The sequence below is a fragment of the Tyto alba genome, unplaced genomic scaffold, assembly GCF_018691265.1.
Source record: "Tyto alba isolate M040663 unplaced genomic scaffold, T.alba_DEE_v4.0 Super-Scaffold_38, whole genome shotgun sequence".
NCBI lineage: Eukaryota > Metazoa > Chordata > Aves > Strigiformes > Tytonidae > Tyto > Tyto alba.
The window spans coordinates 18,434,482-18,578,660 of NW_024881313.1; the positions used below are offsets into that span (position 1 = coordinate 18,434,482).

General features: G+C 40.2%; 1 protein-coding gene and 1 long non-coding RNA gene across 5 annotated transcripts; one reads left to right on the top strand and one right to left on the bottom strand.

The window, feature by feature from the left end:
- Positions 1 to 837: 837 nt before the first annotated feature.
- Positions 838 to 94,163, bottom strand: FAM171A1 (family with sequence similarity 171 member A1). 4 transcript variants are annotated; one of them, XM_042802120.1, is made up of 9 exons: positions 93,306 to 94,163; positions 92,543 to 92,688; positions 37,693 to 37,920; positions 31,172 to 31,264; positions 25,958 to 26,116; positions 20,718 to 20,894; positions 6,932 to 7,048; positions 4,356 to 4,470; positions 838 to 3,705 (listed from the first exon to the last, which is right to left on the bottom strand). In XM_042802120.1, the coding sequence occupies exons 2-9, from the start codon at positions 92,634 to 92,636 to the stop codon at positions 2,004 to 2,006; spliced, it is 2,685 nt and encodes an 894-aa protein (XP_042658054.1). In that variant the 5' UTR covers positions 92,637 to 92,688; positions 93,306 to 94,163; the 3' UTR covers positions 838 to 2,003. The 4 variants fall into 4 exon arrangements, with proteins under 4 accessions (XP_042658054.1, XP_042658055.1, XP_042658053.1 ...); XM_042802121.1 differs by lacking the exon at positions 93,306 to 94,163 and having other exon boundaries at positions 4,356 to 4,410; positions 92,543 to 92,946; XM_042802119.1 differs by lacking the exon at positions 93,306 to 94,163 and having other exon boundaries at positions 92,543 to 92,945.
- On the top strand, positions 63,984 to 66,000 carry LOC122154335. The gene is made up of 3 exons (XR_006166227.1): positions 63,984 to 63,995; positions 64,659 to 64,662; positions 65,684 to 66,000. It is a non-coding gene; the product is annotated as an uncharacterized LOC122154335 (long non-coding RNA).
- Positions 94,164 to 144,179: the final 50,016 nt, after the last annotated feature.

Genomic DNA, 144,179 nt, shown 5'->3' on the forward strand with positions numbered 1-144,179 from the left:
CTAATATGGTGATTTCAATATTCAATGCACTCCACAAATATTATTTCAGATTTCTTTTACGACATATACAACTTCCAGACATGAATCAAAGCAAAACAGAGGCAACGTGGCTTTCTGGATGGAGATGGACACTGGCCTGGGAACTAGGAAATCAGCATTTAGTTCCTGGCTCGAGCCTAGACTCTCAGGTAAGACATTCAGTAAGACAGAAATTACAACACTGGCCTCCTAGGAAAACCTTGAAATCTACTGAAAAAAAGAGCAATGAATCTGAGTCAGGGCTTATTATTAAAAATTAAATATGAACTACATAACACTTTCTCTAATCGCTTTAGAGATAGCATAATAATTAACTTTATTAAGCATGACTGCTGCTAATGTTGCATACAAATAATTGAATGAAATGTGATAAACTGAATGTATATGAAGAATTCCACAAGAGTGGAAGTTACATACTTTCCCTTCTTTGAACCCAATTCATGAAGAAGTGAGAAGTGTGCAATAAGTGCGTGTACCCGCAGAAATCTCAGAAAGAAAACTGGTCCCACAGGAAGCGTTACTCCATAGAGAATTTTGGTGATACCAGGATTTCATTTCCAAAGTCTTCAGTGATACTTAAGCAAATAATTAGGTATTTATCAAGATAGGGAGAATGCTTTCCTGAAAAGAGGTCTGAATTTCATTAATGACTGAAGGTCATGAGAACTGCATACGAAAGTGTATTAGTAAGTCACACAAGCATAAATATGCACAGCAAAAGTGAAACCAAAGTATTTTTCTTATTAAATAATATAAAATAATGCAATGATCACCAACAGAGGAAAAAACCCACAAAGATATTTTTTGCAGTTTATTTTCAATTATAATTTTTGGATAACCAAGCAGCTCTGTATGGAGAAAGCACAGAAAAGTCATTCTGGCACTTTTGGATAGTACATTTTTTTTTTTTTTTTTTTAAAACCTTTCTAGACACATTCAGTCCACTTGCTCGGTCTATAGTCCATTTTATATGAGCATGATTAGCTCATATGATTCCAGAGGAAACTAACAATATATACAGTCAATGAAACTATCTTCTTGGCTACTCTGGGCCCTTTAAAATGTCTTCTAAGTCTATCCTGGCTAAACAGAATCCACAATATACATGATAGCTACAGAATACACTGTATTGAAATGAGAAATGCTCAGCACAAAATGGGACTCTTGGCATGCAGCTTAAAATAAAAGGTAGAAGTTCAGAAGTTTATAAAATCCCAAATGGGGTCAATTAAAAGGAGTTAGCAAAAGAAGGGACTGTTCATTGTTACTGTAAAAAAGGCACTTTGAGTAAATGGGACCAGAATTGGAGGAATCTTAGTCGACACAAAGTTCAGTTTGGTTTCATAAAAAGGCTTCAATGCTAAGGGATGCTACTCAAGTTTCCTGCAGTTTTACATTAAAATAAATTGCTGAGTAGTTTATAATAAAGGACATAAAATGTTTACAACCAACTTGTAAAATTAAGAAAAGCATAGTATAAGCAAAATATTACTAAAAGCAGCAATGCATAGCCTTTCATTGAGATAATGCACAATTTTGGACACCATGTGTCAATCTCTTATTTTTAAGATACTTTCAGTAGCATTATCAACATAAAATTGGCCTACAAAACAAAAGCTTCACCAGCTCCCGTTCATAAGGAGATTGAGGTCATAAACCAACCAAAACAATTTGTCAGTATTTTCAACATCCTGGATGACCAATATCAAGTATATGGAATAACAATCACACTCTTTGTTCAGCTATCTCACTGGAGGCAGCTGTTAAATCAGAGGAATTATTTTAATTCTTTTCTAACATTTACACAGTAATGCATTTAAGTTCTTTCAAATGTTGCTCACCACAGTTTGTTTTTCTCTTTTCTCTCCACAACAAAAAAAAGGAAAAAAAAAAAATCAAGCACTTCCACAGAAAGAATATTTGGCAATTTTATACTCCACTGAATGGTGGATTTTCACAATAGCTCACTTTAGATTGAAAGTCATTAGTGGTCTTTCCTCTCGTTTCTGCCAAGGACTCTTCTTATCTTCACCTTGGTCATCTTCCTCATCCTCCTCATCCTCCTCATCCTCTTGAACTGATGTTCTGTGTTCAGGACTAGTTAATGGCTCTGGTTTGGTATCCACAGTTCTTGTTTCCTCCTGCAGGCTGGGCAGCTGCACACCGCTTCTCTTACTAGTGCCTTCTAGCAGGCATCGTAGAGCATTGTCCTCAGGGCTACAAACTGCTGTTCCACACTCGCTGCCACTTTGGTCCATATCATCCAAGTACACAAGCTGTGTGTAAGCTGTGCTATCCGAAACCTTCCGCTCTCTCTGCTGGTGCTCTTGCGCTGGTGGGTGACTCTGTGGCGCAGACAGATGATCTCCTCTTCCCTTTCGGGCGGATTTTGGTTCATTCATGTCAACACCAGAGTCCAAACTGGCATCGTTACTCCCATTCCTACCAGCTCTTTGGAGATCGATGTATGAATGTCTAACGTGAGCATTCGAACGTCCATCTAGAGAAACAAACCATGCTCGAGGATGAGGCAATGGCTTTCCACCTCCTAATTCCATCAAAGCCTTTTCTGTAAGGAGCTGTACTTCACTATTCATTTGAGCCAGGGATGCATCATTAAGCGAGGCAGGAATGGAAATAGATTCAGACATGGAAGCATTCTGTTGACTCCACTCAGCTGCACCTGCATCTTGCAAATGTTGCTGAGATATTGCTTGGGATGCTAACTGTTGGGGTTGCAGCTGTTGTGGGGGGTGTGGAAAAAGCCGTGCATGAGGGTTAGGAAGCTCAGCCTGAAGTCTTTCTATATCAATCTGCTGGTCAGCTGGGACAACCAGTGGCTGGCTAACAAAAGGGTGTTCTCCTGGCAATTTCATGTAATGACCTGGGATGACCAATGCAGGCAAAACTTTTCTGTAAACACTGTCATTGACTTGGTCAACAGAATTGCAGCAGATTAACTGACCTGGTCGAGGGAAAGATGTAGGTCTTTCAAGGTGATCAACTGAACGAGACATCATACAATCAGTAGGTCTGCAGTCCAGCAGCTCTTTTTCAGGGGCTGAAGGTGTGGGGTATATTTGTTCCTGAATATTGTATTTACTTCCAGTAGCAATATGGTTCATAGATACTTGAATTTCTCTCTCTTGCTTTTCAAATAAAGGCTGAGACAGCATAGCATTGTAACTTCTCCTATACTCATCTTTGACAGGGGACTCATAGCCTTCAGCTGTTTCTGTAGATTTTCTCGTTTTTAAAGGAAAACTATCTGCTGATTTGTGGTAGTCTTTTCTTAGAGACCCGCTGGGAGTCAGGTCATCCAAGGAAATTCTGCTCTTGTCCTTCTCCTTGTCAGAGAGCAGTTCCTCTCGGGAGCTAAACTCCTGGGAAGTACTGAATGAGTGTTTGAGCATAGGTGTATGCATATCTGCTTCTCCACTGGGTGATACCATCTCCATGTGGACAGCACTAATTAATTCCTTTGCACCTGAGTTTTCAGTGTGTCCATTGCTAGCAACGGACAAGCCACCAGGAAATTCTGACTCGCGACGTGAAAATATTAAATTTATATGGGACATCGAGGTTGCCTGATCCTTCTTAGAACTGTCCAGGGCTGTTGAAAGTTGCAGTTTCTTATGATGCTGACGCGGTCTTAAACATTTTCTTCTATAAAAGCCGGCAACAAAAGAAGTTACACGTTTATGACTGTTGTACACAGAAACAAGAGCAGCAAGTGTGTCTTAATGGGAGATTTTTAAGCAGTGATTAGTATTAGGGGAACTGAGCTTTTATTACATAACTTAACAATTAAAAGCTTATCGCAGCAGCAAAGATAAAATTAAAGAATTACTAATGTCAATTGGGACATATCTCAAGCACCAATTATAAATTGGAGCAAATGTCTGGAGGAAGCAAATACAAAATCACTCATTAATATACACTTGCTGCTAAAAGCTTAACATTCATTTTAATGTAAGACTAATAGAAAATCACTTGCAAATGCTTATCGGGTACAATGACAGAGATCTTGGACCTATGCCCATGTTTGATAGGAGGTTTTAGAACATCTTACAAGGAAAACACAGGTACAGGTGTGTGTGGTTTACTCAACTAACATCCTACCAAAGGCAGGAATTGTGTATGTTGCATGTAACCAGGAACATATGAAATCTGATCTCACTGTTTCTTTCAAGTGCTTTCTTGCTTTTTATTTTTTCCTCTGAAGCAAAAATGTTTCAATACAAAATTTAATTTCATGAGCACAAAAAAGCTGATATTTCCAACATGAACTAAGTAACCAGGATGGTGAATCTTACCTGCAATAATACAAAAGCAGACACAGCAAGACTAGAAGTATGAGAGCCATCCCTCCTAAAATTGCCAAAAGAAACATTGTGTGATAGCTGGTAATGTCGTGTGTTACAACGGGACCTGGAAGGCCAGAAAAGAGAATTTAGACCTGTAACAACCTGCAAACAGGAAGAGGAACAACACTTAAACAAAGAGAGGGACATCTTCCCTTGTTATCAGGGTGCTAAGTGAGCAACGCAGCCGCTCGTAGCCCTGGTGCCTATTAAGCAGACCATCTCTGGAGAAGGGAGCAAGTTGTGGACAAAGCATGTGCTGGTTTTCATGACTGCACGTCCAAATAGGTCATTCTGTGGAAAAGCAGTTAGTTTCAATGGGAGCATGCATCAGTGAATGCTGCCTTCCAGGTCCTGATGCTGACACAATGCATCAAAGCTCTCATCACTGGAGAAAAGCCATCACAGCATCTTCCAGCACTGTAACGCATGTAGCAGCACTGTGGCCAACAACTTCCCTTTAACAACATTTGTGGTGTTTTGCTTTAAACAGTACATACAGTGCAGTACAGGATTCATTGGAAGATGTGTTGGTGCTCTGAAGTCTAGATCAAGCCAAGCCAAGCAGATCTTCAGTAGCTTTAAAAAACAGTCCACTAGTGAAACAGTGTTGTAACTCCATGTTTCAATAATGCTTAGTAACTGTTCTAACATACAAAGGAATGCACACACGTGGACAGCATCTGTTCACAATTATGCATGTGTGAACCTGTTGGTTTGTAATATCATTATCATGATTTTGAAATAAAAGTCCAAATTTTTATCTGCAGGCAAGGAGGTACAGCACCAGCTGACAGAGTAACATGCATGTACTGTGAAGGACAGCAAACTTGGCCAACATTAAGGTTCTAGATCATGAGGTTTGTAAAACCTCATCTGTGGTTCTTGAGTGGTCTGTAGAGCCACTGCTAGGAATACAAAGCTCATTTTTGTCTGCTTTTTTAGGTAAGAAATAAAATAGATTCAATGTGGAGATAAAAGAAGCAAAAATACATTAGCCTCATTAAAAATAACATCAAGTATATTGCATTTGGGAGATCTAAATATTTACACAATTTGGTCCACCACTACTTTTACATAATTGATTGATACTGTTGCTTGAGGATGTTAAGCAAAAAGAAGAAGAAATAAATCACTTGATTTTTTCATGAAAACATTGTTCCCATTGCAATAAAGTTTTATGAACCCAGATCTAGCCCTCACAAAGAAGGGAAGATAAAATACAAGTAGAAATTCTGCCATACAAGTCAAACTGCAAGGACAAATAAACCTTTTCCTGTTAGAGTTACAGGCCTTCTAACCTTAGAGTTACGGGCACAATTTCATGACTAGTGTAACTTCCTTGCAGTCTGGGACAGAGCTGTACTGGGAAATGTTTGGCTCAGAGCAGTTGCTTTTTCTTAAAGTACAATTATTTTGTAAAATTCCATTAAATACAATATGATAGCTTATTCAGATCTGAACCTGCCTCTAAACTCTGTTCAGCAATGAATCAGCTAAATATTCGAGCCATTTCATTTAATATAACCTCAAATAAAAAGCTTGCATATCTTGAAACAACTTCATGGCATATACAAGCAGACTTTAAAAACATAAGGTTTTAAAGAGTTTGTTTTGTTGGTTAAATACAGTTTATTTAGCTTGCATGGCCAAGGCAAGAATGTTTTAATTTCTACTGTATTTGGTTCTCATCCAGAAAACATAATAAAGAAAATCTGTAAGAGGAGGAATTTTTTGTTTGATTGATTGGCTCTTTCATACCCAGAGGTATCTCTGATTATTGGTGGCTGAAGAACTATTGCTAAGAAACCTGAAGCAGCCACAGACAGAAAAAAGGAAGAGCAAGCTGCAACATTAATCTCCACAGGCACAGAAGTACATATAAAACCTGTATCAAAGTGATTTTCTAGTTATGCCAAGAGGCTTGCAGATGGCAACCAATCAGCTCATCTACTAATGCCACTCCGCTAATACACTTCCTAGAACTTCCATGGTAAGTTATTCATGGTGTAAATTAATCAGTCACCAAGATGATGCAAAGCATAAGTCAGGACAAAATGGTCATCTTCAGCATAAATTAAAAAAAAAAAGTTACAGTCTATCAATCCATTAGTAAACATCTAACCCAGGATGATGTTGGTTGTATGTGAATCCATGTCTTTGAGAGTTTCTGTACAGAAACTTCACAGCACATATTTTTCTACCTGCTGAAACACCAATACATTGATGTTATAAACCCCCTCATTTTCTAGCAATGGCTCTACCAGGCAGTGGTGACATAAATGCATCAAAGCAGGAACACTTCAAAAAGTTTCCCATTGAAATGGCTGAGATTTTGAGCACAAGGGTTGCCCCCCATAATCCCAAAAGATTTTAGCCCTTTACTTTCAGATTTCTGTTTTCTAATAATCCATTATTGATCAAGCTGTGGCATCTCAGATGAGGTCATTCTGAAAAATATAAACATTATATATGAATAAATAATTACTCAGTGCTGTGAATATCAATAAAATTCAATCCCATCTTACCTGGGATAGTAGGTGACATAGCTGCAACCCAGTAGCCCAGCTGAGGTGCAATGTAAGTCCAAGTCAACTGATTTCCTTCTTGTTGTACAAGGCCCAAACTACTCTTCAGCCATGTCCCTGTAAATGTAAAGGTTGTAGGAAGGTGTTACAGATATGTACACCTTCTTCTGCAAACAAATGGAAAAGCAAGCAGTAACAAAACCTATCAATGTGCTGTATGGCTTGTGTGCATTGCTATGAAGTGGGAGATCATTCGTGCCTTTTTGTCACTGGCATTTGAAAGCTCATGCAAGCAGTCAGCCCCATGGCCTTCTCAGAAGCCTCAGACACAAAAAACATTTAAGATTAAATAAAACTAATAAATCTTCAGAAAGGGTTAGAAGAAAATAATTATTGTTCTCTTAGATTCTCCTTTTTTTCAAATAAGGATATTCCTGAAGCTGACTATATGTAGACAGCCCACTTTAACACTGTGTTTCAAGAGACACCCCATCTCCCAGACCATGTGTGAGTTCTGCACACCACCTTTCTATCAGTTCTGGCTGTCAACTTCCAGGAGACTGAAGAAAATACTGCCTCAAAATGTTGGTTTTCCTAAACAGAAAACAAGCTTATGAACATTACTACTAATAAATGTACAATTAAGTTGCACCATCACTTTGATTCAGCAACATTAGTCATTCAGGATGTGTATACGTCCAGCAATACTCTTTGGTAATGAATGATGAGTCTTTTAAAACATGTTTCTCAAGGAAAATGTAGTAGATTTTTTAGAATTATCAAACGTTCATTTCAAAATAAATAAGATTGACTATTTTAAAGCAATGAGTTTAAGTTCACATAGCCACATCGTTGAGAGCTGTTATCTATTTACCAGAAGATAAATTTTGTTGCAAGAATTAGGCTATGAAAAACCTTTACAGCTGAACCAGCTGTATGCCTTTTTGTAATTCATCAACACCCCAGATTCTGGGGCTGTAGAAGAAAAAATTCACCTGAGTTTCTGATATATTAAATGTCCAGTATGGCTTGTAGACTGCTCCCATATTTATCCTCTTTGAAAGAAACACAGAATTGCTGGCCTGGACACTGCAAGTAGTTGCTGGGAAGACGCCCCTGGCACCAAGCAGCATTTCCTGAAGTTGCAGTCCTGGCTTGGCATCTCCAGTGGGTGCTGTAACAGGGGGCATTAACTCACTAAGGAGGTTCTTCACACACTTTGGTGGCCACTACCAGTACGGCTGATCTGTGTACAGAGAATGGAGAAACCCCTCTGCATGTCTGCAGTGCAGCTCTGTATTTCTGTGCAAAGCAGGGACAGAATGCTGCATTTCCCTTACTCAGCTTCAAATTCTCACTGTAAAGGCAAGCTGCACCTTGTACTTGTGATTCCCTTTTCTTTAAATAGCTTCCTGCATGTAATTCCCAAAATGGTGCTTTTCATCAGACGTCACTCAGGACCAAGCACGAGCATTTGTGGGTAACAGTCATCTGAACACTTAGCAGGGAGTCTAGAACGCACAGAAGAGATGCTGTTGTTTTGCTTTTTTAATACCACTGAGATCCTGATGATTTCCTCTGTGTTCCTTAGATTATCCATCTGTGCAAACCTTGTACATGTAAGTGGCTTTTCTGAGTATTTCCTCTCTACTACTGATTTTTGCTATGTAGGTACACTCTTAAAGTCCACCATCTTTGGCTAGTAATAAATCCATCTGAATATAGTGAAGGGTTTAGAAAAATACACGTTTGAGAGGATTTCTAGATCTAGGTGACTATTATTGCCAGATAGTGACTCTATATTTGCAACTAAACTGAATTTGTGGGCAACTGGGGAAAGGAATTACTGATGTAATTTTCAGGTTTTCAGTTTTTCAAGTATTCTTTCCTGTCTGTGTAGGGTAGCAATAATCTGTTATTTCATAAAGAAAGTCACACAAGACAAGTAATTTTGATTCACAGTACCCAAACAACCAAAATCTGTGTACACAGATTTGAACATATGGCATCCATAACTGTTGTTATGGCCAGCTGATATAGCCATTAGTTTACCTCTTTTAGGGAAACATTAGGAAGAACAGAATTTAATTGTCCACAGTTATGTGTGAAGTTTCTGGAAAAACTAGGAAAACTAGATTAATTTTATCCACTAAGATGACCAATATCCCTTCAGATTTTCTACCCATGTACTTTTGGGGAAGATGCCATACTAATAGCCCTGAACCACGAGATGAAAAATAGCCCATAGGGTCAAAACCTGCTTCTATCTTGTGCCTAAGATGCCACTTGGTAAGAAAACTCCTGTAAGCTTAAACTTTGTCATCATGCACCAACTATTCAAATACACAACTATGTGAAACAAAACTTTAAGACTAAAAGTGATATAAAAGTGATTAAAAAAAAAAAAGAATGGAAGGACCTGGGTGATGAATTTATTGTGCTTCCCATACTTCTCTTACTGTCTCTAAGCCCTTTAAATTCACACAGAAGCATAACACATAAGTATATAAGTTAACAAAGTTCATTATTCCCGTAGTGTATTTTTATAGCTACATCCTTAAGCAAAAGCTATTATTGATTCTCTCACTAGGGGGAACTTGTGTCCAGCGTGCCTTATTCACATTAGACTGCATTCTAATGAACACAATCCTCCTAATGCCTCTTTAAAAGCCTTTTGCTCAGTAATACTCTGCTTGCATAATGCAGCAATCAAGAAACTAACAGAGGCTGCACTCTTATCGCTGTGAGCAGAGCTCAGCTGCCATCCTGCCAAACAGGCAGCAGCTCAGATTGCTCATATTTTAGCAACGAAAGGAATCCCTGTATTTGCAATGGAAGCAAACAATAGAGTCTACTGCACAAGGTCAGTCAGGTTTCATGCTTGTCTTCTGTTCATTTAGGTCACCCATTTTTGCTAATCACTGGAGACACTTGAGGAAATGTATTGGTCTGTATTACACTAGGGAAAAACGTAATTCCCTCTCTCTGCTATGTACAGTTAAGAATTTCAAAAGTGTTACAGATATATCTGATACGGGTCATCTTTAGACAAGAGTAATGAGGCTTTTGTTGACCATAGCCTACACATTAGTATGTGAACATGTGATGACAGCTAGAAAATAATTACTTTTTAAATGGCACCGTCTTATGTTCTTCCATCAGGACAACACCAAGTGTGGGTTCCTGGGAACCACGGGCACACAATCTCATCAGCTGCCTTTTTTAATACTTTCCTGGTCCAACACTTTGGTGATAAACTCACCTCTTACACTTCCACCATCTCTTGCCAATGGTCCACTAATGAAACAGAGCACCCTCCCACATGGTGGGATGAAAAGAATGAAGAACTCCATCCTTCACAACAGCAGCAGCAAAACAGCTTTGTGTGGAAACAGTTGAAACACAAAGTCCTGTATTGTTTCTTGTGTGATCACATAGCTGAAAGCCTACATAGTATTACTGGAGGGAACTGAGGTGCCTTCAGTATTCTGCAAATCCATCAGGGCGTTTCAAGGTCTGTCTTGTATTTCATTCTTTATAGATTCTAATATCCTGGTCGTTTTTCAACTATCATCAAACACCAAGCAGCGTTCTTGTAGCTCCCTACACGCAATGCCTTGCTGTAATGACTAACGTTGGACCTTCCACCGAGCAAAACCCAATCGCATTGTACTTACTGGCTATGCTCCGAGCGTTTCAAGCTGCCTTGAGTAAGCAAGAGTTCATAGCTGTGCAGCCTCAAGAATTAATTCACTATCCTATCCCTGGTTCTTCTTTGCAGAGGGAAGCAAGATGTTTTCCTGTTCTATAAATGAAGCTAACTACCTTCTGTGTCCTCACATACTTGCTTTCGTAAGCAAGGGAGGAGACAGAGGCAGTGAGTAAAGAACTTCCATTTTTCTGTTCTTTCCTACCCACTAACCTATAAATGGAGGAAGGGCAAGCAGCATTCTTTTTTTTTTTTTCTTTTTCCTGTGCAGACAGGATTACAACTGCAAGAGAACTAAGCAGAAGAATTTAGGAGGGAAGAGGAGTCTTACCTCCCTGCATGGTTAAGTGTTATAGTAATTTAATTTGTTATTCTCCAAATATCCTATAACATCTACTTCCTCCCCTTACTCAAGTCAGCGCAATCAACTAGCTTCATTGCTTAAGAAGTTTTATACATGATGTACAATAATTGATAAGTAACAAGAAATACAGGATTATAAATAAAAAGCAGTACAAATAGCTGGATGTAATAGAACTGATCATTTTTGTTCAAGGCTGATTGCGTAGTTCCAAAGAAAACATGTCAATGCATCTTTGGAGCAGAAACAGCAAGTTCAGTATAGTTTGTAAGCACTGCATGATTTGGGCCAATTTGCCATTAATTCTTAAAGAGTGTCTGGTGCTTCACGGAAAACTTCTATATATAGAGACATTCTTGCTTATAGATCATTTTTACATTTCTCTTCCTCTTTTTCCTCTTTTACTGCTCAGTGGAGCCAACATGCTGATCCAGGATTCAAGTCAGGGGAGCTGTCTCCTGGCTCAAACTAATAGCAGGGGGAGAACCAAGAAGTTTCTTAACTCTTTCCTCACCAAAATTATACTTAGCGTTACTGACTTTTTGGAATAAATAGTGCCATTTTACAAATTTCCTCTTAAAAAGTGCATAAAAGAGCTACCCAGCATTCCTTCGTTTATGCAACTTAAAAGCAAGGTAAGCGAACTACTATCATTAACACTGCAAAAATTATACAAATGAGAGTACTTTAAAAGAAATACAAATCAAAAAACAATCAGATAAAGTAAGCTGAGCTCCATCTGGCTGCAAAAATACCCAAATACCAGAAACAAGCTGAAGATTTCAGCAGAGCAGGAGAAATAAATTCTGCTACAGAGAAACATCTTAATACTTTGCAGTGAAGTTGATTCTGATGAACATGCTTATTTATCTTGGGCAGCTTTTAGGACTTGTCAATGGGGGTAAGACGGTGTTATTATGTAAATTTAGGAGCAAAACATTTGCACAAGAAATCTCCATTTCAAAACACATTTTGTGTTAAAAATGCTTTTTTGTAATTAATGTAGTTTACGTCTAAATCAGATTGAAAAATGGCACTTTCAGGAAGTAGCGTCCAGATGGGCAGCTACAGCAGAAAAGCCATCACGGAACAGCTATTCTAGACTATTTCCCTGCACAATCGGGTCACTGCCCGTATGGCCAGTCTGCCCAGAAAAGAGACGTCCTATTGTCTTCAAAGACACTAACTGTTCAGTGTGACAGCTTGCTGGATCCAAGCAGCACGAATGGATCTGCTTTTTGTAGTCTAGATGCACGATGCCTCTGAATAAGACATTACTTCCATATTTTAAAGCTAGATCTTATTATTTTTAAATTAATCTGTAGTGAAATCCAGGGAATTGTGCGCCCTTCTGGCTTCCATGTGTGTGACCGTGCATGCTGACAATCCCGTGCTGCTCCAGCTCAAGCAAATGGCAAACTTCCTACCGGCCTACATGAGGCAGGACCGCACTTCGTGCAGGCAGGGCTGCCACACCAGGCCATCTGCTCTAGAGACACGCATGTGCCTCCTATTAAAGTCAAGAAGAAAGGAGAAAAATCCCCCTCTTGTGTCCTGGCTGCGAGGGGAGTTTGCACGCTGGCATCCCAGACAGAACTGAGCTCTCTGGGAGGAGGTGTAACACTGCTTACTTCAGGTTTAATTTTCCAAGCTGACCATTTCAGAGCCTCCCAGATCATTACTGCTGCAGTGACTTCTGCTGACTTTGATTGTGTATTCTTCCTATCACTGATCAAAACAGTTCTGGTAAATGACTGTCAGAGGAGTGTGCTGTAGCCAGCAGCTTCCCCTAAGGACAGTCATAAAGTCTAAATATTGCTAGTGTTTAAATATATGGTAGCTATGGCTGTTTTTTTTCATAAATTACTTTTACATGTGAGCTTTTGGTAGGAAACTCTTCCACTGATTAAATACTGTTTGCTTTTTATTTTGTTTCTTTAAAATGGCAATAGGATTATCCAGTCCCACTCAAGGAGGGAACCAAAATTGTGCTATTTACAGCATTAATTATTTCCATCCAATAGGTTTGACAAATAAAAGGATTTAATTAGTCAGAGAGCAAATCAAGCATAATCCCATTATATGAATTTATTTTTATTATCTTCCTTGGACAAAAGAGTTTTAGAAAGTAAAGAAAGATACTTTTAACCGTATTACTTAATAACATATATGTTTTAAATAAATATTCCTTAATCAGAAGAGCTTTTCTTTCAGCATGGATCTCTTCTGTGATGTCTACGATGTCTTGTAAAACTGCCCTGAACAGACAGTTTCACAGTTAAATGGAGATATACATGTCAAAAAGAATGAGTCAGGTTATTATCAGTGTGGGACAGCAAAGGATATTCAAAACATACTAACAGTGTTGAAATGGCAATGTTATTATGGAGAGTTAATCAAGGGCAAGTTTGTGAAAATAACTTCCTAAAGCACATTGTGACATACATAAATTGTAACTTTTCATTCTACGAGCTGAAAGCTGCTTACCAGATTTCTTCTTCCAACCCCAAATCACCTCTAATCTGCATCAGCATGGGAAGTTTTACTACAGAAGGATGGGGTTTTTTGTTTTACTTTTGTTCATTTTCTAAAAAGCTAAAAGCCACTGAAAATGGAAGTTGAAAAATTCCTTCCTGAATATTGGTAGAGACTACTCTCCTCCTCCCCTTCCCCAAACACACATGGGTTTAAAAATTCATAGTATTTAAGTTAATATTACAATTTTGTTTTTGGAGTTGCTAGGCAACATCAAAAAATAAACATCCCTGCTCTGAGCTCATACCTTCGTTATTCTTCCACTCTTACAGAATTTGTTACACAAGTCTTTCAGGGCTAAATCCTGCTACTGTTTTAGCAGCAACACCATTATTTGGCATGCTGTAAGAGAAACACTTACAGCCTCATACCTTGAAGATTTTTGCAAGGAAGTCTAACGGTTCAATTTATTTCTAGTGTCCAAGCAGCTTTGTCATTTTTTCCATCTCTACTCATTTTTCCCCTTAAATCACCTGTCAAGTGTTTAACAAAAGAACATGCCGGTTTTCATTATTTAATAATTTTAATTATGTCTGGGCAGAAGGCAGGGCACATTTTCCAGAGAACTGCTTTGCTGTGGTCCCCTCAGCATTTCCTTCCATGATGCCAGAACAGAAGAAACTTATTAAAGAAAATGACTGCATATGTAATTACTGGTTAGTAATTATTTCAAAAAGGGAAAACTTAGTTATGCTTACTGGACCAACATCCCTAGTTACTGGTGTACATGAAAGGTAACACCTTTAATATTCACTTTATCACATTATTAATCACAGTCAGTTACTGAAAAAAATATTAGAACAAGTAATAAATAAAAGCACAAGGCAATCCAAAACACTGCATGCCTTTTCCTTCATTCAGCCTCACATCACGCTTATGTTCAGTTTCTATTTTCAAGCTGAAAGTGGAAGCAGACGCACACTGGGATTTGACCTACCATCCCAAGGCCATAAAGGAATCCCAGGTCCTCCTCAGTCTCTTCCAACCCCACCCAGACACTTCAGACTCCTGCTCTATGCACTCCTGCCTGTTTTTCCACCAATCTCCAAGTCCTCTCCAACTCAAGCAGCTGCATAAGCACAGTAGTCTTTCCTCCACTTCTGAAATTTTGATGTCCACCTCTTCCCACCTTCTACTGAATGCCTTCTGTAGGTGGAGCTACAGGGCCACCTACATGAAACAACATACAGTCCATTATAAAAACCTGTTCCCCAAAGCCAAACCATTTATTTAGTTTTATTTCCTCAACTACATAATAGTAGATTATTTGCATATATCACTACACTTTGGCACCAACCTGATTCCTTCAACGTCCTCTTAAGCTCCATCATCATGTCTGCTTTGCCATGAATGCACCTCAGATGGTATATGAGGTGGGGAGAGGATCAAACAATGCATTCACATCACTTTCACATGTGTAAGCCACAACATCCACTTTAGAAACAACATACATATTCATAAACAAGCACAGTTTGTGATCCACTACACCTCTCCAGAGGGATAATGATAGCGAGAACATACCTCAGTGAGCTACACTGTGAAGCATCAGAGGAAGAGCTTCTTTTCCTTTCAATGCTGAGGTCTGTCTACTACTCTGCAATTATATCTGCACCTATTATGTAGACATTGCACATGGTAAAAAGCTGGGTTTGGTAGCTGCCATTTCTATGGCAACACACAAAATACTGAATTCTTTGGGAGCATTTAGTTAAAAATCCGTATTCCTCAGTGTATTTATTCTTTAAGAATAATTTAACCTTCACAGCTGAGATAAAAAAGGAAGTCCAAATCAAATTGTCAAGGAACTTGCAGACTACAGAAATAGTGTAACTATGAACTTTATGGAGGCTTGGTTTTCTTGCAATTTGCAATCTCCATATTACCAGTGACTGTGATCTAGAACCAGACGTTCTGGATCTGATTATGTTAAATTCAAACTTTTAGGGGCAGGGAATGCATTTTCCTGAACATGTCCATTTCTCATGCATAGAAAACACAATAAAACCAATGGAGAAGTGCATGAAGTCCCAGGCCATGTGTGCAGCTGCATGTAGTCCAAATGTTGGCCATCTATCCAAGTTCAGAGGCATGTACTCATACTCAGTATCAAATCAAGCAACAGATGCAAATGTTTTTGCTAAATGATTATTTTCTGCCTGTCATGTAGTGTATGAGAGTGGTGGCAGTTAGAAGTTAACAAAATTCACAACAAAAGGGAATATGTTTTATTTTTAACCCATGAAAATATAAATCAATCTTTTCTTTGGGTGGATTATTGCTGCTACTACATGGGAAGCTTAAACCAGAGACTTTTACAAATCATCTTATTTACAAATAATGTGAAATGAACTAGACAGGTAGATGTACAGTAATCTGCTTACATTTTCTGCCTGACAGTAGCTAGCCATCTCTCCCTATAAACACAATGAACAAAAAACAAGCACCATTTCACCTCCATTAAATACAGCAAAACCACACTGAAGTCAAGTTTAAGTAGGCACCGACACTGTTTGTATGTAAGTATATCCTCACGACTTCTGAGCACAGAAAACATTATCTTCATTTTGCTGAGGAAAGAACATCAGGAAATTCTGACTCTACAAAAATCAATGGAAATTTTAGCACTGAAGGCAGGAGGAAATCACCCAGCAAAAGTAACTACCAGAATTTCAAATGTATTTAGAAATCTATTATGGCATTAAATGCAGTCAGAAAGCACTGACCAAGCGCATCAGAGTACATAAAGTATGGTGCTTTATAAAGCTATAAAAAGAGTTCCCCAAGACACTCTTCTCCATATTCTGCCATCATTTTACATTAATACATAGTTGAAATTTCAGGCACTGGGAATCATCCTCCTCTGCAAAGCCGACAGCAATTTAAAGACAACAAGGTCATATCAAAGATGTACAAGTGTTCAGGAAGGAGCAAGAACAGAGAAGCAGTACTCTGAACTTCATTTACACATAGTGCACAAGAAATAACACATTTGAAGGAGAAGGACCAAAAGGGTGGAGGTTTAACCCCTTCAGTCCAGGGTCCTTTGCCACACAATGTTGAAAACAGTGTTGAAAATATTTTCCTGTAATTTGGTGGGATTAATAAACTAGCAGATGCATTGATATTGTCACTGAAGAATAAATTCCATTTCTGTATTATATACTCCATAATGTGTGGTAATACTTTCAAGTCCTTCATACACCTCTAGACGTGGATCTAGAGGTCTAGGTACAACATGCCTGCATACCACATGGGATGAAACTGAGGACTTAAAATGGAGAATGCTGGTCTTACAGTTTTGCTCACCGAATCCAATGAAAAACAGACACTTTAACATAAAGCATAAGCCATTTAAATAGGGACTGAGGAGAATACAGCTGAGCAAGTGCTGTGTTATTCAGTCCAGCTGGTAGGAGCAGGAAATGATACAGGAGGTACAAAGTTTCATTTCTGCTGGGATCTGTAGTATTCATTTCTGACTGAAGAGGACAAGGCTAGAAAGAAGTCTTGGACAGAAAGTTGGTGTCCAAGAATAGAGAGATTAATTATATTGCTGTAAATCCTACTGACATCAAGGCAAATACATAGGGAGGAATATTATGAAAATTGGTGTCCAAGAATAGAGAGATTAATTATACTGTTGTAAATCCTACAGACATCAAGGCAAATATATAGGGAGGAAGTCATGATCCCAACCATCTGTTTACAGATAAAGAAAAAAGGTTTTTCAGCCCCTTCAAATTTTGAGAAAAACAAGACAGAGCTTGGGGGGGAAAAAAAAAAAAAGCCAACCCAGAAAACCTCACTGAGCAATCCCAATTATAAAAATGTGAATCTGTATCTCTATGTTCAAACCTTTAAGTGTGTAGTATGAAATAAAACCACTCTCCCACAGTACTGTGAAATGCAAGAGATAATGGTATATCAACAGCACAGAATGATTAAGTTGCGTTTTAGGGTATAAATCCCCATAACATCAGCACATCTGTGCTTATGATTACCAACACTAAGAAATGCTGCAGAGAAAGGTAGTGGAGTGCATCTCCAACACAAGAACAAGGTTGGACGTATTCATTTACCCTAAAACTTCTCCAGGGCATAGGTAATTGCTCTTCATTTTATTAATTATTCAAAAAGGTATTACTGCTTTAATTCGCTTGCTGTGCACGCAAGGCAGTAAGTTTGTTTTGTAATGAAAAATCTCATTTGGAACGGTATAAAATAGATGCAGCAGATTGTCTTATTTTGATGTCAGCCTGCTTTTTCTGGCTGTGTGTTTCATCAGTGTCAATGGAGCCACCCTCAGCCTTAAGTAGACTATGCTGCTTCTCCCCCTTCTCTCCCCAGTTCTCTCTCAAGGACAGAAATTGTGGTCATGAAAATACAGATTGTTTGTGGTAAATATCTTAAAAAGCCATTAATTATTTTTGGCTGCCATAATATGCAAATATGCCTAATTTCTGTAGAAATTATGAAAATCTCTGTACTTCCAATCAGATGCCACAGGGTTTATATTAGTCCACCATGAGCTCAGCAACTTGTATGAGATTCTAAGGATTTAAACATATTTGTAGCATTTCTGTCCCTTCTGTACTCCATCCTCTAAAAGTGAAAAGTATTTCTGCTTTCTAGAGCAGAAATTATACTTCATGCAGTAATGATGACAACCACATGGATTCTAAACAAAAACAATGGCTTGCATGAACAAGTGCCTACTGTACTGCTAATAGGCTAGAGAGAAGTGCTGCATTATTGCCTGGCAATACAGTCATAGTTTTCCATCTCTGGCATTTACTCAATTTTCAGATACAAGTGTGAAAATTTAAGCCACTGAAAATCTATTAAGGAGAGACCGCAACATAACTAGCACTGAAAAAAGCAGCTCATGAAATGAAAGGCAAAATCAGAATAATGAGGTTAGAGGTCCTATCCTGGCAAGACACAGACCCGGCAGTGCAAATGGGTTACAACAACTTATTTGCCACTTAAGGATTTCTCCAGCATGGAGCCATCCCAGTCATCATCCATCCTCCTCCCTCCGCAGTTCAAGAACAACAGGGATGGGGAATGACAGAGTACCACCATGTTCATGCTACATATGGCTAGTTTGATAGCCCTTAGGGCACTAATGTAGCCCACACAAGATAGAGTGGTTGTTCTACTTATTAAATTAGGCTACTCTAATTTAAATTGGTTGGGATGTGGCCAAAGTTCTGCTAGAACTGGCAAGCTGCAGTCAGGGCTTAAATGCATCTTTGTTCAATATCTTTGGTTGCATGGAAAGATGCTTACTTCAGCTGAAGTGGGAGTGGGAGCCTAAACATAACACCTTCAATACCTTCCTCTCCATGGCTTTGTGAAGCTAAGTGGCCTGACAAAGACACATTTTGTTTAGTGGTCCTCATGCCTTCCACTCCTAATAACACAAGTGCTCCAGCAGTTTATCATAAAGAAAACAAGGCTGGACTTGTCTGAAGATTGGGAGCCTCAAGCCTGGAACATTAATTAACTAACCCAAATTGATCTATACTAATATATACTGCATGCAACAGGGTAATTAGCTCTTTATATACAAAAGTAAAAACCATATTCCATACTAAGAGAGAGCTTTTGTGGCTCCACTGCAGGGGCATGGATATTTGGCAGTAAGTGAGAAAGCTCCATAACCAATTTGCAAACAGTGAGTAACTAGCAGTGAGGTGGGCTGCAGCTATGACACAGACGACAGGAAGGATTGGGGATGGACTGCTTCTTGTGGAGAAAGTAAACATGAGTCAGTCTCTCCCATCTTTTTTTGAACCACGAAAAACAAAACAGTTTCTTGAATCACAAATCAAAATCAGTCTCAGGAAGAATGTAGTGAAACTTACTGCCAGGGCACCACAAGAAAAGTGCCACTTCCACAGTTAAGGGAAACCCTGAATCCATTTATTGCACTCTTTTTCTAATACTCAATTTTATATCATGTTCAAATTTATTCTTCATTAAATCCTACTGCTTTACTCTTTAATACAGCCAACTTCTGACAAAAAGATTTATAGGCATGCTGTTTGAAAACACATCACCTTTTTCAGCAAACAGAGGCAGGAAGGAAGCAAAAATGTTATTTCCCCCTTCACCACTCTCTCCCTTCCTCCAACATGCTGGTTTCATGCTCATTGCTCTACTTCTGGATGTGATCATTATCTGGCTCAAAACATGCCTTGCAGGGACAAAACTTCACCAATTGTCTGTACAGATCCACATTTCTGGATCCTTTTTCTTCCTCTCTTCCTCACACCTTTTCTTCTCTACCTTTCTCACCTTCAGTTCTGCTTTTTTCACTTCTTTTTCTTAACAACCAACTGGTACATTCAGAAGGCACAGTGCAATAACTGAAGGGGAATCACTAGGACAAGACTTACATACCCCTTAATCCTTTACACTTTGAAGGTGTAAAGGCCAGCATATTATACCAGCTAGCAATGAAAAAAAAAAAACAACACAACAAAACCAGAGAGCCTAAACCACATATTTCTGGAAAAAATCCTGTTCACAATAGGAAATATTACCCTGCAATATAAAAATCTGAGTACATTTTACAGCACATATTGATTAGTCATTCTGTCCTTCGAAAATATTCCAACAATTTTGCCTGCTCCTTTTTCTTCCTTTTTTTTTTTTTTTAAATCATTTACGTGTACTTTCCTTCTTGATAGTATTAGTCAATCTCAAAGTGATTTACAAAAGAAGTCAGTATTATGTTTCCTATCTGACAGGCAGGAAACTGAGCTAGAGACAAGAGACAGACCAAAGGTCAGATAGCTGGCTGCTGGCAAAGATAAGGCTAGTTTCCATTTCTCCAGACTTCCAATACAATGCCATAGTGAATATGTCTCTCTGCTTCTCAGTCTGTGGGTGAAATCAAGTTTTCTCAAGATAGTTTTTACATAAAATATTTAATATTTGCAAAATGTTATATTTACAAAAAAATGTGTGGCACACAATGCTACTCAATTATATTTGCATATATACTATATGTTACTTGATCAATAAAACTCAAGTCTTCTCTCCTTTTAGACAGAAAACAGATTTCTGTACAGTCCAGTGAAAACTTTACTATATGAACATGATAAATGCAGTAAGACATTAGTTTCAGACAAATGAAGCCATCTAGGGAATTATAATGAGATGTTACCTACCAAATTTTTGGTCAAACCTCCACGCTGGAACGTGTGCATTGTGCTTCAAGTTGCTGTTTGTTGGCAGAGGCACTGTTACATAGATGGGGCCATTCACGGGGATTGGAGTCCCATCGCTGTTGAGGAGATGAACACTGACTGCAGTGACAGGGGTGAGGTCATACCTAGTGCTGTTTCCTACCAAGAGAATGAATTAACATTGTGACTACAGAATTTCCCATAATTTAAGATACACCCATGTGGTTCAACACGGCAGTACTGCACCAACCTATTTCTCGATAGGTAGCAGTAATCCTCCCTGCCTTACAAAATTCACAAAAAGAAAGACGTATATGCTTCTGTATTTTTCACTTAATTTTGGGAAATTTTGAAGACAAGAAAACTACAGTGAAAAAATCTCCTGCATATACTTTTTAATCTTAATGAATCTTAAAAAAAATATGTACAAGTACCACAGCCATGATCACAGCAAAAAAAAAATGCAATCTCACAAGCCTTTAGTATAGTCTCACATGCCCATATTATAACAAACACCCAAACATGCAATGACACTGCAAGGATGATCGGTCGTATGTTCAAGAATGCCAGGATGTATTTCCTTTGGCCTCTCACTGAAATAAACCATGTTAAATGGATAATTAGAATACACTGTTATCTTCTTATCTATGTAAGATAATAATTATTCTGAACGTTTAAACTGCATGCCAATGAATGTTACTTCATAACAACATGATTTAAAAAAGCATTATAACCCTTCAACCATTTAACCAAATGAATCAGTGCCAGGGAAAAATATCACAGATATATATATATGTATTCAGGGGAAAAAGGTTTAAAACCAAGGAGATCTGGCAATAGTGGTAGTAGTTTAATTTGAAAGAGATGGAGGTTCCAGTTTTGCAAGGGGCTTGAGCCACCCAGGTTCACACTGTTGCTGGGAGCAGCAGCCCCGCCGCCTGCTTTGTGCTGGCTCCAGGGCTTGTGCAGCTGCTCTCCCCACCGTGGGGCTAATCTGAGAGAAGCAGCAGGGGTGCCTGGTGGGCAGAGACTGGGATGCTGCCCTTCCTACTACCCTGCTGCCTTGTATCTGCATAAACTGCCTGTAAAAGCAGATTCAGACCCAACAGTGGTACGGCACCTGAAACACTAAGGCACACAAGGGGTCTTCCAGAATATGAAGTATCTCAGCAACAGTGTTCATTAGGATAAGTACTAATATGGGAATGGTGGGAAAATATTAGCCTTTATGATTTCTCTTAACAGTGAGTAAGTCTCAAGGAATGGCCTTTATAAAATTCGATGTCTCTGAGTAACAGCTCACCAAAGTGAAGACTTCACCAGGAAAGCGTGGGGCAGAGAAGAAGTGGCAAAGGGAAGGTAAAAAAGAGACAAAACTCAGAATTTTAAGTTGTTTGGATTTTGCAATAGGTTCCAAACCAAAGACCTAGAAAATAACCAGAAGTAACTTTGCATGTGACTTATATACTATAGCATCTACTCGGATGCATATTTTCCCCAGATTTCAAGGCGAGTGTTGCTGTTGCACAGCTGACGGGCAAGGGGCATACACGCCGCTTTGATCTACCATGAACAGAGGGGCAGAAGCGTATCTTCCAGAGGGATTAGAGTGCTGGGAAAACAGGCACTCTGAAGATGGCCATATAAGAAAGCAACAGAGCTAACTGAGACAAAAAACAGAAAATAAGGTTTGGAAACTCAGCTAGGGTGTAGAGGAAGGTTGCCAGCCTATCCAAGCATTTGTATATTATAGGCTCCAATGGTGCACAATATCATCCCCTTACAGCCTTAGAATATAAACCAGAGAGACAGAGGAGGAAATTGGTGGGGAAAAAAGTTGTTCCTTTATTCCCGATTGTTCAATCCACTCCCTCTGCCATGCACTTGTAACTTCTGTCAGATTGATGCTTGTCCCCACGTCACTGGACTTGGGCCACTACTTTTCTGTTTCTCAGGCTGGTGTCAGAGAAATAAATTCCTGTTGCTAAGTATCATAACCTCACCATGTTCTGGTATATACAAATTCCTCACGACAAAAGGTGTAACTTCAGATTTTAGAAACATTTCGATTAATATCTAAGATTAAATAATGTTTTATATTTTACTTATTTTTAGATATTTGAAGTGTTGATTTTTTTTTTCATTACTGTCTTGATAAAGCGTATCTGCCTAATATCTGTAAAAATGAGGTTTTAGCCCCAGAAAAATAAGCATTCTGATGGTGAAACACTGTTTGCATCTTTTTTATTTAAGATGCACTGATATTCTGCTCAGTACTGGGCTGAACAAGTTATATTAGAAGATAAAGAAATTCCTGAAATCCACTGACCTCTAGCAAGAATAAATGATCCTTCAGTTTGCTACCTTGCACAGTATGTAAATGCTCATTAAAAAGATATATTTTTACCTTTTCTGTTGTGAATGTAAATTAATATCAATGATTATGAATCTCTCACATGCTATAAAACTGATAAGCACACACACAGATTAAATGGGAATGGACTTCAATAAATGACAGCTTTCATTTATTTCTTGTCATTTTTGACATCTGGTGACCTGTAAAGAGCTCTAAAAATAATCAGAGGAAAATCCACTGTGACTTAGACTTGACTCTTTATAAACAAACAAACAGCCTACAAAACCAGCAGGAGTAACGGTTATTAGCCAGCTTGGCCCATTACCGCAGATGATTGAAAGTTTTTTTTGGTTTGGTTAAAAGGACAAGATTTTGTGAAACCATCCGACTGCTCTCCAATTGGTGATTAATACAAACAATAAGCTAACACTATACAGGCTTGTCAATACTTGCAGCTAAATTCTTTGAATTTTTATGCTTGGAACATGCTGATTCATGCAATGAATTTTCACTGCTCCATGTTACTACTTCAATACATGGCTGAGATTTTGTGAAAACTGTTGAACTCATAGAGAATAGGTTTTAGTTAAAACAACTGTAAAGTCACTCTTGATTAATACTAGCCAGAGAACTGAGCTGATTGAAACAAATGGGAGGACCTCTCCAAAACCCTACAGACATGTAAATAAACTGTGAAACAACAGAGGAGTAATTCAGGGGGAAGAGAGGTAGGAGAAAGTGGAGAAGAGGCAGTGTTCAGGAACACTGAAAAATTTCCCATGTAAATTAATGTTAAGTTTTTTTAGAATTCTCAAATTTGTACATATTTTTATTTTTCTCTGGAGAACAGAAATATGAAAAAATCCCCAGGAGGTGGTGATCTCATTTTTTATTCCTTTAGAATTTTTTCAGGTTAAATCCTCACCGAGTTGCTTGGAGATGAAGAAAAGGAAGTCAATCCAAGTTTAGGATTTTAAAGTTTCATGTTTCAACAGCAGGAGAAACTTCTAAAAATAGAGGATATTCCACCTAAACTATAGTGCACATACAAATATACTGTATATATTGTATAATACATTGTATATATACAGATACATTGTATTTGTAGTCTGTATTATATTATACTGAATATTACAGTATTCAGAAAACAAGGCTCTTCTCAGCCTCTTAAACCCCATTTCTTTGCTAGTCATTTTGGTCTTTTGTGACATACTTTTACTTGAAGGCTAATAAAAGTCAAACCCAGGGCCTCCATGCTCAAGTAGAAAATTTCCTGTCATGCAAGCATACAGAAGACTAAAAAATCAACAGTGCATTCATCTGTTTTGTAGGAGGTCAGGAGATAAAACAGGAGAAAGATGATGTCCTGGCTGCACAGTTCCCATGAGAAGTGATCATCTGAAATCTTGGCAAGACCTGTTTTCACTAAATAAATGCAAGGGTGGAAAGTTGAGTTGCAGAGTCCTAAGAAAAGATTTGGGAGAGAAGAATCCCACACACATTGTCAACAGTTTGTTCAGTGGGTTTAGAGATAAAAAGAAAGGAGGTGAGGAAGTAGACAGATGAGTAAGATCAAGTGCATTCCTTCATTTTAAAAAAGATAAAGAGATACTTGATCATGTCTGAGTATAAAGAGTCAGAGCAAACTGAAGGTTGAAGATGAAAATAGGGAAATGACAGAGATATAGAATGAGATAGGATGAGATGGAGCAGACAGAAGGATTGGAGTAATGTAGCAGACACGTTTCCAATTGTAATAGAAAAGGAGATATTCAGATTTGTACAAAGGGAAGGGGAAGTTTATTTTGCCTTTTTTTTTTTTTTTTTTAAGGGAAAAGCTAGCAAGATCTGTACACACAGTTTACACACATGACTTAGCATTCAAAGTCACCTAGATCAACACATCACAAGCAAATGCATCCTGAGAAACAGCACAGAGGGACCTCAAGGAGTTATTTAGCTTGCTTCAAAGCAGGCTTAGCTATGCCTATGCCACCCTCACAGGTGATTATCTAACTCTGTTCAACACCCTCAAGCAACTGATTCCACAGTTTGAACTACCCTTACCATAAAAAGGTTTTCCTAATCACTAGTCTGAATCTCTCTTGCTGCACTGCAAGTCTACTTCTCGCTTTCTAACCCAATACGTATACAAAGAAAACATTATTCTCTTTTTCACACCAGCATTTTAAGAATTTGAAGGCTTCTATGCCAAATTCTTCTATTTTTTTCTAGCCTACACAACACCAATTATTTCAAGCAAGACTAAATGAAAAGTAGAAGAGTAACAGGCAGTTGAAGTCATAAAAATGTATTACAGCTTCGAATTTAACAAAGGTTTTGTTTCTACTATGAAATTTCTTTGCTTTCCCTCTGATGCTAGATGAATTTGCACATTTTTGGCTGAAGCTGGATTCAAAAGTATTAACAAAGCCATTGAAACAACCCTTAGCTGAAACAAGAGTATTAAATTCTTGATATATAGCCATTTTATTTATTTTTAGAAAAAAATTGGACAAGAATTCTACTGCATCCTCAAGTTAAATTCTGTTTTGTCTCTTCATGTTAATCTCCCTTCTTGTATGTGCATGTATGACACATTTAGCTCTAAACTACTAGTGTAAAAAACTTTTCTGATCTCACAAAGCCAAGAAATCTTCATCTTTGCTATTCAGTGGTCCCATTTAAGGGATAGCAGACCTTGTTCTCTTGCTTATTGGAGCAGCATTTTGGTAGGGCAGTTGAACCCATCACATCACCCAAATTTTAAAGAATTTGCTAGAATGGGGAATGTAAAAAATTACATGGTCAAAAGTTGATCCCTGGACCAATATGAAATCAGAGCAAAACTGAAGTAGTGGGTTACCTGTTCCATTTCCATCTAATCCCTGCAAATAAGGAAAACTGTCCACTTCCCAGGGTGAACTGGCTGCAGTCAGATATGCTGTCAAATCACTGTAGCTAGTGTTCTCTGGTAATTTCACAGATCTTCTCTGAAAGTGAACTTGTGGTTGAGTACGTGCACCTAAAAAAATTAAAAGTGACTTTATAACCAAGGTGGGCAGAATATTTAGGTGTTCATATTTATGGAACCACATTTACTTTTTTTTTTTTTTTAATTATAAATTACAATAGCTTGAGAAAGACAGAGACATTAGAAGGGTATTATGAAAGAGGAGGAAAACCAGTATTTTTACATTTATTTTGCAGTTGCCATTATTTTTACCAAGTATTAAAGAGCAAAATTGTGAAGGTACCTAATGTCAGAAGCTTTTCTGACTATGTTGTTTCCCTGGATCACCTCCAATTACATAGCATGCTTCTTTTAATTAATATAATTTAAACTAAGACTGAGCCCAGTGGTAGGGCATGTGAAAGCTTAGAAAAGCATCCAGGTCACCATATTTGTTTAAATTGTGTTTCTCTTAGATAGCAAGATAAATGTAGTTTATACTCTTTAAAGTGATTTTGTAAAAGACAAATCTACCTGTAGTCCAAATTAACTTGTATGATTTCTGTATTTAATTTTTACAAAGCTTTGGCCACATTAACTATCTCCAGTACTGAGATAGTCACTTTTTATTTAAATCACTGGATAAAAAGATTCACTCGACAAAGCTTGGGTGAAAAGAGTTTCCATGTTTTTCCACGCAAAGAACACATCTAACCAGAACCAGATTACTTGGCATGTAAGATTTCTCTCTTTTCCTCTGTCTTGTAGAGTTTTAGTGTTTTTCTCAAGATCACTAGGTGTTAATTGAAGGGTCTTTGCTGCAACATGATTTAAGACTGTTTCATATACTATGGCATTTCATGTCTCATTTAAATCCCAGTTTATAAAAGTCAATAGTCTTTTTCAGTGGATGCTCACCATTAATACTGTTTAGCAACACACAGCAAGACTCCATCTGCAAGTTTGTGTGTGCAACATGCAAATTAATTTTTAAATCAAAAGCTATTGTATTCTCCAGAGCTCATTTTGAATACTCACAGAACACTCCCCACACAGCACAAAATCAAGAGGCAAGCAGTGTTTTTTCTTAATTCACATTTGACTACGGGGTTTAAAGATGTCAACTCAAACCAATTTTGTTTCTTTTCCCCTATTAGTCTCTGGCAGACCTTTTAGGTTACATGTAACTTCACTGCAAGAAAGATGAAAGAGATTTAGTCACAACTCCTAAGCTTTGTAACTGCCAGTGTCATTAACAAGGAGACTGGAATCTTTTCTTGCACTATTTTCTAGTAGGAGCTGTAGCTATGAGAAAACATAAAATTCTGCAAAACAAACCTTGTATCGGCCAACAAAAATTTGTAGGTGGGCAAGTATCTCCAAAGAGCTGATCATTGTTTAGCTATCATTTCTTTGGTAAGTCTTCAAGAAAAAACTATAAAACTACTTTTCTTTTAATTTCTGGTACACTTAAGTATTTACAGCAGGCTCTCAAGACTGGCAGTATCCTTAAGTGTTTAAGACAGTCATTAAACAACACCCGTGTGAAGCAGGAAGAAGTCTCCCTTACCCAATTTCTAGGCTTAAATACAAAACAACATAAAAGACTAAATAAATTGACTGCAATGAACTTGGGGGAGACTTATCTCTCAAGTGCTCTGCAATACTGTAGTAGTTTGCTGTACCTCAGGGACAGATCTGCTCAAGCCCCTGGGAACTCTGCACTGCTGAGTGGGCTCTTACGCCCGTAGGGATAAGCATCCACCGTAACAAAACAGGAAAAGAAAAAAAAAAAAAACAAACAAACACAAAAAAACAACAGAAAAACAGCATTAGGACTATCACTAACAGTTCAATGTAAAATTGTACGATTTTCCGCTGTCTAAATCTCTGGTTAAGATGAATTATTCAAGTTGCCAAGAACTGGTATTATATTTTCAAAGATCTGAACTAATTAAGATTTAATAACAAAGTACCTGTTGTTGAGTCTGTAACACAGTAATTTATGTGGAGGCTCTGGGGTTTTCTAGAAAAAAATAGTTATTTTGTTGCACTAGGAGAGCCACGAGCTGCCAAATTTAACTAGCTAGGGAGGACTCAGAAAGCCGACCTCAGCTTCTTGCATCCGACAGGCAATGCAAAGTGTTCCTATGGCTGAGCCCCAAACCTAGCAGGAAACCTGCACAGCAATCACCTCAGATGCAAGTTTTAAGGTGGAAGAAACAGCTTCCTCTGTTGATAGTGCATATAAACCAGTGCAGAGTAGTTAATGCATACCCTAGATTAACAAACAAACTCCTCAATATTTGTATGCACACAAAACCTGCCACTCACCCTGACTTTCCCTTTGGCTCCTCAGGTGGGTCTCCCCAAATCTGTCAAGAGACTTCAAAGGGGCAGAAGGCCAGGAGTTACCAGCGAAAGGCTTATGAGTGAAGCAGCTACGAAGGCTTTTGCCTTCTCTCATCACCTTGCTAGAACATAATCCAATGCATTCCTTTAGCAGAGTTAATAGAGTATTTTGGGGTATATGTTTGGAAATAGACTTATTGAGGGAGTTTGAAGTGGTGAAATGGAGAGAAAGATTTGTGCTGACCAGACTCTTACAGTATTTTTCAACAAGTCAACACTTATCACTGGGAGTGGATTATTATTATTATTATTATTATTGCTTCTATTACTGAAAATATCTAGTTTTGACTTAGAAATTCCAAACACATTCAAGTATAAAACTGGCATGTGAGCTCTCTCCACTTGGCAAGTGCCATGAGGTAAAGGACTGCTGAGCACTGATTTTATCTTCTTTAAACATCCTCTTGGCAACACACCAGCCATGATTCAAATGCTGTCAGCTCCGGTTTGCCAGCGTACATCTGAAGATGCAACCATCTCAAGGAGTCCTTGTAAGGGACCTCTTGTCACACTGGATGCGTGGTGTGGCACCACACCGCCACACCGGCATTTGAGCTTCAATGTATGTGAAGTAACATCTGAAGTATCATCAATTCATGCTCTGATTGCTCACGTGTCAGAGGCAGACAGAGGGGACTCATATACCTCCCATTCAATGAATGCTGAAGTTCAGCTCACTGTGCCGGTATTAAATAACTTAAATGACCCAGGGGCTGGCAAGCACCATCCCTTGCAATTACTGACAGCACAGCAGCGGATTGTAATGCCATCATGAAAATGAAGCTGGCTGCATCAATTCAGACAAACTTCTCAATTGCATAAGTTGCTTGCTTGATTAATTATTCAAAAGCAACTGGTAACTTATTATACTAGACAGGCCTTTCCCGGTGTTCAAACACCAGTGTTTCCAGTCTGTTCCTAGTATAGTGAGTTCTGTCTTGCTCTTGTTTTTGCACTAAGGTAACTCCTGATCAGCTCTTTTGAAGCAGTGCAAAGTTAATGGGAAATCAGTTGGAGAAATAACAGAGGAAAACTAGGTCACAAGGATTTTGGATCGAGAATAGAGAGGCTCCATTCAATGGAGCTGGTACAATGTCTAGGCTGTCTTTCATTTAGGTTTCATCACAAGAGAATTCCCAAGAAAAGGAGCGTGGGCTGGTTCCATAAAATAGTTTTTACTGGACAAGACTGAGAGTTCAAATCCTGACACTTGAAACACTCTGGGTACTACCTTCTTCCTTTATCCTCTTTCTCCGCTATATCAGCAGAACCAGTTACATTATTCTAATTTAAATATATTGGGAACAGCCTGGATTAATTCACTGAAGGGAGCAAGATTATGTGGAAAATATGTCACTTGGCTGTTAAATGCCCCTCTAGTCCTTTAACATCCCCCACTTTTTTTGAAGAAAGCTGGAAACAGAAAATTGTTCTTTTTAACTTAATTGCATAATCTTGACACATTTGCATAAGAGTATTTAATACAACATGCTAGTAGAATACTGCTGGTAAACAACATTTCATGGTTTGTCTAATGGAATCCCTTGTGGTTTAACACAGTTCACTGTCCATCTCATTTACCCCATTAGATAATGTCAGCTCTCAAATTTCAGAATATACGTATGGCAGCTGTGCTGTTCTCCAGCTCCTTCTGAGCATTCCATCAGTTACCTAATTTGTTTAGTGCTTTTTCAGCTCCAGCTGTATCTTGTGATGTCATTAATGAAAAGCCTATTGTGTCTGGATGGCTTCTAACCATAAAAAAAGATGTCAGGAAGGCATAATTGTATTATATTCCCTCAGATAAAACAATGTTATCTTGTAGTATTATTGAAGGTAGTATTCCCCTGTTTATTAACTATCTGGTAGCGTTTAAAATATGGTAATCGTAATACACATGAATAAGACAGTTTACACACAATAAGAGTGCTCACAGGAAGGCTGTCCCATTGTTTTGGCTCATCAAGGTTAAAAACTTCTGTTCTTTTGTTAACAGACTCACCTCAGCTATCACATCAATCGGACTAAGTTAGGTCAGAGGAATATTTTATTCTTTTCTGTGCAATTCAGAAAAGGCAGTGTTCATCTGACATACTACAGTTGCTTTAACTTCTGTGTTTGGCTTTACAAAAAGGTGATTTGAACTTTACTCTTCTAAAATAGTGGGTTTCATCCTAAAATATGTGGGTTTGCTGGAAGTCTGATAAGGGGTCCACAGGAACTACTTAAGAAAAGCAAGTTTATATAGGGTATACAACAATGCAGATATGAGAAATTTTCAATTTTTCTATGCCCTAAATTTCTAAGGCATTCACAATAGAAAGCAAGAAACAAAATAAATCCAGATAAAATTCTTAGACAATAAGAATATCAGAAAATGTTTAGTGCAAGGATGGTTAAACGAGGCTAGAATAAAAACATCCAACAGATAGCAAAAGAAATTTAATCTCTAGCTCTCAAATGGCACACTAAAGTACAAACTTGTTTATTACCAAGTAACTTGAATTCCCTGGTCACAGCAGTTAGGGATGAATTTAGCTATTAATCAATTTGGTAGAACCATCCCACAGAGGAACATTCCTCGGGGAACTCAGAAGAACTCCCCATGAAATACTAGTCTTACCCGCAGGATACAGTTCAGAAAGTATCGAGCTGTCAGGCTTTTTCCTTAGTGTCACTCAAAATTTCAGTTCCGGCTTCCAAAAACCAGCATACCTTGAAATCCTGAGACTATCTGGACTACATCATCATAGACCATTAGAGTAGCTGAGCGTTCAGGAAGAAGGCCGAGACTCAGTGAAGAGAACACTGTGGGAGAGAAATGGTTTTAGTGGGATATATTTGAATTCTAATAAACATAACCCAACAACAGCAGCACTTACTTTCTTCTACATTCTTGCAAAAGCTAGCCACCTGAACTTTTAAAAATGTACTGTATGTGTGACAGAAACCACATGCATTTTCTAAACCAAATAATTAAGTTGCCAGGGTAATTATTATTGAACTAAACAACACGTTCTATGCTTTGACTCCTCCAAGTCATGCATGGTAGCTCAAAGTACAGAAGAGTGCAATGTAAAGCAGGATTTTAGGTTATAATTCCCAGCTCCACAGAAAGACTTGTCATTATATAAAGAGGAGTGAAACACTAACTCAGTCTGACTGAATTATTTTTCTGTAAAATGGCTATACTTCTTACCTCAGGAAGATTTTAGTTAAACTCAACTTTTAAATACTTTGAGATGCTTTCATAAAAATTCATACAGAAAGGCAAAGTATGATGAATAAGCCCGAATAATTTGCTTTAAAATACAGCATGTCCTTACTGAGTCACCACCTACTCTACAGAAGTGCTATATATAGCGGAACTACTGTCATTCTACCAGTGTTGCGAAAGGGGACAGATTAATGGTATACGCTGCAAGAAACCTGCCTGCAAAGACCTCTTTTGCCACTGGGTACTGACATTCCTTACAGGGGGCTGTGTCTGCGTGCACACACATCTTTAGAGAGTGAAGAACATGATATAATTTCACGCCAAGTTCTTCAAACCCAGAAGATCATAAATATGTATGGAATTAGCCACTGAGCACACCTGACTCCAGCACCCATGAAAACAGTAAGAAGTAGATCTGCCTGCAGTCCATGCACAGTTTTCAAAGATAAAAGGAGAGAAGGGGATTAACGCAGACTAGTAATTTTTGGTAACTGAACAGCATGCCACATTTGCACCTGGAGAGTACTCATCCCATTTTGAAGTGACCACAAGCTGAAGAAGACATTTCCAGAACCAATTAAGAAAAGAACAGCATAAGCTCTTCTGATTTTTGGAGCTTCACAGATTTCCTCAGAATTCATATATATTACTTAATCAAAGAGACCATGTAGATGTTAGCTACAGATAGAGAAACTGCATGCTATTATCGTTTTAAGAAATAAATTCTCTTTTCAAAGATCAGAAATTTTAGTGTTTGGGAGAAATAGAGGAGAAAGGAGAAGAAACTAGGAGAAACACACTGCTAAGAACCACCATCTAAAAGATGGTCTTAACAACATATATGAACATTAAAAAAACCCAAAATGTTATTGCAAGTACAGCTGAGAAATTTCTTTCCAATGTTCTGCATGTGAAACAGATCTACACATCAGGCAACATAAGTAAGAAAGCCTATTGTAAGTAGCACTGAGGCCACTCAATTACAAAATTTGTCTTTACTCCAGTAACTTAATTTTTATGAAGAAAGATAATATAATTTAGACACCCTGGGGAGCTCAATACAATAAGACATGCCAACATCTTCTTCCATATATGCCATACTATAATGCATATATAACCTCTAAACTTCCATTGGGCTTTTCTGCACAATGTTTTCTCAGCTTGTAAAAGGCAGAAAGTCATGGTTTTTAAGGCCAGAAGGATGACTGTGATGATCCAATCTTACTCCTGTATAACTAAAGCCTTCCCTGAATTAGTTCCTGCTTCAGTTCCAATAGTTGTGCTCAAACTAGAAAACACGTAGAAAAAATATGAAATTTTCTTTTAAATGTGTCCAGTGGTGAAGAACACACCACAATGTCAATATTCTAGTAAATAATTATGAGGGCAGTTAAACTATGTGCCTTTCTACCCATCAAAATTTATTGAGGTTGGATTTCCAGCCATTTGATCTTCTTTTTATACAAGCCTGCTGGACAGAAGAATTCTCTCTTACCCGTTTCCCGTTCTCTATGCAGGTACTGATGAACTAAGATCAAATTACCCCATGAATTTTCTCTCCAGCGAACAAAATACATTAAGCACTTCCAAGTGTTTCCCTGTAGCTGTATTTTCCAGTCTTTTAATCACTCCTGATATAACCCTGCAGTTTTAAACATTTTTCTTGAAGCGTGGATCCAGAACTAGACACATGCTTTCCTGAGTGGCCATACCAAGGACAAGTTCTGAAATACTATACTCCACCTTCTCAGTTTTTGCCTTATTTTACAGCTAAGGATCAGATTACTCCACTTTCTTGCATTTCTGCAGTGGGAGGTTATTTTCAACCTTTCATCTACCATGACTCACATGTCTTCTGCAGAGTCACTGCTTTCCAGATTCGCTCTTCTCTCCTTGAAACACCACGAGCATCCTCTGCTCCTAAAACTACATTTCACCACAATGAATACCATGGTTTGCTCTGACTGACCCTACAAGCTAGTCTGAACTGTGCTGACTCCGCAACTTCTCTTCATTAAACACATTGCTCCAAAAATGTCCTCTTAAATATGGACTACCAGTCCCAAATTTTTTACAAGAAAAATCTATGTGCAGCTAGAGCAGACAGATGAGAACATCTTCCATCACAAACACTTCAACAACTCAAGTGATGTTAAATTAATGAACTGTTAATAAGTGGAGTCATGGCTCTGCTGATAAATAGTTTAATGGAAAAAGAGATCTTAATCTTTTCCTCCTACCATTTATCACTATGTAAATAAATAATCCTCCTGCTTAAGTGGTAAAGAGCTAGTAATTATTCTGGTTAATATAAAAAAAAGTTCATTTCTGCCTAATTATGAGAACAGAAAATCCTAGATGCTTACTTCTTAAAGCTATTACAATAATATCATGAGTTCAGTGGCTGAACAGCTTTTCAGCATAAGATTATAACTAATGTATATATAGACTGTGATGAAAGAACCCTGATCCTTTGGCAAAGTCCTGTTACAGCACTTTAAACATTACCAACCTACAGCTCTGTGCTCGTGGTTATCATTTCCACATTTGAAGTAAATGTGTCCATAGTTCATTTACCACAGCACAAAGGGCAGCACATCATCTTAAAACCACTGTCATGGTTGCAACACTGCTCAGAATGGTATATCTGCTCTATGAGGTGACAACTACTAGTACTGTTAAAAGGCATTTTTGGGAAACAAGGATCCCGCTGCACACGTGCCCAGACAGCACACTGCATACTGAAGACTTAAATACACTGCCTGTTTCTCATCATTCAACCTAGATTAAAAATAACAACAACATTTCTAAACTGTGCTGCTTACAAGCACGACAGGCATTTAAATACAGTGCATTTAAATATGAACAGTTCTTGAAAATTTTTTTAAAGACTGTAGGTATCCTAGTCAATATAAAAAATAACAGCCTAAGTATCTTGGGCCTGAACTTTAATGTCATGTCCCTTTTAAGGAGTAATTCAAAGAACAACCCTATTAAATCTACATGGGGCATATCAAGTTGTAACTTGTTGTTTCTTTAATCAAAGAAAGGATTAAGTTCAAGGTACAAAAAGCAAAAGAAAGGATTCTATACTCCCAATTAAATCAATGGCAAACTATCTACCAGTTTCAACAGGGGAAGATCAGAGGTAAAAGGAATCTATTTTCTGAGTTAAGCTCACATTTCAGCCATGGAAAGAAAGATTTTGTGGAAACTGTATACAATTACTGCTCTTTAAACTTTAATGACTTACCTAAACAATAATGACACGTTTGATTCCCCTCCCACAAAATCAGTATTTAAGAAAATGCAATAAGCAAAATCCTAACCAAACAACCCCTGGGAAGAGTAGGTCGCATTCAAAAGATCCAGGGTATGAGTCAGAAAGATATGAGACACAAGGCACGAAAAGGTTCAGGCAAGAAAGGTTATTGCATGCTTTTATCATATATGATTGTGTCTTCAGGAAGTACATGAAGTATGCTGAAGAAGCTGCAATTCATCTTATTTAAACAGAAGAAAATATCAAGAAAATTTCTAAATGGTCACAAAACAATTATGCTTGGAAGGGACCTCTGGAGGTCACATGCTTCAACCAAGCAGGGGAGTGTCCAGTCGAGGTTTGAGTATCTTTAAAGATGGTGATTTCACAACCTTTCTGGGCAACCTGTTCCAATCTTTGACTACTGTTGCTGTAAAGAACTGTTCCTCAAAACTCTCCTTGCTGCAACTCATTTCAGTTGCTTCTCTTTCTTTCACTATGCACCTAATAGCCTGGCTCAGTCTTCACTATAGCTCCATTAAGTAGCTGGAAAACGTGGCAGAATACAGTAGAGGAAATGTGGAAGAAGTCAGTCTATCTTATCTGAAGCAAGTGACTGCAGATAAGTAAACAGCATGTTGAAATGCCTAAAGCATAATTCTGGATTTGAAGAGATTCAAGTTCCTTTCCCCATCTGAAAATACATTTGCTGCTTGACCTTGTGGCAAAACAGAGTCCTTCTGGCTATGCTGATATTAATAAATAAAATGGAGCCAAGGCATGGGATTGAATACTGCCCTGTGATCATTTGTACTGTTTAAACATTAGTGCACTTAAAATCTGGCATGGCTTTAGCCTCAGATACTTAACAAATCTGAGGTGATATTTAGGTGTGACTTGGGTATAATACAAGCCTGGGATCATTCCCAAACTACTTGTTATCCCCTAATTGTGGCTGGGGATTAGGGGAAAAACAGAGGAGAACTGAGGATGTGACCTTCATCTAGATGTTATGTCTCACAGTCTGAAAGCCACCCTCAATCTGTTCTATTTAGCAGTACAGAAATAGTCTTCATTACTCAGTTTCCCCTCCTGTACAACTAATGTGAAGTCTCCCACTTCCCATAAACTTTTGAGGCATTCTGATAAGAATTAACATGCAAGTATGGTTGTTATATTTGTTTGCCTGCAGAAAAAACAAATTATGCAAATTACATTGGAAAAAATCCTTACATCTGGATAATATAACTGCAGATTAAAACTGCGTCCTGGGTTGAGTGAGTGGTGGGGGTTTTTTTGGTGGCAGGGGAGGGGGCTGCAGGGGCAGCCCCCTGTGAGAAGCTTCTCGAAGCTCCCCCAGCTCCAAGTCAGCTCCACCTCTGCACCAAAACTGAGCCAATCAGCTGTACATCTGCAATAATGTATTTAAGAAGGGACGTGGTGACGAGCAGTGGGACTGGTGAGGAGGAGTTGCTGCAGCTGCATGAACACCAAGGTCAGTGGAGGAACAGAGGAAGAAAGGAGGGGGGAGGTGTGCCCGAGCAGAGACCCCCCTGTATCCTGTGGTGAGACGGCAGGGCGGCCCCCCCCCTGCCACCCATGAAGATCTACGGTGGAGCAGACATTGATTTATGGCCTGTGTTTGTTTTCACCTGGATGAGCAAGGTGCTGTGCCTGAAGAAGGCCAGGGTCTCATGGGAAAAGGTAGCCCCACTGCTGTAATTCAGAGCTGGGAGGATTGCAGCATGCGGGGGAGTCCCACGCCGGAGCAGCTCGGGAAGGGCTGCAGCCGTGGGAGGGACCCCAGTTGAAGAAAGTTAGTGACCCACGACGGAGCAGTGTGGGGAATGCTGCGGCCCGTGGGAGGAACTCATGTCGGAGAAAGTCTGTGGAAGACTGTCTCCTGTGACAGGGGGACCATGATGGAGCAAGGGGAACAAGTTCCAGAAGCTCCCCCCACCAAAGATGGAAGAAGCAGCAGCACTGACTGCACCCCACCATGCACCGCTGGGGGGAGGAGGTAGAGATATCAGGAGGAGAACTGAGCCCAGGAAGAAGGGAGGGGTGGGGGGAAGGTGTTCTCAAGATTTGGCAATGCTTCTCACTGTCCTACTCTGTTATGTGTTGTTAGTGTCTGTAATAAATGTATGTTCTTTTTTTCCTCCCCTAATGAGTCTGCCTTTTGCTTGTGACCATAAAGTGTGATTTTTTTCCCCGTCCCAGTCCTGCCTCGAACCCCAAGCCTGGCTCTCTGTCCCTTCTTATTGCCAGAGGAGAAGGGAGAGAGAGTGGCTGTGTGGTGGTTGGCTGTCAACCAGGCTCAAACCATGACAAACTGCCCAATGGACATGGCCAAGAACTGAATGGCCATGACTTTTTTTGTACAGTATAGCCTACGGTGAAACAGCTGTTGCTACACCTTGGGAGAGAAACGACAGAGTACATCACAGCTGCTGAAACAAAGCACTTGGAAACAGAGTTCCCATAAAGAAAAAGTTCTGGATTTGTATTTTCTGTGGAGCTGTAAGAGCACCAACAGTTGTTTGAAAACTGACGTAGCAAGGACAGCCAGGAGAGTAATTCTCTGCATAGCCTTGATGCCACAGTTTAACTGAGGAAGAAACCTTGGTCTTTTTTTTAAAGGCACAGATGTTCTTCCTCCCACCCAGGATCGCAAGCATTAAAACACATCATAAAAAACTGTAACTTCCTTTAGATGCAAAATCTTACCTCAGAACAAAAATAAAGATCTCTTACCAGGCAATCTTACAGGTTTCCATGGTGCAGAATTTGGCACATATGCATGTTTACTAGCAGTCACTATCAGCTGATTGCCCAACTTATACTGAAACTTGAGGAAGGCAGTGCCATCTGCTCCTGAGGTTCCAGATGCAATGGAGATCTGGTTGGTAAAAATCTCAATGAAGGCTTCAGTTACTGGCTGATGTGTGCTGGCGTCGCTTACATGGACCTTCAGCGTTACTTCTGTAATGACAAACAACCACAGCAATTATCGTCCAAAAAGCTTCTCCGGGAGGCAACAGTTAGAACATGCTAGCACACCAAAAAGACACGGGGCTCAGTACTAACTTCTGACACTTCAGTGCCAATTACAACCTCTTGTCCTCACCTGCAGTTCTTCATTTCGGGCAGTCACTCTTTAGACACTCTGCAGAACCTGCCACAATACAGACTAGGCCCTGAATTACTGCCCTACTGCTAACTCCAGCTGTGGAGCCATCTATATTCCATCTGTGAGCCACGTGCAGCTGGGCAGCACATCTCCAGGGGCAGGCAATATTCCCTCTGATGGGCAACATGTCAATCTCACAGTAGCTTTGTAAGTCTAAATGTGTGTGCTATCAAACATCATGTATTAGTCGCAGACAGCATGGCACTGTAACTCTCTGTAAGGTCCCCGCCTTGCTGTGCCTCTGCTCTAGCCAGCCTTCTCCACCAGCAGTGGGGAGAGGGAAAGGCTGGAAGTGGGCTGTGCTCCACCATCTCTTCCCCAAAACATTTCTCTCTTTGTGTAGCAAAGGAACAGAGGAAATCTGCTGTGACGGAAGCCCAGGAAGAAAGTGGGCAACCGAGCAGGCTGTGTTACAGTTGGAGATTTTGAACCCCAGTGAGAGATTGCCCCAGCTGGCAGGACTCCCCTGGTGAGGTCTAACGAAGATGGTGAAATCCCACAGGATCAGGTCCTTATCCTCAAAGCACAGGATGACCAGGTGGGATGCAGAGTGCTAGCAGTGAGAAAGAAAGGAACATTTCATCCCTGCCTTTCTGCTCACTAGCCCTTTTTCCAAAGGGGTAAAAATGTCACAGCCCCTAGTGATATCTGCTTGTCAGCCCTGACAATACCGTATTACTGGTTCCCACATACAACTGGTATGAGAAGCAAAGAAGCAATGGTTAAGGCAGTCAGGAAAACCATACATCTTATAGACATGCAGTCAGAAGCTAACACAATGGATTACATTTTTCTTGAGTAACTTGCCGTTTTTCCAGAAACTAATTACTTGTTTAAATGTTTCCAGATGTACAGTATTTGTCCACTCGGGCACTCCTATGACTAAACCATGCATTGTGTCACCAGGCTTTTGTTACATAAAGTAGAGTGGCTTGTGCAAGACAGTCCCTCTGGAAGGCATTCCTCTATATCTGCGATTATTTTTCTGTCCCTCCACTAGTTCCTCTGCCTCATGCTCTAAAGTAGCAGCTGTTGCTTTTCTTGAGTAACTATGACTTAAATGCAATGCTGTGTTGAAAAGACTCAGCAACAGTCCAATGCCTCCACTAAGTCACTTCTTGGATCTTTTCATTTAGTCACCTCGTTCTCCTAAATGAGTACCTACCTCCCTCTTTTTTTCTTCTCTCTTCTCTCCCACTCTCCCCTTTATCATTCTCACCCTTATCTTTGGAAATTCTGTTGTTCTTGCATGAAGTCCCCTACTTCAGTTTACTCCATTCTGCAAGATAGTAGATGGTATTTTGCAAACTCCCTTTAGTGTCAGGGGAATTCAGCCACTGACAAGTAAGATGCTCATACTCCACATACAACTAATTTCTTCGTCTTCTGCACAGAAAAGAGAGCATGACCTCCTTTTTCATATATATTTTAAAACAATACATTGATTTCTACAGAACAGTACCAGTGGTACAGTTCTGTTATATTATTACCATGCCTTAGGATTTTAAAAACTTATTTTGGTGTAAGCCTTGAGACAGCAAGACATAGCACCAAGAACAACAACAAAGAACTTAACAAAATCTCTGTTGTGAATTTCAGTCATGAAATGAGACAACTGAGTATGCTGAGAAACATACTGTAACAATATAAAATTTTAAAAGGATGTCAGAATCTAATACAAAAATATTAGCACCTCTGTCCTAAGGGCATTTCAGCCAGAAAGATATCAGGCCCTTTTATAAGTGGAGACCTTCTGTCTGAATCCTACAGCACAAATAATATAAATATCAGGCAGCCCTGAACAAAAACCCATTAGAGAAATTCATCATAATCGCAAGCCCTCTCGTTAGAGCTTGGCAATGAAGGATGCCAATTTAGAGGGGATCAGCATGAAATACATTCTAGCTATTAAAGACTCTGGACTTGTTCCCAGTTTTGCATTTAGTAGTCAAAGAAAACAAAATACATTGAAAAACAGTGTCCATACATTCTGGTGTGCACATACAGAATGCCTCCTTAGAAACTCTGCCCTGACCACCAAGCAACTTGTGAAATCTTGTGCATATGAAAGGCAGCCACATTAATCAAAGGAGGAACGTATATGTGTTTATGTATTTACAAGCTGTACATGTATTTACAAATGTGAGGGAAAAAAGCATTATGAGTTTTCATTTTTGAAATGTGCAGGAACAATACGCTTAGATCCAAAGCCAGATAGCTGTGCTGTTAATGTTTCCCACTTTGAATTGCCTAGCAAAGAATGCTGAAGAACAGATGCGGTTAAGAATAATGGGTCATGCATTAAAGAAAAAGCAAGGAAACAGGACAAGCTGAACATTGTGGTTAGCAATTTCAGTAACATGAAAGTTTAGCCTTTTTCTAAAACAACCACACATAAGATGGGACGAAGGAGCTCTGGAATATTAAATACCGATCAAGGAAGAAGATAAGAAAACACAGAAGTATCAAATCTATTTAATTCCTTATAGACATCCAAAATTCTAGAAAACAGACTACCACTAAAATTGATCACGAGACATAGACTGATAAACAAAAATTTTCATGTATACACAAATTCAGCAATCTCTTCCCAAAGAAGAGAGTTAGCCATGGGTATCTTCAGTAGGAAATTCCCTTATCCTTCACTCTATAGCTACATAAGGGCTTCTGTCTGCATCCTTCTCTCTTTCTGGTAAGGAAGGATAAGGGTTTCCAAAATCCTGTTTCCAAACAGAAATGACAAAGGCCATCACCCAAGATGGAAGACTGATGTCCTGAAAGGCAACAGACTGGAACTGCTGTTCCTAACCACAGTCCCTGGATCAGACACTGGGATTTTTTTTTCTCTGACAACTTATTTTTTCCTGTGATGATAGAAAAAACCCTAGGCACCCTAACAACCCTAATTCCTGTTCATGTGTTATCTTCCCTGACATACGTGTGAAATGTATACAACTTGCTTAATTCTGGTCTTTCTCCCACGTAATGGCTCCTTTTTCTTCTTATCCAATGCAGCAGTTAAGTCATGAACACTAAACCTGCATTATCACAGTAATTTCCACAGCAATAGAATGATTACAAGCTTTAAAGTGGAGAGAAACTGTTGAAGAAAACCTCCTCAAACAGTGAGATTGATGACAACAATCTACAGTGAGAGACTACTATGAAACCTTAAAGCTATACAGTAAGTTTCAGAATTGTTAGGAGATTCAGGCACTTCTTGAAGAACAGGAGGACTGAAGAAAGGAAAGAAGAGAGCAGAATAAGGATGGCCAGTGATCCAAGATCAGTCTGATCAATAGGTCTTAAACTGAAGCATTAGGTATACTAAAAGAAGTATTTAATTAGAAAAAGCTGCTTAGATGACTCATTATTAGCTAAGGAATAAAGTCTTTAAAATATCTGGCAAACTTTTTAGTTGGTACTCTCAGCAAAACAGTGGGGATAAAGCAGATACATTATTCTTGAGTTTTACAGCCTGGCACAGCAAGGAGCTTGTGCAGAATTAAAGACACATGGACTTGGAGAAGGATGGACATCTGCAATAAGTGGGGAATATGGTGGAGGCAGGGAACCGAAAGCACTGCAGGAGACAAACTCCAAGAACGTGAACTGATAAAGAGAAGCATGCTTCATTCTTCCACAGATTTGTGATACTAATGTGCTTTCTATTATTTACTACAGTGGGAATATTCAATTACTAACTTCTGAAAGAGCTTTGCTGTGTGCTACTAGTGAGGTCATGGAGGAAGGATGGGAACGCAGAGGTGCACAGTGCTGGTGTTTCCTCACTGCAGAGCAAAGCAGAGATGGCAGACCTTGGGCTGTTGAATTCACCCAGGGCAGCTGTGATCTCTCTCACCTTGCCAGACAGGCCAGTCACATTTAGGCCAGGCTATGCCTGAGCAGAGAGCCTGGTCTAATACACCTGGCTCCTGACCATGTGGTGTGAAGGTGACTCTTTCAGGCCAGGGCTGTCTGGCACATGGCTCCCTGTTGGCTTGCAGCACAACACAGGCGGGCACAGGTAAGAGCCAGGGTAATTTGCCTGCACCACCAGCACATGCCCTGCCATTATATTCCCACAGGAATGCTTCATGTCCAAAGCAAGAGCTACTTATGATAACTGTTCCGTTCCAGCCGATAAACCACAGGCAAGGATATCCTGGCTGGATGGGCAAAAAGACCTCGTCTCCCTGTTCACAGTGCAGCGAGGAACGGGCCACTTGCAAACATTAAATAGTTCAAGCCATCTGGGAAACCCTGCAACTCTGCTTCAAGAATCCCAAAGCAAAATGGGAAAACAGCAAATACAGGGTTACATTCCACAAAGACATCAAGGTTGTTGTATGTGTATGCTCAAGCAAGTAAATCTAACCTAAATCTCTTTTCTTATATTCCTTTGTCTTCTTTCAGCAATCACATCTTACTTGTTTTTCAAACAAGCACAAACCAAAACTAGTTACAGTGAAAACAGCTGCTTAAGTGTAACTCCCTCCCATTTTTCTAGTACTAAATTTATTGCCAGCTATATAAAAAACACCAGCATCTCCAAGCTTATAATTTGGGAAAGTGAAATAAAAAAAGACAAAAAAAGCCCTAATAAATTAGCATCCCAATCCACAATCCCATCTGTCTTCTTAATCTGATTTTTGAGATTTTACTAAATCTAAACTTTCTCTGAGCAACCCTTCCTGTGCCATCTGCTTTATAAACTGTACTGCCTCCTCTGAAATACAAGTAAACTTACGACAACTACTTCTGCAGTCACAACCCCTCTTAGACTCCTAACTGCTCTTTATATTGCTGTGAACTCCCAGTTTGGGAACGGTTTCCTTCAGAACTGGTATCTGCACTGTCTTCTATAACCAAACTCCTGAAAAGTTAAAATCACTGTCATTTTGTTGCATTTGGTTTTACTTTTTTTTTCTTTATAAAAAAGTTAGTAATGCTACATAGAAAGAAAAATCCTTAGTGATGTCACACTGTCAGATCTCAAATACTCAAATAAACAGAGAAAAGTTATGACAGAGCTTGCAAGTCAAAGATCACAATCTTAGTTAGATCCCAATTCTGCAATTTTGTTTCTGTGCACACACCCCTCCGTCAAGCAGACTCCCACTGACGTCTGCTGGACAGATGATCTCTTTTGGGAACAGGCTGACACAGGCAGCCATTATCACTTATCTGTTCCTCTGGGGGTCCCCTATCCATGGACAATGTCAGGATATTACCAAAGAAAGAGATATTTAAATTATCTAGGTTTTGATTAGAAAAAGGAAACTTCCTGCTCATTCAAAAAAATGCCATTATGAACTTTATTTAAAATTGTATCCTCTGCTCTGACTGAGCTTACTGGCAATATGCCTGGTTTCAAATTCTACATGCCAAACGGATAAGCCTTTCTGCCTCTTAACCTTTCGCCCATGTGCAAGGTTACTCCTCAGCCAAACAATAGGATTTTCATTTATCTAAAGGAAAACATTTTCCTAGAAAAAGGAGTGTTCCCCATCCCCTAGCCACAGATGCCAACTCAAGCATTTACATATTGTCATATCTTTCTAATGTACTACATCAAGAAGGCTCTACTGACAACCACACTTCAAAATAGTAGCGGAGTAAGTTCATATGAAGAAAATGAAACCTGTATGTAAAATCCCTCCAGAAGTACAGAATCTTATATTCATTGATTTCATCACCTGAAAAGTAAGTTCACAAGTACCACCTCAAATGGCAAACTAGGCATGCCAGTAGAAGATTCACAGTGAAGACGACGACATCCTCTGTTCAGAACCGGCTTTGGTCCATGTTACAGGAAAATCAGTGGTGCTACACAGCCTTCACCTCCACCACGGGTGACCAAGGTTTCAACTGGGGTGAGCATCTGCCACTGATTTCCAAGAAACCCAAACATGCAGAAGGTGAAATGCGGGAGGTCTGCTTCTGCTCATTGCCTGTTCAGCAATTCTCCAGATTATACCAGGGCTGCTCTAGTCCCTGGCATCAAGCAGAAAGATCGTTACTTCTGTCCACAGCACTGGTCAGAACTCTAGCAAGGACCACACACCAGGGCTTGGTTCTCAGGCCCAGACCTCAAGGATTTAGAAAGCAGAGGGGTTCAAAGAAGAGTCACATAAAAATCCAGGGGACAAGGAAGGAGCCTTGGGAATCGCCATCTGAAGAAGCCAACCTCTTCAGTTATTGCAACAGAAGGCTGGATCACTGTGCGTAATGGGACAACTGCAAAAAAACAAGTCAGCTGAGGACCTTTAGTCTTGCTGACAGAGATACAGTATGACCCAACAGCTATACACTGAATTTAGGCAAATTTGAGTTTGATTTCGTAGCAACAAGAGAACGGGCTACTAGATGACAGATTCACTTGTGCTGACTGACTATGGGAAGATTTTATTTATTTATTTATTTTTAAATATCTTCAGTTTTAGTTCTAGTGTTTAATTAAGACTTACAATTAATGTTTAATTCTGGAGCTAAGAGAATTAATGTTTTATTCTAGAACATTTATGAAGCCAGACCAAATGGTTGTGTGCAGGGCTTCTTTTTAGCACTGCAATCTGAATTTGCTGAACACTTTTCTACTTCATAGGTCACGGGGAAGACTATCAGTATGGTCCTCTGCACACTCATAGTGTGATACATACTGCACACTCATAGTGTGATAACTATAATTAACTCTCACACCTCAGAAGTCAAGAATGAACTTTTTTCCCCAAATGCGCAACTGACTGCAACTTCTGAGGTTTTTCTTTTATTCTTCTCCCTTGTTCTTCTTCAGAAATAGTAGAGATCTAATGCAACAGGAGCTGCATAGTCCAGTCTCTTAGCTGTGCTTATTTCTGTAAAACCCCTGTGGTGCCTGATTAATGCATCTTGGTCACCTCACCTCTCAACGGACAAGCAGCATGTGGGGTTGTGGAGGAGGCTGCCCTTGGGTGGCACTTCAGGCTTTTTCACCCTTCGCAGCACAGTTTGATTCATCTGCATTTCTCATCTAACATGTCACTGCAAGTGCCTCAGGCATTGCTGGCACTGTGGCTGGTTCCTCTAGTACACAAGAATTTAATTTCCAGGGGACTGAAATGGTTTATCTTAAATAAAATAATTAGACTCAATCCTCAATATCCAAAAAAAGCACAGTGGTCTGTGATATGAAGGTCACACAGGTGCTACACTTGCCTCTTCAGGTTTAAAATCTATTGAACAAAGCATATGGAAACTAAACTGATAAATACATTAATTTATCTTAAAATACATTATCTTCCAGTGACAATGCACACAAATTTTAATAAAATGTCTCAAAAGGAACTCGAATATAAGAACTAGAGCAATTTATGCCATCTCCAGTGACAACCAGGCTACAATACAACCATGTACTCAAGGGGGAGGAAGGGGCAGTTAAAGGATAATAAAATAAAGACATTCATCACACAACTGTCCGGCATTTAAAAGAGGATTTGCATATCCTGACCTGCTAGAGCCTAGAGCATTACCAACAAAATTAATTTATTGGAAAAAAAAGGTAGGAATTTGCTTTAATTAAAAAAAAGTGAGAGCTATATGCATAATGCCCAGATGAGGCTCTGATACCCTATTGTTAAGTGATTAAACAAGCATTTATAATTAACTTGAAACTCACATGGCTATGAAACTCATGAATAGCAATAGTTGCATTAACAGGTCTGCCTTTGATCTCTACAGGAACCGTGCATGACACAAACCAATTTCATTTCCAAACCTTGTCTTTTAGACATGGAATTATATAAAGATACTGTCATGGAGCGCAGATGGAAGTTGAGTTTCAAAGCCTTAGCTTGCCACACGCATAATGCATTCTTTACAAGACATGAAAAAGTAATCCCTGCTTAAAACCCTCTTTTTTTCCCTAATAGAGTCCTTTGAAACTCTGGAGATCAATATGGAATGAAAAGTTAATGCACTGATATTTTTCAGTTGCTGAGCATTAGAATTCTCCACTGTCTCAAACAAGACCACGGCTGATTTTGCAACATCAGCTCTGAGGATAACAACACATTGAGCTCAGTCACTGCACAGCTCACAGGGACTTTAAGCCAACTTTATACCTACTGCATCACCAGTCTAGCTTGGGGAGGGCAGAAAGCGAAAGCATGAATTTGCTTAGCCATGAATGGATGCATTACATTTTCTTGGAACAACTTCTTCCTAACTCTATTAGTAACAGTATGCATCTGATGAAAACAATTTAAAGCAGATGTATTCTACATTTAAGTGAATCAATGTATGTGCAATGGGGCAGGGAGGAGACAAGCACTTTTTTTTGTGTATTTCCAAGTAGCTTTAATCTTAGGTTTAATCTCTACTTATTTCCAAAACCTGTTGTGAAAGCAAAGCTAGATGTCACTTTGGAAGTGTGTATTTTTACTTGAGTTGTTTGGGTTTTTTTAAACAAACCACTATAACAATTCAAACAAACACAACTCAAGTGACTCTACATTCCCAATGCAGTCTGCAGCACAGACTTCCACTTTCGCCTCAGCACTCCACTGACATAAACTAATACATGTACAGGGGCAAATTCTTGTATTAAAATTTTATCTTGCACATTCTCTTCTTTCAAGTAACTAAATAGTCAATTTATATTCATTTCATTCCTTGAAGAGGTTATCCCCAGCTGGCAGACAGGAAAATTAAGCATAGTTGAAGGTACGCATGGTAACAACCTCAATCCTGCAGCCCAGCCAGCCTGCAGTGTGATGAGGAGCTCAGTGCTGCTCCTCAGCTACTCCAGAGCAAAACCAGGAGCACCCCTTTTCCTCTCACTGTCATGGCCTGGCTGTGGACTCTTGCTCCTTGGACCTGTCACCATGTCGGTTCCATTTACTAACCCACCACAGCACCAGCCTAGCAAAACGAAAGGCTTGTTGCCAGGTTATCAGGTAGAACTGAAACAACGCAGCCCCAAGTGCTAGAATCGGCAGAACAGGCAGGTGTGGGGGCAGACAGGCATGAAGTCTTCTGGCCAAGTGCAACACTGGCGGAGGAAAAGGAGGGAATCGGGACCACCCCTGCCAGTTCATGGGCAATTAGGCCACTGTACCACTGAACCACAGCCCGAGAGTCCTCCTCAAGTAACTGCAACCCTATGGTCACTCTGGAAGGCTGCCTGTCCCTCTCCTGACTTAGACAAGCTTTAGATCAGTTTTTCACATGAACAGTTGTGGTAGACCTTTATTCTGCATTAGTCCCAAATCCCAAACTGAACCCAAAATAAATTCCCGACTATGGTACTTCTACCACTGTATATTGGCACCACAGCAGTAAAATCTCCTGGCTCCATAAGGATAGGATGCTTATGACAATGCCAGGGAAGGGTTTGATTTAGAGCAATGAGGACTTTTCCATGGCCGCTATGAAGGGTTTACAACCACTCCTGAACACCCAAAAACCTTTACAGCCACTGTTGGCATTTCTGTATGGGTGGAGGGAGGAGGTTACTGTTGGTTCCTCATGACTGTAAAAAGCATGCTTTCATTAACATCTTTACATGCCAGTTGCTGTGACTCCTGTTTTCTCCTCACTATGGCAACTGGGATTAATCACCCTCCAACTTGTCTCTGTTGAAACTTTCTCAGCCTCCAAAAATATTTACTATATTTCCAAGTTCTTGAGATTTTTATGTTCAAAACAATGTTTATATTTCCTCATTTGGAATAAATAAAAAAATTAATTAACCTGTGACCTAGATCATCTTCTAGATAATGAATTAAATAAAATAGGACTGACTACAGTTACCTTCATCCCAACACTGCAAAGCATCCCCGTCTTGACAGACAAACATTTGTCATTACCCTTTGTTTACTCCTTCAACCAATATCAGTCACACAGAAGCCGCCTTCTCATCCAAGTCAATTAATTTTCCAATTAGTATTTTTGAACCAGGTTGCTGTACTGTCTGTATTTCGGTTGTGATGACTGCATATATATGCAGAGCATAACAACTGACTCAGTGACCAAAACTTGCTTCAGTTTAAATTATCATAACAGCCACGGTGATCTTAATTCTTGGCAGGGATTTTAGGGTTGTTAAGATTTCATGAGAAAAAGATTTCTAATCAGACTAAAAATGTGAATTTAAAAAAATTACTTTCTATTTCCCTACACTGGAAGTCAATTATGTAAATCTGAAGTTATTTGCTCTTCCACAAATTCACAATCATAAATGGAAAGTACAGTTATATGTACACTTGCAACATCATCTTTCTTACAGATTCATTTTATATAAAAACCAAAAAGTGACAACAACCAGGGTTTTGATATGCCGCTCATCCATTTTTTATTGCTTTATGTGATTGGGAAGAGCACTGAAGCATAATTTTGTACTTCTTGGTCACCTTGCAGCTGATTCCCAGTGGTGCTTATCACAGTTCCATGACTACTACTGTAGCTAGCAGACAAAGGTTTTCAACCTAGAGGTCCATGTTCCAGGCTTTGGGAATGCGTGAAAGTGAGTTGGAGAAGCACGATTGTTTAGGTTGTACAGTTGCCTGCCTAAGGGGGAGTCTGAAGGGGATGGCACTCTGCTGAAAGACTCTTGGGGTTCACAAAATGCTGAAAACCAAGGAACGACAGCAGAAATGGCTGATCAAACAAATCAGTGAATTATCTGTCTCTTTAGAGACAAATCTCAACGTAAAACGCCGTGACTGGCCAATAAATGATGGAAGAAGGCTGAGAGGAGATGGGCAAGGGTGACCCGCTCAGGGAATAATGCAGGGTATGACTGACCACAGCTGCTGCAAACACAGCTGACTTTATCTCAACACAAAATGGAACCTGAGGGTGGCCTTTGTTTTACTTGAACAGCTATGTCAGTTGAGTGGATCAAATCTTTCTCCTGAGTTCATTAAGAATGTCTCCCAGACCAGTGCGGGGTGGGGGTGTATACGTGGTTCAGCCCAGCATATAGTATAAAAACTGAACAACTAACAGCAGAGATAAATTCAAGAGATCAACAGGCTTGAGCTGGTTTCAACCCAGGTATTCCTTCTCAGCGGCTGGTGATGCCCAGCACTGTGACAGTGAGCATATGATAGAGACCAGAAACAGGTATCACAGATCAGTGCTGTGGTTGAACTGTTACTGCCATTGCTGTATTCCCCATTTACTAAGTGCAAAATACATTTGTATTGCAATTTCAGTATACTTTGTATCACTGTGCTAAATAAAAAAATCCCACATAACATTAAATATCTTCAAATTGGTACACTGCGCATATTAAACATTACACCCTCCACATGTGGCCTACCTAAAAGAAACCAGTCAGAGAGTACAGGACTCTTGACAAATGCTCATGTTATTTACTAGTTTGTCCATCTGACAACAGAAAGAGGTTATTGTTTACACTGTGGCATAAACCCATTTTAGATATAGTTGTAAACATCACTCTGCTTAAGCTCTCTCTCACAGCACAGAATCCCTTAGATTCTTTCCTTTCACCTCTTCTGTTTTCTATATTCGTGCTTCAAAACATACATCTGCTTAAAAGTAACACTATCACAAAGGGCAGCTGGCATTCTTACATTGATAAACACATCCACTTTCTCATTAACAATCAGATACGTAGAACTGAAAACATTCCAGTGGCGCACTCTGCTTCCTCAGCGCAGACATTAACATGAATATTTTGTAGGCCATTTAGTCTATGCATTAAGCCAGCATTTTAAAGTATTATACTGGTTTAACCAAACAGCTATATGTTTGGAAAGTGATCTACTGCGTACAAGCAATGTTTAAAGGGCAAGCAGGAGAATGGAATTTCTAAATAACCAAATCATACAGACGTTAAACTTATATACAGAAGCTGCATTAACAGGATTTGCTGGTGGAATGTGCTGGGAAGCAAATGAAAAAGTACATTTACAAGACTGGTAATCAACATCTGAAAGACCAAAATATGCTCTATTATGTTGTGCCTAAGATGAATATAAGATAGCAGATGAAGGATTCATGTATGTTATGCATACATGCACACGTATATGTATGCTAAATTAAACTGAAAATACAAAGTAGAGCTAATTATACTAAAAATGACAGCATTTACTTAAAAGAATCCTCGACACTACCAGTTCACATCAGTACCCTGAAACTCACTCTAAAATTAAGTTTATGGATACTTTTTTGAAGCTAAGAAAATATGTGTGAAATACACAGGGATATAATATCTTTTTTCATTTGTTTGTTTGCAATTAATTCTGTTCTCACATTTACAAAGGAACTGCTAAGAAAAATAACACTGTACAACAGTTAATCAATATTTTAAAGGAACCAGCTCAATAAATTAAAAACCTATTCTACCATATTTAATCAAAAATACAATTCCAGTGAGTACTGCAGGAGTGCTAACCATCTTGTAGATGTGTAAAATAGAGATACAGAATTCTCATCTTCTGAAATTTAACAGCTTTAGGAAATCTATACATACCAATTTTTAGCAATATATTCAGTATCATTTCATGCTATGCATTATTTTATTTGACATCCACTTCTCTGAACTTTAAAATACACTTTAAAATATAGTTCTGATAATTTCAACATGTTCTGGGATTTAGAAAACTAACATTCCACAATACAAAAATAAGGTATTCTTCCTGCTTTGCTGAACATATGTTCTAAATCAAAATTGCTCTTCACTTTCCCCCCCACATACACACATTAGACCCTGGGGAAAAAACCCAAACACATAACCCAATGGATGTGTGTGTGCATACACACACTCACAACTCATAGCAAGCAGTTTTAAAGAAAAGCTGATGTATTTATTTCAACAACTGATCTAATAATCCAAGTGGTCAGTTGTTCTCTTGAGGTTACAAAATTACTTAAGGGAGGAGTAAAAGGACAGGAGATTGCTATTACTGCTCAAAGCCAGACCAAATTCCCAGGCAGCCTTGTGCTACTGTGCTAGCACTACAGAGACTTCTCTAGCTGGCAGGGCACAATATGCATCGTTTTGAAGAGCTTACAAAGTAGGGAGGTTAGGAAATCTAGCAGCATTCACCCAATAGGAACTGGATGTCTACTCCAAGGATGCTGACAATAAGCTGAGTTACCTTAGATATTTACAAACAGAAAAGCCCTTTGGGTCTGTGACAGATGGACTCAATGCCCCTTAACCAAACCAGTGGCTGTTTGGTACAGGCTCCAAAGGATGTAAAGGCCTGAGCCATAGCTGGGCCAAGCACTCCTCTGGGAAACCCACAAAGATGCAGAGCAACAAGGAGTCTTGTGCATACCCCGCCATTTTATGCAATTTGACTATGAGCCAACCACTTCATCCCACAAATATGACAGCCTAAGCGAGCCTCCTTTGAGCTCTCCCTGCTAAGCAGCGTGGCTGCATGGCAGTGATCTCCGCTTCTGCTGGGACACCCCTCAAGATTGATCCTCAAGGCAGAAAGATATTTTACCAACAACAGATTGCTGGATGAACCAAATTTGAGTTCTCCGTGGACAGTAACTGGACTGCACACCAGGCAACTCTCCCTTTGAGCAGGGGACTCAACTGAGCAGTCACTCAATGTTAAGAGATATTAGTTGCTTAGCTTAAATAAGTGTTAAATAGAATGAATCACTTAAGAGTTAAATTTTGTGTGATTTAGTATGCTATTTGCCTAGCTTTACTTACTTATCATGACTAGCTAGATTTGTTGAAGCCTTAGCCCACAAGCTGTATACTTTCACTTGGATTTACTGAACTTGTAGCTACTTAGTCAAAACAGGGGCCTCTGGAGCCAACGTAAATCAGAAGATAAGGAGGCTTCAAGGCTACAACCATCAACAGCACCTGCAACTACACAAGATAATGAATGGCCTGTCTGGAGACAGTGAAGGAATCCAGTGTGTCAAAGGTGTCGGAAGAGCTCAAGCCAGAATCACTGTTGGGCCAAAGGGGCAGGTGAATAGTATGTAAGGGTATAATTGCCCAGGGATTTCTTTGTCTGGATCCCCCTCCCCTTTCCCTCTCTGGTGGCACCCAGCTTGAGCTGATCCTGCTGCTGAACCATTCTAATAAATTACTTATTTTTATAAGATTCAATGTCTGAGACTCTACTTTCGGGAAACCTAGGATTCAAGCTTCAGAGTGAACTAACACTGGACACCTGAATGGAAGGTAAGTGATTAATAGCACGTTAAACTTTAAAATCCTAACTGATATAAAGGATTGATTGTACACATATAATCCTTTAGCCATAAACCACTGACCAACTCTGGGAAGATCTCTGGATCCACCTGCAGCTAGACTCCTCTCTGAGAAGGAGTTTAGAAAGCAAGGGAGTCCATTCTGAACCTTGTGACTCAATGGGAGGTCTTCCTTACCCTTTGTATCTCTTAAGACATAAACCACTGACCAAGTCTGAGACTAAGTTTGGATCTAGCCACACCTAAGCTCCATCAGTTTAGAAAGGAAGGGGGTCCATTCTGAACCTTGTGACTCAATGGGAGGGTCTCCCTCGCTGTCTTGCATTTCTGACCTCTATGTAAATAATTCTAAATTGATTCTAACTCAGTTTTCCATTGTATGTTTCTTCCACGTAGTAAGTAATAGAATGAACCTTGCCATTGAACTCTGTTAAGTTGCGCTTTTACAAATCCATGTTAAAATCACTTTTGCCAATACCTTTGATAGTGGTTCTTTAAGAATCCTAAATTACTTATTTGCAACAGGGTCTCCAGTACAGTATCAGCCAATGTGGCACAGCAAATCAGTGATAGTTCTAACTCTATCTAGTTATGACAAAATTATACAGGCACGTTAACATCCTCTACCCACATACAAGTGGATGCAGTGCAGCAGAGACAAAATAATTAAAAATCAAATTGCCTTAAATGGCAACGTAAACCAGCATATCTGAAGACTCGAGTTTCTCCCAGAAATGGCCGAGTTACGCTAATGCCAAGATGTTCAATGTGAGCAAGAAGGATTTTAACTTTGTCTTTGGACCATTCAATCAGATACTCCCATCTGAGTAGGTAGTTAACTAAAGAAAAAGGTTAGCAAGTAACAATCGTTAATAGGTAATGTGAATGAAACAACCTTTAATATCTGAACTTTAAGTTCATCTTTCTGGGCATTAAATTAATACTAAAACTGGGCTGAAATTATTTTGTGATAATACTCACATGGAACATGAAATCCTTGGGATTCTAAGATAATCACTCGGCTAAGTATGGACACTCATAGTGTATAGATACTACTTTAAAATATGTGGTGATTCTTATGTTACCTACAGTACTAAAGCCAAGCAAAATATATTTTGTATTCTTTTAAATAGGTATGCTTACATATAAAATATTGCCGTCTACTCTGAAGGCTGCTTTTGAAACTCACTTATGTTACTGCCATGTTAAGACTGCAGTGAGGTGGGTGGAATTTCTTAAAATCTCTTTTCAACTAGGAACCTCAGTAAATGCATTTCCTAGAGCCACTGCTCCAATTCCCTTGGCGGAAAGCACTTTTAGAAAATCAGATAGGTACCTGTGAAGCATAATGGGTGAGATTTCATGATTCATTTAGGGATGTAGTGCTAAACTTGCAGTCAACACAGACAGTAGTAGGAGCAGATGGCTTTGCAGGCCATAAGCTACTTTTATACCATGCCTATCCTTTTCTGAACTTTAGAGGGGTATCCTGGCAAAATGTCCTGGAGACTGCCTCTTACATCAGCCGTAACAAAGCCTGTACTCTGAAGAGATGTGGCCTTGGACCTGACAGCTCTCTTACTTCTTCAACCCAGCCTACTTTGGAGGGCATGGGGAGAGGGTCTGCATGAGGCAGCTGTACTCTGAGCTGGGAAGCCTCTCTGGCAGGCAGAGCAGTTGCAGAGCATCTTCCCCAGCCCAGGTTCCTGGCACAGCACAAGAAGGTGCTGGAGGCTGACAGTGTCACCCAGGAATCCCGATCTGGGCTATTTCCCACTCTCGTGCTGAAGTTTCATTTGGCTTAAAAGAACCACCTCTTTGGCCTGAGGAGCTACTGCTGAAATAACTTGGACAAGTTGACATGTTTAGTACCTCAGCTGTGAATTTTCAGAGCTCTTTGTCTAACACCTTGCTTCATATTCAGGTACCCCTGTCCTCCCACTCCAAAACTCCATCACTTACTGATACAAGTTTTTTTAAAAGGAAAGAGAGAAAACTCTGCTAGAGATAAATTCAGTCAAGTGATTAAATATAAAAACCTGAATTAAATGCATTTACATTAGAGCAATATGTCTTGTTTAAGCTTAATTTTATTTAAATAGCAGTGATAAGCCAATTATAGCAAATACGTTTGAAGAGCAGTCCTGCCACAGTTTAAAAAAGCCAACAAAACACATACGTTTTACTTTTCTCTCTCTTTGCAAAGGTCTGAGACAACCCATCCCAAGTTTCACATGAGATTATACCAACCTGTTGAGAAAAACAAATTTCATAATTTCCTACAAAGTGCACAGAAATTTGAAATTGCTTTTTAAATTAAGACTGGTCATTTTTCAACAGCTTCAATGCAACCCTTGATAATTTCTTCTCAGAAAGAGTCCTCCTGAAAATATGCATCCTTTTTAGATTGCTCACTTCTGTGACAGCAGGCATGCCGATTCCAGCAAGTGTGACAGCTCAGTTCTGCAGTTACTGAACACTTTTTCCAAATCAATGAAATCCACAGTTAAAAGAAGCCCACAAATTTGTGTAGTGCAATCTTTTCAATATCTAGAATGGGGTATGATCATGGAGTTTAGAGCAGCAAGAAGGCCCCTTGGTACACCAAGCAATCACCTACCAGCCTATTTTGGTTTTCATGGCAGCGTTTTTCAGGCTCTGTACAAGGCCCTTGAACACACAGATTTTATCAAGAGATTCACAAATGACACCTGAAGAAGAGCAAGTCTTAAAAAAGCAAGCCATGAAGCTTACCAGTGGTATACTGGCATTTTTACTGTTACTAGGATTTTTTATATTTTAAATAGGATCCATAAAAGCAAAAAGGCTAAAAACTGTTGCTGAATGATGAAGGAAGTCTATTAAGATGCTAGTGTGGCTGCTTTTTGGTTTGGTGTTCTTAAGAAGCAGATATTCACAGACTCTACTTAGGAAAAGGAGCTCCAAACTATGAGAAAGAAAAATAACGCAGTAACAGAAGGTGAAAATGTAATGAAGAGAGGGCATCATCTAGCTTTCGTAGGAGTTAAATTAAAGCCTATGTATAAATTTATTCTAACAATTCATTAGCTTGCTGAGGACCTATATAATGTTTCACGTTCACTGGGACTTTCACCTCCTATTAGATAAAAAAGATGAGTGATGCATCCTTGCAAGGGGAAAGGGGCTTTGGGCTGAGTCAGGGTGGGGTGGAGGGGCCAGGAAATAGACTTCACCACCACAGGCAGAGATGGCTAACACATCTGGGACCCCACCTGGTTACCTTCCATGTCTGTCACCTTGGGTAGGATGGGAGTAGACAGGAAGACATGGGAAGATATGGACAATCTCCATCCACTGCAACAAGGAAATGAGAATGAGAAGAGATGCTTATGGGAAAGTCATAGGGCTGCAGATGCTGTCTCTCTGTCTTGTTGGAGTATTTAAAAAAAATAGGGATTTTTCTCCCTGAATGCTGGTCCCTCCTTCCTTTGTAAGTCCTCATCATATTCCAGTAATACCCATCAGCTGTTGCAATTTGTTCTTACTTGGACTTGCCTTAAAAATGATCCCAAAGTATCAAGAGATGCAAGATGCAGAGAAAATTTTTCCTTGGTGCAGTAGTGAGAGAATAACACCTATACCACACCACAGACCTGCTCACTGATACACCCATTGCTCTGCTTTCCTTACCTGCCAAGTTCTTCAGGACCAAGGTGTAAGGCAGCAGAAGCAGCACAGCTAGGTCCCCGCAGACAGCAAGGAGCAGCTGGGCTTTCTTAGTGCTCTGCTGGGGGGGTGCCCCATCCCCCATTGTTGGATCTACACACTTCATTGACGTCATCCAAGATTCACTCTTCCAGCATGTCCACCCCAGATACTGCCAACACCTGCTTTGGGCCTGAACACCTCGGCCTTTGGATTCCCATTTCCCCTTTCTCTTTGGGATCATTTGCTACATTTTATTTATTACAGCAGCTGGCTGTTCAAGTTTAAGATCCTCCTACGCATGTGGGGTTTGTATATGCAAAGTATCATCTCCTCCTGGATGTGGGAGTGTCAGGACAAAAGGGAGGAAAAAAAAAAAAAAAAAGTTGAGTATTTCAGGCTGCTCCCTTTGATTTGCACAGGACTACATTACTTCTGCATCCCAAAACGCTTCAGTCCAAGGGCTGTACACAGCCGTGCTGTCACGGAGCCAGGCTGCAGAACAGGGCAGCTCCACTCAGCAGCCGGCATACTCTCCATACTCTCCTGCCCACCAGGTCATTTTGGTCTCTTACCTCCCACAGGTATCACCCCCACCCCACCATCTCAGGGCTGCCAGCTAGCTGCTAAGGAAGTGACGTGGAGAGGGGAGCAAAAATAATCCAAGGCTCTGCCCTCTCCTTTTGCAGCAGTCAAGACAGGCTCCAAGAGACACAAGCACTTCTCTACTCACACGTTGTGCTCCGATGCTGCTCAGGGACTACAGGAATATTACATCCCTCCCTCCCCCCAGAGGCACAGAGTGATTCATCCAAGCACTGACTTCACATCATGCAAGCATCAAAACCAGGAGCAGGGTATGGGGTGTGAGGGGAAGGTATTTCAAACAGTGTGCCCTGAAGCCACCCGAGTTGTGCAAAACACCAACTCCAGTCTTCTGCTATGGGACCCAGAGAAATTTCTTGGCTCTCAGGCCTGTATGCACTGCTTCAACAGATCCCAGCCCCATGCTGGGAGGAGACCTAGGAGTATGTCATCCGTTCCCACTTCTGCAGCTCACTTTCCACAAGATGAAATTTTGGAATAGCTGTAACCCATCTGGGTCCCACCCCAGCCAGAACTATAAGGCACATGGTGGACTCCTCTCCTCCTGAAGCTTTGGCATAGCTTGTGTGACAGCACTCAGCATCTGGGACACTTGCTTCAGTTCGCAAGATAAAACTGGAGCAAGTTGCAATGAGAAAGGGATCCAACACTAACATGGCTCTCACACACACTTAAGTAAACCATAGGTTAAACACCTAAGTAAATACTAAAAGATGATTTGAACATTGTTTTATGGGGGGGGGGGGGGGGGGGGGGGGAAAAGTCAAATGGAATACGTTTGTTACTTGCAGAGATGAACAGTGGTGAAGGACATCTATACACAGCAGCAATCAAACACGAAACAATACCTACAGTGAAAACTTAAAAATAGTATGCTTAAATGCACAGTATGTGTCATAGCTGCCTTAACTCAAAAAATACTTGTGTTTTTTTGGATGTTAAATGACTATAGATGATGATTTTTTTTTTAATTAGTTTAATCATGTTCCTCATCGCCAATAAAATATTTGCTAGCTTTTACACAGGAATATTCCACTAGAGTTTTATTTGAAATGCTCACTGGTGCTGCAAAGGACAACTGCAGGACTCTCTCACTTCCAGGTTAAGCTACTTCAGAAACTGCAAGCTTTAGCCAGTCCAGAAAATGAAGTTTTCCAAGTAGTGTATAAACACTTCCACGATTCCAGAGTCTGGAGGGATTCATGCTCCTCTGTCACCAGCATACCTTTAGGAAAAAGTCAAGGAACATTTAGAGCGTAAGGTTAGGCTCCTATTCTTGAATGCTGTGTCTGTATATGTCTAACAAGCTAGTTATGAATTCTTCAAAGGTTAGTACAGAAAGAAAATAATTAGTTCTTATTACTAATACAATTTTATTCTGAAGTGCCAGAGATCATAGAGAATATAGGCAGCTGTTTGGTTCTACACTCTCCTCACGTCAAGCTGCCAGACCACCACAAATGAACACGCAGAAAAGCAATCTTTTAAGGTGCAAGCACATGGAGACCACCACCAAAGTCAACAGCATTAGAAGTGTGAGTTGAGTACCTACCATACCTACATTCTACAGACTCACAGGCTTCATTTGTAGTCTTTTGGCTTTTGCTATACTGGAATTTTTGAGAGATTCAAAAGCACCACTAGTGAGGACCCCTTATTAAACAGAAATGTAATTCAAGCCTTAACCACTGCAATCTGAAGATTTAATTAACCCGTGTTTTTAAATAGAACACATATAATAAATTCATAGTTTACAAAAGAACTTCAAAAAACTATACAAAATAGGGTATTTAAAATTATTCTTATTTATATCTGGTCTGAAAAATCCTACATTCCTGTTTACAATTCACATCTAGTAAAAAAAGAGTCCTTTCCTCACAAAACTTAATCTTTAAAAAATAGTAAAAACCCTGAATTATCTGATGTATATGAAACTTAATTCCAAGAATAGGACTTTAATAGTAGTTTTAATGTAGGAAAACCAGCTGTGAAGTTCAAGTGACCAGACCTCTCCAGTTTCCAGCCTGGATTCCGCCCAGACATAGAAACAGAGTCAGGTAGAAAGGTGACTGGCTAAAGTTTCACAAGGAAGAAAGGACAACAAGCCCTCCTGGGGTTTGAGGGAATAGACCACATGTAGACATGGGAGATGTTCCTCAGTTCTAGACACTCCTCATGCCAAGGAGCCTGGCTGTACTGCATGTCTAACCAGCATGTTCCTTTCAACATTGCTTCTCCTAGGAAGCAAGACAGAGAATGCTACAGTATGACACACAGGGCCAAGAGAGAACCAGGTGACTGCAGGGGAACAGATGTTTTAATTAATCTCCTTTTTTTTTTTTTTTTTTTTTTAGTTTTTAATAAAAGATATTGATAAAGGCTTCGTATTTTGTGAAGTGCATGGTGACCACATGGAAATATTTCTTCACTGTGCTGAAGGGGAAACTGCCTCTGGCAAGAACATTCACAATGTCTCTTTTATTCAAAGCTAGCTCAAGAGGGCTCACAATGGGATGAGTGGGCTGAGGATGACAACCTCTTTGCAAGAACAAGGAGGAATCTGGTGACACACTAATCCCTGCCTTGGTTTTTCACTGCAGAACCCCTCATGTGTCTGTTTTGGAAGCCAGCCCTCACCCCGCTTCGCTGTCACAGCAACACAGGAACCATCATGTGGGAGTGCTGAAAACAGATTTCCTGGAATTACTGAAACCAAGAGACCCAGCAGCAGACAGGGAACCAAGAACCACGCTTCTACCACCTTGTGGGCTCACCACACTCAAGTCCCAAAGACACAGTTTGAGGCTCTTCTTTCTCCGCCTTAGAACAAAAACACACACATAACCCTCAACCAACATGAAAAATTGACTAAGTTGACTTCTACATTGTAATATTTTAGACTGGGTTCATTCTGATCAGTGGTTACTGTCTGATTTGTGGGCAAGGATGAGTTGCTGATTATCTCTCTTTTTCTAATTTAATTGGGCAAAGATATCAAGAGAATAATAGAGAAGTTATTCTGGATTTATCATAAACAGAAACAAACATTTCTTTACGCAAATCTTCTCAATGAATCAGCCTCAGCACCACATGAAGCTCCAGATTATGCTGCAGACACAAAACCAAAAGGAAACAGCCATCATGAAACCAAGACCATACTAGACAAGAAAAATATTCTTGACTTTTCTTTTCCTTTGAGGAGATCACTGCTTTCTCAGCAGGGCCTTAGGCTGACTGGAAGACCTGTAAACTTACACAGCACCTCTACAGGAAACAAAAGCTGCTATTGGGATTTGGGCTAGCTTTGCACAGAGGTGCTGCTGCCTCTTTTCACTTTACAAAAAAAAATTAAAAATAAAAAAAATGGAAGAGAACAAAGAAAGGCCATTCAGATCACTGAGACATCTAACTACGCTTTGCTTTTTTTAAACTTGTAATAGATTTGCAGCTTTTTGACAAGTCTACAAAGATACAGAGTTTTAAATTTTACATTATAAACTTTCACAGTCAATACCTTGACAGCTAGTGAAACAGGTAATAGGTTGCTGAGATTTTTCAATGCAGAAAATTCAATCTGTGGGTGGTGTTTTAAAAGTAGCAGTTTCCCTCCTGAGAAGGTTACTATTGCAACTGTGGTTATAGGGAGGAGAAGGCAACAGTTCACCACAGCAGGGCATGCACTAAAAGCCCACTGCTGCACAGCAAGTGCTATTGTCACGCTCTATGCCGGAGGCAGAGTAAAACTCAGCCACCACAGGAATTCAACCTATTCTATTAGTATACACCCTCATACAGTTTACAGCTATTAGTGACACTACCACACTGCCTATCTTAAAATTATGGGGAGTTTTTGTGCAGGAGAAGGAAAGAATGTTTAAGATAAGCCTTTTATTAAAAAGGAAACAATTAAATGGAAAGTGTATAATTTCCTTCAGCCTAGACAAGGTAGAATTGAAACATCTGAAAATCAGAACATCACTTAATTTCACTGCCTCAGGGTATTCTCTTAATTAGGAGATTATTTTTCTACAAAACTTTGTTGGGTTTATGCATTACATTTCTTACATATTATATCTTTAATAGAAGTATTGGCTCAGATGCATAAAGGAGACAGGACTAACTTCCCTGCAGTTAAATCAAGAAACCACAGTTTCTACTTCATGTGGACTTTGTTTCAGGGCTAGAACATTTCATCATATGGTATTAATACAGAGCTAAGAAACCCAACTAAAAAGGCCTTAATCATATTATATAATATTTTAGACAAACTTCAGTTCAGCACCATTCAGTCTGGTGATTGTTTAATTGTAAGTGGCAAGCAAAAATTTATCGTATCTGACATTCTGAGGACTGGAACGTTATCAGTATTGCAGGTCAAAACCAGGAATATTTAGTCAGTACCATATGAACACAATATGTTTAAGAATCGAAATATGTCACACCTCAGGATGGATCCAGCAATGTGGTGTTGCTGCTGGAATCACACCATCCATGCACAGCATGTTCAGTGATAAAAAAAAATCACTTCAGTGTAAAAAGACTACAGCAACCTAACCAGCAGCAGAACTCTGAAGATCCACTTTTCCCCCTTGTCAACCAGACACCACATACTGGTGGCTGACAGACAGTGCCGTCCGTGAGCAGGACGATTGTACCACAACAGTCTTTGGCAACCTCCAGGTCTACTGAATTTCTTCCTCATGACTACAGCTCCTCAGGGGCTCTAGAGGCTTCATCACCAGAAGAAAGCAACAAGACTGTTCAATGCAGGACTGCTACTCCCTGGCATTAGACTTGCCCTTCAGATCTTTTATCTTATTCTAACTTCTCTTCTTTGCAGATCAAAAGTGCTGCAATATCAAATAAAGCTCTAAGAGTATAAAAATCCTGACTGGAGACATAATGAGGGATTTTTATATTATCTGTTTTAGACTGCCAGATGCATACAAATCCAACACCTCCAGGGATACTCAGATTTCCAAGGAAGTTAAATGTCCATACTAGCTTAAAATTGATACAGAAAAACACACCATGTACCTATGTGGTGATTTATGCACAAAAATCATGGAAAAAGAAAAGTTCGTAATCTTTCCAAGAAGTATTTGGTAAGCAAAGGGGAAAGGAAGACTGATTAACAGAGCAGCGTTCTCTTTAGCTGACTTAAATTCAGCTGTATTCGTTTATTTAACAGATGTCAAAGACAGCAAACCATTATTTGTCAGTTTAGAGCAATTTCACAAAGTAATATTTAACCCTCAGTGGTATTATCTCCCTTTGCTTTCTGACCACTACAAAGTCACTAAAAATTTAGTTAATCAGTCTGTTATCAGTACTGACACCACTATGAGGGTGAAAGCAAAGCAGAAAAAACACATAGTTTTCTAGGAAAATCATCTCTTAACTAAGAAAATACACCAAGGCAATGAAATTAAGTGATATTCTAGTTTTCAGATGGTCCAATTCCAGCTTTCCTAAAATCTTCATTAAGTCAGTTCACAAGCATATTGATAACAAACAAGCCTGCCTACAATATTAGGACTCCTGCATTTGATACGCTCCCCTTTCCTATTAATTACACCTAGAAAAGAATAGTATTGAAATTTTAGTTGCTATGTCTCATATCTTGCAACCATATGTTTTTTGCCTGCTGTCCACTGTATTTAAAAGAGAAAGCAAAGTAGATGCTGTATGACTTTATATAACAAGAAACACTCCTCACTCAAACTGTGCTGCAATAAATTATCTTATTCTAAACCACCTTGAAAGAATGATCTTGCTGAAGGATGTCCTTTGAGAAAATACAGTGAAAAGAATAGTATGGAAAGGACACAATACTAAAGCAGCCTGGAAACTGGTTTAAAAAGCAATCTGTTTTTCCTCCATGCTTAACAGAGAGCACTATCATCATCAAGCCACTTCTTATAATCAATTGGATTCCATTTCTCCTTGGAGTGCTTTCATTCCTGATGCCTCCTCAAGATCTTTTCAATGATGACTGCATTTGCAACTCAATTTCATTTGTGTTAACATACACATTAAATGTTAGTTGAAGGTAAAAGTACCTTACTTAACAGCTCCTATATGTGATTATAATGGATATATCACCTTAATTACAGCCAATCCCCACCCACCTAAACAAAACAAAAAGCTCAACCACAAGCAGAAGCCAGAGCTGTAACACTGCATTAGTTTACCATAGGGTTGGAAACAAAGGATAGTAGTGGGCAAGCTTTCAAGATACAAATTTTTCTACTGAGAGTCCTCCTGTTTTCAATCTGTTACAGCTAAATGTTCGTGCTCATTAAAAGCATGTTTTGCACAAACAGGGCTTAAAGAGCAATGAAATGTTCACTTTCAAGTAAAGTTAATATGGTTGCTCACAAGTCAACATGATACAAGCAAGTGAAAAGGCAGTACAGCGATGCAAAAGCAACACCACTTATCTGGCAAGAATAACATAAATCAAACCCACATTGCTTAATTATATTTTTTTTTCTAAATACTGCATATAATCTTTCACATTTAGCCAACTTAAATTGGCTTAGATCACTAACTTGTTTTTTGTGGGCTTTTTAAAAAGTTTCTTTTTAAAGGCTGTTAGCTGATTTAAACATTACGGTAAATGACCAAAACTTCCACAATTTTGGTAAATATTTAGGAAAGTTACAGGATGGATGCCTTCAATTAGACTTTCTTGCTGAATGTAGGAAAGGGTCACTAACAACATTAGCCTGCATTTATAAGCTACACTGTGTATGTGACTTCAGACAACCTACTTTCAGAAGAGGGAAGAGAAAAAAAAAAAAAAGCTATGTGAGTGAAGAAAGAGCAAATTGAAATCTTCAGAATATGTCTTCAATGATCTGCATGAACATTTGACTGAAGGGATGTTTTTTCCTCAGTACACAGCATACATGAATACTGATGCTCTCAACCCCTTATCCCTCCTCTACCTTTGTGCACCGGGTTGGGGAAAGGGATAAAAGAAAATAATGCGCAGTTTTCTTCTCCTGAGGATAGAAATCTCTTGGGATACACCACTGGAAACCAGCATTGATGCAATTATCACATGGAAGCAAAGCATACAGGATTTTGAGGTATAATTTCATTATTTCCCATTTTTTAGACTGGTTACACTTTTTCTTTAAGATATTGATGACAAGTAAGTACAAACCCAATCAGCATTTTAAGCCAGTTAACTTGTAATGGACAGAACCCCATATTTAGCTGTATCAGAACTATTCTGAGTTCCTTCTGCAATAGCACACAGATGCCTGCCAGTTTGGGACTCCAGATCAGGCAACACAAACCACAGAAAGGATGAACATCAAGGAAATGAACCATCAAGGCAGTCCTTTTCTCTAAAGGACCTGTGGTTAGAAAGATATAGAGGGTCTGCAGGTCTGTCCATTCAGCACCTGTCTTGCTCTGTAACTTTATCAATGCTATGTTAATATAGCTATACTGTTTGGACAGGAGGATAAAACCTCCATTAAGAATGTTAATATTCATGGGTATTTTAACGAAAGACATCTACCCTTTTAGTAGCCTCATGATCCTATTAAGTGATTCAGGAATGCTGGTTATTACTTTTTTCAAGCCCTAGCTTGTTACTAAAAAAAAAGAGCGAGTGAGTGAGTGTGTGTGTGTGTGTGGGGGGGGGGGGGGGGGGGGGTGAAAAGAGGAGGGAAAACTGTTATGAATGCTGATGCATGATGACTTTCATGAGTTTCCAGATGAGATTCCAACTCAGTCTAAAGACACTTCATTTTTTCCAGATAGAAAGATCTATTTCTTCTCTCTTCCTATGTCCAAGCTATTTTTTGCTGCTTCTTAGCAGTATCATTTACATTAAAAGGGCAGCAAAGAGTCAACCTCTGCTGTGGTTTTAGTCAAATTGCTGCTTTCCTGGTGTTGATTCTACAAAGTCTAATTTCTGTACCTTAGACACATATTACTAAGAAATTACATGGGGCTCTATCACTGCAATATCTATAGTATATCCACCAGAGCTAGAAAAGAGCTGAACAATTGGAAGGATGGTCAGATGAACAGTCATTACAACTAACTTCATTAACTTTCAACCTGCATTTCTGATTATGAGACAGAGTCTGAAAAAGTATGTGATGGGCTGCACCTTTGCCAAATTAGGACTATTGATACATTTTTATCTGTCTAACATGTCTACTCTGTAGATTCATGTCCCTGTTAAGAGTCATGATAGCTGTTCTAGTGATTTTAAATATCAACTTTTCAATATTCCACAGATCCTAATCATCTTGCCAGAGAATATATCTTCAGCAGGTTAGAAAGAGCACAGAATAAACACATTTGCCTGTGTGAGCAGACAGATGCACATCCCAGTTCCAGTCACTAAATCAGAGGAACGTTGTAGACTCTTGAGCCATAAGAGGTCTGAAAAGGGCTTTTTCTCAAAATAAAAAACCCCTGTCTAATAAGAAAACTATCCCTAAGGAAATTCTAGGAGTGTATGAAGTCGAGTTAGATACAAGTTGTTGTCAAGTGTGTTAAATTATATCTTGACAGCAAAAGCAACACCTACAATGGAGCATGAAATATCAACCTCCTCAACTAACCACTGAAAACTAAATATCTAGATATTAACTGGCCAGTTATTTTATATTTGTCAAGATATTAACAAAAATGGAAAGGTGTACTGCTCACTGGATAAAAATCTGGCTGGATGGCTGGGCCCAAAGACTGGTAGGGAATGGAGTTAAATCCAGTTGATGGCCAGTCATAAGTGGTGTTTCCCAGGGCTTAGTAGTGGGGGCATTTATGTTTTGTCTCTTTTTCAGTGATATGGATGAGGGTCTCGAGTGCACAATCAGGAATTCTGCAGACAATACCAACTTGGGCAGGAGTGTTGATCTGCTTGAGGATAAGAAGGCTTTACAGAAACATCTGGACAGGCTGGGCCAATTGTATGAGGTTCAACAAGGCTGAGTGCTGGGTCCTGCACTTGGGTCACAACAACCCCATGGAACACTACAGGCTTGGGGAAGAGTGGCTGGAAAGCTGCCCAGTAAAAAAAGGACCAAGGATGTTGGTCAACAGCCACTGAATATGAGCCATAGGTGTGCCCAGGTGGCTAAGGCCAACAGCATCCTGGCTTGTATCAGAAATAGTGTGGCCAGCAGCACTAGGGAAGTGATTGTCCCCCTGTACTCAACACTGGTGAGGCCCCACCTCCAATACTGTGTTCAGTTTTGGGCCCCTCACTGCAGGAAAAACACTGAGGTGGTAGAGCATGTCTAGAGAAAAGCAACAGAGCTGGTGAAGGGTCCAGAGAACAAGTCTTATGAGGAGTGGCTGAAGGAACTGGAGGTTGTTTAGCCTGGAGAAAAGGAGGCTGACAGCAGACCTTGTCATTCTCTACAACTCCCTGAGAGGAGGCTGTAGCGGGGTGGGTGTTGGTCTCTTCTCCCAAGTAACAAACAATAGGCCAAGAGGGAATGGCCTCAAGTTGCACCAGTGGAGGTTTAGACTGGATATTAGGAAAAATTTCTTCACCAAAAAGAACAAGCTGACCAGGGAAGTGGCTGTCACCAACCCTGGAGGTATTTAAAAGATGCGCAGATATGGCACTTAGGGACACGGTTTAGTGGTGCACTTGGCAGTGTTAGGTTAATGGATGGACTCAGTGATCTTAAAGGTCTTTTCCAACCTAAACAATTCCATGACTCTATGATGCAAAATACTGAAAGTGAACCAACCCCACTAATGAATGAACTTTTTCAAAAATAGGACTGTATTGTCATCAAAAACATTTGCCAATTATTCTCCTATTACAACGCAGGGTACAGTGTCCTTTAACTGACAAGAAGTAATGCAGAGAATTGACGAATCAATTGTTTTCCATTTGCATGTCTGAAACGGGGTTCAGCCATTCAAAGTCAGGGTCATCCAGAGCTAGAGGGTAAGTACGGTCCAACTCATAGATCCTGTGTGACAGAACTCAGCCACTCCTTTGACTAAAACCAAGTATCAAAGCTGGGACTGAACCACTAGAATATACCGTCAGGCAGTTTGGGTGTTTTTTTTGTGGTGGTTGGTTTTTTGTGGTTTTGTTTTTTTTTTTTTTTTTTTTTTTTTTTTTTGTTTTTGGTGTTTTTTTTTTTGTTTTTTTTTTTTTTAATAGTACCAGCAAGTATTAATTTACAGACCAGGTATTCCAGAGCAATTTATATGGGCTGAATTTGAGCCAGTGACCATATAAACTGTTATCTTTTGCTGGGTTCTGCAATTTACTAGTGTGACTACTGAAATAATTAAACCTATTCACCTCATTGAACCATTACATTGATACTCCCAAAGGCCATACTCTCCTTTATGCTTTTAGACACATCTTAATCTATATTCAGCCTCAAAATACACAGTAATTACAAAATAATTAGCAGTATTTCACTGTGGTTTGGATTTAGGTAAATTAGCCTTTATGCTAATAGATATATTTTTTAAAAAATGGAATTGGTATTTGCCACACCAGATCAGGCCACTACTGTATCTTAGATGGTATCTGACTTTGACATTGGCAAGAAAGTGACAAATTCAGGTTAATTAAAAAAAAGAAAGCTGCCTAACATACATATATGAAAGTGAAAGAATAAAGGATAGTGAAAAGTATATTGTCTTATGTAAAATCATGTAAGAAATTATACAGTTTCCCAAGAGTTAATTCACTGTTCAAGGTTATAACTCTACAAACAGACCAAAGAACAATTAAGAACAATGCCAAAGTATTCTCACAAGCACTACAAGTGAGAGCAAATTTAGAAATACAACAGATAATGGTATCATGACAGATGGGGCTCCATCTGTCAAGCACTTATATTTGATAAAGGAATTTTAAAAGAACTGATGGGGAAAAATATTTTTCCAGTGGGTGCAAGAAGACACCTTCTTCAAATGTGGGTGTAGAAGGGACTTACCAGGGTACAGTTGCACTTTGAGTTTTGTAGGGAAAAACTCTGTAGGCCTCCGGTTCCCTCCACTTCCCCACATACATGAGCTGGTTAACAGACCCTAGCTTAAAAAAAACTTAACTAATAAGTGAATTATTTATTTTTAACCCAGATCAAGTCACTGACCTGGTGTAGTGGGTGGTGGTGGTGCCAGTACAGCCAAAAGGTGGTAGAAAACACAGATGAGTGATTGGGGTCAAGAACACTGGAGTTGTACCCTGATTTTCACATATGTAGGAATATCAGTATATTAATTTTTCTTACTCAGTTTTACATTTTGGGAGATGAGAAGAGTTGCTCACGATATATATCTTTTAAGATGTTTCATGGTTATCAAGAAACTCCCCATGGAGGGAGTTATTTGCATAATCAAGAAATAATTCCCACATCCATTTCATTAGGTTTTAATTAACACCCCAACCCTCCTGCCCCCCCCCCCAAAAAAAAAAGAAAAAAGAAAAAAAAATCTTTCCAAGGCAAAAAACTGCTCAGTTCAGACTGATACAGGTTAAAAATCTGCCTTTCTTGTAGACAGACACGCGGACATGGGATGCCACTGTATGGTCTGTTGAGGTCCAACAAAAAACAAAATTCTGAACCAAAGATTACGAAACAAAACAGAAAAAACCCAACCCATTCCCTCCCCTCCACACCCCCCACCCCCCCCCCCCCCCCCCAAAAAAAAAAATCTAGGAAACTGATTGAGAGAACTATCCAGGAAAAGATCAACTTGCAGGCAAGCCATAGTGGACTGTAGGTACAACAGTGGACCAGTAAGCAAGGTACAAGACAAGGCCACACAGCAGAAAAAGGACTACTTGCTGGTATCTACTTTTATTGCAATTTCACTTGGGATCAGTTTTCAACTAACAACCAATTTTGTCAAACCAAATGTAGAAACAGAACTCTCTTTGGACAAAAAAAACAGTTAAAATATTAAATATTATTGAAAATAGTTAAACAGTTATTTGCAGTAAACTTGGACAGACTTAGCTGTGTAGGGGACTTGGTTAAGAATGATATCCCATAACCCAAAGCATTCTTGCAAAATATCAGAAGTACAATTTCCACCAAGAATCCATGCAGAAAAGTTGAGCTAAAATAAAATATTATTAAATTTTAAATGTGGATGTGAAATAAAGGCAAAGGAGCATTCAGAGTAGACTGAAATTCCCAGGAAGAAGTACAGCATTTCAGAGTGAAAGACTGGTTATTAGCTATTTCTGAAATCATGGTTTTCCATAGACAGGAACTAGAGACTTCTGTTGCTCTCCTGTGAAACTCAGCAATACAGTGTTCCCAAGCCAATACTCATCCCAGAGTCCCATTTTTGGCACTATGCATGGCAAAGAACAAATCACCATCAGAAGCTTCTTGAAACAAATCAGACCACTTCCCCTCAAAAGCAATTTGATTTGTATACTAAATGAGCTGAACTTTATTAAAACTTTATATATTTTGCATCAACAATATCTAATGTTTCTAGAATTCTGAATTATCTTGGTTGCTCATAACAAACTATAGCTAAACACTACATCAATTATCTCTCTAAATTTAGAGTAGATCTCTCTTCTCATCCAAGTGGTGAGAATACTTGAATAGTCTATTTAAAACTTCAATCTTTGTAATTTTATCACCCAAATCTTTTACACTACAAATGAGCACACAAAAAAAAAAAAACCCTCAGACTGACGTTCTGCAAGCAGGTTTGCTGAAGAACACAGCTGCCATTATATGAATTTAATTCCATCAACTCATTAAGACAACATCCACAGTAGTCACACCTTTGTGTGAACATAGACTAGGCATTTAACAGCCATTTAACTTTTCCCAAAATTAGAAGATGAATTTACAAGTTTGGTTTGTTTTTCATAAAAAGACACCACTGGGTAGGAAGAGGAATAGGAGTGATTAACAACCACCAAACCCACTACAAACAAGAAAGTGAATTCTTCCATATTCGATAGTCACTCAAATCAGCACTGAAATGCAGTTGCAATATCCTTCCTTTCAGTTCCTTATCCACACGTTAATGACCTCCCACGTGCACTCAGAATAAAACTGTAATTTTCAGAGTATTAATTCTTTTGCAGTAAGATGGGACAAAAATTACTTATGCTTTAAATTAAAAAAGTAATCTATACAGAAGCTATCAAGAAATACTAACATGCAACAGCAAATAAACTGCAGTACAAGTACAAAAGAAAATGTAAATATCAAGAAATTAGAGAGTCACTTTTTCAACTTGTGTTGCTTTTAGACTTTTTCTTTAAATACTGAATCACCTCAGACCATTTGTAGAAAAGGATTTTTTTTTCAGTATTCCACTGAAAAACAAAAATGAAAAACAAAGGAAAAATATTTTAGCTGGATCTTCATTATGTTATTACCTATTTCCTGTGTTTCTATTATTTTCACTTGTTCTTAGTAGGAATGTTTTAAATTAGAATAAAGGACATAAAGGAATCTTGTGGGTAGTCAAATCCAGGCTTCTCACCACAAGAAGCATATATAATAAAAAAAGTTCAAGCTTTACAAGTTCAATCTTAAAACGATAATTACATATCTTCTACCCCTACGCAGCTGGCTGCTATGCCAGAATCCCATTCCTCAATGGCTACTTCTTTTGCCTGCACACTTTTCTCATGGCCAAACTATCAAGTATTATTCTTCCCTTAAACAGGTCCTTTCTAAATCTGCAGAGAGCAATCACATTTCATTCTTCATTTTGCTAAGGCCCTTTTTTTTTTTGTTATCCAGTAATTGAGATACAACCTCTTCTGCTTTCCCAACTTAAAATGTATTTTCAAATGTTTGACCTGACCTTTTCCAAATAAGAAACAGAATGGAAGCCAGAATTTCAGAGGTGCTGCCAATGTCTTTACAACAGCATTAATATCTCTCTTTCTGTTGAGAACAACTCGCCCAACACATTCAGCAATCACATCTGCTTTTCCCATAGCAGAATTACTTTGGTGGCTCATAAACACTCTGATTGACCAATACCCTTGTATCTCTTCCTTCTTCTGTAACTAACTGATGAGACTCCAACTTAGAAATTCTTGTCATTGGTCCCAAAATATACAAATTCATACTGTAATATAGTTGCCTCAAGTTGTAAAGAATGTTATAAACATTATGTTATAAATATTAAAGTTTTATAAATGTTTTTAGAAGTGTGAATAAAAAATCATTAGTAAAAATATTCAGTATCTATTTACAGGCTAGTGTGTTTGGTCACACAAGAATACTTTTGCAATGTCAAATGGAAAGCAAAATACTTACAAAACTTTACTAACAGCTTTGTTACTGCAGGTACAGTAAGGTTTGGGCTACATAAGCTTAAGAGGAACAGCGCTATTATCCCATTCAGTATTAACAGAAGTGAAATGTTAACATGTTAAAGACCCAAAATAGCTTTTACAAGAGTCTATCAAAATTTCAGCTTTGTAGAGAACAACTGAAAAACAGGCATGAATGTTCTTTGCCACAGCCACTTTCCAACTCTTACAAATAAAAGAGCAAAAGTAGCATAAAATGACAATTTCCCTAAAAAAAAAAACAAAACAACCCAAAACAAACAAAAAACCCCAACCAAACAAAAGACACTCCAAAACCAAACAAAACAGAACAAAAAAACAACCAAACCAATAACAACAACAAAAAAGAAAAGCCCTCCCCTCCCCCCCAAAAAAACCCCAAGGCATCAGTTTTGGAAGTCTAAATATAAATGCAATCTTAAGACAAGTTGAAGCCTTTATCAAGTTAAAAGTCAGGTAGAAGATTACAAGTAAAAATTTGAGATACAAACTTTTTAGTAAAGTGATCCTGCTAAATATGATGCTTTCTCATGTTAGTGGGTTACTGTACACACCATGAAACCATTTATTTCAAGACCATTAATGTATATGTTAAATGGAGGATAGGGATATGACTGGATGTATTTATTCTGTTTAATATTAATATGATGAGGTGCATTTTGTGACTGCCATTAACAAAACAACAGCATAAAGCAAGCAAATAATTTCCTGGTAATCAACTTTGAAAAGAGCATTTCAACTCCACAAGAAAAGCAGAACTGTGTAACTAAGACCAAGGAACGTGAAGGACAGTAAGGGAAGCAAAAGAACACAAAGTTCTTGGGATAAAAAGGTTTAGAAAAGTTTATATGAGAATTAGCTTCCTATTTTTAATAACTGAAAGTACGGCATTAGAGTAATAAATGCTGTAAATAGGTTGAAATGTGATGTTTCCATGAATACCAGTCTTAGGGATTTACAATTGATAACAAAAATTTAAAAATGAGTGCTTTTAAAAGGTGGTCTGGTCTCAAGAACCGCAAAGGGAGGATGCAACCCTGAGAGAAGCTCCCTGTGCCAGGCCATCCAGCAGTTGGGACACGGACTCCGGAGGTCCTCGGCTCCATGCCCAGCACCCAAGATGGGGAATTTCCAACTGCACCTCTTGGTCTTGTGTGGAGACAGTAACAATAATTCCTACTATGCTCAGGAGCTCAAGCAGCTGCTATTATCCAAAATCTTTTCCAAAATTCTTGAAGAAAGGCAGCAGATCATACGGATTAATATAGGGATGGCAGTGGCTGACCTTCAGACAATCAGCTTGATTAAGAAATCTTCAGAAATCTCCAACCCCCTCCTTTTTTTTTTTTTTTTTTGAGGGATAGACAGCTAAGAGTTTTGCAAATACTGGGATGCAGTGTTAGATCACAGAAAGATGAAAGTCAAAAAAGGATGCAGTGATATACTCTGAAATGCTCATACTAGTATCATATAAAATTATTTATGCGAGCAGTTTGTATTATAGAAAAACTAGATTAATTATGCCACATGTAAAAAAAAACAGTGTGATTGACCAAGTTCATCTGTAGTTCGAAAGCTAGGTAGCAGCAAACTGAAGCGCCTGTTTCCTCCTTTCTGGGAAAGGAAGGAAAAATTGAATGTAATGGAGCTGTGCCAGGTGGCACAAATTGACATCAAGAGAATAAACACAGTCCCACACAGCTTTACAAAGCTGTGAGCTCAGGCTAGCAACAGCAATCTTTTCTGTATAGGTAAATAACGTTTACTTCTGATTAGCCAAAAGAATGACTGCTTTTTGAATGGGATAAAATACTGCTATAACAGCTACTCACCATGGATACCAAAGGTGTATGAAACAGCATAATTGCAAACATCAGTAGCAGATGAAGATGCTCATACCCAGGCTGGCTAGCACTATCCCTCATCTGCATATTATTACTCCTACAGCTGAAGGATTGCAGAGCATTACTTGAGCATACCTCATCTGCATCAGTGCAAAAGCAGCCAGACAGTGACTCCATTCACCAATACTGCTGAGAGGTTTTTGGTAAAAATCAATTGAAGTTATCCAAACTGTAGAACAGCAATCTCTCGCTAACTGCTGCAACACTTGAATCTGATTCTGCTAGATCTGGAAGAATAATATGATCATATCTTAACTGTAAGGAGGAAACAATATAAGGAGTATGTTATAAAATTGCTTATCAAATAAGATACAGATGCCAACACATATGGCACTAAAAAACATACAAGCAGGGTACTACCACAACTCCTTGTATATTAAATTCTGCATAGCCAGAGCTCTGGATAGACAGATGCAGTGTGAAAACATTGTCCTCAAGACATTTTAGATCATAGGCAACTGTTAAACATCCAAAATTTCTGGCAGACCACCTTGTATCTTTACTGTTCATGTTTTAACAACAAATGCTACAAAAGCAATACAACTCCATTCAAAATAACCTGGCATACCGGCAACTTCTTGGCTCTGGTATGGAATTAATAATTTTGAGGAAGCATGCAAGGCTTGATTTCCATGACAGATATCTTCTACTGAATGAATGATTCGTAAGAGTTTGATAATTTTTCAAACACAAAAGTCTTTCCACCCTTTCTGGTCTTATCAGTAGCAGCACCCTTCCCACCAAGCTCAGCTTGGAAAAAAACAGCTTTGAATGTGGCATAATTATGCTAATACCACACGTCCCAATTTTTCTTCACTTCCTACTTTATTGAAAAGATGACAGAGCCAGGATCTTCTCAGTGGTGCCCAGTGACACGACCAGAGGCAGTGGGCACCAACTGAAACACAGGAGGTTTCCTCCAAACATCAGGAAACACTTTTTCACTGTGAGGGTGACTGAGCACTGGCACAGGTTGTCCAGGGAGGTTGTGGAGTCTCCATCTGCGGAGATACTGAAAAAGCTGTCTGTACACAATCCTGGGCCACTGGCTCTGGGTGGCCCTGCTTGAGCAGGGGGTTAGACCAAATGACCTCCAGAGGTTCCTGTCAACCTCAACTGTTCTGTGATCCTAGCCCTTCACTGTCTCAATGACTTCCCTTACCCAATTTGACAGATGTTGATCATCCTTTTTTCCTCTCTTCATCTTGTCTTGATATTAACTTAACCAAATTAAAGTCAGAGCAATTGTACCACGGTATGTACAAGTTGGAAAGCCAACTTTGTCTGAGACACGAATAAAATCTTCATGTCTGCAAGCTTGTCTGCTGTTTTTCTATGTCACAAGGTGGTCTAAAATATTATTGTTCTAAGAAATAGGACCACGTGCAAGCTACATTCATTTGGATAAGACCAGAGAATAAAAGTATGAAGGATTATCAGGTTCAGACTAGCTTACTGCTACAGTGCGGTGACTTAAGTTCCTCTTAATACCAGCTGGATAGGAATTAACGGCTTTCTTTTCTGAGCACTTGTGGCTCTGTACTGCTATGGGTTTTCAGCATCTCTGTTGGCAGTGATCCTGTGTGCCCAAACTTTAGTTTGCAATATTTTTTTTTTTTTTTACTTTAAACAAACAAACAAAAACAAAACCACAAGAGCATTTGTACGACTGACTTTCACTGAACTCAACCAGATGGATCAAGCTGTTGGGTCACACATGAGCTATGCCTTAACTATTTTAGTTGCTGTTGCAGATAAAAAGTATTGACAAATTTTCACTGGATAGTACAATATTACTAATAACAGTGAAATGCTTTGAAACATCCTCTGATTCATAAATGGTGGCATCAAGCAGAACTTGGTTTTAAGATGAGGTCAACCAGATTCAAGCAGAGCTCACATGGCACCCGCTCTAGAGACAACAATCCAGTCTGTTCCAGTCCTATACTCCTACACTTTCACTGGGCTCATGATTCATATTCAAAACCACATTCCAAACATATTTAGGTCAAACACAGAAGTTAACATATTGCTGCACTTTATTACCTCTCCCTGTCTGCAAAGAGAGCTGTGGTCACATCTTGGACACCACCTGTAATTTCTGCAGTAATATGTTCACAGATTGGATGGCAGAAGGGCCATTTGGATTTATCCACAATATAACGCTAAGGAATTTCGCCTAGTCCCCACTTCAGTTCTGCATACAAACACCAACTACAACCATGCAGACCAAGCTACTCTGAAAACAACATGCAATCATTTTGCATGCAAAAAAGGAGAAATGAGAGAGCCTCCCTTTACTTTCAGCTAGCAAATATTTGCTTTCCATATTCTGCAATTAATCATCCTGCTCCAGGTTGAAAGCAAAGGAGACAAGGTAGACCTATTAGACCAAAGAAGTGGGGGAAAAAAGTTTTTTTTAAAAAAATAAAATCAGTAATCCAAAAATCAAGTACAGGCTATTGCTGGTGCCTATAATAGCTTTCAGAAAGTCAAATAAACACAGATTACTAGCAAGGAAATCTGAAGTTTATGTAATATACAAAATCTTGAGACTATTACCGAAAGTTATGAAGTGCTCCAAAGACTACAAATGGCCCCCAAGGAAATAATTCTAAAATAATAATAATAAAAAATTAACCAGAAATCACAAATGGCATTTATTCTGGCATAAAACCTGTATATTTCTTGGAATTAAATATCTGTCTTTTTATTAAAAACATCCATGTCTGTTCATGCTGAGTTTAAAACATGAACAGAAGACACTTGCTAGATTAACACCCTTGCTATCATGTTTTAACTCTTTAAAGAATCACACAATAAAAAAGTTAGCATCTGATTCTCATTAGTTCACAAAGCAGTACAAATTTTTTTCCATTAAAAGAATATTAACTTTATTTCTCACTCATAATATAAATGAAGGTGGAAAGTAAAGAGTTAAAGCTGTTTGGCAGCTGTTATTTTAAACTCCTCTGGGTTTTATAATTTGCAGAGCATGTCAGTTCCTCCACCCTGGAACTTGTTTAAAACACCCAAGCAGAGGAATGTCACAGCACGATCATCTGCCATCAATACAATAGTCAGAGATACGACACAGCAGAGGACCTCCTCCTCCAAATCTGTCACTTGCAATAAATTATGGTGCAGCCAGGAGCTGACTGAGACTAGACAGACAAAGAAATCAAAATTAAGAGCATGTAGAATCGGACATGACCTATATAGAAGTGATGGCTAAGGTTGAAGAGAGCAATATGATTTCTTAGGGGGACAAGATATGCAGACAAGAGGGACAAGGACAGAGCCAAATGGCACTCTACAGTGAAAGGGACAAGTAAGAGCATAAACCCTTGAGCACCGTTATTAAAAAGAAGCAGTCAGGTAGTATTCAAGCACACAACATACTGGTTCCTTGTTAAAGGTGCTCAGAAAGTAAAGACTGACATACAGCACTAAAACCCAGCCACAGTGAAATCACATCAGAGAAAATCAGCATTGCAAGACCTGAAGGGAGAGTGCCACATAGCAATCAAAGACTGTCTTTGAAGAGAATATCTAGGACAGAACCTTTTGCACAATTGAGTAAGAAAAATAAATGCTTATGTTTACAATTCTTCAAATAAATGCCTTTTTGTCCAGAGACTCCTTTTTCTGCACATACGGCGAAAGGTTATTCCATCATATAAACATCACACATCACTATATCAAGCCCCTATATCTGGGCAATACAAGCCCCCTTAAAGCAGAGAAGCTAACATTTAAAGCTAGATAAACTTCTACCCCATCATTTCATAACCTTACACTAAATTTACTTCCTCTAGAAGTATCCACTTCCATCAAGCCCAAGCTGTTAGCAAGAACTAATGAACAGTAAACTACCCTCCAGCTCCTACTCAGGCTTGCAGGATAGTAGCTCTGAAGCATTCCTGAGCACGCCAGCCTTTGGCAAATAGGGGTGGACACATTCTGCTCTTACTGGTTTAGAACAAGCAGACAAAGCAAATAAGACACAGATGGGTACCTTTTGTGTGTTCTATTTTGTTTACCTCTTCCAACTACTTGTATTTTCATATGAACTTTTTTCCTCTGTTTCCACCTTATTTGCCTTTGCCTACTGCACAGCTTACAGCATTAGAAGGGATCACAAAGCAGAACTTTGTTTTTATCTCCCTGACAATGGAAAAAGGGGAAAAAAAAAATGCAACAACTTGACACTTTACAGCCTCAGCAGAACCCCAGCCACAAGCTGGGGCCCTCATGCACCACTGCTATTTACAGATATAAAACAGCCAAGCAAGAAGTTACAGTGGTGGTACACAGTGCAAGCCCAGCATCTGTCTTCTGCAAGTACTGAGAGCAAAACAATGAGACATTTGTTCCAAGCTCACGCAGCAAGGCAAAAACAACTGCACAGCAGCCACCATTCTTCTGAATGGAAGCCAGTAAGATGATTTTGTTTTTTCATTTCCACCAATGAGTTCACAAAATGTGTATAAGAATCACCCTTTTATTTTAATTATCACACAGATCCATATGATCTGGATACAGTTACACAAAAAGCAGCAGCAGTGGGGCTGGGATGAGTGTGAAGAGCAGGAGCACAGCCTGTTCACTGCTGTATGTTTTGCCACACCAGCTCACACTGAAGAAGCTGCAGTTCAAGACCCTCAGTTGGCAGAAAGCCAACATGACAGACCTTCTAAGTCTGGACCCAGTGTGTCAAAAAGAATACAAAGGACTGGTCAACACCACAACAGTTAGTAGCCATGGCTGCCAAACCAACCAAGCTTCCCTCAAGTAGGAAAAACACACACAAAAACACACTGTTCTAGCTACAGCCCCATCTATGCACAACCCTGCATGACAGTAAAGGCCAGCCTTATTCCACCTACACATTCAGCATCTCTCTCCAGGAATCACTGAGCAACCAAGGCCTTCTCAATCACTTCTGATGGGGATTAAGAATCTGGGAGAAGAATAAGACATATGGATGAGTATTTCAAAAGCTGAGATGCAGCTGTATTTCAAGCAACTGGAAAAACAGGTTGAAACACTGCCAAGTTGTCAGGGTCAACTAACTCATGAGGAAACATGCAGGTAATACAACTTCTATAATGCACAGCTGGAAACAGCCGTCAGAGGCACATTCAAGTGAATCTGACAAAGCATAAAATGTCTCCAGAATCACCATCAGTATGAACAGCCTCCAGAAACAAGAATAAGGAAACAACTAAGTCTTAGCACAACTCTCTGATGAACTATTCATCTCCTTCACACTTCGGCCTGAGTGTGCTCCTTGCTCTAAGGGAACACCAGGAGCACGCTGAGAAGGACACATGTTCATTTCTGAATGTCAAGGTGGTCATAACTGTGCGAAGAAGTTACTGGCCACTCCACCAAGGCCAATTTCTACACTACAGCTGCTGGCAATAGAAGTCCTCTTATCAAAAATGACAAGTGTGGCAGAAGATTCAGCCTCCAGTCAAATTCTGAAGAGATGGATCAGAGTATTTATAAATTAAACAAAAAGCTCAATGTAGAAGACATGTTACCTAGACATGCATAATTTTATTTGATACTTTTTATTTCTGATAAAGAAAAATGACAGCGTATAAGTTCCAAACAGGTATACTGAGAATACAGGAGTAATTGGAAATCAAGACCTATTATTGCTACCAAAGAGAACCTACTAGTATTGATTTTCACTAACATAACTTTCAGACTTAGGTGTTATTTTGTCATTTTTGCCTGTATTAAGATTATCCATGAAATTTCCATTCTTTTTTTACATGGTATTGTGGCTTTAGTTGAATGTCTTACCTTACATGAGAGTAGTATCATCTCGGAAGTATGATACTGTTTTTTCTTTCCTTTGGTCACAAAGCATCAATACAGAATCACATGGGTTCTAGCACAAAGCACCACTGAGTTGGAAAAAGAAATAGAAATACATGGAATTTACTGGTTCTGGCTAAATATATCTGATACAACATCCGGTCAGTTTTTAGACTATCTTAACTACCTCTGGAACCCTATTTATCTTAATACAAATAAAAAGATATAAAGTAGGTCAGCTCTCCATTGTAATGCTAAGCATATCTGTGTTTTTAGAAAGGATACTTTTTAATAGTATCAAAAGCACCATCACAGACTAAAGGCTGAATTGTCTTGAGCTATTAGAATGAGAGAAAAAAGTTTTAAGTGATACAGGTTTACATAAAAGATATAAAAGTTTAATATTAAAAACTAATTTTTCTGATGAAGTTAGAAATTTGTAAGAAGTCCTGATAATAATATTCAAATATCATGAAAACTGCAGGAAAAAAGAGACCAGAAGCCAGTGAGGCTTAATTAGAGGCCTCAACAGATTGTTTAAAAATCTTGAACAAGGAAGTACACATACTCATACACTCTAATTCACATGCCTTCTATCTGCTAGCAAGGGTTTATTTCAAATCTATTGCCATGAACAAGAAAGAACAAACACATCTGTATACGTTTGCAAGCCAAAGCTGCTTTGAACAAAGCAAGCAAGCAGAAAAAGCGGCGCAACTTCTGGCGTTACTGGAACAGCCACAGCAATCCAAGGACAAAACTGAAGCCAAGTATCCTGGATAACACATTAATTTCATAGAATAATGACCATTTACAAAGGACAATCACTGTAAGTTGTTCAAAGTACAGAATATCATGCCACAAACACGTAACTGAAAATGGTGGAAAATGCATTACAGTTTTACTACTGTGAGGTAAGCTTTGATTCATACCATATGGCCTTACAAGACAAGCATGTGTGCACGTCTGCACATGTGTGCATGAATGCTGAGGTCTCCAACCCGCAACTGTATCCATCCCAGTTTTCTAGCAGAAATTAAGAAGACAGGATTCCAGTAAATACTAAACTCAGTTTTTCAGAGTCATTCCAGAAAGTTAATCATACTAACTCACTATTATTGTCTCAGAAACCTGGTAATTAACACAAACTGAGATAAATAAAGGTGAGAAGATAATATCTAGCATCAATATAATACCTATTTATGTTTGTATTTGTTCTCCTCTTTACAAGGCTTAAAAAAAAAAAAAAAAAAACAACAACACAAAAACAAACTAAAAGCTAACAGAATTGATCATACTCATATTGGGATAATTCATGACAAGGAAAGATATCAACCAACATATCACTAAGTTATTTTCTTCCCCCCTATTCTGTTTAACATGATATAAAACATACAATATTTTTATTTCTCCCTCAGGCAAAGAGGTCCAGTGAATGCAATACATGGTTACCTCAAAATCATGGGTCATCAGCCTGGGTTTAAAATAAAAAAAAAAACTAAACCAAATATTATACTAGGAGCACAGAGAATATTATTTACAAGTTCAATTAGTTATCAGAAAAATCCTCAGAAATCAACATTTATCTGCATCGCCTCACTGAATTAAAATAATTGCTTCTTACGGTATTTCCTGCATTGTAACTACAGACAAGTACTGACTTTTTAACAGCACCTTGGATTTGAAGTGTTTTATCCTCCTGCTGCTTAAGAACATGAAATGAGATTCTGTTACTAGCAGCATCAAGCTTGTAAGTATGTTTGAAACAAAGATTTGTTTACATGACTGCTTTTGAAAATGTAGGTTGTCTTCTGGCTGACAAAGTTAAAAGTTAAGCTCAACTCAATAGGGAAGAGAAGGGGCGAGGGAAACAGCAAGAGGAAAAGGAAGAAGCTTCTTAGTACTAGTAGCTGGAACCCATTCAAATTTCATTTACTACACAGGAACTCTAACATGCCATCTTATCATATTATGCTTTTTCTTTTTGCCTTTTCCCCCCCCTTCTCCTTACTTTCATTAAATATATATATATATTCAGAAAACAAACTTGCCATCCATTCTGGGGACAAGTGGCTGTGTATTTACTTACAAAAAAAAATATCCTTAAATTTGAACATCGGTGTAGCAGGTGGGGGACGTCTGCCTTCCCAGGAGGCCGAAAGCAAGCCCAGACTGCTGACGTACCGCCACGCTGCCAGGCAGCTTTCCGGCTTTACCCCTTATATTCATGCAAGCATGACAAAGAAAAGCACGGAATGGCAAGAGAATGGTAACTAAATCTGAAAAGGGTCCAAGAAGAAACTGCCATGACCCAGTATCAGTAAACTCATTAAAAGCTCCCTAATCATTAAAGTAAAAATGGCATGAATTAAGACCTGACTCTTGCGTGGCCTTGGTTTACTTCCCAGCCCTGACCTAGACAGCGTGCCGTCTTGGTCACTGCACTTCCTCTTTACTCCTGACCTTATCTTCTGCACAACAGAAGTATCTTCATCATCCTGTGACTAGACAGTAAACAACAAATGTTTCTTTTCCAAGGAAGATACATCCTTTTACAAATACTAACTTTTATTACACACTCAAAGATGCTATAAGAGTAACTTAGAGGTGCAAGTCAGCAAGAGAAAGTGCTATTCCTTTGGGCAAACATACACATCTCTTCCAAAGCCTCTGGGTTGTTAAAAGATCTTCTGAATTTTAATACGATTTGGAGTAATGAGTACTTTACTATCACCAAAGACACACCAAAAAGTAAGCAATGATCAGCCCCACAACCTGATACTGTCAGATACCATTTGTTTAAAGCCAGCTCCCAGGTGTACCAAAGCTCTTTCATGATGGACTATTTAGAGTATATCCTTACTAGCTGTTAATCTGTACAGCACTAAACAGAATGGCATAAAGTAACAGTGAGGTAACAAAATTTCTGCCTCATGTCAGCATCATGGTCAGGAAACACTGCTGTGCATTTGCTTTTCCTCCAATTCATTATATACCTTATTGGAAATGCTAAAATTACCAGTTTTGTAAGGCACACTCACACATTAAATAATACCTAGACTGAAGAAACACCTAAGAGTTTGGCTGTAAGAATGTGAGCTTTAATATTTTCCACCATGAAATTAGGCTAGGGGTAAGGGAAGATGACACTTGATCACTCTGAGTGGCTAACTGATGGAAGACTTAATACTTGAGTGCATCAGATAGTAAAAAGTATCTTTGTTTACGTGCAATCATCCATGGTAAACAAAGATTCTCTACTGCTCTGAAGGAATCTACATGGCTATCACTTATTTATAAGCATTTGATCTTGAGAGATAATATACACTCTTTTTTGATTTTTCTTCACCACAGAAGGATTCATGAAAGTATGGACTATTCACTTAAAAGCATGCATTAGTTTGCACATGGGAATAACCATTACTCTTCTAGGACACCACCACAAGAAACTGTTCTACTCTGTTACCTAGCTCTCCACCCCGTAAACCCAAGGATTTTTTTTCTGTGCAGAAAGTTAGCTTGTGACATGACACTGCTTTGATCCCCTTTCTAATGACATCTGCTGAGAGGGCTCACTCAGTTCTTTTGGCAGCAACAGTAAACCATGCTTTAAAAAAAAAAAAAAAAAAAAAGAGAGAACGTTACTGAAAGATTAACTACATACTCACAGGTAAAATTACTAATTAAAACAAGATCTCCAGCAAGATTTTGAGCATAGCTAAAGAGTGCCAAGTAGTTTTTGCTGAGGTAAAGCTTCACAGAGCAGATAGCTATTCATATCTGATCTAAAGAAGGAAGTCCTTATCTCATCAAATGCCTGGAAAAACTAATAGTTTTCAACAAGAATTTTAGTACATCAGGTTCTCTCCCTTCAACAACTGATTTTTAAAGTACTTTTACTAGTTTAATATTGAAAAGTCTGCTGCAGTTATAACTCAATAGCTTGCAGCAGTTAGTAAATTTGGAAGTCATCCCATTAGAAGCTCTTGCTCCTACTGCTTCAGGCTGCTTGAAGCAAGTGTATTTTTAATTTTCAGGTAGACTGCTAACAACAATATTTACATGGAGTAAGTTTAATGTCATAGTTCACTCTAATAAGTTTTAACTAGCAGCACACTAAAGAATAACTATCCTGTAAGAACAAAAGAAATTTTAACTTTTGAAGAAAATTAACTTCTTCATATTAAAGTTTTAATAGTAGGGAAAAAAGTAACAGTCCCCACACACAGGCACCCTGCAAAACAATGAAAATACAGCTCTCACTTCAAACATCTGTGTTCCTGGCTCCTGTAAATCATACATCATGAACCTAGAGACTGGCTCAAACTTAAGTTATTTGCCAGGACCTCGACTGCAGCACCACACACTGTAATAAGCTGAGTTGCAGGAATACTTGGTACTAGCACTAAAGCTAAAAGAGCAAGTATATTGCTGTGCTTCACTGTGTCTGTCAACATTATTACCACAAGTAGCTTTTTAAATTACTGTAATATTTGTCCAGGTCAGCATGCTACTCAGCAGGTTTCAGAACTTGCCAGGAGCACAGTTCAGAGGGAATCAAAGAGAGCAACTGTTGCTCCCTTCTTGAGCTGATGCCACCCATTCTGCAAACACAATGCGGTGCCTGGACAAGTTTATCGCCCTGCTACTCAGCAGCGTTTTCCCGCCCTTGGCTGCCTCACCCCCCTGCAGACCATCGGTCCTATCTTCAGAGCTCCTGGACCCATTTATTTCCCTAGCAATGCTTGCCCAACTCAAACAGAAACAAGAAAAGGCCATAAACACTCCCTAGTAGACTTTCCTGCCCGTCTGTAGCAAAAGCACTCCAAGCCTTTCAATACATGAGAGGGCCAACACAGGGACACAAGAAGGAAGGGCAGGATAAGAAGTAAAAACTTATCTCTCAGCAGACCCTAATTTAGGAGACATCAGTGCAGAAATGCAGTAACTAAGGAAAGCAAGGCCGTTATCTAGAGGAAAGCGGGAATTGCTCTGGCAGACAGTTCAGAGGGAAGTGATCAGACACCATCAGGGACATGCTCTAATTATGCCAAACTGTACGTTCACAACTAGTTGACAGAAGTTACTCTGCCAGAATGCTGTGCTAAGTGCCCAGTACTGCCCTCACATTTCTTCTGCGTTTAAACGGACCAAAGTGCATTTCCTCTCAAGCCATTTGGGTCATCCAGAGAGCAGAGAAAAGATGCCTCAGGTACTAACCCACCCGTTACCCAACAACTGGGAGAAACACTCATGAGCGCTGTATTTCACAGTACGCTTGAGCTGAAACTATGGATGAAGCTCTGTTTAAACTACAACGCAGGGTACAAACTGGAGTATCTGAGGCAGAGACAAAAACCTGTCCTGATGGAGACAGAGACAGTCGCAGCTGAAAGCATCTCAAATCATCTGCTATTACCTAGGTCCAGGTCTGCCAGTATTCACTGCTCTAATGAAGTGTTTTCATCTACTGTAGGCAAATAGTTTTCAAGAAACTCTTTATGCTTTTTCTTTGAGAAATGAGATGGTATCACATTTTCAGACAACAGCTGTCTCCTTTGAGCAGTAACTTTTAAAACAGTTAACTTGCTAAATGTTGTGCCCTACATCTCATGTTACTAGTTCTGCAAACAATTTAATCCTGCATCAATTGGCACTGCTGCCACAAAGTCCTTGTTTCCCCTTATCAGCTCCTCTCAGCCCTTTCCTCTGCATCAGCAACAGCATTTCTGTAATTCCAGATGAATCCAACTAGGGAAGCAATCCAGGTGAAGACTGAACTAGTGTATACAGGAGTTTTCATTTGGATAACTTCCTCGATCTGGTTTACCACACTGTTACAGAAGTGCCAGTAAGAGAAAACAGACAAAGGTGAGAGTAATAATGCAGCTTAATCCAGAATAAATCAACTCTTGGGAATACAAAACTAATTAAAAACATGGAAAAAACACGTAGACAAGCCCAAACAACTCCACAACCCTCCTTGTTTCTAAACCTTCCTTTGTTTATTTACTCTTGGGAGTGAAACACTTAGGCTCATAAGCATAATGCTACTAAGACAAATGGTTTAGAAATGTAAATAGACAATAACTCTTGTTTGAGTCTTGAGAAATGCAAGATAACCCAGCCAGGTAATCCAAGATTGCATGTTCCTTCACAAAGCTTATTACATGGTATATATTCAGTAGCTCTAAGGCCAAGCCAGGGTGCAACACCGCACTGATGAAGCTTCCAGTTACAATACCTGAGGGACGACTCATCTGACTAAAAAGGAGTACAAACAGCCTTGTCTAGGCTGCCATGCTAGTCAGTGGAGATCCACACAGCACGATTCATATGACCCAAATGTGCTTACTCCAGGTGACAGGAATGCCACTCAGCTCCATTAGCTGAAAAGATTAGATCTTCATGTCTGTAAACGGACCGTGGATGACTAGCTAATATGTAGACACTTGCAGACTGCAGACATCTGAATTATGTGAGATGCCTCCTACCCTGGATGACAACTGCATATCCCTCGCATAAGAAGTCTTCACGTATCAAATACAAACAGAGATGAGATGTTTGGATCTTAACCTTTCACTTTGCAAAACTGTCCACAGTATGGTGGAGAGCAAGAGGGCTGGACAAAAGTGCGGATACATTAGTTTCCTCCCAGCAGCGCTCCAAATACAGCATTTACCTTGATTTGTTGTTGCTTTATTATCAAGCAAGTCTCACAACATCATTGCAGAAATACTTGTTACTGTATTAATACATGCCCTTGCTTATAAAGGATGAAAGACACCTTTTTTCAGTAATGACAATCAATCACAAAAGTAGGATGAAACAAGAAGGAGCTCCCAGCACTGCTGTCACCTTTGTTAATTACTGCATGAAGAATAAAGGCCTCTGTTTTCTTTAACAAAGCAGGACTACCTTATGCCTCTACCTCTTATTTAACTCTGCATTTACTGACTGTCAAGGTAAGCTCCCCCTTATTGTTAAATATTGCTATTGTATTACTCTCACCTACCACACAGTACAGTAGCTCTCAGCACTTTTGCAGCTAGAACTTAAGAAAACTGGAAGTATTTTGCACATTACTGGATTCAGCTCCTTTGTAGTCCTCGAGCCAAAAGGACAACACTACTTCCTTCCCCTTGGCTTCCCTCTCCACGCTCCATTTCCTCCCTGCTAACTGCAGTTGCCACTGTGTCTCCTCAAAGCCTGGTTCCCACAGAGCAGAGAAGCTGAGGGTGGCCCCTACAAGAGTCACCCCAAGTCCAGCAAGGCTTATGTGGGGTCCCCTCCACTGTTACACGCTCTTGCCTCCCCATCTGAAAAGCCACCATTAGAGCAGCATAGCAGAGTTTTAAATGGTGCAGATACTTACTCAGTGACGGAGAAACTTCACTTCCTGGTGCATGAGGTGTTCACAGAATGGATAAAACCAGGGTTTCACTCCCTAGTATGCCTCCACAGTACAGCATAGGCAGTGACAGCTCACAGAACTACAAAAGCTAAGAGTAGGAACAACTGAAATATAGTTTCAGTGCTGGATTTCCAGGGACTTTTGTGCCCTGCCTGCAGAGACTGCTTCTGTTCAAAACAGACTTTATAACCACAGCAGTTGTTTAAACACATTCAATCCCCCAAGTAGCTCTTGACAGAGCCAAATTTACAGGCTATACGGTACATAAATGAAATTTTCCTTCAGATCATCTTAACACCTGTTGCACTTCAAGCTAGCAAAAAAGTACACAGGTATATCTGAACCAGAACAGTGGCATTTTACATGACATGAAAATGGAATTTGATGCTGAAATATGCTTAAATACTACTTTCCAGGGCTCATACTCACCATTACGTCAAATATGATTCTGTCTTAATATTTGAAAGTGAAAGATTCAATGCACTTACTAAAAGCAACAAGAAATTACCTTATGTTGACATTCTTATGGCTCTGTATTAGCAAATGTATACGTATCTTTCCAGTTTCCAATGAAACTGAAGATGGTGTTCGTAAAAAGCATGTGTATAATTCTTATTACCCATGTACCACAAGCCAGATACTACATTAACTGAAAATGTAATGTTCACCAGCTTACAGGAAAACTTATTACATTAACTGAAAACGTAATATAAACCAGCTTACAGGAAAATGTTTCTGGAATTTCTGAAGAAAATAGAAGCTCTCTGTTCTCTTTGGTATTTCCCAAAACAAAATGGTTTAATGTATATTATAAGTGTGTATTTTATTCAGTGTTATTAAGCTCATTTGTTCTAATAAGCACACAGGCTTCTTGCCTCCCTTACTTGTGCTCCCTGACAGGTAAATGGTAAAACCACTGAGACCCGTGGGAGAGGCAGAATATGGACAGTGCAGTTCTCTCAGAAGCTGCCTTTCTTCATATCTAAAGGCAGAACTGATATATACTGGAGCAAATAGAACTTAATCCTACAGAAAAATGCATCTTGCATAACATAATCAGTGTATAAGGGAACAAATACTGAAAGTGCACACTTTGATTTCAAGTTGCAGGTATTTTGGAGAGATTATTTAGTTTGCCTTTGGCTGACTGAAAAAATAACTATCTCCCTAAATCCTAAATTCAAGGTACATGACAACTGTATTGATCAAATGTACTGGAGTAATTTGAGATATATGGAAAAGAAGCACCATTCCCAACCATACTGCTATCCAACAGCCAAACTTCGGGCAGGGTTGTTACAAAATGCCATTAAAGCTGACCTGCCAAGCTGTCAGGTAAGGTGCATACCTGGACTGACACGACCTATGCATTGAGTTTCTTTGCCATGCATTTTCCTCTCAGTTTTCTTTACACACCAACACTGTGGCTAGTCATTATCCACAGAAGGCAAAAGCAAAAAACTAATTTGAAGATTGTATTAAAAGGAGGCAGAATGACATTTCTGCTCCTCCATGCACTACAACCACCGGAGATTTAAGCTTTCCAACAAACCTAAAAGCACAATCCTTCTTTCTCCCCGGCACACAAATACATATAACCCAGGCTTCTGTTAAATTAACAAGCATATGGTAAAACTGCATTTCATTGCTACCAGAAACCTCTCCTGTAGAGAGGGAACTGCTATTTGAAACCATTCACTTGGCCAGAAGTTGGCATACAAAGCAGCCGTCCCTAAAAATTTCATGAACCAGGTTCTCATCTCAAGCAGTAAGGAGTGTGTCAGTGTGAGGTTTAAAGAAAAAAAAAAAAAAAAAAAGACAAAAGAGAGGGGGGAGGAAGAAGGTTGTTTCAACTTTTGTATTAGGTAACACATGGCAATTAACATATCAAGACAAGACAGAGGGGACAAATGACCACAGGGAAAGCCCCTATGTGAATTTGCTGTCACTTAACAAATGCATACACGCTTTATTTAAGGTAAATTGAATCACTTACTCCAAGATATTACAAGCCAAAAGGGTGAACACAAATGTTTAGCAGAAAAAGACCGCAGTTTTAAACCCTCAGCTCACCTAGGTAACTTGTTAATCTGACTGAGAGAAATCAGTTACTAGGCATTTGCAGACATTAGTGGTTCAGGGTAAACAGTTTAAAAAAGTAAAAATCTAGTGCTTATCTGGATCTGATAACCGATAGAACCAACAAATACCTCATCCTCATTAAGATTTTATGATACCATCTAGTACCAAGTAAAAACTTTGCTCCTCTACTCAAATAAAACATCTTTTGTGCTGCTTCAGAGCATTTAGTTTCTACTCTTAAGAGTCCATTTGTGTTCTCAATGAAATACATGTTTGCATTTGAAGGTCTTTAGTAATTTGCAGCTGAGAAGAAATAATATAGCAGTGCAAGATGAAAGAGAGAAAGACTTTCTGCATCATCTAAACTTTATCATCATGGCTAAAACTGCAAGCTTGGGATAACTGGCTTAAAAAAAAAGTCAAGAACTTGAGGGTCTCCTCACAGCTGTTACTGTGCTGTCCAGAAAAGAAGCCTTTACAAAATGTCCAGCTGAAATGGTTGTGAAATTAGCTTTCACAATGTCAAGTAACTTAATGGCTGTTTGCAGGCAGACAGGCAATTACCAACAGCAGTGCTGAAGCATTAACCCTCCTGTCCTCCATGCACACAGAGGGAGAAGATACTGCGGATTCTGACTACAGAGCAACAGATGAACTTTTATTCACCATACTAAGAAAAAAAAAGTATTTGCCTGCTCATTCTGGGATTATGAAGGTGAGCTATCCTGAGTATATTCATCTACTAGTAGACTAGTCCTTGAACTGGGTGCTATTTATTACTCGAATATTTTTTTATTATTCATAACTTCTTCATTTTGAAGAGCTAATAAAATATGAAGACCAAGACATGAATTAAACCCAATACCCACTGCAGCAGACAAAAGTCATACCGGACGTCTGTACTGCAACACAACATTCTAGGATTTGTCTCAAAAGAACCTCCCTAGAATCTATGAATGAATGAATCATCCTCATCTTCTACTGTGAAGTAAACTTCACGGGCAAAGAAATTTAACCCCTTCTCAAATTACACTGATTTTGCTTACATCCTCCCTGGGTTTGTGTTACTTCTCCATAGAGCTCTTAAATTCCTATCTGCCAAGGTTCCGTAAGTTTAAAAGGGATCTGTTCATATGAAGAACACTCACTGTGTATTTTGTCTGTACTCAAACAAATCACCAGTTCCCAATAGGAATAGGCAGCTTAAGGGTTGGCTTGTTTTAATTAAAATTTCTACACATTCATTTCAGCATTTGAACAAATTTAAGTTCTAGAATACCCGATAGAACAATTTAAAAAGCAAACAAACAAAACCCACCACAAAAACTCAAAACCATAATTTAGTCCCCATCTGAAACACTTGTCAGGTATTAAGTATTTGAGAGAAATTAAAGAGGTAAAGCCTTACCAATCCTAAAATGTACCTTCATGGACTTCTAACAATCACACTGCTGGAGCTCTAAGCATCAGTACTGGCAAAAATTAACAACTCATTTGTGTGGATTTTACCATATTAAAGAAAAGGAGTTACTGAAACTTAAGAGTGTATGTGACCTTCAGACCCCACAACAGATCTGCATAATGAATCAAATAAGCTAGCAGTATGACAAAGTCATCCAATTTTCTAAATAGAGTGCTAAATGCTGAGCTTAATTACCAGTACTTTCCATATTCACGAATTATGTAATCAGCCTGGCCAAGCAGAATCTGAAACTGGGACTGTCTGAACATACGGCTGAGAACAGCAAAAGAGCGAAATGCTCGACGCAAAGCATCACTCCTCATCCCTTCCTTAACCAGAACACGGATTAAAAATCCAACCTTCAAATAGCTCCACATCAAAGACTTATTTATTTAGTCTGTTAACACAGGCATGGAACATCTTAACAGAGACTCATCTAGTCTGTCCCACCACAAGGAGGGATGGATCTCTGCCCTAGCCTCTTGTAACCTGTCCAATAATAGATATTGCAGCTGAAGCAATTACTCCCTAATGGCATCCTCTGGCTTTCTTGCCTCCACCTTTATCCAAATCCCTTGTTTTTTCCCTAGTCTCTCACCAGTCTTTCCCTAGACTGACAAGGGGAAATCAGTCATCTGCAAACATCCCTGAACTTTGGCAATGGCCCTTCACCTGTAGCTACAACTATCACCATGGTGCTAAAAGGGCAGGAGGGAAAAACAGTTGGTTTAGGTTTTACAACCATTTGACACTTATTTTGCTCAGTATACAAACAAGGAATGTGCCTGGTACTAAAACGCTTTTCCCCAGATATTCACACCTGATGATTAGGAACCTATTCACAGCTACAAGCTGGCATGGAGTAAGCTTTCAAAAAAAAGACTCATGGTCTTTTTTTTTGAAATATACTTCAGTATGAGATTAGCTCCACATATGCACTCACCGATGTACATGTCCAAAGAGTAAAGACTGGGCTTGTAATTTGACTTTGGAAAATGATACTATCTATGAAAACTCAGATGTTCTTACATGGAAGATAAAATTAGACCATTTTATTTAGATAGAAATGTTCTCTACTCACGGGCATAGCTGCTATTACATAAATAATCAGCTATCAGGCTTAATGTGGAAGCTATAGAGACATGTCTTTCCACATATCATGAACTGAGCTTGACAAGAAGAGATCAACAGGGCAGTTGAAAGGCACTAATTTTGCCAATACCTCGCCACTTTGATCACATATATGAAAGAGATTTTCCATATGATACAAAAATTACAACTGATTGATATTGTCTTGGTATCTGAAGTGGCAGCTTCAAGGAATGAAGACAGCTCTGTTTTTCTGGCATGCTTACCAATAAACCCAGTATAGTCCCTAGGTTTACTGACCTTTGAGGTATAGTTTAGTACTTCTCATTCCAGAAATTGTTTTGTCCTTAAAAAAAGGCAGAATCTGACATTGCATTTGATGTCAGATTGCCTAGCATGGTAGTTTTTCTACAAGATACCAATACCTTTTGAATACTCTGTATGAGAGCACAGGCCCACCTCGATCTTACTTACTGCCAATACAACCACAAAAGAAAGAGCTCAAAAAGGTTACTTTTAACCATTTCCTTCTTGTGGCAAGCATCGCTTACTGATTCTTACTGACATGAGAGACAGGGAAGCTTAGAGGAAACAAGACATAAGCGTACTCCTTGAGTGGTGTACTTCCACTCCACCACAGCGGGAAGCATGTTGCCAACCCATCACCACAAAGGCTAAGCCAGTGTGGGATCTCTCATCCCAGATGACATGTTTAGCCACCTGACAATGCAGACCACAAGGCTAACACTGACCATGGGGGAGGACGCATTTACTCCTAGCACGTTTCATACCCTTAGGTAGAAAAGTTTTCTGCTTCCCAACATAGCCATGGTCGCAGCAGGCGCGACGCTGCCACAGGATCCCAGGAGCAGCCCGGTGGGAGGAGGCCGATGGAGGGGCTGCTCTCCTGACACCAAAGGCGAGGCCGAGGGCAAAGCGGGGCACGGGGGAGCATCTCCCCTAGCCGAGCTCCCACAGGGGGTGAGGGCTGGAGGGCAGGTGCACCTCGCTGCCCAGGGGACGCCTCGCCACGGCACCTGTGGGGATCAGGGCAGAGCAGCCCACGGCAGGACCCCGGCCCGGCCCAGGAGCTGCCCCAGGTGCCGGGGGAGCCGCCGCGGCCTCCCGGCGGGCTCGGGCACTGCCCCGCTGCGGCTTCTGCTCCCGCCCGGCTCCCCCCCGGCTGCCGGGGGGCGCGGCGGCTGCCCGGCGCCCTGACAGGCCCCCACCCGGCCGGCGGGCAGCCCACCGCACCGAACAAAAGGCTCGGCCGAGGCCCGGAGACGTCCCGGGGCGGAGGGCCGAGCCGCGCCGCCAGCCCGGGGGGCGAACCCGCTGCCCGGCGGTCCCGCACGGCCGGGGGGGCAGGGCCTGCGGCCGCCGGTGCCTCTCAGCCCGCCTCTCACCGCCGCGTCGGGCCCTGCAGCAGGCACGGCGAGGAGGAGGGGGAATAGGGGGAGAAGGACGCAATGCAACAGCTCCGACGACGCTGAGAGGGAGGGAGGGAGGGGGCAGCACAATGAGGCCAGCGGCAGCCCCTACCCCTTCCGTTAACAAAAGCTCCCCAGCCCCGGGGCTGCCTTCACCGCCCCGGGCCTGGGGGGTGGGGGGTGTCTGCAGCGGGCGGCGCCCCCGCTGCGCCCCGCAGCCGGCGGGCGGTGGGCGCCGGGAGAGGTCTCGCATCGCCGTCCCCCCGCCCCCCCCCCCCCCCAAGCCCCCGGCCGCCTCTCCCCCCCCCCCCCCAAGTTCGCCGCCGCCCGCACAATGCAGCCCCCCGCCGCCCCGGAGGCCGCCGCACAAAGCGGGTCAGTCCCGCCGCCCTTCCCGCACCGACCTTGAGCCGCCTCGGGCGCCCCTAAGGTTTTGGTCACCGCCTTCCACACGTTGCAGCCCAGCAGGCAGAGGAGAAGCGCCGCCGACCTGCTCATTTCCACCCGCCGCCGCCAGCCGCCGCCAGGGAGGGAATCGCCGCCGGAGCCGCTGCCCGGAGGAGGAGGAGAAAGAGCCGCATCAGGGGCTGGCCCGCTCCGCGCCTCCCTCCATGTTGCCGTGCGCTGCCCCTCCTGCTTTCTCCGCCTGCTGCATTGTCGTCCCGCCGCTGCGCCCCGGCGTCCGCGTCCCGTGCTGTCCCCCCGGGCGGGCGGGGGGAAGGAGAGGCGGGAGTGCTGCGCGGTCCTGGCTGCCGGTCTGGTGTTTTTTGTTTTTTTGTTTGTTTGTTTTTTTAATTCTCCCCCCCCGACGTTTATTCTCCCCCCCCCCCCCCCCGTCTCCCGACAAGAGCAGCCAGGCTCCGCCGCCCGCTCGTTAACCCTTTGCGGCGCTCCCTGCCCCGCGCGGCGGGCCCGGCGGGACAGCGCCCCCTGCCGGCCGCGCCCCGCCCCGCCTGGCCCTACCCTCCTGGCCGGCCGCGGGGCGAGGGGCCGCGGCTCCCCGGCGAGCAGCGGGGCCTGCCGGGCCGCCGCGCCAGCCGCCGGCCCAGCCTCGTCGCCCCGCGGGACCGGCTGCCGCCCGGGGGCAGGCGCGTGTCCCCGCCGGACAGCCCGGCATATTCCCCCCCCCCCCCGACCCCCCTCCCCGCCAGGTGCTGCCGCGCTTACCTGCCGCGGGGGGCCGGGTCCCGCCCGGCCGCGCCCGCCGCTCGCTCGCTCTTTCCTTCAACGGCTGCAAAATGGCCTCCGCGGTGGTAGTGTCCCCCGCCGCGGCGGCTCGCTCGCCTCCAGCCGCAGCCCAGCGGGAGGGACGAGGGGGGAAGACGGACGTGGTGGCTTATAATGGCACGGATGAGACGTGTCGAGTCACAGGGTCCCCCGCGGCCCAGCTGCCGCCAACAGCCCCCTGGCCTGATCCCCTGCTGCTGATGTTGTATTTAAAGCGGTTTAGGGAAAAAAAAAAAAAAAAAAAAAAAAAAAAAAAGCATCCATCTACTGGGTTTTATACAAAATTGTTTTAAAAATGCTCTTGGAGACTGCACAAGGAAGGCAAACTTCGGGGTTGAAATGCTGGCATGGGAGGCTGGGGTCTGCCACGGCGCACGGAGTCCCTGGGGACGTGGCAGTGTGGTGGCCTCCCACCACCGCACCGTACACGGCAGGACAGAAGCAGCACTGTGGAAATTGTAGCAGGAAAAGGAAAAGGGCAGGGACAGTCTCCCTGGGGGCTTTCTCGCTGATAGGTTTTGCAGCATCCGTGAGAGCATCTTTCTCCAGGCCAGTGGAGACAGAATACAAGGCCACAGCACTCACTCCTCCCTTCCTGGGCTCTGCTGAGCATTATGCTTCCTAGGGGAGGGAGAACAGGCACTTTTCATGTTTCCTCCAGCACGGATTGCTGCTACAGACAGCTATTATGGCAAGTCTTTACACAGCTGTGCAAAGCAAAGCCTCTGCCCCACCGGCTCATGGATTTCCCACGATCTGCTCCCAGATGCTGCCGATGGTTCAATTTGCCTGTAAGACTGCAGTTTGTATACCTACAAGTTTACTATCTCACAGAGGTGTCTTAAATCTTCAGGTTTTATTTGTTATGTCTATTTTTAAATAAAATCTGCCATAAAAATGCAATGCATTATACATTTATTTTTAAAAAGTAGTATAGCTGTTTATGTTGTCTCTCCAGTATTTGACCAGACTAGCTATACCACAAGGTACAGGTTGTTCCTTTTATGAAATTTATTAAATTCTTGTGCCCCAGATGTGTTAAAACTGATTTTCTAGTTCCTTTTTAGAGACACTCCAGTTGATTACAATATATTGGACTCTGGTTTTACCATTAAGTTGTTCAAATACTGAGAGTTGATAAAGATGGTGTAGACACTGCAACTTTATCTTTTTATCTCGAGAAGTTGGAGAATTATTTTGTAAAACTCGGTCCTATAAGAAAACTGGGTACAAAGAGTCTATTCAGTTCACAGCGGAGATCGAATGAGCAAATACAGATCATCTGATCTTACCTCTGCTTATCATAAACCAAAGATTTCAATATTGTAGACTCATGTCATGTCTAAACAGTTACCATGTACCAAGCATGGTGTGAAGAGCCCAGTAGATTTATAACAAAACTAATCAAAGTTTAAAGTCTGTTGGTGACCATAAGGCAACTCCTTCCTAAAGAAAGAAGGCTGGCCATGTAAATGATCACACATCATAAAGCATCTTTTTTTGAGATCCCATTTCCCTTTGTCTGGACATCCATGGATTTGAACTGGCATAAATAAGATGAGCTCATAGATAGAAACTTATATAAAACCTATTTCTGTCCATAAGGAAAGCTAGAGAAATTTATTACAAAGAAGAATATGCATTTTCCTGAATATAGTTACATTATTTTCACAGAAAACATATACCATGGTCCTTGCAACATCAGTGAATAACACATAATGATAGGGACTGGAAAAGAAATGAGGTACTGCACTGAGAAATATAATATTGCACTGAATTTTATCTAGAATTTACATTTAAGAAAGCAGAAAGCTGTTTACATAGGCCCTTCCCTTAAACATCTTTTACAAAACCAGAAAATTTTGCTTTGTCACTAGTAAACAAATGGTCTGCTTCAAGACTCAATTTTGGCTGCATTTGCTCACTTGACTCACCATGCAATGGATTTACAATTCAAGCAAAGGATGTTTCCTAATTCATACTACAAGCTACAGCCATATGAAAGGTTAACTGTTCATCATTGCCTTCTTCCTTCAAAGAAGAAAGAATACTGCTTGGAGCCACTCACTGTAGCACTTTTCCCTCTCCTGTGAGTGTGGATTGGGAACTACCACAACTCATTGGAATTACAGACTGCTTTGGCTTTCCGGTACTGTTTTGCTACCTAACTTGAGTAAGCTACCTTAAAGTTATGAAATTCAACTTTCTTAAGTTTGTGGTCTCATAGCTTTTGGGTTTTATTTAGCCTGGGAAATACAGATCACCTGTATGGATTCCATGACTAAGACGCATCATCATATGACATCTACCACTTCACAAAAGCCATTTAGACATGAGAAAAGGATAAAAGCTTTTCCGGAAGATTCACAAATCTCTTATTTTCAAATTATGTATAAGTTAATATCCGGATCTTGACATTACAATTGTCAATTACATTGACTAACAATAGCATGGCAGAGGATGAAAAGAAAACCCCCATTTTTTCATCGTATTCCCATAAATATTTTGATCTACACAAGTGAGATGTGGATACCTGATCCTAAATAGGATATGCAGATTTTGAAAACACAAGCTATATATAATACCACACAGTCCCTGCATTAGCCCTCTTTACTGTAGCCCAGACATACTTATAGACTATGTTGGGTACACAGGGCTCGTCTCCTTTCTGAATAAGCTAAATTTATATATATAATCATATAGTAGCATTATCATAAATGCACCCATTCATGTCATGAATCAGAGCTATTTCTCCAAATAGCTTTTCTTTAAATGATCTTTTCTCCCTTGCTTCAATGAGCACTGGAGCATTTAACACTGACATATTGGTAATGCCATTGATTCCTGGGTGAACACTCCCTGTGACACATGGGATAGTTCATGTCTTAGATTCAAATCCTTTTCAAACTTAAGCAAATATCAGTTATACTCCAGTCACATTTTCATGCCTTGTTTGCTGATATCCATTGGCTAGGCACCTTTAAAGAAAAAAAGGAGCCAATTTACTGCAGCCTGAGTAAATGCCACAGGAGAGGTGTCAGTAAATAATATTATACAGTATTACAACCTAAGTCAGGCTTTAGTGAGAGCTCAGCTCTAACTCTGGTCATACAATAGCCAGCAGTGTGCCCTTGCAGCAACAAAGGTGGATGGTATCTATCCATAGCTGCATTAGACAAATTATTGCCAGCAAGTCAAAGAAGGTGATCCTTCCTCTCTGCTCAGCCCTGGTGAGGCTACCCACCCCTGGAGTGCTGTGTCCAGTTCTGGGCCCCCCAGTACAAGGGAGACATAGACATACTGGAGAGAGTCCAATGAAGGGTCATGAAGATGATGAAGTGACTGGAGCATCTCTCCTATGAGGAAAGGCTGAGAGCGCTGTGTCTGTTCAGACTGGAGAAGAGAAGGCTCAGGACAATCTCATTAATGTATATAAATACCTGAACAGAAGGTGCAAAGAGAACAGAGCCAGGCTTCTGTCAGTGGTGCCCAGTGACAGGACCAGAGGCAATAGACACAAACAGAAACACAGGAGGTTCCCTCTGAATATCAGGAAACACTTTTTTACTGTGAAGGTGACTGAGCAGAGGTTACCCAAAGAGGTTGTAGAGTCTCCATTCATGAGATACTCAAAATCCATCTGGATGTGATCCTGGGCCACTGGCTCTAGGTGGCCCTGCTTGAGCAGGAGGTTGGACCAGATGACCTCCAGAGGCGCCTTCCAACCTCAACCCTCTGTGATTCTGTGATTTCTATTCAGAAGTAATCCTTGAGCCTTAGCACTTGAGGTGCAGTGGGAACCAGATGGCTGGAGCTATTCCTACCCCAGGTAGGAAAGGTAATTTTTCCTTTCTACAGCATTTCCTATTTGTCCAGTCCACATTGAGCCTACACATTATACATTTTTACATTTATAAACAATGTGAATTACATTTTAAATTGTACAAACAAATTTCCAAATAGTTGGTCATTCAAGTCATGCATACTAATACACTTACAACATGATTAGCTATTAATGAGGCTCTCTGTATCAATCATTAGTAGATAGACATGTTCAAAGAGTGCCTTGAAGAGTATATGGCTTACTTTGAGGTTAGGCTTATATCTAAAACTTTCAATTTTCTATGATGAGTAGTTTCTTAGACACTTTTGAATGGTATGCTGAATATGCTTAAGCAGAAATTCGGGCTAATTAGTTCTTTTCTATTCTCTCTCACCACTTCTATTACAGTATTTCTTGTGGTACTATTTCCATGTACACAAATATAAATTATGAAAGCAGTGCTCAGAAAGCCAGTGACAAATCTATAATGAATTAACAGTTAAATATTTTCTATATAGCGAGTAAATTCAGTTAACCAAGAGGTGCAGATATTTGTAATAAAGACATATCTCTAGCAAGCTATTATCTAGCCTTTCTGGTTGATAGTAACAGTCTGTACATTTGAGAATGGCTTTGAAGTACTTTTATCATTTCTAGCAGAGTCCTTGTTTACCGGTGCACAAGTTACTTTACATATGGAAGATCACACAAAACTAAATCTAAAAAAAATACTGTGAACGTCAAGAGTACAAAGCCCTGAAGATTATTTTGCAATGCTCCTTGTAAACTGAGCCAGCTACTGACTACATGGTATTCAATATTTCACATGAAAACTATAGAAGATTTTTAGTCCTGGATATTTCAAAGAGAAAAATGAAGTTTTATGGCCAAGACAATGATAACTTCCCATTCTTACCAGAAATCTTGCAGTGTTTGAGTACAACTGTTGTTTTAGTTGTAGCTATGATGAGTGTGGATACCAAAACAACAATATCTTTGGCATAAATATCTTTTACCCTGAAGATCTTGGATAATTGCAATATTGACATACACATGCTGTTCTATTAATATGAAAGTCAACTAGTGCCTATGCATGTTCATACAGTAAATAAATGTTTGCCTAAGCAGGACCAAAGTGCTTATTTACATAGGGAAGTCAGTGTGGAACAGTTATGTGTAAAATACATCCCCATACCTGACTGCACACTAAATCCCATGGGTAGACAACTGGATGTGGACCAGCTCAAGGCTTCAGTAAGTATTAAAGACAAAAGTAAGTTTCACTGCCCTGTTTCTATGTTAAATAAAATAATATTTATTTTGTGGGAGCTACCAGAATAGGACTAGGCTGAGATTAAAACCAAGACCTGTAGGCATTGCCTAAAGGTTGCAGAGGAGAAGCTAGTAGTGGGTCTTGAATCCAAAATGAGCATTTTAGGAGGCTGGGCTCCAGCAGCTCAGAAAGGACTGGGAGACATCAGTAGATCTGAAGCAGGGATTAAAGGATGACCAAGGAGTCAGTGGGCTTTGGGACAGGGGAAGCAAGGGCTGCATGGGGTCTGTGGAGCTTTTGGGAGTTATGGAAGATAGCAGCATCTGTGAGCTTGTGCCTCTCCCTCCAGCATGATCCGCTCAGAAGATGAGCAGATCCCTGCTGACTTCCTTCCCACGTACCTTCTCCCTCTTAGCAGAAAGAACAGCCTCTGCTTCTGCCAAGGGAGATGACACATGAAGGTGAAGAGCAGGCTCAGTGCTGAGAGCAATGGAAGGGGAGAGCAGCATCAGGGAAGAAGTGAGGGAGCAGTGACTGCCTCTTCCAGCAGATGTAGACTCCCTTTCAAAGTAACCACTGTCCCTCCCACCCCAGCCCTTCCCTTAGCAGGATCATCAGCAAGTCTGGCTTTGTGAGTAGCTACAAAAAACAAAGCCCACTTCTTGGAGCAGTGAGCTCTGCTTAACCCTGCTGGCAGGCGAGCTGTGAGGAAACTGCTGTCTCTTACTGGGCTGAATGGCAACTCCTGTAGATTGCTGCCCACATCACAAACTAGTTTTCTCTATCAACACTGTGAAAAGCCTTCTCAATATCTAGGCACAGTGTATTTCCCTGAAGACTGAAACAACTAGCTGAATGATACTCAATCTATTTTGGAAGAATAAAATGTCTGGACTGACCCTAGGGACTCTCAGAAGCCTAGGGCAGAGGTTTTCAAAAAAAGCTCCAGATACTGCTGCTCAGCATTTCCCAGTGGGGAAAATACAAGTTCAGAAATACTGTACAGTAACCTATCACTTTTTCAAAGCAATCCATACTACTGCTGAAAAAACATTTGGTGGAAGCATATGATGAAAAAGGCTTCCAAACGTTAGTCTGCCAGTCAAATGTAGAAAAGCCAGTCCTGGTACCTAGATGTTTCCCAGTGATAATACAGGTCTTGGCAAGCCAGGCATGGATACTTCAGTTTGCAGCCTCTGAGTTAGGACAGGATATATTTGAGTGTGCAGCAGCTGGAAGCCTCTCTGTAAAACATGGGGAGATGCTAAAATCCACAGGTGGGAATACGATCAAATCATCATTTTATAAACTAAGAATCATAAAACGGTTTGGGCTGGAAGGTACCTTAAAGATCATCTAGTTCCATTCCCCTTGCCATGGGCAGGGACACCTTCCACTAGACCAGGTTGCTCTTATCTTGGGGGCCCCAGAGCCGGACGCAGCACTCCAGGTGGGGTCTCATGGGAGTGGAGTAGAGGGGGAGAATCCCCTCCCTTGACCTGCTGGCCACACTTCTCATTGCAGCCCAGGATACGGTTGGCTTGCTGGGCTGCGAGCGCACATTGCACAGTTTTCCATCCACTAATACCCCCAAATCCTTCTTGTCAGGGCTGCTTACAATCCACTCATCACCCAGCCTGTATTTGTGCTTGGGATTGCCCTGACCCATGCGCAGGACATTGCACTTGGCCTTGTTGAATTTCATGAGGTTTCCACGAGTTAATTTTTATAAGAGCAGAGGACAAGCCAGAGAGGGCATACAGATTTGTGGAGAGCTTACTAACAACAAACAAGCGAGAACCCACTAGTACTAGGCTGAAGGGATTTAATTTAATTGAAATACAAAACATTACGATAGTCCAAAATTAGAACACTGAGAAGCAATTCAAGGTCTCAGTATCTGACCACAGATGCTCTAAAACAGAACTGTAGTTATGATTCTTTTGAACCTCTGCCATTTCCTGTTCCAGTTCTCATACAAACATATAAAACTTTAGTCTTGTTTAATGCTAAGCATGTCCTGGTCTTAAGATTCAGTTCTTCTATACCCGAAAACATAGCACCATGTATAATGTATCAAGTAAACACACGGACACGGAGAGTTGTTTTCCTTACTCTTTACTGAATTAATTTCAGATTTTCAGTATCACTAATCCTAAATGTCCAATTAAAAAACAGACACCTCACCTCCTCCCATCCCCAAATGGAATTATTTTGCACATTTTGTGACTGGAAAGAGGTTTTTTTAACCTCTAGGGTAGTTATGTTTTCCAGCTTTTTCCTGCATTTCTGAAAGCTGAATTGAAAACAGACAACAAATATCTGAGAGTCCCAGATGAGCCCCTGACTCTGAGAGCTAAGGATTTAGTAAGAACACCAACATAACAAAATTCTCAATAAAATAAGAAAAGGTGACAAAATTTATATTATGGATTGTTACAAGGTTAACATAGGCTATAATTAAGAGGAAGTTGTTAGTTCAAAAATCCTCTTTTCCATTTTCTGTTATTTATGGCTCAATTTAGCTGAAGGGTTGACTATCATTTGGATACGAGCTATGAGAACTTAAAACTTTCTCTGGAGAAGACTTGATTTAAACTCTGCTGGACACTATTTACGTGGTCATTGGAACTGCCACAAAGCACTTACGATACAACAAAAATATGTCAGATTTAAATAAACCGAACTATCTTTATGCTATATCAAAGGATGGCAAAAGCATACCAGCAAAATAGAAGCTTTCTAAAGTGATATTTTGGTGTAATGCCTTACTAAAACCACTGTCTTCCCTAAAGCTCTTAATGGCTTTTGACTAAATTTAAGAGCCTCCATTCTCTAATTGCTTTGATGATAATACTTTCAAAGCAGTTTAGATCTGAGTTGCTCACCACTGAGTCACACCCCTGCTCTCAGTTGTTCCCCTCCTCCCCAACCCTGTGCCACAGCAGCAGTACCAGTCTCTTCTGGAAGTTGATGGAGATGCAAACACCCATCCAGGCACAGCTCTGTTCCGGGAGTTTGTGAATACCTGTGTTTCCATGTGCCTCCTGATGACAGTTCCTTCTGTTCTCTCCCTTTGAGTCAGCAAAAATAAAATACAAGAGACTAATGACCTTGAGCTATCATTAAGAAGTTCTGTACAGATTTTAGTCTTTTGGGAAAAAACAAACAAACAAAGCAACAAACAAACCATACAACAAAAACCCCACATTTATAAATCAATACGAAACTATCAAACATTGTTCTCAGAAACCATAATCTTAGCAAGATTTTAAAAACTGAATGTCACTAAAGTTCTCCAGTCAGTTTTGTCGACAATCTTCTTTCTGTGGCTCTCTTTCCTCTCATCTGCTTCTTACCTCTGCTCTCAGACTTCCTCTCATCCAGGACACTTCACTTATGCTTATGGTTTCAGCCACTGCCTACATTATCAACGTATCATTTATATTTCTACTCCAACTTTTTTGTTACTTCAAGCTTTCAGTTTCAAGCACATCAGCCTTACAACTGGAAATTATAATTTTCTCATCAAAAACTTTGTCCTTTCTTTTCTTATTTAAAACCTGCTTATTGTTACCTTTCACCCATACTCCTAAAGAGCACTTCCATTTTTTTTCTTTTGCTTTCTTCCCATCTGTTTTATCTCATACATTTATCCCTATTCATATTTCTAAACTTCACTTTATCCTAAACTTGCCAACTGCCATAATCCTGTTCAAGCAGTTTAACCAACTCTCTATTACTACAGGTCCCTCCTCATCCACTCCCACCTTCCTACTTCAACCTATTTCCTTCTTTAATCTAAATTGAGAAATAGTTGGTTTTGACTAATCAGAATTCACCCCTTATCAATACACCTGCTGATTCAAACAGACAATGCTACATCGGTTTGATTATTTGTTTCTTCATAAGAACTGGAGACTTACCATTTTTAAAGTTAAAGCTCAGGTTTTTTTCAAATGCAGTTTTGCAGCAGATTAAAAATAGTTCACAGTTATTGGTAATTTACAAAGATGGAGAATTATATTGTAATCTTGGAATATCTGTAATGTGTAACTTTCCAGTATCTATCTAAGCTTGACTTTTAAAATATCTCAGGTATTCATTTCACCATATTATGCCACCAGCCCTTAATGGATATAAATTTTGGAATATTGTAATTTTAGCTACCTAGTTAAAAACAAAATATTGAGGCAATTATTGATATAGTTTTTCTCAGATGACTGGTTTGCTGCATCTGATTGCCACACACCCCCCCCATCATAGTTTAGTAATCTCTTAGACAGCTACAGCTGTGCCAGCAAATGCAACTCATTTCTTAGCTCCCAAGGGCCCAGCTTTGAATTAGCTAGTGCTAAACAGTGTCCTTCCCACCACAATTAACATGATGCACATTGCAAAGTGGTGGGTTTTGTGTTTTTTTTTTTTTTTTTATTTCCTTCTGTCAATAAACTCAAGCTCCTTATTAATGTCTTCAAGCTTGCATAGAGTTTGCTACTGAGTTGTTTCACGTGATACATAAGTATTAAATTCTACAATATTAATTTGTGGAAACTGATTGGTTTTTCACATATATTTATGCTCATAAATGGTTCTCGTGGTGTACTTGCTATTATTCTGAGTGTTACGATTTCCATTGTCTCAGGAAGCACCTTGGTGTACTTGTGCCTTTTTCTTGTCCTGCCATCTCCCATTAATTTGGAAGTAACCAAAAGCCAAACCCATCACCCTTAAGATTTTGCTATTCCCTGCAACATTTACATGTGGAAGTAAAGATAGTCGCAGTTGTACTGTTTTCAGGTTGTCCCTGAAGACCCTGAGCGCACCCATTCTTTGTGCATAGCACAGAGGGAAGAAGCGATGGAAATGAGAGAGTACACGTGAAGCAAAGGGTCAGAGGAAGGGAAGGAAGGAAGGCAATGTCAGAAACTTGTTGGAGAAAGGTGACCAAAGGACTGATGAACGATGTAAGTGTTTTTGTCAGCTAAGGGAAGAAGAGATGACAGTGTTCTCTATGCCAGAGTTTAGGAGAGAATTAACTTGATCCCTGCTTCAGTGAAAAGGAGACAGCAGCTCTTTCACTGTGAGTTTAAAATACAAATGATAGAACTGAAGATGAAGGGGGTTCACCTGAAGACTAAAAAATTAAAAGGAAATTCATTGTTATATTTAAATACTCTTCCTTTTTTGTGGTCCACTGCTTTTCTTTTCTGAGTGCATTGAGACTGAACGTTTTATGTGATCCAGATTCAGCCAAGAAGTTCATTATTGTACTGGCAAATATTTATACACTTGTGCCAGGACTTTCCAGGTAGGTTTTGCATATCTTCCTTTGTATTTCCCTGTATACTTATTAGAAATGCACAGAGCTCTGTCTGCACTGTCCTCTCCTTTTCCTTTTATCTCTGTGTTTTTCCAAAGCATGTAGATATGGCTGAATAGTCTGTTCATTTGAACTGCGAGACTTTTCAATTTAAGTTTGCATTATACTTGATACACAGTAGATCATATTGACTGAAGCACAAATACAGAACCCATCACTGTAATTAAACTTAACATCTATGCTGTTGATTACAAATGTACCAGAACTGAACATTTGTTGAGATTTTCATTAAATGGCACTAGAAAGATAGGAGAGCAGTTATTGTCTCAGCTGCTATCTGAGAATCAGCTCTTCCCATACTTTTGGAGGACTATCTGTGTGAAACAGATGCCACCACAGATTTCTAAGGAAGGGGAGCGTGAAAGAGAGAAGGAGCATCTCCAGCTGGTTTTGCCTGAATTACTCATCATCTGGAAAAGACAGAGCTTAAGTAGTGTGCAAGATAAACACAGTGAGATATGAAATACTGAAATGATGGGCAGGATTGTATTATTTGTCTCATGAGTGAAGACCAGGCATCATAATTCATCATGAATGTAACTGGCTGGGAGAAACTTGTTTCATGATTCCTTAGGAAAACATTGAGGCTTCTCAAGAGGCACAAGCCTCGGGAGATGGGGGCTGAAGCATCGTGAAATTGCTTTTTTGTCTGGCATTCTGAACCCTTTGAAGATTGATGTGGGCAGGACCAGCTCTGGGAGAGGCAAAGTGGATAGCTGCCTATCAGAGCAGACTCCTGGGAGCAACAAAATGCTGCTGTCACTGAATCAAGGATCAGCTGCTTCTAGGAAAGTCAGCAAACTTCTGGCTTTCCCAGGCCCTTTGCTTTAGCTCTGTTCACAGCCTCTGCCTGATCTGTTGGAGTTTCCCACCGTGCTGACACACCATATGCCTGCTCTGGTTATGGATTACCCAGTTTAATCTTACACCAAACCCTGTGCTGATTCCTGAGGAATATTCCCAGCCCCTCACTGTGCACTCCTACACCCCATGCTGCTCCAGGAACACCCCTCCAGCTGAATCTATGCCTTCTGTAGAGGGGGAAAAAAAGGAAAAGAACAACAAAAAAAAAGATGCTATTATCAGCCCCTGTGTCCAACACAGGAAAAACTACTGAAGGCAAGACACTTTGTGGCCATATGTTGGGAAGACAGGGTAGCGACCAATAAGAAATCTAAAAATCTTGTATTTTTCCTCAGGAGTGAAGAAGCTTGTGGGGCTGCTGAGTGTGGGACTGTGGAATAATGCCCATAGATTAGAGCCAGGCTGTCCCTGTAGCGCAGGGCAAAAGGACACAAGGGGTACTCAGCTTCTCCTACAACCCCTGTACACTGCAAAAGAACAATATGAGAGACAGGAACTGAGAAAATATCTTCAGTTTACTCATTGACAGAGATGGTACGGCCATCAGACAGAGTGCAGAACCTATGTGCCACAAAAACTGAGATGCAGGCTGTTTCTGCTTTCAGCTGGAAACATTATACCAACTAAAAGACATCCATTGCAATGTGTTTTCCACCGCATGATGAATGTAACTTTTCTGGGAAAACCTAGAAAATGAGATGTGAACTCATTACATGTATCTTATGATGCTTTGATTTTATCTACCTTGAGAAAATGAAGATAAAAATGCCTGGGTTTGGCCCAAGAAAAGTAAACAGGCCCCAAACTGGATCATGTACTTGCAGAGAGTGACAGGTGCTCTGGAAGCCCTGTATTTCGTCTGGTTGCGGGGATATTATTTCAGAGTGAGAGTGACTCATAACCTACATAAACACTACTGAAATGTTGACTGTAGAAAACTGGAAGTCTTCAAATGTTAGGCTTAACCATGTATGCATGCATATGCATGTGGATACTCACAAACTATTGAAAATGGAAATCCACTAGTACCAACATGGGAGTTGTACAATTCCAGCATGCTTTTCTTGTGTTTCCCCTCCATGAAAAGCATTTGTTTATGTGTCTGTAATGTCACTGTGGAATATTGTCCTGTTTCAATCTTTACATATATATTGTTAAGGTGTACACAGATATATATCAAGACACATAAATACATATATGTATGCATACAACTGTATCTGTACATGTCACTGGTAGGCTATATATATGTGTGTGTACATACATATATAAAAATATATAAGAAAAGTATTAACTGAGTAAAAGGCTTTCATTTCTTGTTCATGTTAAAGTCTGCAAAGTGAGTATAATTCTTTAAAAAATGACTGCACTGTGTAAAGGCACACAAACATGACGCGTTTGGCAAAAACATCTCGTCAAAACAAAAGCACATTGATAAAATCCTACAGCTCATGTTCTCACTTTCCAGTCACTAAGGTGTGCTTCAGAATAGAGTCATGACATTACAGGCAAGGCATGGCAGTGACTGGAGTCCAGGCTAATAAGCCCTACTGGGATAATTAGCATGACCTCCCTGCTATTGCCATTAATAGACATTAAACTGAGGAAGAGCACAAAGAGGAAAACAGAATTGGAAAGGACCAGACAGACAAAGATGAAGTCTAGGGCCTGGGAAAGTGGAGAAGGTGGCTGCAGGGAGTTGTGGCTACAAAAATGTTGGGAACAACAGATTCATGTTCTGTAACATGATCTAATGGCCCCAGCTGGCCTTAATGCTGATGGAAAGGCTTTGTTCAAGAAGTTACAAGAACTTATAGAACTATAAAAAACTGATTTTTTCATAAGATATGAGTGTAATCTAGGAAGCAAGAGAATTTGCCTGATCTGAATTATGTGGTCTTTGTTCACCTTGTATTCCTTACTGAATCTAGGGAACAATATGAGAGCCCTCCTGTGGCCAGCTGAACACCTGTAAATTCCCTTGGTTGCAAAGACAAGACAGCCCACTAGGTAATGTGTCTGCTTTCTTGTTCAATGTGAATTTGTTGTTACTATCACACTATTTATTGTGTCTGCAGTGACAGAGGTGTGCACGGCACTCTCAGCAGCAAATCAAAGGTGACTGGCCTCAAACACCCATCATCTTAGTGCACAAAGCAAACTAAAACACAGAGGTAACACTTGCACAAAACATAACGCCTTATTATCTATTGCTGTAAGTTGGCACAACTCCATCAACACAGACAAAAGATAAGTGAGTTGAAGAGCTAGCCATTGGAGCACTAACAAAAGGCAGTGGACCTGACATGGAAAGGATGGCTCTGAGCACTAGTCTGTGTCTTCATACACCGTGCACACACATTTACACCAACACGGAATAGATGTGAAATTCTGTGCTCTGACTGGATATTTTTGATAGATCACTGTGCAGATGTGTAGGTACTGCACAAACCACACAGCAGGATTCTTGTTAATAGTCTCCCACTTCTACACAACTTCGACTCCATCAGGCTAATCCTCATTTACACTGGCTTGGTTTACAGCAGTATCAGACCAAAAGGATCCAATAACAATTAAAAAGCTGAGAGATCACACTTTCAATATCAGTAACCTTTCCAGTAAAATTTTCCATTTGCTACAGAGGCAGACAAAGATTCTGTGCAGCCTCTTAAAAAATGGAATAGCTGGTCTAAGTACATAGAGATCTTGAAAATACATGAAGATCTTGAAAGTTGAAACAACTGATATTATACAGATTATGAACCAAAATAATCCTTTTTACACTAAGAAACTTGACACCAATTTATTCCCTTCATAACTATGAAAATAGCTTGCCATGAAATAATTTTTAGTTTATATAGTTAAATTCAAGAAGACATACTGAGAAGAGACAGTTTAGCTCCTCCTAACAAATGTGCTCTGAGCTTAGCATGAAGAACCAAGTGTGTCCTGTGTAACACAATGCATTACATTACTGAGCTCTTTAAATTAATGTAGATAGCTGAATACCTTGGAAGAGCTGTCAAAAATCATTTACACAAAATTTCTCATGATTTTCATTAGCATGAGCAAAGATGCAAGAAGAGAAAAGTTTTTAATCCTTCCAGAGCAACATTAATGAGTGTTGCCTACCCTACTGTCACCAGTTTTTCATGATTTGTAAGTCAAAGAAAGCGCTGTTCAAACAACCTGTATCTGTAGTTTTTCCAGCAGCAGCTCACTATCCAAAAACCTAAACAGTTGTTCCCTGAAATTTTTCAGTTTCATGATTCTTCTAGACTCTTGCATTTAGCTGTCCTTGCTCTCCTTCTCAGGTATATGCAACATGTGACAAACTTTGGCTCAGTACAAGAAGTTTAATGTGTAAATTAAAATCTTTGCAAATCCAAATCGGTATGAGTGGGGGCCTCTGTTGGTAGTACAGCCAGTTGATCAGTAGATGGTGGTGGTGCACTGTCACCTGATGCAGTTGGCCAAGGACTACCTAGCTGTTAAACCATTTTTATTTTAGAACAGACCAGTAACAGTCTTGGAGATGACTGGGTTTTTAATGTATCAGAACATTAAGAAATGGGAAATTCTAAATATCTGCCTCTTTTGAATGATGGAAAAATTATATTTTCTTCTTTTTTTTTTTTTTTTTTTTTTTTTCCCCCTAGACTTTCAGGAAACTTCTAAACTTCGTTTTTTCAGCATCCACTATTTTTATTCTGTAGGAATAGAGTCCTTTAGTTTTTGCTGTTTTCATATAATAACCAAAATGAAAGAAGCAAGGAGAAATATTATAAAGAGTGGGAAGATACCTAATGTAATTGTCGAACTGCAGAAATCCTGCCAACATAATTATTTGCCACGTTCCCTCCCACAATGACTTTGTCACAGTGGCATCTACCTGGAGGTGAAGAAGGAGGTGAAGGAGCTGGTCTCCTCCTCCCAGGCAGGTAGGATGGAGAGGAGGAGCACTGGGAACACCTATTTTATAGCAGCTGGTCCACATACAGGATTCTGATGTGCCTTTATCTCAGAGCCTTGATCTTTTTCCACTTCTGCAGGTATTTTAGTGCTTCCTCCTAGGGATATATATGGCATCATGCATCTGGAACCAATCTGTTTGTCATGATGATGGACTGTATTGATCTTGAGGCCTCTACTGAGAGTGGAAGAAGTGAGATCTTGGACCGGGACCTCAAATGAGTGGATTAGAGCTGCCTTTCTGAGCAGTATGGGTGCTGAAGCTTTACTCTGATAGGAGTGACATGCTGAAAGCGGTATCTAAAATATTGTAGACTAGGAGCCACATAGCAGGGGCAGATGGGATTTCCAGTTAAGCATGTTTGCCACCCACTACCCAAGTTGCAGATTTGCCTGTTGCTGCAATGTGAATCTGCAGCTTGTAGTTACAAGTATTTACATATGATGGATGATTAGGATGTAGAAAGCATAGTTTAACAGTAGAGTATACTTGAATATTTGTGGGTTTCTGTTACAATTTTAAGTGTAATGACTCCAGAACTGGGCAGTGACAGGACCATACTAATACCTTTAATTTGGGGTTCCTATATGCCATCAAAAGCAATACTTTTTCAGTTCCTAGGTCACACTGACTAAGAAGAGGGAGAGAGAGAGAGAGGCTGCCTAAATGACAGATTATATGCACAAACAATCAAAGCTAAAAGAGCAATTTAATTTGAGCGGTGCATAAAACATATTATGGAGGTAAAACCAGGAATAAGTCAAAGTTGAACTAGTAGCTGAGAACAGGCTGAGAAAGCTGATCCAAACTGTTCCTTTTCCTCAAGCATCTGCTGTCAGAAAAGGGAATTAAAGGGGGATGGCCAGAAAACTTGGCTGAAAGCATCTTCCCACAGTATTTGTTCCTATTCGGCTTTGGTTTTGGTCCTATCTTCATCCAGAAACATAACTGTGTTGTGAAGGTGGATGTGTCTTTGCCTCATCTCAAAAGCATTAGTAAAAGTTGGGCAGTGAAACAGACAAATGTGCCCCAAGGCTAGCAGGCCAGAAACAAGAAATGACCTTTTCAGATTTTCTCACTGTGAGTCAGTTTATTGTTTTTCCCCCTTTCCTCCCTCCCTATTTCACTGTAATTTTTCTATCACCTAGAAAATATAAGAAAGGCTGGTTTAAAGATGTAATATAAAGAGTAATTCCCATGCTGCCTCTTTTGGATTTGAAAGCGGGTAAGAATTTATTGCTCAGTAAGTTAAACTTGATAATACAACATTTCTGAGGGCAATGCCTATGTAAATGCATCCTTATACTGTCTCTGGGGTGCCACTGCAAACAAAAAAACCACTATCCCCACAGGGTAGTGATATCACCTTTATATGACTGAATGCAGAAAATGGAAAACCATAAAAATAATCTTTTATGAACAGTTTCTCCTTTATTAGGTCCTGGAAAAGTGTGTATTGCTTCAAAAGGAAACAAAGCAGTGAAAGAATGAGAAATTTAAATAATTTTTCATGGTACCTTCAAATATTAAAAAGGGAATACAATAAAATATAAAGGCATTCAGAAAGTCATCTCTGATTGCCCAGATGTAATTAATTTTGCACCATGAAGATGTCAGTGCAGAAACATTATCCATGTTAGAAAAAAATCAAGTCTTAAGATAAAATTAATATCTTAAAGAAAAATCATACCGCAGCTTGTATTGTAAGGCTTAGTCATTAGTGAAGTTATTTAATATAGCTGTTTCATCTTGCAGTATAATTAATTAAAATGATAAGTTAAGCATAGTCATGACAGTTCTTCCTTGATTAATGTATATTATTCTTATATTCTGATGGTTTTCAATCTTAGAGTCATGAACTCTTGGTAGGCTGGGCCTAGAACTTCCACATGAAATCACAAGGTTTTTCATGCAAATAGAAGTTCTAACCCTACAAAGACTGAAGAAAATTTACCTGTCTAAATTTTAATATCTCCAGTAACTGGATGGAGCAAATAGTCCTCTGAGGAATATGAAAGTCATGAATATTGCAGAAGCAGAATAAATACATATTTGATGTGTATATGTATATTTGATGTAGTCTGAACGTTAGTTATCACACCTATCCATTTAACATGAAATCTATTTTTCTTGGGCAGATGCATGACAAAGGATTCAGGGACAAGGCACTACCTTAAGAAAAATATCATTGTCAATATTGCAATAAAAAATACCAAGATCCCTCTGTTCTTTATCATATTATAAGACACAGTACTGCACTCCTTGTTCCTCTAGATGATGCCTATCTGTAAAGAAAGGCAGACAATAAAAGCCAAAATTTTGCCTTTAAATTTGACTTGAATTTATTGAATTCATTTGACTTGAACTTATTTTGTGTGGATTATTCCCTAACTGAGAATGTTTCAAAGAAAGCAACATTGAGTATTAAAGGTAAGTTTCATACTTTCCATGACATGCTATGGAAACTTCCCTGTTGCCTGAAGACCTAATTACTTTTTCAAGACAATACTTCAAAATTGCCACTCAGCTGATTACCTCTTTCGGCTGATGTTGATAGAGTTATAAACAGTACTGGGAAGACTTCCAGTGTCAGTAAGGTCTCTGCAAGGTTGCTCTCGACATTCCTCTGCCTTAGGCTACGCTCAGTCTCTGCAGCCCATTCCCAGCCACCCCCAGTGGTCTCTGATTTCATTGTTTCACTGCCCTGCCTGTTCAGAAACACTTTCTAATATCTAACCTAAATCTCTCTCAGTGACATATAAGCCTCTTATTTTTTGTCCTATCCAACATGAACATGGTAAACAGATTGCTTCCTCTTTGCAGCAGCAACATTTTACGTGTTTGAAGCTTACTGCTGTCTGCTTCCTGTCTTCTCTTCTTTTGGCTGTCAATCTTTCCAAACAGCTAATTATTCTTACTGCCCTCCTTTGGACCCCTTTCAGATCATCCACATTTTTCTCAAAGTAACTGGAGTTGCCAGACATCCCTTATAATGTGGGATTTCCCATGTTTAAGCCTCAAATCTCACATGCCTTATTAAAAACACGTGATATATTGCCTGTTCATGTATTTCCTCTTTATTTTAATAAGGGACATGAGTTTTGAGGTTGAAACATAGGAAAACCTGCAGCTGCTTTCCTGCCCCATCCTTCAGAGCTGTCTTTGGCAGCATAGAGCCACGACTTGGATGTGGCTATGACAGAAGTGAAACCCACATCATCCCTAAAGGACCTGAGCAGGTCTGAAGGGCAATGCACACCCTGAAGCACGAGAAAGGTGTATTGGTGTTTTAAAATTCAGAACCCAGCAACTCTCCTATACTGCCTCACATCAGATATAATCCTCTTGCCAAGAACTCACCAACATAATAAGAGAAGAAATATTTCTGTTTTGTAGGTAATGCTTTTGTTTATACAGCTCAGGAGATGACATTTTAGGTCTTTAGAGCTTATGTTTGACTTGGGATTCTCTATGCTCTCTCCTCTGCAAAATGCTATCCGGCCAGTCATGTCTCATCCTGCATTTGTTCAGTCTCTTATACCTGATTACCTAACTTCCTTGTTTTTACTGAACTCCATCTTTTTCTTATCAGAACACTTCTTTGATTTATCAAGATCATTCTGACTTTTAGTCTTGTCCTCCATTGCTCTTGCTGTTTCTCCCAGCCTGGCATCATTGGTGATTTTAATAAGCCTACTCTCCTTTCAAGCATACAAATCATTTAAAAAACTCCCAAACTAGAACCAGGCCTTGGACAGACCTTTGAACTGTATCTGATGTATCTTTAATTTCAAGAGAGAATCATCAGCTCTATTATTTGGAGCAAGACAGGAGCAGAACAGACTCTCCTCCACAGACACCATTTCCATGGATACAGAGTGACACAGAGGTATGAGTTTGTTTCTTCCACTTCCAGATGTATGGAATTACTATGTTGCTTGTAGAAGCCAGTATCAGCTTTTGTCTCTGGAAGGAAGGAGTGGAGAGGCAGCCCAAGTGTCTTCAGCCCTCTCTGCTGCAGCAGAAGCACAGTTTGGCAGACATGAGTGCAGATCTAGCTGGAGCAGATCAGACCAAACCAAAGGAAGAATCATCTCTCAGAGCTGAGAATGCCCTAACACAGAGACTGTTCTCTACAAAATATTTACTACAATAAATAGGATGATTTGTCTGGAGGTCCCTAGGCACCTTGGTAATATGAAAAATTATAATTGCCTGTTGCAGCCTGTAAGATCTGTGACACTCAACTGTAGCAGTGTCTATCACTTCTGAAAATTTAAACTGTTTTTTGCTCTTACTGGCAGACCCCAACTGCATGAGAAGTATTTGCTTCAACTTCATCAAAAGGCCTGGGACCTCTCACTTTATGAACAGCTTTGGAGAAATCTTTTCATAATTTTCTATGTGTATGTATGAATCTTTTCAATCTGGGGCGTATCAGAGGAGTGGGATTTGCTTGGTATTTGAGAATGGCTTGAGCCTAACTCGATTTTTTTTTTTTTTTTTTACCCAGTATTTGGACTGATGACATTTCAGTGTAAAAGGAGGCTTTTCAGCTGCTGCAGCTGTCCTTTCTTTTCTTGCCAAGAAGACCTTGCAAGCCGTGGCAAATTCTGCCATTTCATAAGGTAAAAAAGATATTGGTCATCCTTATCCAGTCTGGGCGTCTTGGCAGAATCAGAAATACACTTCTAGGTAATTCAGTCCCAATGCAATGGTTCTGATGACTAAAGTAGGTGGAAGGGAGGGAAGAAAATCAACCAAAACTAGATTTTAAAGTTAATTTCATTCACTTATGCTATTTCCAACTTAATTTGTAACTTTTAAACCAATCATCATTATCTGCCAGACTACTGAAAAAAAATAATTCCTGTTGAAAATGGAGAGAGTTGTTTATACCATCCACCAGCCAATAGTAAGAACAGAGGTAGCTGGAAAGATATGAAATGTATAGCCTGTGCTGATAGAACATGGGCTCATAGGATTTATACACACTCAGGGACCACTTGCAGGAATGTTTTGTGCTTGTGTGGCCAGACATGTGGACATCATGGGATAGTTTTTCTTTGCAGTGATGCAAGGAGGTAATAATTCCCACATTTTTCTCTCAGTGTCAGGGAGAAGGTATCTTGAGGACCAGGAAGGCTGAGGATTGGGACCTCTAGTTTCTCTAAGGTGATATGAAAAGATTCTTTAACTTCAGACACTTTGTATTACTAAGCTCCTTAATGATTTATGACCTTCATGATGATCATTTTCCCCTGTGAAATTTCCCTTCTGCTTAAGTATTTACAGGATGAAAAAGTTTTCCTTTTTTTCCTCTAAATTCAGCAAAGCTTATCCTGTGAGGATTTCTCAATGAAAGGGGGAGATTAGTGTTTCAGGAACATACCTTAACTCACTTTAGAAGCATTTACTGGACTTCCTGCCATGCCTCCTGTCCATCTGGCTGGGCAGCCACTGTCCTGCCTGCCTCTGTGCATGGATCTGCAGCTTCATTTTGTGGGAAGGGATTGGGAAAAAAATCCACAAACAAGCTTTGAGATACTTTGCATCATAAAACCCCAGTTGGGATGTGATTGTTTTTGACTAAAGGAAGGAGCTTCACTTGATAGAATTAAGGAAATTTCCATCTGTTTAGAGTCTCCTTTTCTCTGCCTCTCATTGAAGGGGGAAAAAAGTTTAATCATCATAATTGTATTGCAGAATAATGCACCCAGTGGCTGTTGACGCAGTGCCCAAGGGTGGCCTTATGGCTACCACTGCCTAAACTGTACAAAAGGGAGTCAGCTGCTTTCAGGGGTTTTTACCAAGACCTATTTCTCACCAAACAGAGAATATTTATTTTGGTCCTTAGATGCACCTTGATATTTGCCTGAAGTTAATAGCTCCTTTTTTTATGAAATACTGTTCTGCTGGGGACATTTGAAAAAAATGCAAATCATCTTCTTATGTTGAACATTAGCTCTTCACAGAAAATTACTTCAAACTAATTTTCTTCCCATCTTCTTTTAATTTTGGAGTACGTTTCACTGTGATAGTGATGGATCTGCACAATGGGATCACAAAACTATTTTGTTAGCACAAAGTAAGCTATAGAAAGCAGGGGAAACAAAGCAATTTACTTTAAAAATAAAAAAGATGACAGCACTGCTCAAACTACTTACATGATGGTTTTGAGATTAGTACAGTATGTTTCAGAGGGTCAGGCATCCTTACCCTTGTACCCCACCCTCCAAGTTTATCTGCCTTCATAGCTTTGTTTCCCTGAAATATTTTGAGGGAGGCATTATAAAAGGGCTATTGGCTATTTTGAGATTGAGAACTACATGGTCAGTATGCTATTATTGGGCTTTTTCAACCTAAGTAATCTGTAGATGTACTTTTGGCACGTATATTTTGTTAGTATAATTGTATCTTGCAGTAAGCTCATTGTTAGAAAATTAGCCCTATTCATAGTGTTTTCTAAAATAGAACAGGTCATAAAGAAATGATGTACTATTTTAAAAATCAGATCAGTACTTAATTATCTGCTTTTTTTTTTTTTTTTTTTAGTTAGTTAAGGTTATTTGCTGTTTAACATTATCATTGAAGCTTTGTGAGGGGAAATTAAAGACATTGTGCCCTAAGGAGCTTGTGAAAGGTTGAATCAAAAGAAAAGATGCAAGTGTTCATTAGGATGCCTTGCTATAGTTGGAAGCAGAGAAAATATGTATGATGCTCTATGTACTTAGAACTTTTCTACTTTATACTCTACTGTCCAAAACCTGTTTTACCTTTTAGTTTCTCTATTGGAGTCCACTATGCAGGTCTGTTTAAATGACAATCTGTCCTTGTGGAGGAGTAGAACCAGTAATGCCGCTCATCCACCAGGATGCTGAACAGACCTGGTGCGTGGCGTGGGTGGGCGACCGGGGTCCTCACCGGAGCAGCTCACTCTGCACCTGAGCCATCTCCACCATGGAGCCCTCTGTGCCCTCTCACCTCTCCTTCCTTTACTCACCTGCATATAAATACTCATGATTTTTGTGTGTGTTTAATATTTGATGTTTAATTAAATTTATGAAAAGATTAAAGAAATACAGTGTTTTTATCGAGTATGTCAGATTTTTTACCTAGATGGACTTGCAGAAATCTGGATAACTTGCGGTTTTATTTTACACATTTTTAATGGAAACTTTTATATTTTCAAAGGAAACATAAAACTTTCACATAAATTGTTTTCAACAAAGCGAGGTATTTTCTTCTAAATAATTTTTCAATTTTTCCTCAAGAGTCCAAAACGTTTGCCTTAGAAATATCAAGAAAGATTAAATTAATATTCTTTGATTTTGTTGCAAGACTTGCAGGAAGCCTCAGGGATTTTTATTAGGAGCTCTGGTACCGTAATTGACTCATTTTTACGTAAATGAAGCTCTTGTTAAATGTTAAGTAAGGTTAAATCATGCTTTGCAGAGATTGCAAAACAGCTTGACTTAAAATTATTCTGTCTTCTTGATTACTTGATTTTTTTATGAATTCATCGTTTTGCTACCTCTCCAGTTGCCATAGTGCTTAAACAGCTTATTGAAGTGTGCCAAAATTCCCAAATAAACCAAAAACTGCAGCAGAATAGAACAGTAACGTGAGGAGAAAAGGTACTGACAGGGTAGGTAGAAACAAAAATTTCATAGTGTCCTACTCACACATCATTCTTTGAGTTGATCAATGCCATATGAACACCAAGAAAAATTAGCCAACCTCATACTCCTGAAAAATGAAATATTTAATATTATATTATATTATATTATTTTTCATTAATTTCATTCATATGTTACATCTTGGTGCCGTCTCTTCACTCTTTCACCATTTTCTCTAGCTTTCACCCGTAAGCCTGCTAGCAGGGCCACAGAGCTCCAAAGTACAGCTTGAATGCTGCATGAATCACTGTTGGAGACTTAGAAACTTCATCTTCATGCTGGTTCCTTGGTGCCTACAACACTCAAGCACATCTGTAATCCAAGTATCTCTCAAGTGTTGTAATACAAGACTTGGGAAAATCCTATTTTTGATCCCTCTGAAGCCCTCCATGGATTTTATGCTTCTCAAAGAAGTTTGGTTATTTACTTCTTGCTAATGACTCTTGGCCAAAAGGCAAATGTGTATCTGAACAACTTAGGTTCTAATGTCATTAGATGTTGGACAATATCGTATCCAAAATATTCAGTTTCTGTACTGCAGCAGGCTCACACCAGTGTCCTCAGAACACAAGGAGAGAGAAGATGCAACAGTAGCGTTTCATGTAGAAATACATTTGGCTAATATACAAGCCTGATGCAGGATACCTTGAGAGGCTAAACAAATTTAGACTTGTTAAGTCTTACAGAACTCCTTTAAGATGTTATTTTCTCCCCTAAATACCATGTTGAAATTCTACTTTTCACAAGTTTAAAAATGTAAGTTATATTACCTTTTTGAAACTGAAAAAAAATCTCAGTGAATAAAGAAATCTTGATAAGTGTAGCTACATGGCAACAGACACAGGCATTGAAACACTCAAAAATGAAAAAAAAAATAGAATGTTTGAACTTAATAAACCCAGCATCACCTGCAAGACATATTAGTAAGAGGGTATGCTCTCCTGCCAAACTTGAGAGAAAACTTGTATTTTCAAGAGTTCATAACTCAGCTGTAAAATGTTAACAACTGTTTTCCAGACTTCTCTTTGGTATACGAGATTCAACCCAGAAGTTATTCCATTTCATCAAGTATGGTTCAGGTTAAGGGAAAAATACCTTTAAATATATTTGTATATATTTGTATTTTTAAATATATATACCTTTAAATATATTTGTAGCATTTTTTTTATAATGCTACAGTTCTACCAGGGTGGGAACGATTGTAGACCATAGAATACAAGTAGTTATTTTTATTTGTACAAATTGAATAAGCAATGTTAATTATATGAGCACTTAGTTTTGTGTAATACTTTTCACCAGTATATTTCAAGAAGTCAGATGTCACACCCCATGTTAATTAGATGAAGACCTTGTTCTGTGTAGTACTTTTTACCAGCAGGTTTCAAAGAAGTCAGGTTTGAGACCCCTGATCTACAATCAAAGAAATGAAGAAACAAGCGACATATAAGCTTGTTTACTAGACTAGCAACTAAGCTAGGAAAAAGATCAAGGGATCTTTAGTCCTAACTGGATCTGCTCACCAGAAAGCAAGTTACATGTGCAGTAAAAAGTATGACACAGAGTCTACACATGTGAATGGTGTATTACAGAATCAGGTCTGTAACACAGCCTGCTCACTTACACAGGTCCAGTTGCAGGCACAGGCATGGCGTGCTCTGGCAGAGTGTGATCAACAGCCCTACAGTGCCCCAGGGAGGGTTTAATGTGCCCCAGGGGAATGGAGCATTTGTCATCCATGTGCTCTGGAGCACACCACGCTGGTATTTTTCTTTAACAGTAACAGGAGATAATTATTATATGGTTATGGTATCCTAAGAAACAGGTTTAGATACAGCTTTTGCAATTGTCCTAAATACCTAGATATCTGGATATTAAACTTACAATTTTTAGTGGTACAGAAATTCAATTCCCACTTGTCTCCCCAAAAAACAAAGCAAGGAACAAAATCAACCAGTATTATACTTCCCCTGAACACCTCTAATGGTAGTAGCTTTGTAAAACTTCCTTGTACAGTATGTATTGAACATAAGCATCGTGTACTTTATACAGCAATGTGTCATGTGTGAAATTTTCTTTTGTTGCAATTTGTTTCTTAGCCTATGAAAAACTTACAAAAAAAAAAAAAGTTCCTTAAAAAGGAAATAAATAGTAGTGGTCTAAGTCCTTGCTGCAATATAAATCTGAAACTTCAGTCACCTCTGTGAGCTTATTCATATCCCAGCCCAGGCACGCCTGTGACAGTACCACAGGAACATCTATCTGTACAGAGCACACAATTATGAAGACAGCACTGGAACAGAGATATAATTAATTACAGTAAATTTAGCACCATGAATTGAAGGACTTGACTCCCATTAGCAAACAGGAGAGGGAAGCTGGGCAGGCAGATAACATCTTGGATAGACAGGGATCGTATAAATGCCTATTCCACACTTATTTAATCTTGCAAAAGCACTATTGGGAAAAACAAAACAAAACAAACCGAGTTGTTCCTGAAAAGCTGATGAACTGTTTAAAGGCATTCGGGCACCTTCATAGAAAGTCTGTGTTCAGGAGAGCCCTGAGCAGCCAGGACGGTCCGTGATGGGGGCTGGCAGACCTGCTGGGCCGGGCTGCAGCCCTGCATGCCCTCGGACAGCTACCTGCCCAGGAGCGCTGCCCAGCGCGCCCGCCTCACCCCTTGGACTGTGCGCCGAGGCACGGCTGCATCGCCGGCAGCCATGCGCTGCACCACGACCCGCACAAGGGGCTGCCCGGGGTGGGGGGTGCCAGGCAGGGCAAGGAAGGGGGTGCAGGGCCACTTAGGCACCCTGCCCAGGGTTTAAAACCTTCCACAGGGCTCTGTAGTGAGAAACACTACAGCGTGTGATTATTGGTGTGTTGCTATCCCCTAGAGATGCAAGCAGCCACCAGAGTGGGTGTGTTCTTGTGAAGATACCTGAAAATGAAACCGCTGTATTTGGGGCCATCGGTGTTATAATGTCTTCCTCTTAATTTCACAAGTATGCGGAAAGACTAAGCAGAAAACAAGTTACTGGAAAAACAGCATTGGCTTAGAGATGGAAGTGTAATAAACAAAGATCAGGAAAAAGCCCACCCCACCATAACTAAAAACCCAACCATCCGAAACTTCATATGTGAAAAGATCTAAGAATTCATACATGGACTAACCATCAACTGCTCCTGCTGGGCTGGAGGCTAGATGTTGACGTTTAAACACTGGGAATATAGCTAGAAAATATTATACATGCAGTCTTTACCCATGACTCTCTCTGAACCACAGGCTATATCAGAGAAAGCAAAGCAAGAAATACTCCGATAGACAGAAAGGTCTGTTACATTCCTTAAAATATTGGCATCTAGTGCTGGAGCCTTTTTCCTCTAATAAGGTACAGGTGATGAGAACAGCACAGCCATGAGGCAGGTCCTCTGCACTGTTTCTGTAACACTATTGTCAGGGAAGAACTGAGAAACGTGTAACTGCTGAACCTTTGGTCCAAGACTGAGTAATTGGTACTGAGGGTACTTTTAATATCTGGAGTAGGCAGCAGTACTCTAGTTTCATGTAGTCATTTCTTTCACAGCCTGTAGGCGGGAAAACCTTAGTTTAAATTGTATTGATAACATAAAATTGAAAAAAAAACCCTATTGACTCTTGATTTTTTAGCAGGCAAGGTATTTTTACAAATGATTTGGAACTTTTCTTTTACCTTCACAGACAGCTATATTTCTATTTTGCTTGTTAAAGCATATAAATTAGGTGCAAAATGTTTCAGTTAATTCCTCTCTGATACTATTAACTTTCTGTTATTTAAAACTGTAACAGAAATTGATGATAATCACCATCAGTTGCAGAATTCTGCAATGTACTCTTTAGTTACTGGAAATACACCATTGGTTCTCCAAATTATTGCAAGTCATTTAAGCGTCCAGGTTAGCTGTTAACCTCATGTGGAATTGAAACTTGAGAAACGGAGATTTTGTCACAAGGTCTCAGTGTTAAAAATCGCAGAAGGAAACAAGACATGGAAAAAAGATGTAAATTCAGAAAATTAAAATCTAAATCCAATACTTGATATTAGTCATTGAGACTTTAAAACCATTGTTTCATTTGGAAGCTTTCCCAGGATATCAGTTAAAAGTCAGTATGAGTGTGCACTAACAAAGCACACATCTTGAAATACCACTAAGTTGGTCTCAGTTCTTACCCCAGGCAGTGTCAGGGTGAGCATGTTAAATGGTTGTGGCTTCAGAGAGGACACTGTCCTCCTGATCCTTCAGCCATGACCTCCTTGCACAACCAGAAGGGCCACCACCAATACCAGTTCCTCATCTGGGAAGTGCATTGTCAGGACCAAATCTCCTAAAAACCGATGACGGTGATTAAAGGGAAACAGCTCTCCCACGGTGGCATCTGTGGAACCAGCTTTCATGCTTTTCTGTATCTTCAAAGGGCTAAACAATGATCAGAGTCTGGCTCTACAACTATTTTAATGGATATTCTATAAATCATACATAGTTCCCCCAAGGACCTGTCATATAGTGGTCATGGAAACAAGATGTGTCTAAAAGCCTGTTTCTTTATGAAGCACTTAAAATCATTCTGTGCCCTATAGCTGCTTTCAAATACTTTCAGGACAAGTAAAACATACGTAGCCAAACCCAAACTGGGTATGCACAGTCATCTGTAGTTTCTTCAGGCAAGGCCACCTCAGAGAAGCAAGAATAGTCTAGGAAATGTTTAAGAGACTTTTCCAGCCAACATACACAAACCTACAGCTACTTTGTTCCCAGGGGCCAATTTTTCTGTACCACATTGCGAACATTGTTGCTTAATTTGGCCTGAATTTCGGTGTATGTTTAACACTGCTTCCCTAATGTCACTGTTCATCTGAGGCTATTATAAAACATCACTTCTAGCTTGTTTCATCCCCTGATTGCATTCATACATTCTTCATAGAAGAGTTTTCTATAACAGAGTTTCACCATCAGTTGTAGCCTTTTCAAATCTGTTTCATCTAGGTGGTGTTATAAAACCAGATTCATGCATATATAATCTAGGTTTTTTGCTTGGCTTTGCTGCAATTTCTGTCCCATAGCAGACACAGCATTTGTACTTCTGACATTTCTCAGAAGTTCATACCTTGTTTGAAAGCCATGCATTTGTAGATGGACAAAAAATACCTCTGTGTTTTATTTATTAGCAATTATTTAGTATTAGCAATGCCCCTTGTGGCAAAGGCAACAGTCAGTTTAATCTAATGATACTTTCCTATAAAGACTTAAATTTTTTATACCCACAGACTAACCTCTACTTATTTGAGTTAATTTCTGATAGCATCTCTGGCATACATACTGCTAATGCCCTGTTTTTACCCTACTGCTGTAAGAGGTCTGTGTTAATGTGATTTACTGGAGGCTACTTTAGACAATCTGGGTTTGCCCTTACCATTGCTGGTGAATCCCAACAATTTTGTCAAGTACCAGTCCCAGATTTTCCGCAGTTACTGTCATTTTGTCACTTCATATCATCCTGCTTGTTTTAAGGGACCCACCCTGAGTTTAAATCTCAAATTCATTGGCAAAGCTCATACTGCCTTTAGGAGCTCTGTATCAGAACCTCGATGGTTCAATTAATCCAGCAGAGGATACCAAGCAAGTCTCAAGCTAAGTGCTCTGGGTTTGAGTGAGTGGTAGGGGTTTTGGTAGCAGGGGAAGGGGCTACAGCAGTGACCCCCTGTGAGAAGCTTCCCCAAGCTCCCCTGATTCCAAGTCAGACCGACCTCTGCACCAAGGCTGAGACAATCAGCTGCACCTCTGAGATAACATATTTAAGAAGGGACCTGGGAGGAGGAGTTGGAGTTGTGAGGAAGAGTTGTGACATCCATGTGAACACCAAGGTCAGTGGAAGAATGGAGGAGGAAAGGCAGGGGGGAAGGTGCACCAGTGCAGAGATCCCCCTGTATCCTGTGGTGAGATGGCAGGGCTGCCCCCCCTGCCACCCATGGCAGTCTACAGTGGAGAAGACACTGGCATGTAGTCTGTGGGGGGCCCCACATCATCTCAGGTGACTACACCCAAAGGAGGCTGGCATCCTGTGGAAAGAAGCAGCCCCTGTTGTTGTAGCTCGGTACCGAGAGGATTGCAGCATGCGGGGGTGTCCCACACCAGAGCAGCTCGGGAAGGGCTGCAGCCCATGGGAGGGACTCAAATTGGAGAAAGTTTGTGGGGGACGGTCTCCTGTGAAAGGGGGACCATGCTGAAGCAGGGGGGAGAATGTCAGAAGTTCCCCCTCCTCACCCTGAAATGGAAGAAGTGGCAGCACTGACTGCACCCCCCATTCCCTGCCCCTGCGCCGCTGGGAGGAGGAGGTAGAGATATCGGGAGCAGAGCTGAGCCCGGGAAGAAGGGAGGGGTGGGGGGAAGGTGTTCTCAAGATGTGGTAATGCTTCTCACTGTCCTACTCTGTCTGTTAAATGTTGTTGTTGTTATCATGTGTAGTAAATTTATGTTCTTTTTTTTTCTTCCCCTAACAAGGCTGTCTTTTTCCTGTGATTGTAATGGGTAAGTCATCCCTCCCTGTCCTTATCCAAAATCCCGAGCCTTTGCTTATTTTCTCCTTCCCAGCGCTGCAGGGGAAGGGGGTCATGAGTGTCTGTGTGGTGCTCAATTGCCCTCTGAGCTCAAACCACAACAGTAAGGATGAACAGATGGGACCCCAGGGGGACAGCTGAGCAGGAAAGGCTACAGCAGAGGCCACAGTGGGCTGGAGAAAGAGCTCCTGGTTAAAGGCTGTCTGCAGTTACTGGAGCTCCGGCTTTTTGTGCTTGAAGAATTGCAGCTGCTGACGCTGTCAATAGGCCAGAAAAAGGAGCAGCTGCAAGAGAGGTAGGAAGGGAGAAGGGCTGTGTAGGACCCCCTGACTTGACCCCACACTTCTGTAGTGTAAATTTTTCCTCCATCTCCCTTGCCATATTTCACCCATAAAAAACTTGATTACTATGATTTCATGCAGGTGAAGTGAATTTCACTTCTAAGGCTTCAGAGTTGTTTCATTTTCAAACCCTAAGGGTTTACAGCGAGGGAGTGGGAAATGAGCTCTGAGAGATCATGGGTGTGACTTTACACATGTGGGTTTTTTGAGCATTCAGGCTCAGGAGCCAGGTTTTTAACACTGCTGAAAGAAGTCCAAACTGAGGATTGCAAACTATCAGGTGAATGCCATAAAATGAAATGTCTGTGTTAAATTTCTCATCTGCCAGTTGTAATAGCATCCCTGTAAATCTAAAAAAAAAAAATCAATGTTCATGGTATTTTGTGTTTAAATACAAAACATTAATTAAAAACTTACTTTAAAGCCTGTTGTTTATTGATTCATGTCTTACAGAATAAGCTATGAGTCCTCAGCATATAGAGTGACTATAAAAGAGAAACTGTAATTTCCTATGTAGTTAATTTTTTTCATGAGACCATATTGCTTATCTAATATAGTTTGGTCATCTAATTATTATACTTCTAACAGAATGTGTTGTTTCAATAACTGAGCACTTTACTGGATATTTCTCTTACAAAGCAATTTGGAGCTTTCTGTTCTTTTTTTTTTTTTCCATACAACATACAACTGCATGCATAGATTGGGCATATAATTGCACATATTCATGTTTTAGCAGACAAAAATTTGGATTTCACTTTTTTCTTCAAGAAATGAGTAATAGTTTTTATTATTTAATATATGTTAAACATATCTTGTAGACAATTTTACAGCTGATTTAGTAGACTGCAAAATGTCCTGTAGCCTTTCATGACAGCATTATGCTTTGGGGACCCTGTGGGAGGCTGGGGAATAAGAAGACCCAGTTGGACTCAAGACTGTGGGCTACTGGGACCAGCAGGCTGCTCAAACTGACATTGCTCCCAGCTGAGCCAAAGCCCTGCCAAGTCTCTGAATGGCTCTTTGGCATAGGAAGCCTACTGGCAGTATGAGAAGAGCTCAGTTTTGGTAGCTATTGTACGATCCAAGGCTAGCCCAGGATAGATGGATGCAGGGAGGATATTGATCCCTGACTGTGGAATTGACTGGCATGCACCAACATGGGCTTCAGTTTTACCTCTTGCAAAAAACATGGTGTGTGGCAAGAAAGAGAGGACTGGTAGGCCATACCTCCATGGCTCACACTGGTAAGAGACTTACCAGTCTGGACGCAGGGACTTTTTCAACTCTGATTGTTCAGATGTTGTCTAAGGACTATAGAGCCCTTCTTTTTCTTCCAAATTCCTCATTTTCCCCTGCATCAACAAATTACTATCAGTCCTTGAAAATATATTCTGGAGTCTTTCACCCCAAGTCCTCCTGGCTGCAGCTCACAAGGGACAGCCACTGCTCTCTGGCTTACTGATTCCTTATCTAGAGGGAAGCTGTTATGAAAGCTCTCTGATTAATAAAAACATGCCATCTATCACACATCATAAAAATGAAATAGAGAGATGTCAGACAGCAAATATAAACACTCCCACAGACCTCCTGCCACTGTAAAATAATTTATGGGGTTGCAGCTAGGCTGGCATACTGTCCCTGATAATGTTCCCACTGGCTCACGAGCACCTATAGTTTCCTTCACTGTTTGCAGAACAATCCCAGCTCTAGTTCCAGTTCAGTAAGTGACTTTATCTGGGCCTTTCTCTTAAGAAAGTCTCAGATGTGGCCAGCTCTCCCTTACTGAGGGGAAAACCATGTATCAGAATAGTCATAACTAAACTCACTTTAAGCATTGCAGCTTTTTACAGAATAGTCAAAAAAGAAAAAATCTAACTGCCACCACCTCATTTTTTTCCTTCCTGAAATGTCTCACACAAATTACTACGAAAGGTCTAGGCAACAAAAAGCCTCCTTAGACAAATAAGCCAAAACAGAGCAAATAAAAATAGGCTAGGCACAAAATTTAACGTAAAACCCAATACTCTTCTACCCCCACAACTGTAATTTTGTAAGATCATGTGTGAAACTACCCAAATTTCCATCTTTTCTCCTACAGGTGGCATGTAATAGTACATTTTTCAGTGGGGGCCACATTTTTCTTGCCTTATGATTTCCTAATAACATTCTTATGGATTCTTGTTCACAAGAATTTTTGTGTTAGGTATGCTAATAATAGGTCCCTAAGAAAGTCAAGTCTATAGGAGAAAACCTGAATGGAAAGAACAAAGAAGAGGGTCTTTCATTAGCATAAAAACTTCTTCTGAGGAACAGCTCTGAGTCCAAATGAGAAAGCCTCAGGCAATAAATAGAGGAATAAGTTTGCATATACTGAGTCCCATGAAAGATACTGTTAGATGCAGTGCCAAAGAAACATCTATTATTTTCTACCAAACATGGAAAAATTGATGTCAAAGAATGAAAAGGAGAAGAATGATACATAAAGAACGTGTGGTGGCAGACTGGGCCACCACCAGAAGAATGATGGTATTTCAATCAGGGAGTCAAAGTCACACAGCAGGATAACAACAAAGTATACCAAATGTTTATGCTGAATTTTTTCTCTGCTGTTTTTTGAGACCATCACTGCAATTGCCTTTTTACTCCCATGTGGACACAAAATCCATCAAAGGACATGAAAGCAAGAGGTCAACAGAAAGCACTTTTTATACTTGAGTGATAAGTGCTTTATGCTAACACACAACTGAAAGGTAGTTCTCATATACAGCATAACATTGGCCTTTTATGAACATAAATCTGATGGATACACAATGCAATGTTCATTACAAAATCTACATCACATGAATGGGCTGCTTTTACTTTAATGCTTTTTCCTAGCTGTGCATTTATTTTTATTTCTCTATTAAGACAAAGTGTGTGGCTGCTCTGAGAAGCCGTACTGCTGAAATGAATCGCCGTGTGCGTAATACACACTGCTGTATCATTGCACCTTTTTCCAGCACTAACGAGAATGCTAGAACAAGAGTCTGAAAGGAATTTTGTGCCATTACAAACTCATAAACTTAGAAGCTCAATTAGTTCTACACTCACTGAACTCTGTTGAAAATACAGGGCTGGATCCAGTGTGCTTTGGACAGAGGGGAAAACGCATTGGAAACATGTCATTGCAGGGTGTTTGCTGCACCAGAACAGCCTGAGGTGGGAGGTGAGAGCCACACTAGGTAAAGGATCTAGAGAGAGGGAAGTATTTTATAGAAGCCACGGAAGTTACAATCAGCAATCTGGATCCAAATCATAAAGGAGCTACCTACTCAGTAAAACCTCCTGCAATTAAAATCACTTAAGTTCAAAAGGAAAAAAGAATGTCTTACTACATTCTTAATGAAAGCCAGGATATTTGACTGTAGTTACCTGAAAAAGGCACGCTGAAATTTTGAAAGCCTCTGGTGTTAAATATAAAAATCAGCTTGCAGCAAGCCAAGACCAGACTTTCTTGCTGATAATACAGTTAAACAAAGTAATACTTATTTGATTAAGTGTGGCATGGAATTTTTTATGTTTGCATCTCTTGGGTCACATAAAAATATACTGCAAGTTAAAAATCAGAATAATTACAGTAATAGCTGTATTTATAAAAGCTGCCACTTCTTTTGCCAGGCCATTTGGAGTGTTCTGTACCAAAATAAACATATGTTGAAAATATAAACACACTACTATGAAAACAGCCTCTTAGCATTTAAACAAGGGCTGTTTGAGAAAAACAGAAAAAATAAAATAAAATAAAATAAAATAAAATAAAATAAAATAAAATAAAATAAAATAAAATAAAATAAACCATCAGGAAAGTGGAGAAGGCAGAGGACAGGGGAAAAAAATGATAAATCACGGATCAAATGTGACATAACTAAACCATATATGACACAGAATGCAAGGACAGCCAGAAATGCTCTCTAAGATGCTGCTTTAAGACAATGTTTAGAAGAGGGGGAAGGCAGTTACTGTGGCCAATGCAGATGCCATCAAGTGCTAAAATTAATGAGAAAAACACAATGAACACCTTATTGGGGTATTCCACCTCTGTCATTCTGAAAAGAAAGAAATGAGAAAAGCTGAAGGTTTTCTCCCTTGCAAAGTAAGCCCTGGCACCCACTCTGCATCCAGCCTGCTCACCTGCTCTTGATGTGTTGCTGACACAGCACATGGAAAAGTAACCTTCACAGGACTAACCAGTCCCATCTATGCCCTATCTCTAAATTAAAGAGATGCCTCGAGAAAGGTGTCACCACCTGAAGGAGGTTGTTGTGTTTTTTAGCCCCATCTTAGCCCCATCTCTGTTCCTCTCCCTGCCTTAACCTGTAAGCTGAAAAGCTGGAAGAGGGATAGTCTCATCCAGAAAATGTCCAATAATGAAGAATTCAAGGGTACAACGGATTGGGACGAGGTCACAACAGATCGTAGTATTCTCAGGAGGTAGCAAGTCTCCACAGCTCCTAAGGCTGCTGAGGCTCCTAATACAAGGGTGAGCTACCAACCTGCTTAGCATTGTAAACTGCATGTGGAAAATCTCCTATGACAGAATGCTTCCAGCACTGTGGGTCTACCACCAGTCATGATGGTGCACAGGAGCTACCTCTGAACCACTCCAGAAACTGCCTGAAGTTTCCAGCTTCAGATGTTGGACTTAAAACAAGAACAGAAAAAAAAAAAAAGGCAAAACAAACCAAACATGTAATTTCTCCTCTTACAGAATTCTTCGCTTTTTTCTTCATAACTTTAAGTCTTCAAAATTAACCACAGAATGTTTCTGTCCAGGAATAAGCCCTAAGCTCTTTCACGACACTAAACACCCTCAGCATCACTCATTCACCCTTCTTTAAAAGAGAAAGGACCCTCATATGTCTATTGAGTAGTTCTGTTAGGCCTGAGGCTCCCACCTCACAAAATATTTAAGCACTTGCTTAACTTTAAGTATTTAAAATCAGAAGGGACTCAGAGCAGTAACACAAAAATGAGTGTGCAGAGTGAAATGTAACCCTATGTTTAACAGGTAAAACCAATGTATTGTTTTGATACAAATTCTGGCAAAGAACAAATTTTTAAAAGGAAAGGGAAGAACAGTATTTTGAAATTAAATTAAATCCAAATCTGAGCTTGATTCTGTGTTCAGATACACACATAAAACTCTAATTAAATGAATAAATGTCGTTAATGTGAGTGTAATGCTGAAATTAAGAGACTGTGTGAAGATCATTTAACTGCCTCAGAAGAGAAATTGAGCAAGTGCTTTCTGGCTTTGCTTGTCAATGTGAGCATTGACTAAACACGAGTATAAAGCTATCCTCATTGGTGGTAATACCAAAGCACAACAGAGTATTGAAAGACATGTCTGAGCCATGGATAGGAAAGCCTGATCAATGGTGTTTTTATAGAAGCTGTTTGAGCTCTCATTAGAAGGAATGCCAGGTACTGACTGTACTGAGTGCAGGGTTTGTGTCTTTGGAAATTCAACTCTTCATAAAAAGTTAACAGCACTCTTTTCATTGGCAAGTACCTGAATGAAACCTTGGGTAGCCTGAGGATACTCAGGATAGCATGCAGTGTCAGAGACATCATTGTACTTTTAAAGCCTCAGTAGTTTGGACACACAAATTAGGTTTTCTTCCATTTATACAATGCCTGAAACATATGCTATTTAAATTTAATGCAGTAAACTATCAATAAGGAGAATTCTGGGAACATTTAGTGCTCCATATTCTTGACTGCCCTCATGACAGTTCTGCTTGAGAATCATGTCTACATCTTAATCCCTCTCCGCCTCTTAGGGTCACCTATTTGATCTCTCTACACCTTCTATCTAACTACAGTTACCGCATATGAAGTTGAGAAATAGTGAATTATCACACAGTCTGAGTGGGCTTTAGCCATGCATTGGTTCTGAGGGAGGGATGAGAGCACACAGCTATGGGGCTGTGTAGCCTCCTCCTAGCTACACGCCAGCTTCATCTGTCCCTGGCTCACATTGTACCAGGAAAAGTGTTCTTGGCTGTGGAGCTCTTGGTCACTGGAGAGGTACCTGACCTTGAGCTGTTTAGTTTTAAATACATTCTCTTTGAAGAACAGCTTGGTGACTCCAAGAGATTGTCCTTTTCATGGTTTGACACAAATAGTGACATGGACTACAGAAGAGTCCCCGCACACAGAGATCCTAAAATCACGGGGCCAAATTTATACTCAATATAGCTGTATTGGCACTAATGATGTTACATCTGGGATGAATTTGGCCCTTAGCCTGTGAAAATGGAAACCTTATGAAAATCTATTGCTGAATTAATGACAATGCTGAGCGGTAAGTAATTTTCCAGTAGGTTCCAATACACAGTGGTAATAATTTTTTTTCCTTCTTTATTGGCAGCCAGCCCTGTTTAATCAGGACTGCTAGAAGGTGGGAAGTATTCAAAAATCCTAGTTGCTCTTTGCTCCTCGATCACAGTACCTTTTAGGGCTAGAAAATCTGACTGTGTGTGCACCTGTGATGCACCAGCAGAGCAGCCTCACCTGACAGCCTCCAGCCTCAACCTTCGCCTTTTCCAAAGGGCTGGGGTTGGTGGAGAAAGCAAAACTGAAGTCCTGACAGAAGAGTGGAAAGGGATAGCTCCCTAGTGCAGGAAGTATTACTTGAATGAGATATGGCTGGAGAACAACTCTCAGGAGAGAAGGGGAAAAGTCTGTAAGAAGAGTGTCCCACTGAAAGATCGCCTCTGCCTGAGATGATAAAGCCTGGCAGAAAACCTCACCTCAGCAAGCAGGAGAAGTGAAGACATGTCTGTTCCTGGTGCAGCTCTACTTTACCCCACACTCTTGAGAGCAACAACAAATGTAGAGCTGGCTTTGCAGGAGGGCTGCATGGGGCACAGGTGTGATCACTACATATTCTCCTCCCTGCCCCAAATTCTCAGTTCTGGTTGGAAGGGGATGTGTTGCTGTATCAGTGGACTTTGCCACTGAAATTAATTTTGCTCTGACTGCAAGATACTAGGATTCATCGTGTTGCTGTAAAAAAAAACAAGGAAAAAATAAAATACTTATTTTAAAAATTATTTAATACAACGTTCCCAAATGTTCATGAAAACGGAATTTTGAAAAGAGAATGAAAAAAAAAATCCATAGAAAAAAGGTATTTTAATAGCTTTTGGTTTATAACCTCTTTCCTACCACTGAAATCAGCGGCCTCTGTCTAGCATTTAACCTTTCTTGCACCTCCACTGAAACTTCAACTAGAGCATTGAAAAGCTGTAGTATGTGCTGTTTCTTCACATTAACCATATTCACATTATTATGATACAAATGAATGTATCATCTGATTCACAGCAGTCATCAAACCTATAAAGAACTCCAATGGAAGTAATATCTCTAAAAACCTCAAACAATATAATGAATTATAAACCATTCTAGCTTTCCTTAATCAGAGTGAACCTTTCCAGGTGTTCTTTAGCCAAATCACTTAAGCAGTGCACAGGTTTCTCTACAAACAATGTTCCATTTGTGAGTTCACAGTTTCCTGTCCTTTGCCCTCTTTAAAACATGAGATTCAAATCTCTTCTTGACCCTTGTGAACTTCTAGAAAATGTCAGTGAAAGGATTGCAGATGTGCCCCTCCTAAAAACTTATGGATATACATTATCTGGACTTCAGGCTCTGTCTGATTTTAGTGCATCTAGAATTTTTATTGCTGATACTGCTGTTATCTCTAACACGTGGGCAGACTCTCACCCTCCCTTTCCTTTCTGCAGACAGCTACAAATGAGCTGTTTAACAAGTGTGCTGTTTCCTATCACCCAATATCTATTCCTCACTATCATTTTTCATTGACCCTGTGATTATCCTTTGTCTGTTGTGTATATATATAAAATCATTTAACATTTATCACAGTAACCACATATAAATTCCAGAACTGGACAGTTGTAAGAGATTATTTTATGTGGAACCAAAGTCACTTATCTGAATGATTTGCAGATGTGATCTCAGAGCTGCTTCCTAGTGCAGCGGGAGGAATGGTTACCATGACCATCAGCCTTCCACTGTACGCTGGACAGTGACTACTATTTGCAGTGTTAGAGTCAGCCTCGGCCTCCCCTCCCAAGTAGTACAATAATCAAGTTATGCAAAGTGGGCAAAAGGATCTTTTGTTGAAGTAAACAGGAACACCTATTTTTAATTTCTTTAGGAAAACCAAATGAACTTACATTTATTCTTCGATGACTATACTCAGAAGTACACGGTGGGTTTGAGAAGCTTCTATGGATGACTCCTTTGTCACTTCACATTGTGGTTCTCCATATGATCTCCGGAGCACTCTGAAAGAGAAAACAGTGCCCTAATTGCTCAATGGATGACTCCAATGATGTCAGTGGCAATGAGGTTACTGTTTCATTGCTTCTGAAAAGGCCTGACATATTTTGCTTTCCTCAACAGCTTCCTGGAAGTCTACAGCCCAGGTTTCTACACAAAATATAGTGTATGTGACATCCTTCTTTGTAATAGCCTGCCCCAAACCGTCCTTCTTTGTAGTAGAACTACAATTCATTATTTTCAGGTTGTAATAAGCACCAAAAGCCAACATCTTTGATTTAAATAAATGTAACAAATATGTATTTATTATGATACCTATAGCAATGGCTATAATCTGTGCAGTAACAAAGTAGAGATTGCCAGTATGAAACGGCCCAATTGATGCAGCTCTTGTACAGCTAATCAGCAAACACTAAGTCACAGGAATAATGCTATTCTCTTAAAATAACTGACAATGAGAATTTAGACTTTAAATGTTCAGTAGGTGTAAGGCAGCTTTTCAAATCATGGCTTTTCAAATTCCTAATTTTTTTTCCTGCATAGGTCTTCTTTGAGCTGCCCCTATATTGGGTTTGCATAATAATTACAGAAGTGTTACCATCTGATAAGTAACCTGGTTTAAAGATAAAGGGAAAGTTTATTTTATAGAGATTAAAATAGTAAAGTCAATAGATTTTAAAACAAGTTGTCCCCCAATCTTGTTATTTGATTTTTCTGCACCTCACCAAATTTTATATTCATGAAGCTAGCCATGACTTTTTCCATAGTAAAACAGAGATGAAACTGGTCATAGCCTATCAGATAAAAGTATTTTCTACAAGAAATGCACACCAGTGACTTCGCTTCAAGGTGGCTGTTTTTCCCTGACACTTGTCACGTTTTCAACCTCTCAGAAACTCTCAAGTTATTTATAATGACAAAAATGAACTGTGTTTTATAGAAAGCACTTAAGTAAGAATATTTGATGTTACCTCTCTGGATCAACTGGACACCTGCTAGCTGCCCTGCAGGGTTGGTGCGCTATTATTTTCATTATTTGAAGTTACTGAGATATTTATTGCCTCCAGAGATAGGAAGACAGACAGACAGCGGCATTGTCTCTGACCGTTGCGTCCCCTCACGCTCGGCGCTGAAGAACCGTGAGGGACCCAAACACCCCCCAGCCCGGAGGAGTTTTATGGTCGATGTGGTTGGTGGCTGTGGAGGACCAAGGGCACCGGGGCTTCCCCTGCCTAGGGCGGCTGCAGGAGAGGCAGCCCTTAGGGTGATCTAAGCCACAAAATTGCAAATGTTTATTGAGGACCTCTGCAGAATCGACCACATTACAAAGCTTGAAATTCAAAGCAACTACGCCCGCTTCAGTAACGCCATACGCAAGCGGCCTGGAAGGTAGCAGAGGCAACACCGTCAGATTCCTCACAGAGGGGAAGCAGCGGCGCGGGCTCGGCCGAGGGGCCGCCCCGGCGCTGAGGGTCCGGCCGCGGCCCCGGGCCGCCAGCGCCGCGGCCGCCGGGAGGCGCTGCGCCACAGGCCAGCGCTGCGCCACAGGCCAGCGCGCCGCCGCCGCTCGAGCGGCTGAGGGCGGGCAGGGCGCCACGCCCGGCCGCGGCCCCGGCCCCGGCCCCGGCCCGCCCGGAGGCGGCGGGAGGTGCTTGTTGGGCCGGGGCCGGGAAGGGGCTGTGCAGCGTCCCTTCCTCGCTCCGTTCAGGCGGCGGAGCCGGCTGTGTTCGCACGGAGCGTCCCCTCACCGCCTCCCCGAGCCCGCAGGTGCTGCGTGCCTGGGGCAGCCCCGCAGCTGCTGGCGGTCACTGGGCGGTTAGAGAATCACAGAATAGGTGGGTTGGAAGGGACCGTTAAAGGTCACGTAGTCCAACCCCCCTGAAATAAGCAGGGACGTCTGTGCGGTTTCCCCACCCCCTGTGAACGACCGGCTTTCCCCGTGACTGCCCGGCCGGCGGCATCCCCGTGGCCCAGGGAGCGGCCCGCAGGGTGCCCGCTGCCTGTGGCCTTGGCCGTGTCGCTGAGGGCCAAGGGCAGAGGGGCCGCCAGCCATGGCGGGGCCGGGCCGCCTCGGGCTCCCCAGCTGGCCCTGGGCCCACCGAGCCCTTCGCCCGGCCGCCCCCCGGGTGGGCACAGCCCGAGCCGGATGGCGAGCGTTAGGCGGGGGTCCGAACAGCTCTTGCCCTCAGGGCACGCAGCCATTTTGTTAGTTCCGATTTTTTAAAAAAAGCAAATTATTTGGTCTCACCTAATCAATTTAAAAATTATTTTAACTTATGTGGGGTGGGTTTTTTGTTTGTTTGTTTGTTTGCTTGTTTTTCCCTCTGCGTTTTAATATCTTCAGTCTTTTTGCATTCTTGTTTCTACTTTCAAAGCAGATTTCTTCCTGTTTGTGTGTAACCATAAGCACCCTCCAGATATCTAAATATTTTTATTTACTTTTTTCCTTCAACATTTTTCATCTGTTTCTTATTCATAATGAAAACAAATACTTGACTATTATGACAGCTCTTCTCAATTCTGCTGCTTGACCGTGATTACATAGCACTACCCGAAACATCATTGAGCCAGTGAAGTGGCTCAGAAGTGCTGTTCACGGCACCTAACTGAGGTCCTGTTCCTTTTCCAGTTCTGTCTCCACAGCTTATTAAATCAACCATGATGTAAAATGGAGGTTGGGATCATTTGTGCTAGCAGATCTCATTCATGCTGGCCAAACTAAATTTGGTCCAGAATCAGAGAATTCTGACTTTATGGATACTATATTCACCTCTGAGAGTGTGTCGAGAGGCCCACCAATCATGGGCAGCTGGCTACAGCTGTCAGCCTGAATTTGGCCAAAGCTGTTGTGTAGCTTTCTATTTTAAACGTAACATTTAAATCATGCATATATATATATATATACACACATTCAATGATTTTTTTCCCCGGGACTTCTTGAAATATCACAAGCAGGTAGAAATGAGACTCTGGTATTTCTAATCTTTAGGCAGTTATGATTAGAAAAAGTAACAGTTTAGAAAGTAAAGACTTTAATCTGTACCAAGGAAACACTGACTGATACATCCTATCTGAGGTTGTACTAACCTTAGTGGAAGACAGTGTCACCTAAAGGGGAGATCTCTAAACTTTCTGTAACTGATTTTACTATTGTGTAAAATAAAATATTTTTATTCATATTATATAACTACCTTGAATTACGCTGTCAAGTGAGGACATACTAAATCAGAGAAAACATTTAGAAATATCAAGTCCTGTGGATCAATTTTGATTATTTTTTATTCTTCCACAACAGTTGTAATATAAAATGAGGAATCATGAGAGCTGTCCCTTGAAAGAAATTTGAAATGTCCTACAGCCACAAAAGGTTTTATTTTCTACTTGTGTTTACATCAGAACAGGAGGTTATATTTGCTCTCTTTTTATGGGAATACTGTACAGGTGACTGGAGAGTGAGTAGAACTAAGCCTTGGGAGGCAAGCCAAGAGAAGGGGAGTCAAAAGAATAGCCTGTAAGAGAATAAATTTTATTTTAAAATATTAAGACCTTTTTTTCTTCTCCTAACCTAATATTGTCATACAATTAACCCCACGATGCCTGATGCTCATCCGTTTGATGGCCTCTCATAGAATTTGTATCCATTTCCCACATTTGACTGGAGTTGTGGGGCCTGATACTGAACAGTATGCTGCATGACAGGCCTGTAACCAGGACCAAGTGCTGAGAGGCTGTGTACGTTAGGTTCGGCACAGTGCCATGCTAATGCGATGGTACAGCTTCCAGACAGGAGCTGGCTCCTCTCCTGCCAGCTCAGAGTGCAGGCAGAATGAACATATATCTGCTTGCACCCATCTGCCTTAAGTCCCTCTGCTTTCCCAGAAGGTAAGAAAATGCACTATCGCGCAGAACATGCAAATTGCTCTGTGTGTTCTGGGTCACATTTGTACAAATGCTATTGATTTCCATATATTCGTGATTCATCTTTAAAACAACAAATCTTCAGAGTTTACTAGCTGAAGCTAAACTAAAATAATCTGTCTTGCTGCTGATATGCTAGAGTTCACGTGCAATTTCATTCTCCTGTAGAATCTGGGGAACGAGTACTTAAGTTGATTTGAAGAGGCTATTTAGGAACTGAGCAATAATGCTATGATGATATGAAGCCATTTGTTTCTTTCATGCTGGGTCCTTGGGCAATGCGGCATATGGGTTATGCCGCCTTGTGCAATGCAAAACCACACATTAATTTACACAGAAACAAACTGAAATGTAATTCCAGTTCCTCACACTCCCATCTGAGAAAAACAAAGCCCAGCAGAACAAGATTTTGCCCTCCTGACTGTACCAATAACCATCCCACATCGTCTAGAGTGTTCTTTCATAGTGCATTCATGGGATGAAGTTTTCCCACTAAAAATTGCTGCAGGAACATTCTCTGTTCATCAGAACAAGAAACCAAGTGGCTGCTGCTTCTTGAAAAAGTTGAAGGCATTGCTGTGAACGTTGCTCTAGTAGGGAATGGAAGAAATAGCAGCCTTTTAGGGGGATTTAACTCAAATCCCCATGTGCAGCCGCCGTTGCCTCCGGCCTAAAGGCAATATAATTTTTGATCCTAAGCCTTGCAATCTGAAGCTATCCTGTGGTTCTGCAGTTGTGTTTGTTTTGGAAGACACATAACAAATAACAAGAGGAAGGATATACAAGATATCACAGAGAGCTATAGGGAAAGGGGTTGCGATTCCAAGGAGGGGGGAGCTTTGTGCATGTGGCCTCTGAAAGCCAGAAGAATGTCTGTAGATAATATTTGCTTTTTCTACACTCCCTTGGGCAAACAAAAATAAAAGGCAGAGGGAAATTATGTTTTTTTTTAAGCTATAGCCCTTGGTTACTAAGGATCAGATACTGTTTTAATCAGTTGATCTACTGAGGAGGGGAGCAGAAATTTTTAGCCTCAAACTCCTAGAGAAGGTTGTAGAGCAGACAGGAAATCCGCACTGTAAATGGCAATCTGCTGTGAGCTGGTTGAAATGCTGAAGTTCTGTTGTGGGGAAAAAAAAATTAGCCATCTGAACTCGCTTTCATTTCCAGGTGGAATTAAAAGTCAAAATTTGTACTCCCCTGTATACCAAGTATTCCCCAAATTTGAATGTTGGGAATACCAAAGTGGACTTATCGGAACATTTAAATTGAGTGAAGTCAGAGTATTTTGTCTTGATAAAGTCCAAGGACTTTGTTTCAGCTTTTGATCTGGAAGCTCTTTGACACAGAAAATGACAGAAGCCTGTTCTCTGGAGGATGTGTTGCTCCCTGAAAAATCTCATGGATTGTTTTTTCAAGCAAACTGGGGCAGAAGTTCATCGGAATCTAACTCTGCGGTGATGGCCAGCTTCATAGTAATTTAAAAGCCACTAAAGCATTCTAACCTTACTTGGCAGCATTAAGAGTGGCAGCAGCTTGAACATCTTCAGTGCCTGCAAGGATACTAGAATGCACTTTTGCTCTGAAGTTCAGAAAAAAAGGTAATCTTAGATAATTGTAACAGATGTAGAGGACAGTCCCTCCATCTTACGTGCATCGGGTGCTATGCACAGCCTGCCCAGTCTTCATCAACTTAAGACAGCAGTATATTAAAAACATTTTGACCAAAAGAAATGGCCTCAGTATATTCAAATTTTCTTACATCTTCAGGAAACTGAAAACGCAGTAAAGGCACTGCAAAATACTGGGGGTTCCTCTGCTTTTGCATGCAGAGATGATTCAGATTCGTGTTCTTACATGGCTGTTTGAATAACCAGCTTATCAAGGTGAGAAAATGACTCATCTGTACTGTGGTTTCTCCTGCTTCAGGAACTGGAGTACTCACAAGGTTACCTTGGCAATCAGTTATATAACCTGATAATTGCACATTACAGTACTAATGGAGCTGGTAATGGCATTTTTTATATATATATTTTTTTGTGCTACAGTATAATGAAATCTACTGAGAACACTGCAATAATTTTCAGTAGCATTTTAAATTAGCATGATTAAGAAGACAAAGTCAAAGAAAAGAGTTGCTAGTAACTGGACAGTTAATTGTGACCGGTTGTTAGTCTAGTTGTAACTAGCAGTTCTTATCATGAGATCAACATCCTTCAGAAAATGTCAGGACAGCCTTGCCAAGCAGCCAACAACCCAGGCTGTGGGGTGAAAGAAAAAGTGTTACAAGAAATAATGATGGAAGTGTTACAAGTAGATTAGATGTTCATCAGTTGGAAGAAAGAAAGAAAGAGCAGGAGAAAATGTTGTTGGCCTGCAGGGATTTATAAAGGAAGCAAGCTAAGGAACCTGCAATCAAGGAAGAGCAGGATTTGGACTAAGAACAAGTGAAAACAGACATATTATCTTGGCCCAAGAAGTCCGTCATTGCTGGCCTTTATGAAAATAAAATTGGATGCAGATCCTAATATTCACTAATCATTAAAGAGATGGTTAAAAAAAAGTTATGTGACTAAATGCAAGAGAAATTTCACAGGTGAGTGGGTAAGGGAGAGGGGGACTACCTGCCACAGCTGACAAAAAGCAAAGTATACAGAACAAGCAAAAATTAAGAGATAGGGACAAGAGTGATTAACTGCAGTGGAGTTCTTAATGGAAAAAGATTAATTTCAGGTTCTACAAAAGAAGGGCATGAAATGTGTACTCTATTATCTGATCTGATACTGAGGAGGAGGGCAGATATTTTAAAGGAGATTCATATGGTTGATAAGTAGGAAGAAAATAAAGACAAGTTTAAATTAAGACATGGGAAACCAGGGAGGTACAAAAAACCAAACACTGTCAAGGAGATGGACTAGATGACCTTGCAGGTCTTCTCTATCTCATGCTTCTTTCACTCTTTCTGAAGACATCAGGCTCTCAGTAGTAGATATTTAGGATATCACGTTAATTGCCAACTTCAGCAGACTTCTCAATCTACAAAAAGTCTGCTTTTGTGAAACCTCTGTGTAATTTTAGAGTTACTAAATAAAGTTACTAAAATGCAGCTCTGAGTTTCATCAAATCATATCTTTATAATACTGGCAATGAGTAGAGGTGCAGCTTCTCTCCTCTTACAGTCCAAGTGTGGTGGTATCTGTGTTGTGAATTATTTTGGTGGTTTTCCAGCTGCTTTGTACTCTGCTGACAATAACCAGGATATTTGACTGTTAATCTGTGGTCACTTCACATAGAAACAATCCTGTTCACATGCTGGCATGCATCCAGTTTGTATTTGTGGGTCACACTCCAGTAGTTTGCTATAGCCTTGCACTGGGCTGTATCATTGCATGCCATTTCATAGAATCACAGAAGGGTTTGGGTTGGCAGTGACCTTAAAGACCATCTAGTTCCAACCCCCCTGACACGGGCAGGGACACCTTCCACTAGACCAGGTTGCTCAAAGCCCTGACCAACCTGGCCTTGAACCCTGCCAGGGAGGGGGCAGCCACAGCTTCTCTGGGAAACCTGTGCCAGTGTTTCACCACCCTCACAGTGAAGAATTTCTTCCTTCTATCTAAATCTATGCTCTTTCATCTTAAAACTGTTACCTCTTGTCCTAGCACTACACTCCTCGCTAAAAAGTCCCTGACTATCCTTCCTGTTGGCCCCCTTTAGGTACTGGAAGGCTGATAGGTGTTCTGCCTTCTCTTCTCCAGGCTGAACAACCCCAACTCTCGCAGCCTGTCCCCATAGAGGAGGTGCTCCAGCTTGCCTATACTGTTCTTTTCTTATTTGCAGTCATGCTCTGACTTAAAAAAGACAAGCAGCTGCAGTGTGGTGTAACAGGCTCAACTGCTGGAAAACTTCTCCAGAGCTGTACTTCACCCTCTATTTTCCTTCTCTCCTGGGTAACCCTTTCACTCATACCCAGGCCCCAGTGCCTGCACCAGAAACATTTGAGAATCCCCCTTTGGGGGTGGTAGGTGGCCAGAAGGACCCTTAGCCAACTCTTTCTGGCCATGCTATCTTTTGGGAGTCAAAAACTCTTCCTCCTTCTTCCCTGTCCTACACTGTGGTGAGGCCATTTCAGCCTTCAGGAGTTACTGTGGTAGCAAATGATTTGTGTGAGCAGAACCAGACGTCAAAAGCTTTCCCACTGGAGCGTCCCATGTAATTTCTTTCAAGTCTGCTCTACTCAATATCTCTGTGTTCTAGGAAAACCATGGTACCTTTTCTGCAGTGATTTTTACCTTTTATTTTCATGCAAAGACCAGTGTGCTTCAGTACAGTGGGAAATAATCACATTCTTATTAAAATTCATGCCCAGCTCTGCACATGTCTAGATCCATCAGTAGTAAAGAAAATGTTCATTCTTGCTCATCTACATTAGCACCAGCCAGAGCAACAGGCGATTCCATCTCATGGGATGTGGTCTCCCTCCATTTAGAGGGGAGGTCAGCTGTTACAAATAGATAGATTGGATCAGTGGCTTTCAATAGCCCATATAGCCCAATGGAAGGCACAGATCTCAGACTGCCTGAAATTCACTGAGGTGTAGAAGTATGCAAAGCAAACCCTGCACTTCTAGGACTATGTACTCAGAAATCCATGCTCTGAGGTCAATGCTAGCACCAAGATGTCTTGCACAGTAAAAGCATATGTATGACATCAGTTGACATCAGCACTGCTGTGTGTTATTAATGATAATGGCTCCTGTAGTTACTGAAATCCTCCACAGCAGTTTTCTCTTGTTCTACTAACATCATCATCAGATAATCAAGTAATGAAGGAAATCTGGGGAGTGGTTGGCCGCTGAAGGCCAACAGATCTGTAGTGGCAGTTTCCCACAGGAGCCTGTCCCTGTTTTGGTTTAAACAACAGTCCTTGATGGTTTGGAAGTTGTTTTTTCTGAACCCTTTGGAGAGGGAGGTTCTGTACTAACAAACTCCAGACACTGATTCCAGGCACTGTTTACTAGCCCTTAGAAAACTGAGCTTACATTAGTATTAGTGGCTTCTTTGTGGTGCATCGACTTGCTCCTCAGTGTTTGTAAACTATTCAGCCCCTCCCTAGTCTCTGGAAGGTGCGGAGCTGCTACAGCTCCCCAGGGCAGTGGTGCAGTTGACACCCAGCTCCTCCAGCCTGCCCCTTGCTTGGGCAAATCTCAGTAGCAAACTGATTGGACATACCAGGATCAACCAGCAGAGATTTTGTGAAAAGGGTGGAGGCTCAGGCTAAACAGACTATCTGTTGCAGATAATTTGTCCAGATTTAGCTTTATAAACAGTATGTACTCTGCTTCCTACTTCTGAGTGAGGGTGTGGGAGACAAAGTGTACAAAGACAACTGGAATATCCCCCAATACATACTGTCTTTTAATTGAGTATGTGGAGAGGGAAAGCCTAAACATTAGCAAACAATTCTGACTTTCCCCTAACCTTTACAATGAAATCATCCTATAATTTATGGTTTGGTTTTTTAAAATGACGTTTTATTGGATGAACAAGCTCACGTGTGCATAAAAGAGTTCATCAGTCAAGAACATAAATACACAACTCCTAAAGACTAGAAAGACTAGAGTCCTTTCCCCCCCCCCCCAAAAAAAAAGGAGAGAATCTTGAAGAATGTCTTGAGAATGAGTTGGAATCTAGACAAAAGTGTAAAAAACCTGCCCTTTTTTTTGCTTTATGGCACTCTACTATCTTTTTAAAGTTATGGTTTTTGTGTCAGTACTCTCTGCAGATTTAAGGTAAGATAAAGTGTCCATTCTTTTTACCCCCTTTTTTCCACCATAGCATCTGGGATCTCAAAACTAAAAAACCCCCCTTGTGATTTATCAGCCCTAATTGTCTTGCAGTGGGGTTTCAGAGAGGAGATCATTAGCATACCCAGACATAATGCAGATGTTCCTGTGATGACATGTCAGCAGAAGGAGTGTATTTCTCTTTTGCCTCCTCCCTCTTCCTTATTCCTTATCTAATCTCATTCCCCTCAACGCGTTTGTCATTTATATCAGTGTGATGTTTGTTAGTGGGAGTGAAGGGGAAGGAGCAGCTCTAGCAGCACGGCGAGTCAGCACTGCTGGGCTGGTGTTTCAGCTGCCAGGGCAGGGAGGTCTCAGAGGTGGGGTGCCCCATGCACCCCCCTGCACTGCAAACCCAGCTCGCTTACTGCGAGGTGTCTGATACTGCACACGACTGTGGCATTCCGGCACACCCCGAGTGGTGTGGGGCAGGGTATGGGGGGGGTTAACAGGGATTAGTAGGACTGCCTTGGATACGCAGGCAGCCGAGCGGCTGTGTTTGTGTGCTGCACCTGAGAAAACCATCCCACCAACGTTACCTGTGTAAAACACCTCAACGGCTGTCCTGGCTTCATGCCCTGGTGATGAAGCCCTTTCCATGAGGCTGTTCATTTGCAGGACGCCTGGGTGAAAAAGGCTCACAACAATTCAGCTTCTGCAGCACACTTATTTAAGCAAAGTGTTATTTGTGAAGATTTTCCTTTAAAAAATATATGCCCTCTGGCCCGAGGGAAAGCAATAAATGCTCTAAATTATGTTCTCAATCCAGAATTAATCTGAATTACTGGACAAGGGAGTAAAGAAGGGATGAAACAAGTGCTTCAGTTTATAAAGAAGCAGTTTTCCCTCCAGCTGCCTGGCAGCCTGTGTTGGGGAACATGGAGCCTAGGGCACCTCTGAGTCTGAAAAGGTAAAGAGTAAAAATTGTGATTATATATAGATTTTTAAAACTTTCTTTAAGGAGAAACCCTAAGGAACAGAAAAGATGAGAAAGATCCCAGATAGCCATCTTGGTAAGAAACATTTCCTAAAGAAAAAACAATGGAAGCCCTGCCAAATCAGGATCCTTAGTGCATGGTTATATATAAAGTCCTTCTCCTTTTCCCCTCAAACCTGTGCTGCATGCAAGATTTATTTTATTCTTGTCATGCAAATAATACCATGACTGCTCTCCATTGTAGGAGTAAAGGCCAAACGGTTTAAATAAAATTGCACCCATTTTAAGTTTTAGTATATCTGCACACATAGTTATAACTCTTAACACATTTACAACAGAAATGTCATACAGAGGCATCATGTCTCCGGCTATCTTTTGTGTGTTTCTAACATGAGGAAGCCAGAAATGAGGTAATCTAGAATGCTCATCAACTTCCAGCTTCCAGTTTCTCCTTTCCTTGTTCATTAAGAAAGCTGTGGAAGACTTGAGAAGAGCTGAAGGGCTCACAGCTGCTGTTCTCCTACCCCAGCCAAGTTATCCACAAAGACACAAGCCCCCTCCTCCTTCCCACCCCTCATCACCCTCCATCTGGAGAGAAGAAGGGAGGTTTTGGTAGCAGCTGTGACTTTGTGATGGCAAAGGGATGCAATTTGGGCTTCAGTGCTCCTGAGTCTTCTATAGCTGAGCATTACCATTGAAATTGGTGCCTCCAATCAGGAATTCTGTTCTACAGTTTATTAACAAGTCCAGAATTAAATTTTTGTGGCACAGACGCTCACATGCTTTTCCTGCTCTGCCTGCACCACACACCACTTCTCTGAATTACGCTCCTTGCAACACACTCAGCACTGGTTTCAGAACAATGCTTTTCCCAGCTAAACACACTTTAAAGTAGAGAAGACACCTACAGACCCAGGGCCCAGAAATGACTGATTTGGACACAGGAACCTATCTTCTACCAGAGAAGGAAACAGGGTTGTCTTTGTCATTGGGACTGACTAAAACCCATCACTGGCAGTGGTACACATTTTCTTGGTGTGGGTAAAACATTATTTAATGTTTTAAATATTAATGATTTGTCCCTTGCTTGCTGGATGTCACTTCAGTAGGTCAATAAAAGATCCTGCATTAACTCTTAGGGTTAAATTAGTCCCTCATAAGGAGGCTGCCATGAAACATTGCCATTTAGAGTAAGTCTTATAGTTTCCTGAGTAACCCTGTGTTCTGTGTGTCTAATGGATCTGGCTTCTAAGCTTGCTGCTAAGGAGCTCATTAGTATGTTGATAGTGCAGTGGAGGTAACAGATTTTTTTGCCAGTCAGTGTGAACTGATGGGAAATCTGTACTTGTCTATCTGTATCTTAAAAGTGAGACTACAAATTTATTTGATAAAAGCTGCAGCACTGATGAAAGACAGACTTCTTTAAAACATTTCATATTGTGGGATACTTTGATTGCAAAGTAGCTTCAATCAGAATCAGCGTGGCCCACACTGAGTGGATTACCAATGAAATAGACAATATATATTAACATTATTATACTTGCTGATATGTCAAAATATAATTTGGAAGCAGGAGAACATTGGCAATAGAGCATCATCACTGAGAAAGTGTATTTCTAGGAGGATTTCAGTTTTATTCCCATGTTATTTAAAGTTTTTATCAATAATCCCATAGGAAACATAAGCATTGCTATAATAGTAACATATATAAAATATTGATATTGATAAATTCCCCATCCAAAGGAGAAGTGTAAGAAGATGAAGCAATTGTGTGCTGAAGTTAAACAAATTTGGACTGCAAATGAGACATGGACTTTCAACAGTGACGACTGCTAAATA

Excerpts from the sequence above, each read along its gene's own strand:
- FAM171A1 (XM_042802120.1), bottom strand. The coding sequence starts at position 92,636 with ATGAGCAGGTCGGCGGCGCTTCTCCTCTGCCTGCTGGGCTGCAACGTG. Across the intron at positions 26,117-31,171 it reads GATAGTCTCAGGATTTCAAG|GTGCACGTACTCAACCACAA; the intron begins GTATGCTGGTTT and ends TAATTTTTTTAG. Across the intron at positions 4,471-6,931 it reads TATGTCACCTACTATCCCAG|GTCCCGTTGTAACACACGAC; the intron begins GTAAGATGGGAT and ends CTGGCCTTCCAG.